General features: G+C 42.7%; 10 protein-coding genes across 14 annotated transcripts; 6 read left to right on the top strand and 4 right to left on the bottom strand.

The window, feature by feature from the left end:
• Positions 1-28203: 28203 nt before the first annotated feature.
• Positions 28204-54370, top strand: LOC138195140 (sprouty-related, EVH1 domain-containing protein 2-like). 2 transcript variants are annotated; one of them, XM_069144246.1, is made up of 6 exons: positions 28204-28818; positions 41105-41297; positions 41412-41580; positions 42185-42249; positions 49884-50042; positions 50185-54370. In XM_069144246.1, the coding sequence occupies exons 1-6, from the start codon at positions 28793-28795 to the stop codon at positions 50968-50970; spliced, it is 1398 nt and encodes a 465-aa protein (XP_069000347.1). In that variant the 5' UTR covers positions 28204-28792; the 3' UTR covers positions 50971-54370. The 2 variants fall into 2 exon arrangements, with proteins under 2 accessions (XP_069000347.1, XP_069000346.1); XM_069144245.1 differs by having other exon boundaries at positions 49884-50087.
• Positions 54371-57037: 2667 nt separating this feature from the next.
• Positions 57038-69103, bottom strand: LOC138195139 (actin-related protein 2-B). Its single transcript, XM_069144244.1, has 9 exons — positions 68974-69103; positions 66902-67012; positions 65041-65256; positions 64660-64732; positions 64059-64195; positions 63499-63648; positions 61581-61726; positions 60885-61017; positions 57038-58794 (listed from the first exon to the last, which is right to left on the bottom strand). Exons 1-9 carry the CDS (start codon positions 69019-69021, stop codon positions 58624-58626), a joined length of 1185 nt encoding a protein of 394 aa, XP_069000345.1. The 5' UTR covers positions 69022-69103; the 3' UTR covers positions 57038-58623.
• Positions 69104-69311: 208 nt separating this feature from the next.
• On the bottom strand, positions 69312-79408 carry LOC138195138 (aftiphilin-like). Of its 2 annotated transcripts, XM_069144242.1 has the most exons (10): positions 79211-79408; positions 76303-77777; positions 75897-76066; positions 75603-75729; positions 75334-75390; positions 74982-75104; positions 74837-74897; positions 70798-70938; positions 70514-70637; positions 69312-70358 (listed from the first exon to the last, which is right to left on the bottom strand). In XM_069144242.1, the coding sequence occupies exons 2-10, from the start codon at positions 77740-77742 to the stop codon at positions 70220-70222; spliced, it is 2382 nt and encodes a 793-aa protein (XP_069000343.1). In that variant the 5' UTR covers positions 77743-77777; positions 79211-79408; the 3' UTR covers positions 69312-70219. The 2 variants fall into 2 exon arrangements, with proteins under 2 accessions (XP_069000343.1, XP_069000344.1); XM_069144243.1 differs by lacking the exons at positions 69312-70358; positions 70514-70637; positions 70798-70938 and having other exon boundaries at positions 72280-74897; positions 74982-75142; positions 79211-79312.
• A 218-nt stretch (positions 79409-79626) lies between these two features.
• Positions 79627-84732, bottom strand: LOC138195136 (uncharacterized). Its single transcript, XM_069144239.1, has 8 exons — positions 84247-84732; positions 83530-83730; positions 83151-83278; positions 82467-82736; positions 81673-82363; positions 81304-81579; positions 81026-81236; positions 79627-80837 (listed from the first exon to the last, which is right to left on the bottom strand). Exons 1-8 carry the CDS (start codon positions 84307-84309, stop codon positions 80434-80436), a joined length of 2244 nt encoding a protein of 747 aa, XP_069000340.1. The 5' UTR covers positions 84310-84732; the 3' UTR covers positions 79627-80433.
• Positions 84733-88251: 3519 nt separating this feature from the next.
• On the top strand, positions 88252-89545 carry LOC138195137 (cold-inducible RNA-binding protein B-like). The gene has a single exon (XM_069144240.1). The coding sequence runs from the start codon at positions 88392-88394 to the stop codon at positions 88944-88946; it is 555 nt and encodes a 184-aa protein (XP_069000341.1). The 5' UTR covers positions 88252-88391; the 3' UTR covers positions 88947-89545.
• Positions 89546-93503: 3958 nt separating this feature from the next.
• LOC138195135 (cold-inducible RNA-binding protein B-like) lies at positions 93504-94868 on the top strand. Its single transcript, XM_069144238.1, has one exon. It carries the CDS (start codon positions 93604-93606, stop codon positions 94159-94161), a length of 558 nt encoding a protein of 185 aa, XP_069000339.1. The 5' UTR covers positions 93504-93603; the 3' UTR covers positions 94162-94868.
• Positions 94869-98796: 3928 nt separating this feature from the next.
• On the top strand, positions 98797-99956 carry LOC138195134 (cold-inducible RNA-binding protein B-like). Its single transcript, XM_069144237.1, has one exon. It carries the CDS (start codon positions 99008-99010, stop codon positions 99593-99595), a length of 588 nt encoding a protein of 195 aa, XP_069000338.1. The 5' UTR covers positions 98797-99007; the 3' UTR covers positions 99596-99956.
• Positions 99957-101000: 1044 nt separating this feature from the next.
• On the top strand, positions 101001-102469 carry LOC138195133 (cold-inducible RNA-binding protein B-like). Its single transcript, XM_069144236.1, has one exon. The coding sequence runs from the start codon at positions 101214-101216 to the stop codon at positions 101748-101750; it is 537 nt and encodes a 178-aa protein (XP_069000337.1). The 5' UTR covers positions 101001-101213; the 3' UTR covers positions 101751-102469.
• A 1024-nt stretch (positions 102470-103493) lies between these two features.
• Positions 103494-112202, bottom strand: LOC138195132 (galectin-related protein-like). The gene is made up of 5 exons (XM_069144235.1): positions 111981-112202; positions 111305-111388; positions 111112-111200; positions 110065-110251; positions 103494-108176 (listed from the first exon to the last, which is right to left on the bottom strand). The coding sequence occupies exons 1-5, from the start codon at positions 112011-112013 to the stop codon at positions 108033-108035; spliced, it is 537 nt and encodes a 178-aa protein (XP_069000336.1). The 5' UTR covers positions 112014-112202; the 3' UTR covers positions 103494-108032.
• Positions 112203-113821: 1619 nt separating this feature from the next.
• abch1 (ATP-binding cassette, sub-family H, member 1) lies at positions 113822-137621 on the top strand. 3 transcript variants are annotated; one of them, XM_069144230.1, is made up of 21 exons: positions 113822-113885; positions 114082-114223; positions 116758-116900; positions 117471-117630; positions 118630-118784; positions 120607-120714; positions 121503-121596; positions 123334-123408; positions 123617-123797; positions 124071-124167; positions 124263-124431; positions 125190-125290; positions 127440-127510; positions 127882-127931; positions 128067-128123; positions 128356-128426; positions 128611-128699; positions 130068-130171; positions 132480-132639; positions 133171-133275; positions 133996-137621. In XM_069144230.1, the coding sequence occupies exons 1-21, from the start codon at positions 113854-113856 to the stop codon at positions 134100-134102; spliced, it is 2271 nt and encodes a 756-aa protein (XP_069000331.1). In that variant the 5' UTR covers positions 113822-113853; the 3' UTR covers positions 134103-137621. The 3 variants fall into 3 exon arrangements, with proteins under 3 accessions (XP_069000331.1, XP_069000332.1, XP_069000333.1); XM_069144231.1 differs by lacking the exons at positions 113822-113885; positions 114082-114223 and adding an exon at positions 114580-114792; XM_069144232.1 differs by lacking the exons at positions 113822-113885; positions 114082-114223 and adding an exon at positions 114580-115034.
• The last annotated feature ends 4122 nt before the right edge of the window (positions 137622-141743 follow it).

Genomic DNA, 141743 nt, shown 5'->3' with positions numbered 1-141743 from the left:
CTGTTTCCTGCCATTTCTGTATTTATTAGATTCCTTTATCGCTGGTTTTAGATATTATTACTGTAATGTTTATTGGATTTCATGCATCTTAATATTGTAAAATAGGCTCACTTGGAAAAAGAGGGCTCCTGTTCCTTAAGTGTCTTTCCAAGTGTAAATAAAAGTTATACGTTAGCCGAAAACTGCCATGTCACACAACCACCGGGCATTGAGCTCTATTAACATGAATTTTAAGTCAGGTTTCTGCTACCTGGTGTCCCCCGACTCCTGAGAAACATATCTGGCCCTTTGGTTTTTAAATGCTCCAGTGCGTTCACCAGATACTCTCTAGCTGTGTCCACAATATCTGAAGTTTGGTGCTGAGCGGAATAGTTCACAAAGAGTTTTTCCTTCATCTAAAAACAATTTTTTTTTTTTGCTTTGGCTTGGCACAATCAGAAAACTGAGATTGAACCAGAAAAGTAAAGCTGAGGGCTGTAAAACCAAAACTATGAACTGAAAGAAACTAAATAGCCATGGGGTACTCTATATTCGGATTATAATTTTCTGTGGGTTTGATTAATACTGCTTTAAGTGAAAACATGTCAGCGTTACTTATATAGCCCACATGTCACAAATCTGGCTCGAGGGGCTTTACTACTGTCTGTAAAGCACACAATACGATCTGTCCTTAGACCCTACTGCTTTAAATAAAGCCGTTAGTAAATTTGTTATTGTTCAATTTTTGTTTATTTGTTTGTATACATGTGTTTACAACGGGGCAGAAGCATAAGGTCTGTATTTAATTTGATTATATGAATGAATCAGTGATTGCTGAATAGTCACTTTTCAGCCATTTTTAAAACAATATTTCACTCAACCTCAGAATAAACTATGTTGTTTTTAACATTTTTCAACATACCTCAGGGTCCATACTTCCAAGACAGGATGTATAACATTTAGAAATCAAGACCTTCACTTCTGTTGCTACATAATGTAACGTATACAACATGCAGCATGTGTGAGTGATGTGTAATTGTAAATATCTTGGCTAAAATGAAAATACTTTGTTTCCTTCAAATGGAAATTCAAGCACGCTTCATATAAACCAGCCGGCTGAACACAATAATATCACTGTTACACCATATGAATGCATAAAACCTACACGCACATTTTATGGTACTCAACAACAGACGGACAGACGTGGGCTAGCTGACCTAGCTTAGGTTACTCATTTGCAAACACAACACTCGTGTATACAATTCATATTTGTATGAACACAAACCCATTCACACACACGCACAACTAACTTCTTGTGCGTGCACTTTGTGAGTAAATTCAAACCCTATAAAGCCGACCCCAGTGCGCCTGAGTCGGGTCACGTACCTCCACGCTGCGCCGGGGCAATCTGCAATGAAAGCTTTCCCATTTGTAATAAACTGCAGCCTCTCAGAAGAGCAATCCTAGGGAGAATCCGGCGTGCTCTCTCCTCACTATAACAACAACGTCTGTAAAACAAATGAGCAGGGAGGTAATTGGAGACAAACAAAAATTACATTTCCAATAAAGGTTCTTGTCTCTTTGGGCTCCCTGAAGCCCCCGGCCCTCCTCAACTGTTTAACAGCCTTAATATACCCTCTCATCAGCCTTCATGTTGAGAAGCCGCCTGAGAGAGGTTATCGGAGCACAAGCAAAGCTCATCTAATGTGAACAGGTTGGAGGGTTTGGTGGTTGAAGTGTTTCAGGCAATTAAAAGGGGGAAAGTGATGTTGTGATAGATGGATGAGGGCATTAAGAGAAAAGAGTAATAGTTCACATGACCCATATTTTAAACTTGGAGACATTCATGGCACCGTCGTAAAAGCTCCAGAATAAAAAGCACCTATGAAAAGACGCAAAATACGTGAAAACACGCACAGTTGATAATAGAAATAGAAAACTTACTAAAAAGGACAATTTTGCGGCCGAAACAGCATTCATATAAATGCGACGTAATTGTCCAATTATCCCAAAGGTCTTCTGAACGAAAAGCTAACATAATCCATAGCAACAATAGAGGTTAATAATCGTGGAAAGAAAGAGTGTAAAGCAGGTATTGAACTTCCAAGCTCTAATTTGCCAGGCTGAATGGGCAAAGTGTTGTGTGTTAACATCTAAGAATAATGACTGCATCAACTTGACAAGTCGGTATAATTATCATAGCTAAATACATTTTGCATCACGGGGTCAGATTTTTACAGCGCTGGCAACAGCAGATGGTGAAAGAAATAAAAGGCGGTCAAGAACCTCGAACGTACATGGCGGAGAACAATATGTAAACACTCCAAAAAAAGGACTTTGAAGAAACTAAACGAGCAGAACGACTGTTAAAGAGTTGGACCGTAAATGTTGTGTGCCGTGTAATGCCAGTCAGCAGAATTTACAAACCCTCACAGTCTGTATATTGTTGTTCATATTCCTGCTGGACAGTTTCAGTATAATGCTCTTTCTCCTTGTTCATTCAGTTTGTTGACATGATTTTTTTTTTCAGACTGCTGCATGTTCACTAATTCTGCTCTTGTTTTAACCAAAAGAAAAAAAAAGAAACTGCACTTTAGACATAGGAATCATGCCCCCGTCCTTCTTATGTTGCTTTGAAATGGACATAAAAGTCCAATTGTGGACCACTTTTGGCAATCAAATTAATTCTGTAAACTTTTGTAGCAGTGTTTGTAACGGTAGTCGTGCTGCTCTGTTGGGATAACTAAAGCCTTGTTCAGACTGCCAGCCCAAGTCAGTTTTTTTTGTCACATCCAGATCGTATCTGGATTGATTGGAGTGGTCCGAAATGCGATTCCAGTCAGATTTCTACAGACGCGTCTCAGTCCGGACGCTCCGCTGGCACAGATCGGATTTCTTGCGTCTCTCTCGAGGCGACACTAAGCGACGACGTCATTTTAAGAGAGACGGAGTGAGCAAAATCTACGCTACCACGAGCGGAGCGCCATCAGAGAGTGGAGATCTCGGGGCTGCGGAGGACAACGACAACGACAGAAGCCGAAAGAAATTGTCTGCTAGCATGGAGCTTCTGGGTCGGAAAGCTGCATAACCAGCGTAGCGGCATGTATATCGTTACCACAGCAACCCAAGCGGATAGGTTGGTGATGTATGGACACACCGAATCCAATCCGCAACTCAAACGTATTTAGTTTACATTGATATAAAAGACTATCTTAACATGTGAGGAGCTGAGACCTGCGTACTGTTGTTCTTGACGTTTGAAAAATTCTATCTATCAAAAGGTCGGAGATTTATGTTTACACAGTCGCTCAACTAATTGTTGCAGCACTACTTTTGAGGAAATGCTGTCTGAAAATAACATGAAACTACTTGCAAACATCTCTTTTGTACTGTCGAGATACCATCTGAGAAATATTACACACATTTTCATACACACAAACTCACACAGACACTTTTGTGCACTCTCACGCACAACCGCAGAGACAAAACTGTTACTACAAGACACACGCACACACACACACACACACACACACACACACACACACACACACACACACACACACACACGTGCACACGCACACACAGTAAGAATTCCACTGAGTGCAGGAGCAGTCATCTCCTCCCTGCAGCACTGAGATCAAATCAGAGTGTTTATCTGATGGTGAACCTGACATTAGGCCAAACTAAAGGTCTCTGCTCAGCTTCCTCTTATCTAACCCTGCGAACAGCCCGGCCCCTCACAAGAGGGGGAAATTGATTACAGCCTCGGGCCAAAGAGGCGGTAAGTCAACAGCTCTGCTCGTTCCATTATGAGTCTCGGAGCCGGGCGGGCCGAGGTGGCTATTAGCTACAGGTTGTGGATCAGATCCTCAGATATTACTTGCTCTTGTGGCAGAGATGGGTGGAAGGAGATGAGGTGTAATGCGAGCCGAGATGTAAAGGGGTCGAGGGTTTCTGCGACCTCAGTGGCGACCAAACAGCTGCGGTCAGAGCTTTTAACGAGAGGTCGCGGGAGTTCATTTTGGCTTGACATATTTTACTTAACGTGGATGCGCTGACTGTGGTGGATGAGGAGCAGCCCGCTACTTACTGTTAACTAACAGGCCGCAGCATGCGCACTGTATGAAGTGTTTACTACAGTACATATATGTGTCCCGCACACATCTGACTTTGTTTACCTCTGTTCTGGTATGCTGTTCAAAATTACGTGCGAGATCGAGATGGAAGAGGGAAAAAAAATCCAAGTGAGAAAGTGTGTGTGAATGTGTGTGTGTGTGTGTGTCTAAGTGTGAGAGAGAAAGCTAATAGTTTTAGGGCATTCCTGTCAGTGTTGCCGTATGATGGCGGGTCCTTCGTGGCTTCCTGCGCACTTTAATGCTTAGCTGGCTTGATGTAAACACTCTGAGGAGACAAAGGAGGGAAAGTCCCTGAGATGTTTAACTGACTAATTCCTCCGCCATTTATTTTTTTTTCTTTCTCTTTGCTCTTCTTCGTTCTTTACTTTGTCTCAGTCATCCCACTGTGGCGGAAGAATCTGGGAATCCGGGATGTGCAAAACAAACGTGCCCTTTTTCCTTCATCATCAAAAAAGAAAAGAAGTCGCGCGTGTGCGTGTGCGCGTGCTGCAGACAAGCCGACACCTGCACACACACAGACACACACATAGACACACACAGACACACGCACCTCCACCTCACAAACAAACGCACCTTTATGTAAAAACTTTGCTCGAGGCGTTTTATTTCTCCAATTAGACTTGTCGAGGGCTTGACAAGTATCAACTTTGTTCGCTGCACCAGGCAGGAAATTAAAAATTGTATCTGAAGCAGTTGTCTTCCAACTCAGCCAAAAAGGGAAAAACATCAGCGCAACTTCTGTTTGGCACAGAAACAGACATTGTTTTTTTTTTTTTATAAAAAGGTGTTGAGAAAAATTCAGACGTGCATTTCAAAGTGCATTTTTTTGCACATGATTAATCAAACCTCATCTTATTCAGATTTACACACCAATTGAACCCATTAAACACCATAAATAATTAGCAAAATACTTTGAATTTCTTTTAAAGAATACATGAAACAATAATGCAGACTGGCTATATTATAAATGTCTATAACTCTTACATTACACTCCCAGTTTTTGAATAAGACTTACAGGTGTAATTACGCAATATATTTTTTCATGTTAAAGTACGACACCTCACTTCAACAGGCTCTAATACCTGGATCTCAGTCTCCACTTCAACACAGAGAGGTGGGAAGAACTGTCTACGCTGTACATGGAGAATAAACCTGACCAGCAGATGCTAATTTTATTCTAATTGTGATTTTTCACCAGATGTGTGATTTACTCTCTGAACTGATCTCACTCCATCTTGAGAACGAACCACCGTGCCTTAAACTCAAAACGGTGACCCACATCATTTATAGATGCGGCGATATCATGCAAGCTAATTGCAAAGTGGGACATATCAGCCACATGTCTGCATTTCCATGCATGTGCACCCCCACAGGCCGCCTGCCCCCTCCCCCCTCCCCCCCCCACACACTCCCCACCACCCCCTTCTCCCTCCTCTCTGATGTGTTTTTCATGTTAACACTTTGCAGTGCCTCAGGTACATTGTGCGGCTTCCCGCCATACACAGCCCTACCAAGCCCATTTAGAATGTTTTTATGCAATAACATCGTTCTTATTTTTCAATTAAATTTTTATACTTTTGTGTTTTTTTTTTCTCCCCATTTCTTCTTTTAAGGGTTGCTATTTTTCCCCTCATACAGTTTTCTTGTGTGTTTTTTTTTTTTTTTCCCTCTCCCTGTCCCCTCTGTCGTGAGGAAATGCTCTGTTTTGGTCTCAAACTAAAACCCTGGTTTATCTGCCAGCAGAAGGCAAGAAGGAAACAATTCATCAACACAACCTATACAGACTATTTATTGTATTGCAGTATTTTATTGTGAAAACTAAAAATGGTTGGATAAACATTGGAAACTATAGGAAAATCCTATTTATGGTGTTAAACATGGTTTGGAAAAAGCAGTTGTCACTAGAACACACTGGAAATTTTGCTCCATGTTAATGGAAAGTTGCTTCACAACACTGACCACATATGTAAAGTAACTACTCTATTTATTAAAGATTAATTTAGCCTAACGTGTTGTTTTCAAGGACTGCTGGATGGACCGTCATAAAATTTAGTACAGATATTCATGTCCCCGTCAGGACGATATATACAGTGACCACACCTCATTTTAAGACCAACACGCCTGTGAGCTCACATATGGTCGCAGGTACATTTGCGATGTAAACTACGTGGGCGCTAGACGGGAAAATGACACCTGCGTCGGTCTGAAACTAGCAAAGACACTTAAGTTGTGCTTTTTGCCGGGTGTAAGATTGGGGCCTTAGTCTGGTTTCATATTTGATCGCTTGGAACATAGTTCTATCATAAATGTGTTGTTGAGTAGAGCAAAATCACAACAACAAAGAGAGAAGCTCACTGACTGATCATTTTTAGAAAATGTAGTTAGAAACAACCGTGATGACAAAAGTGGTGACAAATTAAAAGCACATGAATCACGAACTACATGAGCAGCAATCCAACAGAAGTCAAAGATGAATGTACCAATCAAACAAGCTTCTGAAAACAGAAGCAGGCAGGTGGAGGAACCCCTATCATCTCTTTCCTTCTCAACTCCTCAACCCAATTTGAATCTTGATTTGAAATGTTCGGCTGATGACGAGGACCAGAAGCTTTGAAGCGTCAACAGGGCCGGGCTCCTTCACACTAACCCGGCCAAAGTGATGCCATATCACATTTGACACCCCAAAGCTTGAGCAATTGATCCGTCGGTACAGCCATTGATCGGGTTGGGGTTTGAACACGCGCTCAGGCCGAGCACGGAGGGACGGGTCAGAGACGAGATGTGCGCCTGGCTCAGTTCTTTTGTTACGGGAATCGATGGTCTCCCACCGTGGGGGAGATTAGCCCAGTCAGGTCGTGTGAGGAGCGCAGCGTGAGCTTACATTACGTGTTTGGACACTTCGTCTGTCTCCAATGTTTTATTCTGATCTGTGTTTAAGAGCATCTTTTCCATATTTTTGAATTAGAATCTAATTTATGTGTACTCTTTTTTTTGTTGTTGCTGTCCTTAAAGAGGCCTTTAAAGTAATATATTGGGTTCGGATTGTCCACTTGTCTACTCTGTTGTGGACGAGGGTACAATCTAGACAGAAATAGTGTGCATGCATTTCCTCCATTACATCAATTTGATTGGTTTTGCTGGAAGTCGAAACTATTAGAAGACACACACACGTTTTCCCTGAAGCAAAATAAAAAATGATCTCATTTATCTCAGACTACAAGTTCATACACCGACAGTACAGGCTCTGTTTACTGGGGAGCAACGTTGAGTAAATGAGCGTGATAGAGCATGCTGTCTAATGTGCGTGCATCTCTGCAAAAAAAAAAAAAAAAAAAACAGCCTAGATTGTCCAAAAACAAAGAAGTCTTTGTTGTTCACTGCTTAAAATCATTTTCTAATCTGAGCTGTATTTTCCTTGTTGACATCTCTTTAAAGTTGCATTGCATAAATTACACGTTGACTCCTCCAAATGGAAGCAAGGTTCTAAACACAGAAATCATATTATGTAGCACACTGATGTTTACCGAGATATTTAACTGACGAATTCCTCCAACGTTTTTTTTTTTCTATACCGTACGGACCCGTAGAGAATTAATCACCGGGCAGTGCAGCGTGCAATGAGTACGTACTGGTTGCTCTTTTGAAGGTCATGAAGGGCGATCAAAAGGTCCAGACACTTCCTTGCATGCTAATTGAGCTCAGAATAGTGATGTGCACAGAGCTGGGAGAATCTTTGTGACTAAGTAGTCCAAGTTATGTCACTTGATCAACATCAGCGCCCGACTTAAATGCGTTAAATGCCGCAAGACTTTCTGAAACATTTTAAAGCTCTTCGTTGCCGATTTCCCGAGTTTGACACAAAGCAATGTGCACGAAACGGTGGTCACAAAAACGTGTGTAACTCAGGTGCTGATGATGATCACGAGACATAACTTGGAATACTTACTCACTTACTTGTCTCTAAACTTTTTGATTTCTCCTCATATTTGTATTTCACTCTACTAATAAAAACTATCCCTTTGAGATGATTTTAAACTAGCGCCCAAAACCACCATTCAAATTTCATTAGGCGCAACCAATGATGGGTTACTATCAACGTGACAATCTTAGTGAGAGTTAAAAGGTCGGTATCCCTCTCATGTCTCTTTGTTGAATATTAAGCTATAGCCAGCAGCCAGTTAACCTAACTTAGCATGAAGAGTTCATTAATTAACATGTTGCATCTTTTTAAAACCGCAAAAAAAAAAAAAAAAAAAAAAAAAAAAAAAACACTACATAGAGGTTTTTGTGGGGGCTCTGTGTTACGTGAAAAAGCTTTCCAAGTGCCAGAGAAAGCGAGAAATAAGAGATATAAGCCTAAGGATGCAAAGAAAACAGACGGAATAGAGGTGAGCAGAGGAGGTGAGAGCTGAAGGCTTTGGCAGGGCCAAAGCAGGCCACAAACAGACCAGTGCTAAAGGGCCCTGGACAAGTGTTGCCATGTCCCCCTGAAACCGCCGAGGCCGCTGGGTAATGAATAAATAAACACCCCCTCCAACCATCTAGCCTCTTCCTCTTCCTGCTCTCCTCATTTGGCAGCCAACACGCACACACACACATATGCATACACACACAGACATGGGCACATAAACAATACACACCAATGCATACATGCATGATTGCCATTGGCCTGACAGCCCAAATACATACTCACAAATGTGCAGGTTTTGTGCAGCAGAGACTCGGCGTTTGTGCGAGCGCCTGCAGATGTGTGTGTGCAGGTCGTTCTATACGTCCAACTGTCTGTGTGCCAGAGTACAATCCCTGCTTCGGCTACTTCATACCGTTCATCTGCGTGCGTTTCATTTGCCCACCCATATTTATCCAAGACTGCGAGGAGGCATTTGGCAGGCTGAGCCAAAGCCGGGCAGCCCCAGTACATTCTCACACTGATACCATGTATAACCCATCTGAGAAATCACCCACACGCCAGTGTAGAGGCATGAGGCAACGCCATGTCAGAGCTTAAGAAAACAAGAGACAAGAGGCTGCGAGACTCGCAGAGATGGCGCCTTGGCTCCACGTCTCCTGGCCTGACAGTCAGTGAAAATATTTTCAATTATTCAGCTCGGCGGATTGAGAAGCCAAAGACGGAGCAAAGGCCTCTTAACGTGTAACTTGTTGTGACGGCGCTAAACGACCCCGACCGCCACCCGATAAAAAATAGATATTTTGTTTTGTTTTGAGGAGGATTAATTTGTCATTACCGAGTTGCAGCTTCGGCAAAGGCTGAGATGTGCTCCTGTTAAATGGTTTAGGAGGGCTGCTGAGTGAGGCAGCAAACCTCTAGATATTATCTGGTGAGCATAAAAGGAAGGTGATAAACACACAAAAGTGCATGCAGGGCACTTGGGTTTGATTGAGATAAATTTGTTAGGTCATTATTTCTGCAGAGAAGCTTACATTGACTATATTAGATCTTTTTATTTGACCCTTTTCAAGCTCAAATTTTCACACCATCTAAAACGTAATTACAAGGATAGAGAATTGTGCCACTTATTCCATTATAGGACACTAAAGTTCTCCTGTAAAATTTGACTAATTAAATATTTATAGGTGCGGACCAAAGTTTCATACAGGTTTTACAAAGTATACAGTGAAACTGCAACGACAAATCCCCCCCCCCCCCCCCCCTGACCCTGCAAGACATAGTGGTGTGAATGCAATTTAATGATAAAAATATCAACTAAAGCCTTGGCAAACATAAACATTATTAATGGCATTCGAGTGATTTTTGAGAGATGTTGCATTTATTGTACTAAAGACAATTAAAATGTCCTCCAAAAATGTCAAGTGTCACGTTTTGCCTCGCTTCTGTGTGTAAAGTACACCCACGTATGAACGGGCTCAAAGTAGAGAAGCAGGATGGGGATGGTTGGATGGATTATACCAAACCTTACCCTGGATTTTCCCCCTATGACACCAGGGTTCGAAGAAAGCAATTTGGATTTCTTGACACATATTTTTCAGAACTCTAAGCATGTCGTTTTTCTGCCTTAACCCATAACCATGAGTCTCTGTTCTCCTAAAGAGAATTTTTTTTTTCCTAAATCTAACCATGTGGTTTTTCACACATTCAGATGAGACAAAACATGACACCGCCACAGCGTGCTGTAGTGGACTGACAGGTGTATTACATGCTTTGGTGGGACAACAGGTATAAAACACCCCACCAACATCAAAGACCCACCCTCAATGCTTCACTGCTGGAATGGTATTATTCGATGTAACGGTACTGTCACTCACAGGGTGAGAAATTAAAGGCTTTGGACCAACAATTACCATAAAAAAATTCAGAAATAGACCTTTGATATTACATAATATCGGATCAAATTTGAACTGCACCTGAACTGTTTTTTTTTTGTTGCATTTGTCTGCTCAATTTCCCATGTAAGTAACCACAAGGCTCCATGAATCACACAAAATGATTTATTATAGTCAAAGCCCAGGTACGGTGTTTTGAACAATGCAATGTTTAATCAGAAAGCAGGAGATTACACAGCCCGAAGCGATGGGGATTTTTGTCAGCCAACAGTAAAAGAGACTGCAGGCAAAGACAAACCACTAAAACAACAAAAGTAGCTTTGACTTAATACAACACCCCCGGAAGATAGAAACAAATGCCACATTTAAAAGATATTTAAAAAAAAAAAAAAAAAAAAAAAATCACACCTCTACCCTAAAAGTTAATTTCTTTCTCCAGTTTACTCACACACACACCATCTACTTCCCCTCTCCATCAGACAGAAGATTACATGGCAACCTTGACCTGCCTGCCCATAGTAAATTTCCATGCAGCCTCCGCCGACACCTCATTCTGATGTGTCATCAGCTTGCGCCTACAACCGCCATCACATTACATCAGTGCCTTGGTAAATTACAACAAAATGCAGAATCTGTTGCACGGGAGTTACTCACTGGGAATTCTTTCATGTTAATGACGTGAACACTAAATCAAGTGACGGTGGATTTTGCTGAAAATTTTAATAATGATTTGAACTTTCCTCAAAATAAATTCTGTAATGCGTAGAAATGTTAAAAGTATCCAAGAGAAAAAAAAGATGGAAAGTCTACTTTATCCAGTTTTCTCTTGAGTTTGGATTTGTAACTTTCAATTAATCATAGTCACCATGTTTAAGTTATTGCTAAAGTCATCTTAAAATATCAAAATGTGTATGTGGGAGCATGGCTAGTGAAAATACTGTACCGAGATAGTCAGCAAGATGGAAAACTCCAGCTTCCAGGTCAAAAAGTAAAGGAGGAGATAATGAGAAAAGAAGAGTGAATTGGGAGCCCCACTTCTATAATTTCATCTGATAAGACAGGTGCATCTTAACAACAATAAATCGTAACCCCAAGCAGCTATAATTGATGCTGGCAATTAACGAGACTCAGATGCTGATCATTACACCGGTGTACCAGCTACACTCTCTTGATCGCAGGTATAAAGGGATTGCAAGTACAGTAACAAGTAACTCAGAACTGAAATGCTGAGCTTGATGCAAAACACAAAGCAATTACGGTGAAGAATACACCTGCAGGCTCCACCGATGCTCTTTGATGGGTTTATTCATCAACGTTTTGACCTCCTCTGGCCTTCATTAGGTGTTAGCAGATAATGTTCCACACGCAACGATCAACTCTTTCATCAACTATTGCATAAGTTCAGACGCCATTACGCATGAATTAAACAAAGTGCGGGGTCAAATATCAAAAAAGGAGGGACATGAGAGTTGAATGAAATGTTTGATTCACTTTAACCTTGAGTGTGTGTGTGTGTGTGTGTGTGTGTGTGTGTGTGTGTGTGTGTGTGTGTGTGTGTCTGTATTCAGTTCATGCATATGTGTCTCCCCCACACTTTATATGGATGCAAATGAGTATGTGGCTGTTTATATGGATGCGTACAGACATGGAAAAGTGTGCGTGCGTGCGTGCATGTGTGTGTGTGTGTGTGTGTGTGTGTGTGTGTGTGTCTCTGTGATACCAACGTGTGTTCTCACTGCTCTCCATGCTGCTCTGCTCCCACAGTGCCCCTGGGACCCATCTGCCTCCCTGTTATTAATTCATCAGGCTTAACCATGCAGCGCTTTATGGCTCTGTTTGGACTGACGAACTATCGCACACCCCTATCTCTCTCTCTCTCTCACAAGAACACAGTATTGAAAAACAATATCTGTCACTGGATGCTGAACCTTCACTTGCAGCATGATATGTCTATCGTATTGTCCTGGCCTCTACGTACAGTCCAGAATCATCAATTTGGTATGTATAAGCGTAGTACAGTCTGTGGTCTGCTTCTGCACCGCTGCCACCGAGGAAAATGTCTGCACGATTATTGCTCTTGGTCACTGAATCACTAAGAGATGATTAAGTTGAATGAAACCGAATAAAAAAAAAAAACACCAAAAAAAACCAAACGTTTTATGGCATTTTAAAAGAGCATGAAGGGCCACAAATAAACTATATCCCTTCTTTGGGCAGACTGAACTTCAAAATTTACACCTACACCGACTCCATCTGTGTAGCAAATTCCCAGCACGGAAACTCTTGTGGCTGAAAACACAGCTGATTGAGACCATGTTCAAAACAAACCCCTTTAAAAGGAAATAAATCTCAAGTTTGCATTGAAAGATAATCTTAGAATCAATCAATGCCCTTCACGTAAATACGTCCTGATTGCCATGTCTAAACCTATTCCCATCACAGACACGGAGAGGAGATCTGAGATTGCGGCACATCAAAAGAGTTTATCTAGATAGTATTTTGTGACTGTAAATAGCTGCAGCAAAGATACGAGATGCAGCCAGTGAGAACTGAGAAAGTGGAAGGAGAGGGAGACAATAAAGTAAAGTAGAAGTCTTTAAATGATTTCACCTGGAGACCAAAACCAGACTGATGCATTCCTCAAAAGATACAAAAAACAACTATTATAATAAAAATGCATCAATGACTTTATTTAACTTTGCATCTTTGCAGATTAACAAGTCTGATCTTCTAGTTTCTATAAGTTGCAGCCAACAGAAGTTGTGATAAGTATAACAATACATCTGGCTCTTTCATCTTTCCTCCCTCTCTCTTCTGCAGACACCCAAAATAACTATCTTCTGAAAAACTGCACTTCGGATACAAAGAAAAACACTAAACAGGCCAGATTTTTAAATTCTACCCATTTCATACACTTGTAATAATTTGTTCTATTGTGCAGAATTAATGCAGCTGTGCTTATTAAATGCTTATATGATGCTTATTGAATCGATTTGATTAAGTTACTTCCTTCATAGATGATGAGGAACGTTTATTTCACAAATAACGTGTTTGGATATCAGTGACTTCTCTCTCCACTTCGTCCCTCAGAGGGCAGTATTAAACTGCAGGACATCCAGCGGGAGTTCATGTTGGCTCAACAGTGGCTGACTGCAAGGGTTACACTGCCCCCCAGTGGACAGAAGGAAATTACAATTTTCTTCTGTGGCGAGCAGAAGACAGTTATGGTCTGTGTACATAGGTGCAGAAAATGTTTGGGGTAAAGTTCAGAGCTGGAGGGTGTCATCATCCAAGAACGCAAAGCCAGTCGGGGTGTTAACAGTCAGGAGAAAATGAGTCTATATTTATAGTGTGAATTTCACAAACCCTTTGAGCCCGAATTATTTGATCCAATATGTGCAGGTCACAGAGTTTGTGGGTGATGTGCAGGAATTAACTCGTTTCCCATTGAGTTTTTTTTGCACGTAAACGTAGAAAGCATAAACAGTCAGAACACAAACACACTCTGATGATGTCTGAGGGAACACAAAATAGGCGACACGGGGTATCAAGAAATGAAACCAGCAAAAGAGGACATCACAAAAACAAATATTTAAATGTTTTTATTTTATGTTCCAACAGTCAAATGTTTGAGCTTCAATGTTTTCAAAAGCATCTGCTGAAGGACAGAAGTTTCTCTGTGCTTCTAAAATAATATACTATTTAAAGGGGCAGGCCTACGAGCATGATTTGTGACATCACAAGAAAATTTGAAAGCCAATCTTGGTCCAGCAGTAAACTTATGAAAGGTGTGCTGTGGAAACTTGAAATATCTTTGTGCAAACACACATCGTTGTTCAAAGCAGACTATTTTCATTTCATACATGTCTGTAGGGAACCTTTAAATAAATACTCTATACTCACACACACAAAGACACCTCAGTCAAAAATGCCATACCGTGAGTCATTCTTCTACACGTGTTGACAATGCTCGTTTGATTCCTGGAGCTCCAACATATTTCCCACCTTAGAGCCTCCATGGAGCAAAAGGATTGACAGTGTTTGAAAATGGCGAGACAACATGATTACATATATGACAGCATGCCGGTTGTCACTTCAAAGAAAAAGGAAAAACATGGGAGAAAATGTTGAGACTGACGCTGTCTGTAGAGCGCAGGAGTGGGAATAGTTGACAAGAGATGGAGAATAGTGATGAGGCATGCTTTACATGGAAGTGCAAAGGTTGGAGGGAGAACGGTCTAATTAACAGGCTAAAATACAGTTAAGGTCACAGTTAGACAATTAAATGGAGAGACAGGAAGGAAAAAGAAGAATGAGCGTCCAAATTCAACCTCCTCTGCTTATTTACACTAAAATATGTATTTAGAAATCCCGTATTTTTTGTTCTGTCTGAATCAAAGAAGAAAAGAAATGTTTTGAAGTTGTATGAAGTGTCACTTTTGTTCTACTTCCTTCTGTACTGAGAGTAAAAAAAAAAAAAAAACTAGATGAGAGACCCTGATGAAAAAGCAGATTTTTGGGGCAGGATATGTAACCTGAACAGGCACCTTCCCTCCTGGGGGAGAACAACAGTTCTGGAAACATCAACCTGAGCTGTTACGGCAGAGCAAGTGAATCCGTCTTAAAATGTCTACGAGAGTTTTTCCAATGAACCAATGAGTTACGTCACATCAGTGTATTCTGACAGGTGGAGGTGGTGACGGGCATGGAGGACTAAAATGTCCCACTGTAAACAGGAACCTTTGTCTGGCTCAGATGTACATAAGATTACACTTGTTGACACCTTATCAAGAAAAATGAAAAAAAAAAAAAAAAAAAAAAAAAAAAAAAAGTCATTTCTCTTCATGAGTTTTAAATCACATCTGCTCACTATGAAGATGAACCGAAAAGGTTTCGAAGGGTTTTAAAAATGACGCTGGAGCTTGCCGTGTCACTTCTGAAAAAGTAGGCTGCTCTGTTTGTTGGCAGTTTTCACCCTAGTAGATAAAGTTAGTTTATAATGAGACTTCAGCTCGGTTAACGCAGCTTGTATTGCGCTCAGTTGTTTAATATTAGCCGCCACCGCACGTTCACGTGGTGACGTCAGGGTTGACGTGTGAACTGATAGAACCGACAGAAAGTTAACCAAAATGCTGAAATCGCTTCCTTTAAACGCCCCCAAATTTAATTCAGCACTAATGTCAAGGGGAACATCTTTGTAGCCGTCTCAATGTAAACAATAAATGTAGTAAAACTGAACATATAGTTGCAGCCTGTTTAAAAGTTTTCATTCAAGACTATTTATATTGCTGTTAACATCAAATGCAAAGTATATTTGAAGATACCTCATCATTCCCCTACTTGTAATCCCCGTGATTAAAAGTACACCTTAAAAGTCTTGCGGCAGATTTACATTATTATATAAAGAAACCCGGTGCAGCAAAGATTGAACATGTACTTAGAAATGCTGCTGCCTTGAGGAAGTGTTCGGATATTTTTCTCTTTTTCAAAAGAGACAAATCTCCTTTAGTTGGTTGGGTAAACCGCTGCTATCTCTCCATTTCCTGCCCCAAGCAACCTCACTTAGTGCCTTTCCCTCCAGGGAGCCTTTTCTTGGCAAACAGGGCTGTTTATTTTACTAAAATGGGCCCTCACTTCAGCTGGAACGTCTAATTAAAATGTTGCAAAAGCATCGAGGAGTAGGCATTTTATTTAACAGCTAATTGTGCTGACGCCGGGGACCTGGAGATTTTTATGCATACACTTTCCAGGATCTTGGGGAAATAACGCAATCGTGTATAAACACATATGCGTGCGCACACGCACACGCAGGAGATCAGTCTCTTGTTCATTGGTGGGATGAATTTTAAACAGTCAGGAGTATCAAGTTAATCAGTGAGAATCCTGTGGGGGAATATCGGGTTGCCTTTTAACACGGGAGGATGCATGTATGATTAACGCGCCGCTCCCCATCGGACTGAACAGAATAATTGTCTTGTTTACCAACAGGTGTTTTTAATCTTGACACAGGAATTAACAATCCTTGTTTGCGAGGGCGCCCGGGGGTTGCCATGTTTGAGATGTAATGGCTTGTCGTTCCTCTTATCAGCGGCACACGTCTTCCTAATTGAGTATTTCAAGTCAATGAATTAAGAAGGTAGGAGGGGAAAAGAAAAAGCTTTCCTGGTGTTGTTTCTAGTGGACATCCCAAACTTTAGTGTTAACAGGGAGGTTTGACCTAAAACTTTAAACTCCTTTTCAGAGAAGTACTGAATACTCAAAAACACTCACACAGGATGATCTGATGCGATGGAGCCAATGTGTCTGGGTAATGAGGGAGAAACGCTTCACTTTTCCACACATCCAGTCAGTTTGGGATTTAAAACGGGAGCAGGAGGTCATCGGTGACCTCGGTAGGTTTACCTGAACTTTACGTCACCTGTAATTGCTCAAAATGAATTCAAAGTCAATTTCTACCTCAGTTCAGTCATGCGGATTTTACTGCTTAGATGTTTTTTGAAGTTCACGAAGAGCTGCTAACACGTCCGCCCACCTAAAGCTACCTTACACTGTATACTGTATACAGGGTAATTCCTGCATGAAAACAAATCGCAAATACGTTTTATGATTATCTCATTGTTGATTAGCCGCTGAATATTTGCTTAATTAATCGTTAATGAAGTGACAAAAAAAATAGTGAAAACATCCTTCATAATTTCCGAGTCCAAGGTGACAACTTCAAATTACTTATTGTGCCAGAAGAAGAGTTCCAAAATATACAACTTACAAAAAAAAAAAGCTGAAACAAGAAAAAGTTTCCGTTTGAGTTATTATTCAAACAATTAATCCCTTATCTTTATTTAATAACTTCTCCAACCAACAGCAAATCAATCATCATGTTTTTCAGCTCTAACTTTTTTTGCATTATGAACATTTATTAAAGGGTTATTGGACTGAATAACATGGTAGGATGTGATTTTTTTTTTATTTATTTTTTTTTTTGTCCCTGCAGGTTCCTATCAGCAGACATGATGCAAGTGGGAAATAAATCTGTCACATTGAATATTTTTTTACTCCCTGTTCTGTCATTCAGGTGAGCAGACAAATCAGGCCAGTCACCTGACTTGAGTGTTATCAGTGAAAAACTACTTGCAGCTTTTTTTCTTATCTAATGAGGTGTTAAAACACTTGGGCTGCAGTCTTCTTTGGTTTGAGATGGTTTGGAGACAGACGGTGTGAATTTGGTGCAGTTACTGAAGCACTGAGGAGAAGTGTGTGTGTGTGTGTGTGTGTGTGTGTGTGTGTATGTGTGTGTGTGTGTGTGTGTGTGTGTGTGTGTGTGTGAAAAGCATACCTTGTATTACCTTTTCACACGTCAGGCCGAAGCTGACAGGTTGCTAAAGCAAAGGTATTTTAACATCCAATTTCAACAGTTTTGTGGCACAATTGTGCGAAACCAGGGGTGAAAATGAAAATGGAGAGAGAGACAAAGAAGGACCTTAACTTAAGAATGGATGGAGGTTCCCTTTTTTTTTTTTGTCACTTTAGTTTTTGCTCCAAAAGGAAATAAAAACACACCACTCCCTTTATCCAAGTTTGCCTCTCATTCTGTTATTTCTCACCTACAGTGAAAAGTAAAAGTAACTTTTTGGAGCTGATTTTACAACAGTTACGAGATTTTAAACTCCCAGTGCTAATCACAAAAAAGCCGGTTAAACCATCAAAGGAACAGTTCCACATTTTGGGAAATAACCTTATTTGTTTATATTTCATTGATATATTTATGAGGTAGATGAAAAGATGGCTCTGTCATGTGAGTACAGTGAATGTAGCAAGTTAGCTTATATGAGCATAAAGACTGGAAACGGCAGCAATGAGCCCGCCGGCTTTGTCCGTAGATAACCAAATCTGACCACCAGCACCTCTAAAAGCTCACTGTCCAAGAACTAGTCCACAGTAAATCATCATTAAATATTAAATGACTGTACTGGCCCAAAATACGATGACCTTGATTACAAGACGACTCCCGTTTTTCCCACAACCGTTTTTTGTTTTTTTTTAGGAAAAAATCCTCAGAGGATAGGAACATTTGTGAAGTCGTCCCATCTTCCCAGAGACACCATTAATCCAAGGAGAAGAGAGTCTTTATCATTGAAGCCTTTCTCTTTTATAAGTGAAACGTGAAAAATGGTGATACGTAAAACCCACATTTGTGCATCTTGTCCATCAGTCACACACTCACGCGCTCTCCTGTCAGGCTCCTGAGGCGGTCAAAATCATTTTCCCTGACAGTCAGCATTTTTCACTCCGTCTTTTCAGCTCATCGTCTGCGACAGCCGTCTGTTTGAGAGACTGTCTCCCCGGTTCATTTCTGTATTAAAGATGTTGGGTGACGCATTAACTCAATTTCAGTTGTCATGAATTTATTCCCTGCGTGGCAGCAAAACACATTAGAAGGTCCTCCTGAGCTAACAAAATACTTTTAGGGCCGACAGAACATAAAGGCACGACTTGTCAAAAAAACGCAGTCTGGAAACATGACAGCTGCAAACAACTAGTCTTGAAGATGGCCTGTTTTAGACCTAATTTCCAGAAAAAAAAAAAAAAAAATATTTGCGCCAATAGAGTATTTTTTAATGATGATAATCAATTGAGTCTGTGGAACTTTCTTTCTGATGTACTTTTTTTATTTCTAAAGCTCATTATTACGACTAAAACTGCAGGTTTCTTCCATTCAATTAATTTGCACCTGCATATATTTTTTTCAAACCGTTTTTTTTTTTTCAGTATTTTCACACAGAACGTGAATATTATATGGCGAAAAAAGGACTATACTTTGAAGGGAGGATGATTTTTCTAAGCTTTCGCACCACAGGTTAAGACATTAACCAATCACATCGTGACAGACAACCAGCTCTGTGACATTGTACAGAGTCCCAACATCACCAAACAACTAGGACAACTCTCAGGACATTGACTATTTTAGATTACTTCGATGGTATTGTAGCAGAGTTGGCAGTAAACGGGCAACGATGTCGCAGCAGGTTTGGCTCGTGTACCAAAATCTGCTCTTCTTTTATCAAGTGAAGAGGAGCAGGACAAGATCTTCATCACTGGATGATGCTGAAGTATCCATTCAAACCTTCTTTTTTTTTTTTTTTTTTTTTTAAACAAAAAAATGTGCATCCCTGCCGGTATGAATAGTTTTGATGTGAAATATTTGCAGGTGAGTACTTTACATTTTTGCATCGTTTATTCCATCACTCTGGCGGTCTGTGACGGCCTAAACACTCGAGCGTTAATTTACATTTATTTATCTACCCGGGCTGTTTTCTGCAGCTCAGAATAAATCATAGTATCCACACCAGATTGAAGCAAAACTTTGAGCTGCTCTTCGAACCCCTCCTCCCCTCCAGTGAGCAGGGCAGGACGCTATCCTATTTAGAAAAGGGTTAGCCAGGATTAAAGGGTGTTTCTGACGCTCTTATCTAGTGTTTGAGCACTTGATCACGGAGGCGTGCCCTAATCCGAACATCGATGCAGCTCCATCAACACGCTCTCCTGGAGCAACTCGCCAACAAAGGGGCTGTTGGGGCTTGTTTAGATGGGGCCCCACACACACACACACACACACACACACACACACACACACACACACCCCGACCTTTTAACACACAACACGCACAGTAACACACAGATCCCTTTTAAGGAACACTGTTTCTGCTGCTGCTCGCTTTGATAGTTGATGCCAAATGTCTAATCTCATAAACTTCTGCTTGTTCTCTGGTGACGGACTCAGATTTAAGATCTGTGAAGCGTGCGTGTGCGTGTGCGTGTGTGTGTGTGTGCGTGTGTGTGTGTGTGTGCGTGCGTGCGTATGTCTTTGTCTGAGTGTGCACAAGCAGGCTCGAGTGTCGCGCGAGGGTTGTTTGGAAATCTAAGTGGGAGATTAAATCAGGTTGGTTGATCATCGGTGGATTTGTTTACAGTTGGCTTTAGACGGCGATGATAAGCTGTTCATGTCAGATCTGTCATGAATAATTGCAAATGTTTGGGCCATCGGATGTGTGTAACATGATATCGTACGCGTGATGGGGCTTTCCATCAGCGTAGATAAGCAATCGGCAATTTTGTGTCATATCTGTAAAAAAAAAAATCTTAACACTTCTTAAAATGGACAGTACAATAACCTGCATCATCAAAAACACTTAAAAGATTTTATGTGTTGTGATAAAAAAAAAAACTCAAATTTGAACACAGACAATTTTGATCTTGTGAATGCTTCACTTTCGGTCAATTAAGAAATCCAGAAAAGAAAATGAATCAACTTCCTGATTTCCAAAAGTGCAGATTTAAAGCAGTATATAGTACTGGTGGATGTTTTGTCAGTCTCAGAGCACATGACAGACTGAATGTGGTCAAACAAAAAAGGAAAAAAAAAAATGACCCTCTGCTTCCCCTGTGGGCCTGCTGGTCATTTGACAGGGCTGTATATCATACTGTTGGATGAGTTGTAATTGCAAGTGACTGCTCTGTGTTTCTCAGAAGTGGCTGTGTGTGTGTGTGTGTGTGTGTGTGTGCGTGTGGGGGGGGGGGTCAGTGGTGTCTTTGTAAAAATAAAAAGGAGAGTGTTGCGCTTGCTGTGGATTCTTTAGGAAATTGCTGTCGCGCACACAGAGGCTGGAGCCGGGGCCTGGAGCCGGGGCCTGGCGACGGAGACGGAGTCTGGCTCCCACAACCATTACTACGCCTGCTGGAGCCACGGAGACCAAGCTGGGTGTGAGAGTGAATGTGTGTTTTGATAGTGCTGCAAGCTTTTTGGGGGCCAAGCTTGACATGATTTGTGTATGAGGATTTAGATACCAGACTTATTTTTATTTTTATTTTTCCTGATCCAAGCTGTTGCTTTGTCAAATTTATTGTTGCATCTAAATGTCATTAAAAAGCAGGGACTGGTTTGAATCTACCTAATTAAATTATGTCTTTCACAACCTCTTTTGTATGCTTGTGTTCTTGACTTTTGGGTTTGATATCTTTATCGACACAAGTTTTCTTCCACCATCATCTCAGTTTTTTTACACCAACGTGGCAAAATCAGTCGCACTTGTGTTTACGATTTCAAACATACCATCTTCTATTTTATGGAGTGGTCGTGTCTATATTTTGATTGCACTGGCATTATTAATATTAAACACAAGAGTGTGGGCATGTGTATACAGTACGTGTACTGTAAGTATGTTTTGATGTCACTGCAAAGGTCCGAAGTTGAGAAAGTAAAGCTATAAATCGTCAATGCAAACAGAAAGTAGTCGCTACTCTGGAGGAACCCACAGACTAAACAATGATGGCCCCAAGGATGACCTTCACACACACACACACACACACACACACACACACACACACACACACACACACACACACACAGGAATGGCAACGTGCGGCCCCAATGGTTAGGTTGAAACGACAATTTCATGGTCAATGGTAAAGCAAGACAAAAGCATTTTGGCTGCTACTAACAGTTACTTTGAACAAATCAATAAATCTGCACATTATTTTCTCCATAAATTGATAATCATTTGGCAAAAGAATTATTAGATACCTCTAAAAGACAAACGAAGACGTCAACTCCTTGGAACCCAACATGGCTGTGTTCAAAGTGTTTGTATTTTTCAAGTCCCAAAGACAATGAAAAGCAGCAAGTCTTCCCATCTGAGAAGCCAACAGTTGCTTTCCACTTTTGACCAATTTTGAAATAATTGGTAAAAATATTTTCCCATCAATCGATTAATCAATAATTGACCAAATTGGCTTTTAGAAGCCCGACAAACACAGGGTAGATTAATACTCCGACAGCTTTCACAAAGACAGACAACCTCGCAGTAAAGGCTGCAGAGTAACCGTTCCATCTATGGACACAGAAACAGACCACCCCTCATACATACGGTTAATCCAAAGTCAGCAAGTAACCTTACTTTCACGCCTTTGGACTGTGTGAGGAGAACACCTGGTGAAAGTCACGAGGAGACAGAATGAACTATTTGTGTACATAATTAAGAATTTGAGAACTACAGTAGATTTAAATATTTCCATTTTGCAATTCCTCTACTTTTCTATTCAAGAAAAAGAGCATATATGTGTTATTATAAAATCTTCAGTTTAAAAAAAAATATATAAAAATACAAAGACCTTTATCAAACTATCTTTTCTACAGCTTGCTCTCAGAAGGACTGAGCAGGACCGTGAGCGTCTGTCTCCCTCTGCTGGATTACTGATGTATAGTTATTGTGGTCACGCTGGGAAGCGGGGCAGCAGTTTGACCAGACTGGTAACCCCCAATGACTCCCATTTGCCCCCCAAAAAAATCCAACAAAAAATGTTAGGTCGACCTTTGACCCGATACCACACAGTGGGGCGACCTCATTTATCACCTGGATGTGGAGTGTTGTGATAAGGGGGTGGAGGGAGAAGGAGGAGGGCGATCAGAGGGCTGGATGTGTGTTCGGGGGGTCATTAGTGTGCAGGGCAGTGCCAGGGCTGCTTTTTCAGGGAGGGGGTTGTAAGCACCCCTCGAAGGGAAAGAGGGCTTTTATGTTGGTGTACAAAAGTTACAGACAGAGAGACGCTGTCTGGTTTGATTCTGATTGGCCGGGGAGGGGGGGGGAGGATGCAGAGAGGTCAGGGCTGATTAATGTTTGGTGATACTCTTGAGGGGTCTCTATGAGAGGGGGGGGCGGCAGTGTGGTTTGAATTAGAGACAAATTGACCTCTTTACAAACTTCTATATTGACTGTTGTAACTGAGAGTTGCTCCTGAAATGAGCAGACAAGATGTGAAAGATTATAGATAGAGTCAAGCTAACCAAATGTTTATCATTTGTGTTGAGAGTACCAAGAATCTTTATTTTATTCCTATGTATTTTTACCTTTTTTTTTTTTTTTTATTGTATTCCCCATTTTTTTATGCACTGTATACTTGACACTTCAAACCTGGCACTACCCATGATCTGGGATGTCAGAGAATTTGGCAGAGACCAATATTTATGGAAACTCTCAACACCAAGGAGAGGTAGTTAAAAGTGCAACAGACTTGAACGTTTCAGCCAACAGAGGTCAGTGCAACGATGTCTTTTTTTCCCTCCACTTTAGCTCTAAAATGAATTTTACGTCAAACACTTGAAACATTTTTTTCAATTGTCTTTGTGAAGAGTTTCGAAAATGATTTAAATTATTTCTGAGTACAAAAGAATTTGCTTTTTTACTGAAATGAATGACCTGAATTCACCCTTAAAAACTGTTTCATACACCAGGACATGAATACAACACACAAAGCAGCCACAGCAATTAGACAGGTAAAATAAAACCAAACCTGAAGAGTTAAAACTGCTACATGGAGGGAGGAAGTGAGTACGACGGAGTGACAGAGAGGATCTATAACTTCTAAATCTTAGCACGCCCACTGTCCTACTAAATGTGTCAGACTAAATGTTATGCAATTTTCATTGCTTGCTCAGTGTGGATAAGATAGTATTTAACAATCCTTTCACACACAAAAAAAAACCAACAGGAAGCCAACTTCATGTTTCAAGGCTGCTGCAGCAAATACACAAGTCCTATATTACAGTGCTAAACAGCAAATACTACAGGGGGGAGACTGATGGTGCCCCATCTCCACATTAGGGACCGGTAACACAACTAAAACCAACAAGCACCAAAGCTAAGGGGAAACTATAGTTCATAAACATGACAATACATCTGACACCTTTCACTGTTATAATAATGAGCTATCACAAAGTAAAGCAATCTTGAGAAAAATGTACTCCAACTAGGTGGTGCATTTCTCTCATCAATTCATCTCTTTATTAGTTGTTCCACGAATTTTGCTTTTGTTTCCATGTCAGAAACTAATGAGAAAAAAAACAAAAACTACTCACTAATAATTTACCCAAAAATGTATTCAATTTAGTTGCTCCATATGCAAAATAAACAATATTTTCAGCTTGCAAAAAAAAAAGAAAAACGCAGCAAATGTTTGCATTTGAACGCAGGAAACGGTGAATGTTGGCATTTTTTTCTTGATAAATAACTAAAACAATCAAGCAGTTGTCATTTATGAGTCAAATTGGTGATGATTATCAATTAACTGCTATTTGTTAAGTTGTTTCAGCACCAGGTGAACAATGAAAACAAACCAAGCTTACCTGTCGAAGACTGCAGCACTCAAAATGCAGCAGTAGACGCTTCCTCCATCTCTCCAACTTCAGGTAGTGAACTGGCTCACTAAAAAAAAAAAAAAAAAAAAAACATGAGAAAACACCACATTAAAAGCGCCACAAAACCTCGATGTCTTCCTGCATCAAAGTGGGCCTGCGTACAGAAAAGTCTGGCAATACATTATTTACCTCCTTTTTTTTTTTTTATGGATCACATTCATGCTTTTGGGGCTCACTTTTTGTGAAATGTTTGCATCTGCCATTTTCCCTCTATTTCCGACTGCTGGTAACGAAACCGTGACGCAACACACCTGCCAATACGTGTGTGGGCGCGCGTGCACGTGACCCATTTGGTCAGCTGACCACAGCGTGTGTTTTTTTTTATTTAAAATTAAAGGTGAGCACAGAAGCAGTCTCTCATACATTGTGCACAATGAAGCTCAAACGTATGAATGAAGTAACTACAGTGAATGAAGTTTGTTTGTTTGTTTGTTTGTTTTCATTGCATTTGTCTTTGCAATTGGTTTATCCTGACACAATAAATGTTACTACTTTTAATAGTACGCTCTTGAAGGACAAGTGTCAAGTGATATTTTGGTGAAATTAGAATATTATAAATATGTCTCCCACAGCAGGAACACAGTACACTGGGAGTAAAGTAGTACTATTTACTCCACTAATGATGAATGGTATGCTGTGTGTGTGGGGAGTTGGCGGAGGGGGGGGGGACCCTTTTACTATTTATATACACAGGGGAGCTTTGGATGAATGACCCTTCAATACCCCGAGGGGACATTTTCTGTTGCATGAAGTACAAACAGAATATAAAGCAAATATTAGGACACAAAAATAACACACACTCTGACACAGCCCAGACATAGTTAAAAAAAAAAATACAATTAACTTAGCTGTGCTTTATAGGGTGATAAAGACTGCTCTCAAACACAAAATGCAACCTGGTGTAATTTAGAGAAATGTTCTTTGATCATTTATTAACATTTTCTATGTTGTTAGGTTGAAGCCAAAGTGAAGGAGGAATATAAAGTACCCACTTTGGAAATGTTTATATTGTATTATTACAACAACAGTCAGGGTGATCATCAGTTGATAGTTTTGGGAGGAAGGTCCACATGATGTGGGATATCGTGAAATTGAGCTTTTTCATCGATGGTACACACAGTTACAACTTACATTCATATCAATCGGTTTGTTTCTAAGAATCTCAGTCAATACAGAAGCATTTGTGAGCTGTCTGAATGTTCACGACCAAAACCACATGGTGGCAGTCTTGAGCCCAAATGGTCGTTAGTATTCGGCACATACCACCATTCATGTATTCATTATTTTTGTTGAAATGTCAACATACTTGTTCTTCCTGTCAGAGTTTTTCCTGGTACAGTGTTAATAGAGTAAAGGTCTTACTCCGTGAAAATGTTAAAGGTAACATGAGATTATTACATTTCCAGGTTAATTCCATCACCCTGATCCAAAGCTGCAGCAGTAAGGATGACGTTGTATGAAAGGTTTTACATGTAAAACAAAAGTCTACACATATGTTTCTGGCCCGGCATCAAAGATGTTTCTGAGGACAAAAATTAAAATGGTATCAGCCATCTACATAACATCGGGTAACATACGGTGACTTTCATTTTGAGCACAACTGCACACTGACTCATCCTCTTTTATTCAGCTCCATTTGAGAAATATTTTTTTTAAAAAAAGCTAAATACCCCCAAATTCTCATCAATGTAATTATATTTTATTTTCCATTTTTACTTCTAAGTCTAATCCTTTATGGACACTCTGAGAACTAAACAAATAACAGAATGTCATTGTAATAAATCAAGTGAATCTGCAGGCACTAGTGGATGTTGTGGTTTATGTTGATAAGTAAGTAGATCAACTAGATTTCAGGTACAAATTGCTGCTTTAATGATATTAATATTCAAAGCAACTGCATGGCCTGATATCAGATATTAAGTATTCTCACAGACAGTTACAAAATGTCATTTAAAATCTTATCTGAGAGGAAAGAGTAGGTGTTTGCTTATTGAGCCTATGATCCACTCTGCAGCTCTTTGATTGACAATCACAATATGTTTTGGTTCCACTCTGTATTGTCTCCTAATCAACAGTAAGCTTCAACATGTTAAAATTGTTAATATTATGACCATATTACACTGACAGAGTCAGAGCACAGTCTGGGGTCATCAGGAAGGATTGTGAAAGTCCTGACTCAAAACTAAATATGACTTTTATTTTGGTCAGAGCAGAACTATAAAGTGTATTTTGAGTCTAAAGCTACTTAGCGTAATAGCTGGGCTCTATATAATAATGAGCATGTCACCAAAACCTTTAACGACATATATTTTTGTATGTTATATAAATGACACTATTTAAATAGCGTTATTTGTATTTTTAAAATTAGGAAATAAAAAAAATAAAAAAATGAAGTTGTGTTAGTGGTAAAACTGAAGGAAACACAAATGTATTGCAGTGTAATGATGTTTAAAAAGAAAAAGAAAAAAAAAAGGAGTTCCAGTATTATAGTATTGAAGTACTTTAGTTCAAACTTGGGAGTCCAAACGTGTAGTATGCCGTAAAGACCAGCTGAGGGCGCAACACGATCACAGTTTTAAACGAGGCTCTGTTGATTTTTCGCCTCGGCATGAACCTGAAAACAATGCTGGCAACTGTTTGGGGCCGGAACACAAATCTGGCAGCACTCAGCGCAAACAAAAGTGGCTAATCATCCGACCCCCCTACTACACACACACACGCACGCACACACACACACACACACACACGCACGCACACGCACACACAAACAAATACACACACTTTAACAGATCAATAGGTGTTAAAGAGCTCAATCCGCAGAATAGTTCACTTCACAAAGGGAACACAGAGCTGTGATGGATTACCGGAGAGTCTCTCAGATATGGTGATAAAAAGTTAACAAGATTAGCCGGAAAAACGCTTTAATCTTTTTTTGTTTCTTCAGACATGCTGTTTGCAGTTTATGAAGACTGAACTCTGATGTTATGTCGTCATTCAAACGCAAAATAATCATTCAATCGTTGCTATTTTTGAGCAAATGGGTGAAGTTAATCAAATCCAAGTAACATAGCAGCATGTTAGTGGATGCCCCCTGGTAATTTATGATATATGGCTCTACTTATAGCAACCAGATATAGAAACAGTTCGACAGTGACCTCTGCACATACTACTGTTAATTGCCAATCTTTAATCTGATCTTTAATTTATAGGATTTTCGTGTGAAAACAAAGGTGACATCTCCGGATCTGATTTCAAGGATCCGGTTAAGGGAAAGGTGTGTGTGTGTGTGTGTGTGTGTGTGTGGAGGGGGAGGGTGTAGTGGGGGGCGCGGGGTGGGGGGGGGGGGGGTGGGGGGGGGTTATCAAGGGCCCCCCACGGCTTGCAGCCATCGTGGGCCCTTCACCAAAATGTAGACCGACGTCACCGCTTCCGCCCTGCTCCCCCCTCCTCCTCCTCCTCCTCCTCTTCCCCCCACCCTCTCTCACTTCTCTCTCTCTCTCTCTCTCTCTCGCTCTCTCCCTCCTCCCTCCCCCGGCGTCGTTGGAGCAGCTCGGCCGCCTGCAATCCAACATGGAGTAGAGAGAGATGGGGCTCTAGCGGGGCCACCCCTCGGTAACAACAGCGACGACGCGCTTTTTTACGCACAACTGGAACCGGAGTCGTCGGTGAAAACATGCGCCTTAGGACTTAAAGACGGAGTGTGTGCCTTGTGTGTCCGTGTGTGTGCGTGCGTGTGTGTGTGTGTGTGTGTGTGTTTGGGGAGGGGGGGGGGGGGAGAGAGCGAGAGAGAGACAAGAGCTGGATTCGGCTACTAAATTGTCCGTGTAGGCTATCTACCGAAGGTGATGGGGTATTAAAGTTCTGGTAAAGGGGGGGCATTTGTGATCCACAAGAAACGGGGTGGCTCCGAGGGGTGAAAAAGAGGGAGAAATCAGGAGAAAAAAAAAAAAAAAAAAGAAGACGGAGGCGCAGCCAGTCGAAGGCAAGCCAAAGAGCCGACACTCGCACAAAGGCGCAGGGGGGATTTATGCGGAATTGGAGACAGAATCGGAGGAGCCGCGGCGAAAGAATGACGAGCGAAAAGTATGCAACCGCCTTGGTACATTACCTGAGGTGAAACGAGAAAATGATAGAAGAAACACACCCAAACGAGTGAGTACCCTGGCAAAAAAAAAAAAAAAAAAAAGATTTCTGTCCGTCTGTGTCATTTTTCTTTTTTCCTCGCTTCACCCAGTGCCTACAAGTTGGAGGTGATTTGGGGGCAACTTGGTGGAATGTGCAGTCTCAAAACTCTCCCATGCAAAAAGCTTCTCACCATGTATGTGTTGTGGTTTTTTGTTTTGTTTTGTTTTGTATTTTATTCACTTGACTTGATGCTGCTTGTGAAGCAATGCATTGACAGTGCTGTGGAAGGGAAGAGGTCTTTTTTCTTTTTCTTTTTTTTTTTTAGAGCCCCCACCTTTGGTGTAGACTCGGTCTTGAGAAGGCAAAGAGAGAAAGAGGAGCAGTGGGAGGAGGAGGGGAATAAGCGTGGGTGGATCGGAAACATTTTCTGAAAGGATCTGAAGCGAGAGAGCAGGCCCTGTTGCAGCGTAACTTAGAAACTCAAACACGCCCAGCAGTTGCACCTTTTAAAACACACAAACAGCAGCGAGCTCACGCACCTTTTGTTTGTGTTGCTCGGTTTGAAGGGAGGAAAAAAAAAAAAAAAAAAAAAAAAAAACCGACGGCGTTCACGGAGGCATTTTCGCCTGGTTCTTTGGTCACATTTGTGTTTGCGCTTCCAACCGAAGGGGGAAGTCTCACAGGATATGAGATATCCGATATGCCTCATCCGCCATCTCTTTCTCAATCGCCCTCATTTGCATAGGCTACCGCGCTCCATTCATAAAAAAAAAAAAAAAAAAAAAAAAGACCAATTGTAAAAAGACGACTCGTCCCGAAAATAAATAAATAAATAAATACGCGTGTGTTTCTCTGCGACCTGGAGCCGTGTCGTGTCGTCGTGTGTCCGTTGTCTTGTGTCACACACGGACTCGTGGATCGTGCTTTTTTTTTTTTTCGAGAAACGCTGCTTGCTTATGGAGCCGCTCGGTGTGTGTGTGCGTGCGTGTGCGTGCGGCGTGCGTGCGTGTGTGTAGGCCCACAGACATGTTCATATGGCACCCATGGGCCTGTAAGGAAGCGCTCGGAGCTTTAGATGTCGCTTTTTACCGTGAAAGAAGTGGGAGATTAATCTGCTTTTACTTCCAACACCGGGCAGGTGGCGGACCGCTGACTAACGTGAATATATCCACGTGAGCGCTGCAAAAACCGGGAAGATCGCTGCCTGATAGCCTCCTGGTTTTTTTTGTTGTTTTTTGTTGTTTTTTTAAAGCTAGTATAGCTTTCAGACGAGCCTTTGCAAAAAAAAAAAAAAAAAAAATCACATGTGCATAGAGCAGACATGCCGTTCAATTATTGGCTCCCGGTTTGCGTTCGTATTTTGCGTCTGTCCGACTGCACGGGGCTGTGCTCGGTGTGAGACTGCCTGCCTTGCAGATCTGTCCACCGGGGGGTGGAAGGGCGAAGGGCACCGGTGGTGGTGGGGGGGGGGGGGGGGGGGTGTTTGCGCTGCGGTGGCGTGACGCCGGCTCATTCATAAAAGCCCTCTAACCTTCAGCGCGTCCCCATTCATGCCTGCCGGCCGCACTCAGCGCTGTAAAAAGCCAGCGTCTGCGTGTCTGTCCCCGGTGGGGGAGACAGAGGCAGGACATGGGAGGGGGAGGGGGGGTGGGGGGCACTACCTGCAGCCGTGTAACCAGAAGTCCGTCTCCGCCGCCTTGTACCTTGAGAGACCGTTGGAGAACTTCCTGGAGTCGTTTCTCCTGCCTGCTGCATCTTTACGGCCTTGTTCTGAGTCATATGTTTCTGATAAACACTTTTCTTTTCTCGTGGCTGATGTGCAAATTGAGCCACGCCCACGAAGTGCTCAAGAAGACATGGCCGACTGACATTTAGTTAGAAAAATTCGCCTTGTATGTGCTCTGGTGCTACATTTTACAAGAAATAGCCAAATATAATCATTGTAATTTTCATTTCTCTTGCATTATTGGCTGACAGTTATTTAACCTCATGCTAATAATATATATATATAGTTTAGGACACATGCACATATATATATGTATATATATATGTGCATATATATATACATGTGTATATATATATATATATACATACATATATATGTATGTATATATATATATATATGTATAAACTCTTGGCTGACAGTTTGTGTCAGTTTGTCTGTTGATGTTCGTCGACTGTTAAAAGACCCCCAATAGCTGCAGATGTATAATCACAGCCTGTGTTAATATGTAAATATAAATAATTTTCATGAAATCACCTTTCACCGGCCTGTGGCCGCTTGTCTCATCTGAGTTAGCGTGGCCTGCTAACGGTGAGCAGCCTATTGCCCAGCGGAAGAGTATTTTAAGGCTTATTGAACTGCTTTTAAAACACTGATATGTAAATGCAATTTAGTAACGGCAGAAGAACACTTAATGTTCTTTTAGTTGCAGTGGTATTTTATAGGCATTTGATTTTGCATTGCACAGTGAATCTCAACAATATCTCTTGACAGATGTGAGCATCTGTGGCATTTATTTGTGTTTATTTTTGGGAGTACCATGGTGCCCCATACAAAAGCATTTATTGTTTTATTACTGGAAGGAAATAATCAGCTTGTTTGTGTGTTGTAGTTTTCTTATCAGAAGTAAAGGCTGATTGAGGCAATTAAGGCCGTGCCAGGAAACGGGAGACACACCTTTCTACCTTTTGTGTTAGCTTTAGAGGTGCAGCAGTGAAGTATTTATAATTCCCTCTCTTACTTCTTCTGGGTTAATCATACATCTTTTTAGTCAGTAGTTCTTTCGGGTTGTTGTTTTTTTTTTGTCCATGCATGTTGTGGCGATCGTGTCGCATGCCCACATTTAATGCCTCACCTGGTCAGTGGAACAATCACATTTGATGTGGTCGTTTACTATCAGCAGGCACACACACACACACACATACGTCGTCTTTGCAAGGGCCTTTTTGTTGGCTACGCGTCCTAAACTAAACTACAACCATCATATCCTCAATTTGGAGCACGTGCCTCTTCGCCCCGTCCTTCTGAGGACATTTATTACCTTTTTATAGGAGAACAAGATCTTCCCCGCGCGCACAGAGAGTCACAACACGAGCAGAGGATGCATCGATCCGGTGTGAGCTGCTGCAGGGTCAGCATGTGCCGAGTCAGTATTGGACAGGAGATGCCCGGTGACATTCAGCTAAGGTCAACGTAGCATCGAAACATAATCCATCCCTGAATAAAAAGCACTCATCAATTGGCAAACACAACAGTGGGGAGTTAGCAGGTCTGCCTGTTCCCTCGGCGGGACCGTTCTGTTCCTCACACGCACACATTTTTCAATGTTCACGGCATTTTATATTGAGATTATAGCAAAACCTGACAGATGTGAAATTTCACATTGTGGAAGAAAAAAAAACAACATTGCAGAAGAATTTATAGAATTGTATTCAAGATGTTTCTCTACCAACAATTGTTCGGAGTGTAAACGCAGCCCTACTCATAGAGCTGCTTCCACATTACACCATCGCACACATATGTAACAATTGTACATTTTGCTGAAGGAATATCTCCGACATTAATAAAAGTAGGTGGACGTTAAGAATTGTAAAAGAAATATTATTTTCCTCAGTTGGCTTTCTCTCTCGTTCTATGATTTACTACATTTCCCACAATGCAACAAAACTGCCAGAGGCCCTGGATGTGTTGCACTCATGTGTTGGTTGTACATGTGTGAATGTGGGAAGATTGATCCCAGTAGGGGCAAAACTCAAAAAGTTGAGACTTGGGCCCCCCCGCTGACTTCAAAAAGAAACATGTGTTGGAGGCGCATTGCATTCTGGGTTGTCGACTAGCGGTTATAGATTTGCTGCTTTCTTGTGTGATAAGTTTGAGGATCCGATTCCTGGAACATTTTATGTTTATGTTTCAGTCAAAGTCAGCTGTAGGAAACTAGTTTGTCCTTTTGAGTACATAAATGTAACGACAAAGAGAAACTCTTAAGAGGCCTATTTAAAGAAAAAAAGGCAAGAAAACAGCTGAAATATAACAACAAACAGGAATAAGCAATGCAGTATATTTCAAGAAAGTTACAAAATAGGCACAGTAATTTGTCAGTATTACAGATACATGGATAATTAGCATAACAGGATTTTAGTGCCACATTTATCATGCACTTACACACACAAACCAGAGAATATAAACGTGTACTAAATGTCCACAGATGACCTTCCTTTGCAGACCCTTGGCATTTTTTTCCTCTCTCTCTCTCTGTACTCCCCCTACACACACACACACACACACACACACACACACACACACACACACACACACACACACACACACACACACACACAAGCATCATGTGGAACAGATCCTTTTTCACAGTGTTTCCTGTGTTTTACAGAGCAGCTCATCACTGGTTGCTATCCGGAGCCTTTATATAATGGCCCGAGCTGTTTATATCGGCAGGCCAAACAATGGAGCCGGATTGTTTGCCTGTTTTTTTACTAATCTCTGCTCATCAGCTGACTGGATGACCAAGATTATAATATCTGGAGTTTTCATTCACTTCACTGTGTTGTTGTTTTTTTTTTCCGCTCCCTTGTCACACCATGTATACAACAATCCACCGGGCCGGTTACTGAAAACGCTTCTCAGCTCTTCAGTGAATGAACCCCGTGAACTCACATTTCCTCAGTTCAGGTTCATACCGAGTTTAACATCGTCGTACCGGGGTGATTGACTTAAAATCAACACAGACTACATTTCGCATGCAGCCATTGGATGCGCTTATGTAGACTACTGTACTGTACGTAATGATCTCTGTTGTTCCTGCTGATTATTCTCTGTACTCTGTCCAAAAAGAGAAGAGACAATCAGGCCAGTAGCTTCCGCCAATGACTATTTTTCTCCATATATGACGGTAATCAAGTTCGGTTTCGTTTCCCATGACGTACCTGGCCAATCATGTATGTTAGAGGTCATTCCCGCAACATACAAGTCAACCTCAAGTCACGTCTGTCCCGGTTTAAGCGCTCAGCTACACGAAAAGGTTTAAACCCCACTCTCCTAACATCACTCTGGTATTTTGTTTAAACACAAAGATTCCCAAAAGTTTGACGTAATTTCAGTTGGATGCTTATCGGAAAGTCGATGCGTTTCGTGATAAATTAAAAGTATTCCCGCAAAATGCACAACAAGAAAAAAGACCACGAGCTATTTAAAACTAACCGCAAGTAGCATCTCGAAACATCGCAGCGCGTCATGTCTAACAGTAAATATATCAGCATTTTTTAGACCAGGGAAGCCCTCAGAGAACAGACTTCCTAGTGTTCGTTTTGCAAATAATTTTTTAGCTGGTGTGGTGCCCCGGGCTGCCCGATTACAAGATAAACCATTGACATCTGACGGCTTATGTAAACCAGTTCTACCTGATCAAACACACCACGGTCGACGTTGCGGCGGATGTCGATCGCAGAGAGAGAAAAAAGAAGCCCCTCATCAATTACAGTTGACCCTAAAGCGGTAAGTCTTGACAAATCATAAGCGGATATGAGGCATTACGGAGCGTTTTGGTTGGCTTTTCGGCCGCCTTTAAGAGGTTTAGAACCAATCAGCTTACTTTCAGTCGAGTTCCTATTTAGATAGAGGGGCTGCAGAGTCACCTGAGGGATGTTTACTGCCTCCGTTGACGCTCCTCTGCATATTAGTGACCTCTCTCATGTCAACTGACACACTCGCTCTCATTCACACCCGCAGCCTTTATAGTCTTGTGCTGCCCAAACACGTGAGCGTTCCATATAACTACAGCTGATTGACAGGAAGCCGATTGAACTTCCCCTCGGGGGGCCTCCAGTGTCAATAGTTGTGAATGAACTCTCTTCACCCTCTCTCTCTCTCTCTCTCTTTGCCTCTGTCTCTGTGACTGAAAGCTGGAAGAAAATAAAAGAGCAGACAGAACAGCATTGTTAGTTTATTCCCCATACTGTATAAGCTGTGTGTGTTTATATAGCGTTTTTTTTGTGCCTCTCATTCATTGCACATACTGACCCACCGTCAGGAGGCACCGTCAGGAGTAACCATCAGTAGCATTTTGGAGATTCAGTGTCTCGCCAAACTTTGATACCGTCACACATTTTACGCCTCCTTCAGTTCCTCCTCCTTCACATGCAATTCAAAGCAGAAACATAAAAACTCCATAGAAGCTGTTTTTCCACACGTCCTTGTTAGATTATAATAAATGGGAAAGAATAACTTAAACTGCACACTCTCAAATCCAAAAGATTGTAAGTCTGTTTTTTTCTTTTATTTAATGACCAACAAAAGGTCCAGAGCGAAAGACCGAGCTCAAACTAAGGCCTCACGTATGCTCATTCAATCCCAGAAGTGAATTAGAAATAAATCAGCAAATCTTCACATTTGAGAAGTATTAAATCGACTTGTTTGTTTCTGCACTGTACAGTATGAGGCGTTACTCTCGTCCTTTCACCGGGAGTCTCCGCCTGCGCCGTGAAACGCGGTCAGCATTCAATGCATCAGAAGCACAAACCAGTAATGAAATGATCCTGACTACGAAGCGCCTTTCAGTCACTTCCTGCAGACAGAGCATGAGCTGTGTGTCGGGGTGTACAGAGGGTGTGTGTGTGTGTGTGTGTGTGTGTGTGTGGTTCTGTTGATCAGGCACAGGCGTGGCCAGTTATTCCTTATCAGAGGAAGTATAGCCACCCTTATCACACATGGCTGGGCTGCCCTCACTGGCCCTTTTATCTGTCACACATGAGCTGGATTCCAGACCTGATAACCAACCGGCTTCCCATCCCCCTTTTTACTGTTTTATTGCAATATTGTCACACACTGACCGCATCGATGTAGTTTTTCATGGTCCAGCTAGCTGTGGAGAACCAATAGCACGCGCTAACAATATGTATGGAAGTATTTTGTGGTGGTTTGATGGTAATTGCAGACAAACTGTGGAATAAACAACTAATAAACAATAAAAGACACAAAAAAAAAAAGACAAACAACAGCGACTAATATGAGTTTGCAGTCCACGGCGGTGAACTTCAGCCACGGCTCATTTCCTCATTATGATGACATCATTACAAGGTGTGGACCAGGCGTAGAAAGAAAAAGTATAGATTGGACTATCTACACGCAGAAACCAAGGAGACCTCGGTTACGACCTCGTGTGACAGTTTACAGAGAAAAGGGGGCAGTGTGTTAATTTTAGCGAATACGACAAATGGACATTTACTTGCACTGTACAGTAGCTGTGTTGCTTGTATTGTGTTTAACAGAACGGACGAGAAAAAAAACAACCTCTTTTGTTTGGCCAGTCAGCTTATTTTAAGAGAAGAAGCTCTTAAATCCGCTGTAGATTGACCTGACTGGCTAGCGTAGTAGCAGGACATTTTCCCTCAGAAGCTCGGTGGAGACCAAAAGAGAGCTAAAGTGGGAATGAGTTGCATAACCGTAATATATCAGTGTCAGGTTTATAGATGGTTTTCCCTGTCTTCAAGTGGCCGAAACATGACTTAAAGCAGATTTAACTGGCATAAAATGCACAGATGACAGTGCTGCATTGTACCCATAGTAACAAGCATGATTCTTCCCCCAGAATAAAGTAGACGAGTAACTGTGAACCTGGAAGTAGAGCGCCTATGTTATTTTGTGTTTGTGGGTGAGGACTGAGAAAGTAAATGCTGCAGCGGGCTCAATGAAACTGTGCATGTTTGGATACCAGGCTGTTGGATTTGGTGCTGTGAGTAATTGTCACGATTCCTGCTGCACTGCTAGTCAAACAAAAAACGACCGGCTACCAACTGCAGCGTAATGTCGTTCTGGAGAAGTAAAAGCCAGACACGCCCCGCACCTTTGACCCGGCCACTCCTATAAAATTGGAAAGGGATGTGATACATCAATTTCCCTTTTGCTTATCAGTGACGTGCAACTCCAAACTGAGTCATATCCTGACCTTGGACGCACTATTTTACATCTCCTATCCCCACCTAAAAGACACTTTGTAAACGGGCTCGCAGCCCAAAAAACTGTGACACGGGTTCATTGTAAATCACCCGGAGCACACGTTTTTGGTTTGGTTTTGTTCAAATGTTTGGCAGCCATAATGTTTTGCATCGTGTGCTGCATTTTGAAATCTTCACAAATAGGTGACTACAAACGGCACATCGACCACTTTTTCTCAAAGTGGCCGTCACAGTCCGTTTTCAGCACCAGTTCCTCGTGCAACATTCGTGTGGACCGAATTAGATTCACAGTTCCTAAATGTGTGTGTGTGTGTGTGTGTGTGTGTGTGTGTGCGTGTGTGTATTTCTGTGTGTGTATTTGTGCCAGAATGTGTGGTCACTCCCAAGTGTATTAAAGTAGCGCGTTGCTGCTGGTTGTGGCTGTCTGTGTTCCAACCACAGATTACAGGGCCTGTCGGCAGACGGGGCTCTAAACATGGGTCACAAGACAGCCCAAAATGTGACAAGTTCATCTCAGAGAGCTGATAGCCGGTATCGTGTATCTTAAGGCACATGTGCTTATATAGCGCAGAATTTGCTGTTATTTCTGTATGTGGGTGGCCTGGAAGTGTGGTTCCGTATGTGAACGTGTCATACGTTGTGTTTGAGTCATGTTGGGACCGCTGTGGTGCTTTAATTTTAAAGCAGCAGCGCGGACTTTCAAACTAAAAAAAAAACGTTTTCACTTTAAGAGGCAGAAATAATCTCTTTGGTCGGATGATATCTAAAATTATATGTTTTTGCAAGCTGTGCAATGTTCGAAATACTCAAAATAATACACCGCCTAAATACAAATTATGACTCTTTTTCTGTGTCCAACTACAATATTTGTTGTCAGATAATGCTAAATGGTTAGCATACTTGACAAATTTATAGAGTGTTTAGCCTTAAACACCGAGTTGATTTATAACTGGTTCGAACCAAGTCGTTAAATCCCTTTCGTTTCTTTACCCTCCATCATGCAAAGACTTTCAGCTTTGAACCAATATGAAACTGATGAGAGCATAAATGCGCCGTTAGACCGGAAGCCAGTAATCGTGCATAAACGTTTATTTAGTTCCAGTCTGCAGAACATCTACAGAAGTCCAACATGTAGACATACAATTACATTCATGAATTATTAGAAATATTCATTTATCTGTTGTCTACCCGACCTTTCTAATTAGTTTTAGCTGTTTGAGTGTCTCACCAGCAGCTGTAAGATAGTTTTCTCGTCGGACCTTTTAGGTGTCGGTGTAAATATAAGTAGGTCATTAACATTCATTTCCTGTTGTTTCTTTTTAAGTTTTAAGTTTTTCTGCCTACGGCTGTCGTGGTTTGACAAATGAAATGCTATCTGCCTTCAGACTGCGATGCTAAAGCTCCAGTCTGCCAGTGACAATATTGAATCTCTAATAGCCTTAATTTTGTATAATTCATTTAGCAATACTTGGAAAGTGGATTTTGACGAGTGTGTCTTTAATGTCCTAACAAACCTTTAATGTTTAAATGGGAAGGTCTTGTTTGATAAAGTGTGTGTGTGTGTGTGTGTGTGTGTGTGTGTGTGTGTGTGTGTGTGTGTGTGTGTGTGTGTGAGTGACCGATACATAAGCACATACGTTGTGGGTGAATCTGCGGTTGCTTTTCTGCAGGGACTGTTTGTCTGCTGTCACCCAGTCAGTCTATCATTCAGTAAGTTTTATGAATGTGTGTGGGTGGGAGCCGGTGAACCAGTTTTGCCACCTGCGTGTGTGTGTGTGTGTGTGTGTGTGTGTGCGTGTGTGTGTGTGTGTGTGTGTGTGGGTTGGGACTGTCTGTGAGCTAATTATACAACAACACCTCTCTCATTCACTCCCACTCTGCCTCGCTTTCTCCCTCCCTCCATCTCTCTTTCAATTTTATGTTTCTCTTGCTCTCTTCGTACCTCTCTTCCCCCCCCACCTCCCTCCCCTCCCACACACACACACACACACACACACACACACACACACACACACACACACACAGAGAGAGAGAGAGAGAGCAGCATCGATAGAATATACAGAGGTACATCCTGTTATTGTCAGATCATTCATGCGGATTGCGAGCATGCTCATTGTGTCCCTGTGAGGGTGGTGGCTGTCATGCTAATGCTTGAGAATGTCTCGTATTTTGCCATTCAACCTCCAGCGTATTGTCTCCCGTCTCCGTGTTGTTGTTGTTTTTTTTGTCGTGTATTGTTTTTGCGCCGCTTTATAGACTAAACTGTCGCTGCATTATCTGCGGGCTCGTGTGACGCGTGTCTGATCGAGGCTTTCAATCTACTGTTGTCTCGTCTGAGCGGTGTGTAGTTGGGATAAGATCGCTCTAGGTTTCAGCAAAAAAAAAAAGTGTGTGAATGGTTTCTAACGAGGCTGCAATCCTTCATCTGTTCTTGTTTTCTTGTTTGAGTCATTATTAATTAGTGTAACCTGACTGTAATAGGATTTTTCAGCTAATATCGCGCTTGATAATTGAGAACTTTCCAAGAAATGTACAGATTGTGACCGTTTCCAAACGTATCTTTCTGTTCTGCAGTATTTTTTTTTATTTTTTTTTTGTCACTTATTGGCTGACATATTTGATGCCATCAATATATCTGCTGTGAGCTAACATGGATTTATCACTAAAGCACTAAAAATCAATCTCGAAAATAGTGGAGAAAAAAAATTGAATGAGGGCATCTTCAGCTTGTATATTTTGTTGTATTTATAGTGATGACAAACTCCCTGTCAGGAATCAAACTGGAAAGGGTTCTGATTTATTTTGTTGTAACTTTTAACATATTTGTCTCCTTTTTCTTTTTTTTTTGTTAATCACGTGCACCTCCTCCAAAACTGGGATGAAATCAATTTTTGGTTATATAATGATCTTCTCATGAAGAAATTCTGGTCTTGAGGAAGTTCTGAGAACAAGCAGCAAGAACACAAGACCGAGCTACATTTACATCAAAGTTTGAGGTTGTGTGTGTGTGTGTGTGTGTGTGTGTGTGTGTGTGTGTGTGTGTGTGTGTGTGTGTGTGTGTGTGTGTGTGTGCGTGTGTGTGTGTTTTCAAGCTGACTTGTCCTGGTGCAACACCTCCCACGTCAGCCCTGCGAGGACCAGGCAAAGTCGTGACTTGCGACGCCCTCCAACAGTCTGCCAGCGTGTGAATCCAGCTCTATAACCAAATGCTGTGGCATTAACACAAATTAAGACAAGTTTGAGTTTACAGGATTGTCAATTTTCACGAGCTGAAGTCACGTTGAAATGTTAGTTTGCTGTCTGAAGAGGAATGTTTGAAACACATAGGGGGGGAATAAAAATACTGCTTTTTGATTTTTATTTTTTGATTTATTTTTTTTTTTAAACTTTCCTTCGTTTCCCTGTGGTCGAAAAATTCTTTGTATTCATATGAAAAGTTTGCGTTGAACTTATTGATATGATCTTTTTGTTTTCACGTCTTTTGGTTTCAATTTGGAAGGAAGTGCTTGTTTCTTTGCATTTGACATTTTAACCACATGCAGGATCACTAGGCCGTACTGTAACGAAACAAGAATCTGATAATGACATTGGATAGATTTACTTTTAATATCAGTTTAGCCGTTTGCCTCGTGTTGTCAGAAGGAGTTGGAGTTTTTTTTTTTTTTTTTTTTTTTTGCAACCAGAAAATCTTGCTGAGGTTGTTACGCTCCTAAATATAGATTGAAACCTCCTTTGCTTTTGTGAAGGCATTAAAGATTAGCTGCCGCCTTAATTGGCATAGCATGTAGATAATAGGTAGAAAGCATTTTGAAATTGAGTTCTGAGAAAATTAGATGCAGCAACAACAAATACTGCTGCTGGTATTTCGGCTGCGGTGACAACTCAAACGATCAGAGCATTTGACGACAGAAATAAGAAATGTTTACTGAAAAGTTAGGTTATTAAGGTTAAGATTCCTCTGAAAACTATAGTGACATTTTCACAAATGGTGGTTTTTTTTTTGTTTTTTTTGTTTTTTAACCTAAAGAGTTTAACTGTGCAGCTGCAGAAATACTTTCTTTCTCCGAAAACATGAATTTCTTACACATGCATGTGTAAGAAGTACTAAACCCACATTATTCACTTAATTGGAAGATGTTTTCAATCCCAGTAGCATTCTGTTCTCCATATATTGGACATATAAATGCTTTAAATGAAAATTTACTTTAAGTTTAAGTGTCGTCTCGAACGCCCATCAGTTGAAATTATTCTGACACCTATAAAAAAAAAAAAACTAAAAAAAACTACTGTATACATTTGCTGTAGTCATTCTAATAATTCGTGTATTTTTCTGTCTATCCAGTGACAGCTACATCGTGCGTGTGAAAGCGGTGGTGATGACGCGGGACGACTCGAGCGGCGGCTGGCTGGCTCAGGACGGGGGAGCTCTGAGCAGGGTGGGAGTGTGCCGCTTCCTGCCGACGGAGTTGGCGCCCGTGTCGGGCTCCGGCAGCTCCCAGTTCATCATCCGCGGCGAGCGGCTGCGCGACAAACAGGTAAAACACGCAAACAAAAAAAACAAAAAAAGCACGCCGAACGTCATTCAAAGTTCAGCAATTGGAAAACGTACTACCTTTTTTTTTTTTTTCTGATTGGCTGCCGTGATTCAGGTGATCCTGGACTGTCCGCTGAGGAAGGATCTGGTGTACACCATAGCAACGCCCACGTTTCACCATTGGAAGGTGGAGGACAGGAGGTGTGGCCTGTCCTTCCAGAGTCCAGCTGACGCCCGGGCGTTTGACCGAGGGGTACGGAAAGCCATAGAGGACCTCGCCGAAGGTACGACGAGCCGTAGAGTCGAACAGTTGGTCACTGGGAGAGAAGGTCGTGCAAACACACCAGGTCCCTGTCACGACTAAAACATTTTCAGAGTTCTTGCAAGAGAGATTTTGCGCATTAACGATAGAATTACCCGACTAATTGACGAATAAGATGTTCAGTAATTGGTGCCGAGAAGATTAAAAGCACGACGCAACCCACAGGTAAAACCAGTTAGTCCTGGTGAGGACATGAATGAAAGAGGGGAAACATGAATCTCTTCATTCATTTTGAAGGGTTTTGATGTAGGACAGTACGTGGAAGTCATTAAAAGGGAGACCAGAAAGTTATCAACGCATGTGACCAGTTCACTGTACGTGAATATCAAACGACGGGAGGCGTGTCACGGTGTGTGTGATCACTCTGGTTACAGACTAATTCATGTGACAACTGTAGGAAAAGATTAAAGTGATGAATTCTGCTCCGGCTTCACTGAAAATTACCGGGAGACTTCACAGATGCACGAGGAAATCTTTTTCAGATTCAGACTAAATTGAGGTTTACTCCAGCAGGATGTTGATGACGGATGTTTGTGTAAATGAAGGGTTTCTGTTTCCCTCTGTAGGCTCCACAACCTCCTCTACAGCACTCCAGAACGAGGGCGAGCTGGGTGACGACGACGTCTTTACTGTAAGCACGTTTCTCATGTTCATTAACTATGCAAATCGGACTCATGGGTTATAGAGCGCTGTGTATTTTTTTTCTTTTTACTACAACAATGACTTCCTCATTCGTCGTTGAAGCTGCTAAAAACCTCTCTTTACAAAATAGCGTTTCGGTCTCTTGGATATTTGATGAAGACAGTCTGAAGAGCGTTGCTCTTAAATCATTTCCCAAGCAAAGCTTTCTATTCATGTTTTGTTTTTTTTTCTCAGTGAAATCCTGAGCATTTAAAGGAACAGTGCAAAGTTTAATGGCGTCTAGCGGTGAAGCATCTAAGAGAATTTACAGCGGCCACGAAACACGTGACGGGCCGTCTCTAGAGCCAGTGTGTTTGGTTTGTCCCTTCTGGGTTACCGTAGAAACGGGCTACTTGAACATTGGCATGCTCTGTGGCACCAGCTCCCCGTGTCGATATGGAGGACTCACTCACCCCGTGGTGACGAAAACACAACAATTCTTAGTTTGAGGTGATTACACGCTATTAAAAACACGATTATGAACATTATATTCAATTTCTGCCATAATAATGTGTAATCTAGCACACTGAACCGTTTAGGTTTATCACACAGAAGTAGGCAGCCATTGGTGATGTTGCGTTGAAGACGACTCCACAGGTTGTCCCTCCTCTGCGTCGGGTCGGGTTGACTCTTAACTCCACTTTCCCAGGTCACCGTTTGGTCGACTTGAGTCTCAACTCGCAAAGACATGCTGCAAAAAAAACAAACCGTGCCTTGAAAAACACACACAGCGCTGCATTGGTTAAGTGAGACAATTCAAATACGTGAATGAGTAGTTCGGCTTTTTGGACACCAAAACACTGCAGAATATTTAATACTGTGAGAAATGTATTTCTCTTACGATCATTTTTTTTTCCAGGTTTGCATGCCTGTTAGATGACTTGGTAAAAGTGAACAGTGTATTTCTGCTGTTTAAGTCACGTTTGGTGCAACAAAAAGATAAAATAATTACAGCTGTGATAGCTTCCCAGATAAATAAATTAAAAAAAATCCTTGTCTGCGAGTGATATCAACTTTTGTGCCGTGTTTGGGCATTTGAAAGCCTTTATACACACAATTAAAAAAGTGGACTTCCTGGATCAGATTTCATGTCTTTCCAGTACTTTAAACAACACACCCCGTATAACGCAGCCTCCAGTGTTGTTTTAACGCAGGCCGGCCTGCTTTCGGTCTGAATGGCTGCTGAGGTGTAGACTCAAGTCTCAGCAGTCAAAGTCTGCATCTAAACACCCTCGGGAGTTTGTCACTGAAATGGGATTACTGACAAGTAAAAGGAGTGAAGGACACCCTGATTGACTCTGCTGCCATCAAAACAAAACAAAAAAGAAAATTCTCTCAAGACTTCGTTTCATCCATCAAACAAAAAGTATTTCCGCTCAGGGCTTCACTTAGTGCTCCCAGCCTGTCTCGTATGTATACCTGCCACTGTGTGTGTGTGTGTGTGTGTGTGTGTGTGTGTGTGTGTGTGTGTGTGTGTGTGTCAGTCAGGGCCTCTCTACCTTAAGGTAGCATGGAGACCCCTCCTGCCCCCCCACCCCTTTACCCCGGCGCTGTAACCTGACACCACGACCAGCAGGCAGGGTCACAAGGTCACTTCCTGTATTCCACCGACTCCCTCTCTCCTGATGACCCCCCCCCCTCCCCTCCCAACCCCCTCACCCCACCCCCTCCCTCTCTCCCTCCCTCCCAAGCCTCTCCACCCTCCCTCCTCCCCCCCTGGTTTGAAAAAGAGAGCACAGCCACCAAAACTAGCAGCTGTTTCCCAGCTTAGTGCAGGGCCGGTGATTTACGAGAGGAAGTGCCTCGTGGTTCATCTTTGACTCGAGCTGTCTGTGAGGGCCAAGACTAATAGGTGCTCTGCTGGGAGCGTACAGCCACCACGGAGACGCATACAAACACATGAGGAAGGAGGGGGGGAGGGAGGGAGGGGAGGGGGGGTCAGCGCTGTCAGAGGGTGGAGCAAAATCCCTGAAATGGAACAGCGGGTTTTCAGGAACATTGAGGGCTTTCAGTGCAACAGATCCAAAGCAATTCATTTAAAAAAATTAATTCATTAAAAAAAAATAAAAAAAAATCGACATTATTTTTTTTTTTTTAAATAAAGACTCCAAAATCTCACATCCATTTCAGGTGAAACTCGTTGACTCGCATAATAGTGAGATAGCCTCGATCCATTTCCCTTGCAGCCCAACACACTGATTTAAGCACAAGGCTCACCCTGTTCGGTGTATGAGTCCTATTAGCAAGAACAGAGGCCGACTGAAGAAAAATTCTCCACGGCTTCATTTCTGCTTTTAAAATCTGTATTTCAACGCACCACAAGATTAGAGCTAACGGTCAGGAAATGCCGTCTGCACGAGAACAATCACCAGTTTGTCGTCTGTATTTGTAATACAAAACAGAAAGAAGAGTGGAAAGGCAGAAAACTAGCCAACAGTCCACGTTTAAACGGTCTCCTTTGCACACTGAGACGCCAATTTATTAGGGACATCTAGCTCGTGCAGTCCAGCGATAAATCCCACCTTCACGAAGGTCATATCGTTTTAGATTTTGAGCAGTTTGTGGAGATTTTAATTGTATTGTGTTCCAGTGACAGGGTGTTTCTATTATTTTGTCCTCGGTTCAGTTGCCAGTCAGAGAACTCTCTTCAGATTTGTTCTACTGTTAAAGATGAAACTCGTCTCCAACGAAGCACGCGGGTTTCAGGTCCGGTTAGAGTTGTATATATATTTTTTTTGAAATGTAATTAATTTTAAAACCTATGTCTGTGCCACTTGTCTACATCCAGGCGTGTCAGCTGTTTCAACACATTCACAATGCCCAACGGGAACAAAAATAAGTGTGTCGCTAACAGCCAGTAATGGATTAGATCAGCGGTTACCAAACAATGGCACGTGTGCCTCTGGTGGTACCCACGGCTCCACCTTGTGGTGAACAGGAGCCTTGTTTAAAGGCTGAATAATTGCACTCCAATTGGCCCGAGTCCAGTCAGTTATTACATGGGAAAAAAAATATTTTTTTTAATTTGTAAAAATTTTTTTTTTAGAAATACAATTTGCCTGTGCTTTAGCCACAGGGGGCGACGTCACGTCTGACAACGCTAACTTTAGCTCGATGTGCTCTTGGCTCTGTCGATTTTTAGCAAGCGGGATGAGGGCGCTTTTAGAAACGGCTCCAAGGTCCAAAAAACAGTAAGAGAGGTCAGACAGGAGTCAAAAGTTGTTACCTGCAGTAACAAGTGCTACTTGGGCAAATTAGGGTTAGGTGGTCTGAAAAGTCCCAGAGTCTCTGGATTAGACCAAGAAAATGAGATCGGGTTCATTCTCGTGTTAAAGAAGCAGATACGTGTTGGGTTTTTGGTTTTAGTTTCACACGTGTGCTAAAAACAGGAAAAAAAAAAAAAAAAAAAGTTATGAGCCATAGTCAGCCACAGACAATCACACTACGAGATTTATGACTGAATACGGGCATGAGTAATTGCAGCCTGAATTTGCCTTCCTCCCAATAATGTATTCTAAAGGAGCGACATCTCCTCTGAATGAATAACCAGCAGTGAAATTTAACAGCGCTGACTAATGACTAAAACCGCAGGTTAATCACCATGTGATACAGTGATGGGTTCAGCACTGCTCGTGTTCCCCTCAGCTCTGCGTTAATGACCTTTCCTAAAGTTGGTGGCGGCGGCGGCGGCGGGGTTTGCGGGGCGGGCAGTCGTGGACAGGGGGAAATGCTGCAGCAGATTTACAGCCTTCAGGGGGGGGGGAACGAGGGGAGGGCGGGCGGAGGGCGCTGTGAGAAGGGGGAGGCTGGGGTGGGGAGGGTGGAGGTAGGATGGACATACTTCCCTAAATTATTCCTCGTTCGCCAAACCTAAACTCAACCCAACCCTTCCTCTGTCCCTCCCTTCGGCACGTCTCCTCTCTGTCTCTATTTTGGCTCATTCACAACAGGGGGAGTGAAAGCTATTGAAGCAATTCTGGGCTCATCCCAGGAGAGCGAGACGGGCCTGTTGAAGGATGAATCCTCCCGAGCTTTGAGTCGGGACATGTTTTGTGTCAGAAAATAACTTGAAATGCCCTCTGTCCAGCCTTGGACCAGAATATATAAAGAGAGGATGTCCAGAAATATAGTTCCCCCACCCCTTCACCTCCTCCTCTCCCCCCCCCCCTCCTACCTCCAACTCCTCCTTTGTCTCCCCCGTCCTCTTGTGCCGTTTGGAGCTCGCAGCAGAAAGTCTGGTCTGTGTTTTGAATTAGTTTCAGCCGCGGAGGCCAGAGTCGGACTGGTTCTAAACCTTATCGCCCTCCCCTCCCCACCACCCCCACCACCACCACCACCACCACCACCACCAGTAATGGCTTCTCCAGGGGGGCGGGGCCTGGAGCGGAGGCAGCATGTTATGTTATTTTTGGCCGGCTGCTCTGAGGGCTTTGTAAGAAAGCTGGGGGAAATTCTCAGCATGGCGGTATCCATGTGGGGAGCAGGATATAATAGGGATCGCTTCAGCAGACAGACAGAAACACACACACACACACACACACACACACACACACACACACACACACACACACACACACACACGCACACGCGCACCAGATCCGGGTCATATAACTCAGGCGAATAATTTGTTGTGTTGGTTTTGTGCTTGTTGGGGTGCCAGATTTTGGAGTAAAACTATTGGCAGTTTGATATAAAGTTTGAGAATAAGTTTGTTGGGAATCCCGGAGGTTGATATGTTATCTGCAAATGAGCTTTGTTCGCACAGCAATAAAGTCTCTACAGTTCTGTTTGGACTGATTGAAGTTGGACTCCGTTTAATCAGTGTGAGAAACCCTCTTGCCAGTTTTTGTTTCGACCCTCATAATGTGGCACGGATTTGCGAAAGGCCTGCGAGGGGAAAAAAAAGACGTGGAAGCATTTGAAAGTAATTTAAGATGAATGCACCTTGTTTGATTGAATGACCTTCTTTTGTTTTTTTGCATTTTCATTTTTGGCTCAGCATTTTGAAGGAATGTAATGTTGGTGTTTCTGTCTGTTGATCCACCATTTTGCTCCAGACTGAGTTATCTCGACATCACCCGGATCTGTTCGCATTAAATCAAATATGTAAACATTCATAACGTCTAACGACTTTGGGTGATCCCCTGGATTTTTAGAGACGCCGTGAGGTTAATGTTGGTGGGTTTGCGTGATATTTATCAACAACTGTTGCATGAATTGGCCTAAAAGTTTCAATCAAACTTTTTAGTTTGTGCGACCATCAGGTCAAAATTTAAACTAGTTTACAAAAATAGCAGCAAAACTAACGACATGATTAGACTCGGGTGTATTATGGAGCTATTTGGTGCCATTTAGCAAACATATGCTGCGTTCTGGTTGTCCACGACAACCAAATCCACTCGTGTTGTCCTCTTATTCACTCCAGAGTGGACAAGAGGACAATGCAGCAACAGTTTTACATGCTTGAGCATCATGTTAGCAATGTTATTGTGGGCATGCTGCCATGCTAGCCTTCAGCTCAAAGCCCTTCTGCACAAAACCACCAGCGTGACTCTATAAACCCACACACACACTGTACACAGGAAGCAGTCTGGGCTTCATTGTTTTTGCTCAAGGACGCTACAACATGTGTCCAGGAAGACAGGAGTTCCTACCATTAATCGCTATCCGCCGAGCTGCGGCCGCCCCTCTCTGAGGCACGGGTTTCCTTTTGTCTTTCCAGTAAACGTCCAACAGAACTGGGAACATTTGAATAGCTGGAATCAAACTTATCTCATCTGTTTTGTGCTTGTCAAGTGGATTTTCTTTTTTTTCTTTTTTTCATGATATGAAATCACATCAGCAGGGGGAAAAAAAGGAAGCTCGGAAATCTCCCAGCTGTTGCAGACTGCTAAAACAACATCCATATCCAAACTTTTCTTTGGTGGATAAGCTGTTGACGTCTTGTGACCATGTGGGACGAAAAGCAAGAGAATCATTTCAAGCATAACTCAGTTGTGCAAAAAAAAAAAAAAAAACGGTGCTTTTTTTTTTTTTTCTTCTTTTCCAAACTATCTCCAACTTTTTCTTCTCACACAAAACCACCTGCACACTTTTCAATAAGCCAAACGCATCCACGATATCTCCTCCACATTCGCTCATATTTCCGAGATGACATGATGAGACAGGAGGAGTCCCGACCTGCCAATCAGCTGGTGCCCAAAGAGGCTGACCCCCATCGTGCCTGTCTGAAATCTGTCTTGTCTGAGCTCTACACGGCAGCGGCCTGACCGTCTTTTGTCTGGCCAAGGTTTGAGTTGGAGAGGAGCCCTGACAGCCTTCAGCGGAGTGGAGACAGGATACCGTTCACACACACACACACACACACACACACACACACACACACACACACACACACACACACGGAGTGGTGGAAAACGGAGAAGGAAAGGTGGAATGTGGAGAAAGTGCGATTGAAGGGAGGAGGACAGGTTGTTGGGGGGGTGGGGGGGAGTGAAGAGGAGGAGGAGGAGGAGGGGGGAGAAGACGAAGAGGAGAGGCCAAAAAAGGTGAAACTTGGGATTCTGTGTGTGCAGAATACTGAAAGTCCTTCTATCAGGTTAATACCACCGACTTAAACAAAATCCTGTTCAAGGATGTTTGTGTCTCCCCTTTGCAACCAAAGTGGATTTAGCGGGTGAAGGTGCCAAGAGGTGTTTTGGATTTCAGATTTTCTCACACACACACACACACACACACAAAGATGTATGTCAGTTTGCAGTTATAAAAAGACTTAATGCATCCGTCAATACAAAGCATTAATAAGTCTTTCGTGAAGGTTTTGAAACCATTCAGAGACATCCCAATATTTTGTCCACCCCATTTATGTCAAATGAGGTTAGGAGGAATATTATTGCTCGGTCAGATGGAGTCCTTAATAGTTCTTACTGCATGAGGCAAAGAATAACTGCTTGACTATCCAGATGTCAGATGCAGTGACGTCCCTTGGCGTTTAAGTCACCACGGCAACCCTCTTAACCCTCCTGTCGTCCTCGGGTCAAAATGACCCGCAGCTGTGTTCAACCAAGTTCTATTTCATTTCTATATTTTTTTACATTTTTTTGGCATCATTGGTCATCGTTCTTTAAAGAAACCCTCACAGCCTCCTCGTCACCAATGATCCCCCAAAAAATATGAAAATCAAATAGCATTTGGTTGAACACAGCTGCGGGTCATTTTGACCCGAGGACGACGGGAGGGTTAACTAGAAATGTTAACGGATAACTTATTATCGTACCGATGTATGTGTATAATTGTTATTTTTTTTTAGCTTTGATGAGTACTACAAGGTTTTGTTTCTAACGGATGCTTCGTGGCACATGTTGTTTGTGAAAGTTTACCTCAACACGCAGCGATCCAAACGCGGATCAAGCGGCCCGAACAACAGAGCTCACGCTTCCTGTTTTTCCAATCAGCGCTGCGCCGAGGCTTCCTGTTTTTGTTTGTCCAATCACGGTGTACTCTCTCTCTCTCGAACTGTTTGTTTGGCGTTTGTTTGACAGCAGCGTTTTAAGGCCGCATCCTGTGTTTGTTTGTCCCCTTCAGAACACCACGGACAGCTCATCCAACTCCTCCCAGAAGCTGGAGACCTCTCTGCAGCCGCTCGAGTCCTCGCCCCTTCCGCAGAGGCACAAGTGCATGCTGGGACATCGCCACGACCTCCACGACCCCTACCGGCTCTCAGACCACTACTACTTAGACCCGGTGAGACACAGACAACATTTGGTTGTCACGCAGCAATGCCAAGAGGTGTGGGACAAAGTTTCACATCTTCTGTGTCGATTACATTGAAAGAAAGTTCCGAAACAGATGTCGTGACCGAGTTTCGTCCTGTTTTTCTGTTCAGCCGTTGTCCCGGATACCCCGCCATGTCACCTTCGAGGACGAAGAAATCGTCCGCATCAACCCTCGGGAGCGCAGCTGGGAGCGAACCGCCGATCTTCACCATGGGAGACATTTGGATCGGTCCTGCTTCACCGGCTACGAGGACTACCGGCACGCGACCGTGCGTGACAAATTCATCCAAATGGACGAGAATGAGTCCTACGTTCAGTTCGCCAAGACGGAGGCCCAGAAGCACGACTACACCTACCCGCTGGAACCGTGCCTGTCGCCCTCAGACTCCGACCCCGCCCTCGGACCCTTGACCAGTAAGGGCCACAGCGGCTCGTTTCGCCACGGCTTCTCCTCCGTGGTCTCCACCCAGCCTCGCTCCTTTCTCCCGAGCTCCTCCCCGTCCACCAACGGCGGGAAGGGGCAGAAGGACGACGGGACGGAGCGCGGCCAGTGCGAGCACTGCGGCGAGGCCTTTTACGTCTCCGACAACCGGAGAGGCCGGTGCCAGGATGCCCCGGACCCCGTGCGGGCGTGCATCCGGCGGGTCAGCTGCATGGTGCTGGCGGACACCATGCTCTACCACTGCATGTCCGACCCGGAGGGGGACTACTCGGACCCCTGCTCCTGCGACGGGGGCGAGGGCAGCGGGGGAGGCCGTCTCGGCACGCGCTGGTTAGCTCTGCTGGGCTTGTCGCTGGTGGCGCCCTGCCTCTGCCTCTACCCGCCTCTCCACGCTTGCCACCGGGCGGGGCTGGCGTGCGGCTGCTGCGGGGGCCGACACAAGGCCCTGAGCTGAGCCGCCGGGTTCGGAAAAGAAAACGACCCGACGCAAGCACAGGGAAAGGGAAGGATGGGGAAACACGCAGAAGGGACAAGTGGTCATGGCTGCTCACTCTCTTGCCTTGGTTTTCTCTGGGTTTCTCTACAAATTCCAGACACTGAAATAAGCCAAAAAAACAGTTGGTGCATTTTCTGAACGGCCTGGGAAGATAAGCTCCCCCTTACGGCAGACAGTTCTCGCAGCTCTCCACGTGGCCATTTCATGCTCTGTTTCTACTGAGAGCACTCTTTTTCAGGGGGCCTTTTTTTTTTTTTTTATAGCTGACCTATATGTCATGTATCACATATGCAGGTACTTTATATTGTTATATTTGTACACTGACTCGGCGTCAAAGAACTTGAATTGTTTCTTTGTTGTATTTCTCTCTCTCTCTCTCTCTCTCTCTCCTTTGATGTACGGTGGCCATTTTGTTTATATTCTATTCCAATATCAGGCCCGCTCAGCTCAACTCCAGCTACAAAAGAAATCAGACACTACACCTCTTTGCGCGTGTTTGTGCGGACGGCGTTTGTGCATGCTTACGATGTGCGCCGAGGCCTTTTTGTTTTGCCTGTACTGCAGCTTATAAGTAAAGCTCGTGTATATAGTCCACATAGCTCTCCGCCATCTACATCTTCTTCGCTCACGGAAACAAACATGGTACTCATCTTAATCTTCTTCTAATATCCCAAAGATTCATGTTTTTAAATCCTATTTATATTTTCTCTCTTTAATTGATCTACCAGCAAAAAAAAAAAAAAAAAGCAGGCGCCGGGTTGCGATTCGCTCGCTGGACGAGACGGTGCCTCGAGTCACGCTACGATCCTCGAGCGTCCGTCTCCCTGCTCGCTTCACGTTATTTCAAACAGTGCCTAAAAAAATTTAAAAAAAAAATGAAACAGCGAAACCAGGAACCCATCGAGTCTTATGATTCCAGTCAGATTTTTGTGGCTCGTTTTACTTAACATACACTTGAAGCGTTGTGAGATTTTTAAGGCTCTGATTTCCTCGTTCTTTGCAGAAAAATCAATCAGATACCGTTAAAATTGGTGCCCGTATGCCTTAAAATATGGAGTCGTGCTCCAGACGTGACCCGTCTCTCTCTCTCTCTCTCTCTCTTTCCCTCTCTCTCTCTCTTTCTCTTTGAAGATGTCTGCTATAAATGATAAGCGTGAGCTTGGTTACGGCTCCGAGCAATCAGCCTCACCACGTACTGCTCTTTAAAACTGGGTTTTAACTATTTTTGTAATAAAAAACGAACTCTTAAAAAGCTTCTTAGTAAGTGTGTAAACTTTGGATTCTAGTTTGCCTGCGACGTACAATCACCTCCCCTCTTTTACGCATCGCCCTCCAGTAGAGCCCGACGGTCACGTATGTGGACCAGCAAAGGCCTAAATGATGGTGATCTGAGCGGTTTCAATAATCAGATTTAACAGAAATGCTCCAAAAAAAAAAACACACATTAGTTTAAAAGAAATTGTACCATCTTTCTGGTGAAAATTGGATTTAACTGATTTAAGATCACCACAAACTTTTATTTCATTTCTTTGCCAAAACCTGTGATTTATGAAGGATTTTTTTTTTTATTTTTTTTTTTTACACGTATAATGTCATCACAGCAATGCAATGAGTCTTATTCCACACAAAAGCCTTCAGGTCATCCTCCAGTTTGTTAAAAGAAAAGTTTGACATGTTAAGAAATACACAAAGTCACCTTAGCACGGTAAACGGCAAGCTAACAGATCAACGGTTTGAAAGCTCCAAAACAAACACATTATATATCTTGTTTGTTTAATTTGAAGAAAAAAAAACAAAGTGTAAAATCGACATGTTTTAAAGAAGGTTATTACAAAAAAGATGTCATATATAATTTGTCTTTCTTTTTTTTTTAAGTCTTTGGACAGAGCCAAGCTGCAGCTGCTTTGCTGTTTCCACTCTTAAGAGCACTTTCTAAAATGTCAAACTATTCCTTTAAGGCCAAAATATGTTGAGATTAAACATAAGACACAACTTGCTGAAGCCACACGTGACCAGCGTGTGCTATTCTTTCTCCAGTAACTTTCAGCATTTCTTTTTTTTTCCCTCCATGCCAGATTTGGTACATCATCACAGGAGTAAAGTCAGTTGTCGACAACAGTTCAGCTGAATAAAGAGTGCGTTCGTTCGGGTCCGTGGCGGGCGTGTTGATGTACGAACTCGGGGAAACGGAGGGAAACAAAAATTGCTGTCCTACCTGCCAGTGTCTGCCGTTTTGAGTGACACCGTGGTCGGCCAATCACGCCCTCACGCTTGACAGCGCAACACTGAAACTGACGACCGCACGGGTGCCTCGTGCTGCCTCCAGGCCCGGGCGATGGCGGCGTCGGGGATGTGACCTGGGAACACAATAAGCGTTTTCCAAAAATAAAATCGAAGCAGGACGTCGGTAGGATTCCCATTGGAAAAGATCAGGAGTCCGAAAAACATCTGAAATCCTGGCAGCAAACATCCATCCCTGATTGTTTTGCGAAGGAAATGTCACTTACTGTAGTTGAACTGCAGAAACCCTGAGGATGTCCTTTTTCCTCCCCTGGTTGTATCTGTTTCATACATCCTGCCCTGTTGTACCAGTATGTACATCCTTGTGTTTGTGTGTGTGTGTGTGTGTGTGTGTGTGTGTGTGTGTGTGTGTGTGTGTGTGTGTGTTCATGAGACACCCCCCCCCCCCTCCGTCCTTCCTCCCCTCCTTCCCTCCCCCACTCATCCTGCTCCTTGATCCAAAGCTACTGGGATCAGCTGAATATGCTATCACACACCGACACCTTTCCAGTGGAATCAGATCCTTTGATGATGCGATGAATCGGGGACCGGGCCAATCAGATTGGAAAGAGAGTGTGTGTGTGTGTGTGTGTGTGTGTGTGTGTGTGTGTGTGTGTGTGTGTGTGTGTGTGTTGGTGCGTGGGCGTGTCAGCGTTTAATCTTTTCTCTCCATCTCGTCCGGTGTTCGAGTGTGTTCTCACAAGTCAGAGCCATTTACAAGTGCCTGAACGCATCCTCTTTTATCTCCTCGTGTATTTAAATTGATAAAAAAAATTAAAAGAAACGACTCCCTGTATTGAATTAGACCCATTTTTTTACGCTTAGTATTTTTACCTCTGTACAAAAAAGAGCAAAAATTATATTATATATATCAAGTGTATGTTGTACATTTTTATTTCTATTTTTGTTTTTTAAAATAACTGTTTCTAACATGTACGATGGATGTAGCTCTTGCTTTCGAGAAGGAACAGGAAGTACTTTGTAGATAGCGAAGGGTGGCCAGGTGTGAGAGAACTAAAGTGAAATGTGTGTCTTACCTTCCGCCTCCAATAAAACGAGAGAAAACAGTAAAAAACCACACGTGAGTCCGCTGCTTAATTTTAGTCTCGCCTTGAAGATACTTCCTCATATCTAAAGTTAAAAAACGACCTATGTATTTTATTTTGTGTGGAACGAACCACGACTTTTCCTCCGACACGCATTTATCATTCACTAGTAATGTTTCAGCTTCTTTAGAGGAAGAAAATATATCCGAGGATTACCATAAACACAATTAACATGTTGACGACAACAATACACTCGTGTCGTGCGAGAATTTTCGCCTGAGTTTTCAGAAAGCTCAGCGTTAACAGGTAGCCGATTGTTTACGAGGCCATGAAAGTCCATTTTTTTATGGATTATTCTGAGGAAAACGTTGATGGCGGCCTAATTTTTTTCTTTTGTACATTAATCCTTTGCATTTCCCGCTTTACGTTTGGCGCCGGCTAGTTCGCTAAGTTGTTAGCCTCGGTAGCTTCTAGACGCCCGTCCATGTTGCTGTTAGCCAGCAGCGGCGCTCTCACCTCTACCACAGACCGTACATAACTGTTTATAACTGTTTATAACTGTACATAACTTGTCAGTGTGAAGTTACGCACTCGCACACAAAATAGGAAGTGTAAGTACACAGATTGAGACCCAGGATTTCACCAAGGTCAGAAGGACTCGTCCTCTGAGGAACATGAATGTGACGAATTCATGCGGTGAAGCAAATAGAAAAAGAAAATTCCAAGACTAATGATTTGCATCTTTTGGTTATGACGTCCGATGTCCATTATTCAGTATCTAAACTGATTTTGTTGAAGTTTTAATCGTGGACAGACTGAAACATTCAGCGAATACTTTGACGCCACATATAAAGCGTCCTCAACAGTTGTTTTCAAACAAATAAGCTTCAGAGCTGTGAAATTCAAGGGAGAAAGCTTTGACTTCATGAAGAAACCCGGAGGATTAAATAAAAAAATAAAAAAAATAAAAAAGTTTTTCCGCTGTTTTAAAAACTTGCACAATTTGATGCACAAAACTCTTTAAGCAAAAAGAAGAAAAAGACGAAGCCGAGCACACCCTGCCTTATTCTCTTCAAGATGTCTTTCCCCTCCTCAGCAGGAACATGTGATAGCCATCGAGGACGTCGAGCTGTTTCACTCAGGATGTCTCTGGAAAAGCATGTGGGCGATAATGATGGAGCGCGAGAGAGCGAGTGGGGGGTGGGGGGGAAGAAAGAAGGTCCCGGAGGGCTTTTGGGGGCCTGCTAAGCAGCTCAACGGCTGCAAACAGCATCGTAGTCCACATGTGCAAACATTTAAGATATCTGCTGGTGTAATGGGGTCAGCGTGGCCCCCTCTCTGGGCGCACGGAGCACCGGCGTTCACTTCCCACTGCAGTTTGGAGGAATGGGTGGCCGTGGTCTCATGTCCAAAGATAGGCAAGGACTTTGGCTTTTTCCTCCGAACAATGATTTTTTTTTTGTGTGTGTTCTACGTTGCACCCGAGTTGAGTTTTTACTTTTGCAAACATTTGAGCCAGCCGTGTTCCTCCGTCGGGTCCAAACTGCCCGACTGACTCACGCCGAGCGAAGATATCCAAGAAGTAAACTTTGCACGTAACCAGCTAATTGCTTCAGCATTCTTTCTTTTTTTTTTTTCTTGTCTTAGTTCAAACTCTGCACCCAAGATAAACCCTTCAAGACTGTTGAGGGGGAAACATCTCTCTACTCCCACCTTGTGGAAAAGGTTTTCATCGGTCTTTGCGTTAAAAGATACTCAAGAAACACCCCCCCCCCCCCAAAAAAAAAAAAAAAAAGTACTCAAATACAACTGCGGTAATTTATGCCAGATAAGTCCTTTGAGAATTGACTTGGAAGTAAATGTTTGGCAGTGAAACGGACTGAAGCAAGAACCGATGGTGACAAACGGTTCCTGAAACTGTTAAATGTGAAGCAGTCAATAAAAACGAGCACGATAAAAGAAAAATAAATTGCAGATGGAAAACTTTATTTTACCGTCATAGGGTGAGATTCTACAGAATAAATTCTATACATTTGTATTGTTAAACTTCCCCACAAAGTCTATTTAGTAGCTGTTCTGGAGCTTTTCAATTTTGCCCGTTTGCCGTGAACTTAAAGATGCAAAAATGTTCCTTTTTTTTTTTTCTTCAGAGAAACTCGTCTTAAAATTTGAAAAGTCTTTCAAGCGCTCAAGCAAAAAAATATCTCAAATTCTGGATTCAAGGTAACAGGTCAGGGTTAAGAAGGAAGTGGCAAGAGTCGAGGGATTAAAATGGAACAAGGCCGGAAGAGTCTGGGGTGAGATCTTTATTTCAGGCACGGAAAGAAAGCCTCTTCCTCTGGTGGCGCCAGTTCTCTGCCACTGTTCCACTTCCTCTTCCTCCTTCTGGTCGGTGCTCAGAGACCTCATCCTCCTCTTTGGACGAGCCTCAGTTGCCTTCGTACCTCCATCCTCTCCTCGCTCTGCTCATCTAATCTGACCTCCTGTTGCAACAAATGACAAGGAAATCTGTCTGAAACCATTATCTGATTCCCCCTCCCCCCCCAAGGCATAAACACAGCCAATATTCATTGTCTTGCATAACAGGAAACTGAATATATTTGGGTGCTCTTCACTTCAGTAGCGCTCAAGTCGCAAATTTATCAAAATGGACCCCAGTTGTGGCAAAAAAAAGAAAAAGAAAAACTGCCACACAAACATCCTTATAAATCACTTTTCTTTATTTAAATCAGCGTTAGGCAGTTATGCTATGAACAACACAGGAAAATAAAAACAAAAACTGACAAAAAGAAAGACATTAAAACATGAGAGATCCAGTTAACACTAACTGCACTTGGCACTGGATAGACGATCATGGAAAGAGGAGGGGGGGAAAAAAAAAAAAAAAAAAAAAAATATACACATTTATCATACTCAAAATAGAAGTGCCTCCAGTAATCATTAAGTCGACCGTTGGGAATGAAAGACTGGAGAACTTAAACATGGTCTCAACAGCGTTTCTACTTCGATAAGATACCGTTTTTTTTTTTTAAACTTCACCAGTTTTGCGATGCTCTGCTTTCCAGATTTCGAATCGATCTCCTCCTCGGACCTGCGACCGAAGGAGGCGAGGAGCTGCAGCGTCGCCGCAGCGTGAAACATCGCCGCGACGAGTTCATTCATTCAATTTTTGAGATTTCCATCCGGAGAGGAGGCAGAGACATCCCAAGCACTGTCACACCACCCACAAACCCCCAAAGTACCGTCACGCACCCAATGCCAAGCTCAGGGGCTTTTACTTTGTGTATTTGTCCCTTTTATAAATCAACCATCAATTCTTCATAAAAAACATGGAGGAAACTTCCGTTACCACAATACACCCCATTTACAATGGTAGTAGTGCACAGCAACAAAAGAAAAGTCAATGGAAGAAAAGAAATCAAATTTAAATTGAACTCATACATCCAACAAAAAAAAGAAAAAGCAAAAAAAAAAGAAAAGAAAAAAGGAATCCCTCTCCCAGAAAAGAAAAGTCATGATATCATTTATAAAAACCGACATAAAAATGTGATCATTTCTCGCTCACCTGGAACAGATGCTGAAAGCGGCCCGTGGCTGTTTGTGGTGGACCCTGATTGTGACGTTACAGACGTTTACGAGTTGCTTAGAAACTTTGCATCACTTTTTTTTTTTTTAATCTTTTTTTTTTTTTACTCCTCCCTCTGCAGGTTTAAAACGAGGGAGGAAATCTAAACGTTCTACCGGCTGGTGGGTTTTACCTGCCCAATTTAATTCACAACAAACCTATTTTGCAGGTAAACATCTCCCGCATCGGGTTTTTTTTTTTTTTTTTTTTTTTTAACCTTCGTCACCAGCGCCGCAACATTTACTCGTCAATTTGTGGTTAAAGTCGAAGGAGGAGGGGAGGGGAGGGGAGGGGAGGGGAGGCGCGGTGGAAATCTGAAAGACATGGAATTGGTTCTCGCGAGGAAAAAAAAAAGGGTGAGCCAATCCCAAACCAGGAGAGGAGAGAGGCAGAGAGCAGGAGGAAGAGGAGGAAGTGGAGGAAGAGGAGGAAGTGACGGCTCCTTTCTCTGATGTTAGAGGAGAATCAGGAGCCGAAACAGAGAATGAAGAGGGATAAATAGATATATACTCTGCAATGTGGGCGAGGGGGGGAAATGTGTGTAGCATGTATGTGTTTATTTGTTTGTGTGTGTGTGTGTGTGTGTGTGTGTGTGTGTGTGTTTATGTGGCGCGTGTGTGTGTGTGTGTGTGCGTGTGCGTGTTCTGTCCGTCCAGTGCTTTATCTGACGGTGACTCCGAGTTTTTCCAGCACGCGGACTCCTTTCTCCTGGTACTCCTCGCGGGTCAGCCAGAAGTTGTCCTTGTCCTTCATGATGTCGGCCAGCACGGCTCCGCCCAGGAACACCATGTGCTTTCGCCTGGGAGGATCCTCAATGCGGATCTTAAATTTCTACAAGACAAGAGAGACACGGAGAGGCGTGCGATAAGTTGACGATTAGAGTCCCACAATGAAGTCCTTTATGTTTTTCTGGTCGGTGTGAAGTGAATGCCGTGTGAGGATATAACAGAAAAGCAGCGACACAAACGGCCCAAAGTTTTGTCATTATTAAACAAGCAAACTTGAGAACTGCCAACAAACACGTTACTTTCAAATTACATTTTTAAAAGATTGCATCGTAACTAAAAACATTTAAAAAAAACATAAAAACAATGGAGGGAACAAAATTAGATGTGATATTAAACTTAAATATGAAACATATGCCGTGTAAACATTGCTAACACTTGACTTAATTGTTGTTTTTTTTTACCATAATGAAGCACAACAAGCTCTAAACACGACACTGACATAAACCAAGATTCCCTTATAAAGTATATATAGTGAATATGTTGGCAGTTTTAACATCCATAGATATTTGTAGTAATAACATTTATTTGGAGTGAAGTCTTTGGTGACCAGATAAATTTAAGTCCAATATTCTCTCCGTTTTGGTCTCAGCCAACTTCTGAGGAAAATAAGTGAAGAAAGCTGCCTGCTACATGAGGAGTCGACCAGGACCAAAACAATCAGCTGAAAGACACCAAGATACTCTATAGGAGCTGAGGGAAAGTGCAGAGTCAGGTCTGTGGGTTTCTCACTACAAACGACACATTTCACACGACACGGTCATCCGTTCATGTAAAACCACCGATTAATGCATCTACACACGGAGGCTTCACGATAGCTCTGGTCAGAATCCGTCACATCGGATAAGTACCGAGTCCACTGGAGACCGATCCAGCGTATTTCAAACATCAATACAAGACTTCTCAAACCACTCCTTCAGCATGAACCTCGGCAAGCTCAGTCTGTCCGAACACTAATATTTTCACCAAATAGGGTGAAGGATGCAGCTTCTGTTTGTCGTGACTCGCTGTCTAAACGTAGCAACAAACAAACAGATTAAAAAAGAGGCGCGAGCTATAAATGGAGGCGGTGTATTTAAGCAATATATTGGCAAAGGAAAGTGTGTGTCAGGTCGACAGGCAAGTGAAACATGCGACAAGAATGATTCTTTTTCCGACGGTAAAACGCTGCCAATGTCGCAGTCCGTTGTAACTGACATGAAACGAGACATTTTTCTGTATGAAAGACTAAATTTAAGGACTTTCGTTAAGTATTTGGTATAAAACATATCGTGCGCACATTTCTGTTACTTTAACTCGGCGTATAAAGACTTCCACTGGAAAAGAAGATAAACAATTAGAGAAACGCGAGGCCATCCTGCAGTTGCAGGCAGAAAAATAAACCAGATAATGACTTGCTATTAAACCTGAGTCATCTGCAGAGCTTTGTTTACAAAATAGTTCTGTGTGAAATCTTCTGTCTTTGGGACACTGACATGGAAATGCAACATTGTGCTATTTTTCCAAAACAAATATTTAACCCCACATTCTGTTTGTTCTTATTTAAGTGCTTTTTTTTTTTTTTTTAAATTAAAATGAAGGTCTGTTGGTCTCTGGCACTCCCTGGTGGTGGCTCGTGTACACTGCGCCCCGAGTGAGACGTTACAAAAATCAAAAGATTTTGTTCCCAAACTTGACAGATTTGTTAGAAACGGACGTGGTTTTAAATGCCGGCTGCACACAATTCAAGGCCTTTGATTCATTTTTTTTAACTGTGAAGTCCAAGTGTGCGGCGACACCGTCAGGTAAACCGTCAGTGGTAAGTTGTACCTTTCTGGCACCTCCCTGCTCTCTCACATGTAGGAAACCTCGCCCAGGAAAAACTTAAACAAACCCGGAGAATCAGCTGGAAATATTCACTCGCGCCAACCGAGAGGCCGACTCTGGTTAACCTGAATGTCCCAAGGAGTTCAGTGGCTTCCTGTAACAACAGCACCCGTTTTAGGTCAGAGTGAACGAGCTCCAGTTTGGGCTCAAATTAATGGGTCAGTTTTTCACACCGTAAACCACATCTGAGCGGTTTTAGCCGGGAGTCCGTGATGCTCGTCACGTAGTCGGTCACAGAAGAGGCGTCACAGGAGGGTCGGTTTTTCTCACCGAGAGCTTGTCCACGTCTCCCTTGAGCACGCGCTCCAGGTACAGCTGCTTGAGTTCCCTCTCCAGCCGAGACGGCAGGCCGGGGTACATGGTGGATCCTCCCGACAGCACGATGTGTTTGTAGAACTCGGGCCTGACAGAACCAAGACAGCCGAGAGTGAGAGACGGAAGAGAAAGAGCGACGTGCAAGACGGGAAATGAAGCGTCTTAAAATAACTCGAGTATCATCGCGAGTTTCCATCTTAACGGGCACATTTTTCTCATTTTAAGTCCAAGAAATGTTGAAAATTGACTTTGAAGCCAGACTTAAGTTCCTCTGTGATTTAAAGTAAATACTACAAAATGTATTCCTCAACTGAAACTGCAAGGCATTAGCAGCAACTTGTTGGGTTTCCTTGTTGCTGCTGCTATTTACAATCTTTAAAATACTTGATATACATTTTCAAACTTTCCATTCAGAACTACAGAATGAAAATCAAAATTTAGCTTAATGTCTAAAAGCATCTACAAGCTTTAGTGAGAGCTCTTTTCAGCTGACACCACCATTGTACACCCATCCATCAAATGTCTCCGTTTGTGCCGTAACTTGTTAATGAAGTGTAAAACACCGAGTCACTCTCGGGAAAACTCGTTTTAATGTACGCGTCTTTCTTTAAATGATAGCGCAGCGTATTTGTGTTCTTTTGTCGGCCTCACCTGGTGTCTATGTCAGCTGCTTGGATGGTGTTGAAGAGGAGCTCGGCCACTCCGACACCCTCCACGTTGATGAGGTGGGGCTGGAAAAGAGCCTCGGGGGCCTCAAACCGCTCTCCTCCCACCTTGATCACACGACCATCTGGCAGCTGGAGATGCGTGGGAGGGATGAGATGAAAGGAGAAAGGGGGAGGTGGGGGGTGGGGGGGTGGAGAAGAAAGTATGACACCACTGAATGGGGGTAGGATTTAATGTACGAGAGCGCCCGAGGGCGTGAATCCTGAGAAACTACAGTGATACTCGGGATGTTTCAACTTCACAACACACCTTTTCTTAAAAGAAAAGAAAGTTTACTGCTGTCGGAGGATAAAATCCTCCCAGACTGATGATACTCTACCGAAAGTTAAAGCACAGAGAGTGCAGCTTCCAAACCGAGCGGAGTGAACGTGTGTGTGTGTGTGTGTGTGTGTGTGTGTGTGCGACTATAAAAAGGCTTCATTCAAGGCGAGGGCAGTGGGAGGAAGCGGAGGCCAGCCACCGCCGCAAAGTGGCTGCACAGGAAATGATGTAACGCACAGTTCAGGGCCCTTCGGCCACAGTTACATTGCCCTCCTTGTTTCGGCACACTCTCGCACACAAAACGATACTTACACATACATGTTCGCGCACCTATACACCTACACACACACACACACACTCCTACTCACACACTCACTCGCCTCCGCTAACCCAAACACACACGGTCACAGAGAGCTCAGAGACACAACACGTGCTCGGCAGGGCGTGCAGTAACACAGACTGCGGGACCGACGTTTAGATTCTGCGGTTCCCCTCCGCAGGGGAAAAAAAAAAAAGGACCTCGGAAAGAAAAGCAAGTCTTGACGGAGGAGCGCTGCACCCCCATATGTTTGAGTCCCAGAGAAAACAGTTGGCGAGCAGCACTGGCCCGTCCGAAAGCGAGCCGGAAAGCGAGCCGGCGGCAGGCGTGCGGTAGTCTTACTTAGCGCCGCGCTGGAACGGATTCAGTTACCCCGTTAAGTTTGGATTTCCTCAAAATACTGCCACTTTGTGAAAAACAAAATCCTTTGGGAGGCATTTCTTTTTATAATGATGCTATTTTGAGCAGAAATATGAAACTCGGTGCACATGTGGTGCGCATAAAAAGACAGCAAAAGTAAACAGAAAATAAACATGAATCTCCCGAAGGCTGGAAATATGGAAACTTGTAAAATGTCCAACTTTCGAAAAAAAACCAGAGCTTGATGTTTCTTACAAAATACGGCTGCTCTCATTTACGTCTTTTTTTTTTTTTAGCAGTTATTAGACATTTGTATGCCATAAAACACCGTCTTCATCGTCCTTTTCAGCCTCACTCTGTCCTGAAGGGATTTCTTGAGTTCACGTCTACTTGATTTCCATCTCTTTCATAGGACACACTGTTTGTCATTATGGTTTAATGGAATATTTATTGGATAAGTGACAGGAAGCAGGAAACACAGCAGGCTGGCGTGTGCCTCAGAAAGCTGAGACCCTAAGGGCATCCAAAGAGGTGGAAATACAGGATTAAAACTGCAGAGATAATGTTTAATATCTTCTTTTATTAGTTCTTAATTTAAATGCTCTCGCTGTCCCTTTTAATGTTCTCCGTGTTTTGCTATTTGATGCCAGCTGAGTGAATAATGCGCACGACGTCCATGTGAGGGCAGCAACAAATTTTTAAGGTCGTGTTCCTGCTGGCTGCTGAACACCTGATGAAATGACAAACCGCAGGTTACATAACGAGTTCAGCAGCAGGTGAAGCAGCAACACGCCTTAAACTGCTTTGGAGGCGTTCGCGGTGCGACTTCTTTACTTCTCTCAGTATCTATTAAAAATGATCTTATGCTGATTGTAAGTACATTTCTCAAGTGTTGTATTTTACCGTGTACGATTCCACCAGCACGGTGGTCTCCAGCGCCAGCTTCTGCTCCTGCTCGATGTTGTAGCCCACGTAGCAGAGCTTCTCCTTCATCATGCGCACTGTCTCGAAGTCTGCGGAGTGGTTGAAGGCGTAGCCCCTCAACAACAACAGCTGCACCCAGGGAGTGAGGAAGAAGACGGGGAGACGGGGGAAGAAAGGGCAGGAAGGAGGCGAGTTAAGTCAGACATTATTCTTTCGAGGTATTTATTATAACCTCTTTATATGTTGTTGTTGTTGTGTTTTTTTTAAAGTAGTGGTACTGCTGGGGGTAGACGTTTTTTTTTTTGCGAGATCTTCTCTAAATTAAGACCCTGTTATCTAAAAAGCAGATGATGTCAGCAGTTACCCCGTCCCAAAGAGCAACAAGACTCGACCAAAACTGAACTCCAACATACTCATTACAACCCCAAACCCTTTATTTTGGAAATAGGATAATGGTGTTGTATTACAGCATTAAGGTGGAATGCTAGTAAATATGTGTTATCGCGTGGAATCTATCATTTGAAGGGGAGACCGGATACCTTAATGAGGTAGCGGGTGATGTCCCTGCCTGCGATGTCCAGGCGTCTCGTCAGGTGGGGCAGACTGAAGCCCTCGTACACTGGACAAATGTGTGTGACACCGTCACCCGAGTCCACCACCACGCCGGTGAGAAGGCCTGAAACACACACACACACACACACACACTACGGTAAACAATCAACAGCTCTATAAAAAGGTGGGTGCGTTTGTGGCTGGGTAAACAACACAAGGACATAACACATCTAATGTAACACTGTGTTTTAAACAGAGTAACTGTAGGTATAGCGATGCTTATGTGACTAAGAAGTGGTAGTTTAATATCAAAACACAGGAAAAATACCACAATTAAAATCAATAGCTGTCTAGTTTTTGAGCAACAAACCATGAAGGAAGAGTTGAGAGGCTTCTGAAAACAGTAATAAACTAGAAAACAATTTGTAATAAGGAACTAATTATAACACCTTGCTATCAGGGTAAAACTAAATTGTTTGTGAGGAGGACATCTGTGAAACTTTTGTGATGTGAAAACTGGAGTACAGAGTGGCAAAATATCTCCTTTGAATAAACCTGCGTCCCCAGCAAGCATGCGAGTCTTCTTACCTTGAGCATACAGTGTCAGCACAGCCTGAATAGCAATGTAGACTCCTGCAAACTGGTAGGTCTCAAACATCACCTGTGGCAGAGGCCAGGAAGCACAGTTGTTTGTTTGTTAGGAATGAGAAATAAACACAACACCGCCGGCAACACGTGCACAAATTAATCTCTGACATGATGCAGAAGTAATTAAAGGAGATTAACCAAAGTGGCACTTCTGTTCTGCTTTCAAATTTCCCCAAACGGCCGATACTTACAAAAGAACTCTATAATATCAACACTTTGATGAACTGGATGTAACGTGAACAGTGTAGCGTCCATCAGTGACACCTTTAAAAAAAACTAAAACCCTTTACGATGCACATAAACGGACCACTGTCATTGTACCTCGATGATTTTCTCCCGGTTCTTGGTGGGGTTCATGGGGGGCTCGGTCAGCAGGATCTTGCAGTTGCGGGATTCGATGCTGAGCTTCTCCGGACCGAAGGTGTAGTCCCACAGGTGCTTCATGTCGTCCCAGTTCCTGACGATGCCGTTCTCCATCGGGTAGTTCACCTCCAGCATGGAGCGCAGCTCGCTGGCCTCATCTCCCACCATCAGGTCCTGGAGGAAGGGGTCAAAAGGTCAACACGGGGAACTATTTAGAAGCCGAAGAGCACAGCCCTCCATTTTGTGAAGCCCAGTTTGGACCCTTTAGTGTCACTCGGAGTAAGAATGAGCACCCAGTATCAGTTCGGGCAATAAAATCTGTTTTTCAACTCGCCTCTTTTTCCAACTAAAATTTAAGAAACTCATCGTCCATCTTTCACTTGCCACAAAATGAGCTATCTGTCGGATGACAACAGCTGCATTCATGTAGCTCTTCGGTTTAAAACTCAGTTACCCAGCATGCACAACAAGGCATTATTTTCCATGCATGGACACCTGGAAACACTTCCCTTTAGCTACAGTAAACCACTTGTTTTAGCCCCATTCAGCTATCTGCATGCCAGGCAGCCTGACAATGTAAACAACTGCTGGGTTAGAGCTCGGTGTTAGCCACACAGTCAAGCATCTCACGTTCCACTTGGAGACACCAAAAGCCCACTGAAGGCAGCCATTTTATGGGTTCATCCTGTGGGCTTTGGCATTAACAAAGTACCAGTCACAGGCATCGCCTCCATGTGGTCTCAATAAAAAAAAAAGAAAGAAAAAAAACAGAAAAACAGATGTGCTTCCGTCTCCAAACTGCCAGCTGTCTGCAATGCATCCCCCAGTATGTACACTTCCCCTGCACTTGTAAAAAAAATAAATAAGGTGAAACGCTTACAAATTAGGGAAGAAACTGCCCTTAAGTGGACATTACCTAAATAAAACATGTTCTGCTGACATTTTAAGTTCTTTTCAGCGGAAAACTGCAGCGGGATTGGTGGGCGTGTGGAGCTGTCAGGATGCACCAGTAAATCAGAGACTCTGAAAATGGAACCGGTCCAAAATCTCTTTTAGCACTCCATCGATAACAGCTGGCCTATGATTCATTGCGGCTATTTCTGCAAACACTTTGAGCCCGGAGAGAGGAGTGCATTAACGTGATGTGCTGCACTTCTATCTTACTCCCTTCTGCCACTCATTTGGCTGAAAACACTAAAAAAAAAAACACACAAAAAAAAAAAACGCAACACCGGGAATCAGCGAACTAGTTAGGACGTAGAACAATTGGATCGGAGTGAGTGGAAAAGACGAAGGAACGAAGGAAGAAAAGAAAGAAAACGATCGAAAAACAAAAGAAATAAGAGCTTAATTTTCAGCCGAGATCATAACATGACATCACTCTGTGGAGCAGGCAGGAACAGGAGGCGCACACACCAACCTGAACTTACCATCTTGTGAGCATTCTACTTCACCGTGGTCGAACAAAACATGGAGGAAGAGGAAGGCAAAGATGAATAAACAAAAGAATTGGAAAGGTACAGGACGGTAGAGACAGGTGTGCTAAAATAACGGGAAACTGTCAAGACATTTAAACCTCTGTTGTCTATCAAACAAACATCATTATTGGAGCAAAGTACGGTATTTATTCTACAGTGAATTTAGAGCACATTTTGACATTGTGCTTAAATCAGAAACAAACTCTGTTCTGTTATACGTGATTTAATATCTTGATTTTTTTTTTTTCCTTCACTCCGTGGTATCACAACCGCTGCAACCGACACTTTCTGCTCCGAACAAAAGGATCCAATCAGGAAACATCGGGAGGTGCGGTTCATACCTTGATCTCAATGTTCCCCACTTTGGCTGTTGAGCGAATGATGGGCCTCCCGACAAGTGCAGGGAAGATGTGCTCGGGGAAGTTGGAGCCTGCATAGCCGCACTTGACAAACTACGACAGGGAGACAAGAAAACCACAGTGTAGAGGAAGTGATGAGGAAATACAGTGCAGTACAGAAAAAAAAGAAAACCACACATCACTGTGACCCTGCTGATAACGGTGGACTTAATTATCATTTAGAACAAGATAAAAATAACATGCAAGCTTCATGTATGTCAGCGTGAACTCGCAAGAACATCTGTGATCAGTACCGACGGTGTTCACGGCACCTTAAATGTATATTCATTCAAAACCGAAAAAAGAAAACCTAACTTTAGTCAATTATATTCTGCACTAAAATGAAATTAGCAAAGACATTTGATGTATAACTAATATTGAAAACAACTCCCACTTGCTCTTAATACCCACAATTAAATTGTTAGAGAGTTAGAGAAACATTTTCCATCTAATAGCTAAATGTCATTACATGGTGACATGTTTTGATAGATATTTATCTACAGAGGCAATTACTAATGCCACGTGGAGATATAGGCAGGTGGAGGCGTCGCCATTCACGACGAGCTCAGATAATTGTAATATTGAACTGAACGCCAGGAAATCATTTCATCAAAAGGTGCATCAGTTTATTATTAAAGCTAAAACATCAGATGATTTTAAAAATACCGTTACGTCAACATATTTTCCTTTTTCGTGCCGCTTCGCCAAATTTAAAACCGCAATTTAAATAAGCTGCAAATAAGCCAAAACTATTCAGAGTTTTCTTTCACCTTGTTTTTTTGAAGGTGCATGTGAAGTAAAGATATCTGTGATGTGAACAGTTGGTGTTGGTGACACAGTCACGTCTCACTTCCTCTTGACTTCTCAGTTCAACCTTGACACAGCGAGGGCAGTTTTTTTTTTTGTTTCTGGCTTCGCACAACGCAACTAAAAACCATCTCAAAAAAGCCTTACTGGTGAGAAACACGCTGAGCCAACATCCTCTTACATAAGGAAGTCCGTCACTACACTTCAGAGGAGGCTGTGTTACCTATAGATGTGTATATAATATATATATATATGTGTGTGTGTGTGTGTAATGAGCAATTCATGAGCATAAACAAAGATCAGCAAAGTGTTTATTGTTTTTTTTTCTATCTAAACACCCACAAATTCCTGAAGTGTTTATGAAATCGACAAAAAAGTGCCAGTTTTTTATTTATTTTTTTATCAAATCAATGCAGATTAAAAATAAAGAAATAAAAAATGAACGTATTTATGGAAAATACATTTAATTCCCGAGCATCTTAGAAACTGTTTTTTTTGGAAGACATTTAAATGGATGAAGTTGGTGCTGGAACAATAAAATATATATTAAAGATAATAATAATTTAAAAAAGAAAAGGTGGTTCCTCAATTCACCTGGCACGGCCCAGCTGAAGCTGCACCGAGCCGAGACTCGGCGTTAGCACCACCACCACCACCACCACCACCCTCCTCCTCGGAAAAAACACTAACACAAAAAAAATCTAGCTGCTGTCCTTAATACGCAAAAACCACAGCAGAAATAAACGAATCTGCAAATTCCGCGTGGTTTGCTGAACAAATATCCGAAATGTCTGACGCAGGAGGAACCAGACAGCCCAGCTGTTGAAGGCTAACTGTAGCCTAGCAGGCTAGTTAGCATCTTTAGCTCAGCCACCGTCGGTTCATTTGAGGTTCGGCTCATCCGCCTTAATTTAACATGGAGGTGGGGTGGAGGCGAGTTTATGCAACTGCAGTCGCCAATTGGGGGGGGGGGGGGGGGTTTCACGCCGACTTGCGCGTCCGCTCTACGGCGGGGGGTTTAGTTTCCGTGTCGGGGTCCGGATGAATGAAAAGTAGCCACATGCTAACTAGCTGACAGCTCCACTTCCTGTTTCAGAGAATCGTTCGACATAACGGGGCGCTGTTTTAAAAAGCCCCTTTAAAAACAAAACAAAACAAAACAAACAAAACAAACAAACAACACGGGAGGCGAGGCGGCCCGAACTTACCCCGGTCCCGTTGTCGCAGACCACCACTTTCCTTCCCTGGCTGTCCATTGTGTGTGTTTTGTGTTTTAAAAAAAAAAAGCCCAGTCGCCGCTGAACCTCCCTGAACTTTCTTCGGCGAGCCGGAAGGAAGACGACAGCAGCCCGGAAGGGAAGGGTGCACATCCGGTGAGCACGAGCGCCGCTCAAATGATAACCCCACCCACCTCCTCCTCCTCCTCCTCCTCCTCCTCACCCCGCCCTCCGAGATTTTAAATTTCTGGTAATTTATCTCAATTAATTTAACAAAAAAAAACAAAAACGAGCAGCCTGATATTTTAATTTCGATGTTTTTACTTGATTGGATGGAGCCCAGTCCTAATAATAACTTCATGGACAAATCTCAAAGCAAATCCTCATTAAAGATGGATGGGAAGCTTAATGATGCCTAATATAGGCAAGACAGTAGGCAGGAAACTGGAAAGCAAAACCTGATTATCTCAGAAATACTCCACATCATTATTATAATATTAAAATAGGCCATAATGGAAAGTTTTTATCCTCCATATGCATATTTAAAACAGAAGCCTGAAAGAATATAAAAAAGAAAAATGGTTAAAAACTGGAATTAAAAACCAAATAAATGCTTCACTTTGTCACACATCCTCATTAAAGGGCACTCTGTGTATACAGGCCTTATCGAACCACTCATATCATTTGTCTTTAATAAAAAAAAAAAAAATATGACGTGTTTTATAGTAAAAATAAATACATACATTCACGAGCAAATGTAATTTAAGTTGGTGAGCTTGTTGTAACAGTCACAGAGTGAATAAACGTGAGAGGGAGGCGGTTTAAAACAAACTAAAGCACAACACTCCACTTTAAAAGGTGAGTAATACGTCAACAGACACTGTAGCTGCACACCTGCTCTTCTACGTGTTTGCAAATTGCTTTAACTTGAAATTGATGTGCGATTTCATACATTCTTGCTCCTTCACTGTCAGTTTTCAAGCTAAAAGGCAGAAGATCGCCAGCAGGTGGAGTATTTTGACCGAAACAGGAAGATAAACCTCGTTTAAAATCCTACCGGGGCCTTTTCAGTCAGTCTGAAATGTCATATGACATCATTGCAGGTGGCATACAAATTAAAATAGCCCATTGTGCTGGGGGGGGGGGGGGGGGGGAACAAATATATTTATATATATTTTCTACATGTATAAGGAAAAATGTCTGTAGGAGTAGTGCGTATGGGGATCACACATCGTTGTCATTTTGGAGGAAAGCATGCTTTGGGTACGAGGATGCTGGGGAACATGAGGACCTTTGCCAGCATGAAGGACAGGTTGGGAAGTCCATCCATCACCCTGCCAGCCTCTGCACTCAGCTCCTCCTCCTGCAGAGGCCTCCTGATGGAGAACGCACACAAAACAAGCTTTTTTTTTTTTTTTTTAAAGTAAGACACAAGCAGATGTTTCATTATTAATACAGCAGAAGAAGCAGAGAATTTGTTGCTTCGTGTATTACTGCAAAATTGTCATATAAACATGCAGTGGCAGCTGACCTGACTGTGACGCTGGTCTTCTCTGCAGCGGACATCAGGCGATTCAAAGTGTCCTCCAGCTGGCTGCTGTCAGCGCTGCTTTCCAGTTTGCTGATGGTCAACTCATACAGCTCACGGTCAACTCCTTTACACAATGAGCGTGTGTTAACACATAAAAATAAAAAAAATAAAAAAGGGAACAAGCTTTAAAGAGGACTTACACACAGCATGAATCTCAATACTGATTTTAATAGTATCATCATGGTGTTGAACGGTGCACTAACAGTGTAGTTTCCCATGCTGACCTGGAGGAGGACTGTTGCTTCTGCTGCTGGACCTGCTCTCCTCCTCAGGACCAAAATAATCCAGGTTGAGATCAGAGCAGCCCGTGCTGGCAGGCGGAGGCAGCGGATGGCGGTGAGACGGGATGACGGGGAGCTCCATTTCTTATTCATCAAAGGAAGAAACATGCATCTACTTAGAAACTGATATTTCCTCCTTTCACTGAGACGGCGTATAATGGACGTATACAAGGTGTACTGCACCTAAATATGTTACGGCACCGTAATAGGCCCCCTTTCTTTTTTTTCCCCCACAGCAGACGTTTGGGTTTGTCAGCACAGGTGTACTTGATAAGCTTAACGATGGCCGAGCTCCTTTAAGCGACCCATTTAAAGCACGTCAGTCACAAAGCATGCACAACACCGGGAGCCTGAAGGGCTCACCTCAATGGAATGCAGCCGTCGTTAACGGGATCAGTTGCAGCTGCGCTGTTCTGGCTCTGACCTGGTAAAAATGACTGCTGTGGAAAACCATGTCAGAGCTTGGAGACATTTACTCGAGATGGCCACCTGAAAGTGAGAGACCTCTGGCAACGATGACCTTTGTCGTTTCTGATTGACGTTGATGGACTCGATTCTTCTGCGCACTAATCGTCTGCTACACGTGTTAATGGGAGGTGGAGGGGTGTTGCAACCGTAGCCTCGTAGTGACTACGGCCAACAGTGTATTGACACGACCTGGTAGCGTGAATGCTCAGCTGCGACTTGCTGTAACTGAGGGAAACATAACTTTTACTCTCTTGACAGAAAATCCTGAAGGAGAACGTGAAGTTATGCAGCAAGACACTCGAACCGAAGAGTATGTCACCTCCTGAAGGACTCAAAAAGCAAGAGAAGTAAAAATTTTGCAGTGGCCAAGTCAAAGTCCGGACTCTAAACCCCGATGGAGATGCTTGTTAGCGACCTGAAAAGTACAATTTCATGCTCGCAAACCTTCTGATGCTGCTGCTTTAAAGCAGTTCTGCAAGGGAAAAGTGGGCACAAATTTAATAACGGCAATGTCACAGACTGATCTCGAGTTATTGGAGGCGTTCGGGTGCAGTTGTTGCTGCTAAAAGTGGCACAACTGGGTTAAGTTTGTGGAGTAGAAATCTCTTTTTCACACTGGTGATTTAGGTGTGATGCTTTGTTTCATTACATTTTAAAAACTTGCCTTCAATCAATTTGCCTCGGTTTTATGTTAAGTTTGTTTGAAAGTCTGACACAGTTTAGTGCAAGAGACACAAAAATAGAAGAACTCAGGAGGGAGAAGAACCTTTTCTGGCACCGCTGAAAATGAGATCACAGCAGTTTTATATCCTTTGTCTTGTTAAAAAAAACAAAAACAACAACAAAGGGACAGAAAATCCAAGCAAGCTGTTTGAATATTCTATCGTTTCAAAGTAAAGTGAAGCAGCTTTCAGCAGGAGCGGAAATCTGAAGGGAAGAGAGGCCAAACCAAGCACCGAGGATCAATTGATTTATTTCAGTATTTACAAGGAGTTCCCACCAGTTCTTATTGCAGTGTTTTGATTCTCAATTTGAGCAGTAAATAAATAAACAAAGGATTTCTGTCAACAAACTATAGGTCCAGAGATTATTTCACCATTTGAACAAAAAGTTAAGCACTTTTTTTTTTTTTTTTTTTTTTTTTTTTAAACTGATTTGTTAGCAAAAAGGCACAACTCATTATGAAAGACTGTATCTGCATTTACAGAAATGTTGTAGAAATACCTTTGATTGGTAATGAAAGGCTGAAGAAGTGGATTTCAGGTATCAATTGTTTTCTCAAAATAATAATAATAATAATAATAATAATAAGCATTGGAATTAAAACACTTTGTCCTATTAAGCATGCGCATATAAGATAGGACAAGTGCATTGGAAGTAAACACAAAAACAAACAAATAAAAGCAGAATTAAGTGACAGAAGAAATCCTGTGTCACATTTATTTTCTCCAGTTTTAATGACGTCTTATCACGGCAATGATGCCCCCTAACAGATTCAATCAAAGCCCAAAAATAGATATCTTAGCTACTGAAATAAAAAAAACAATGAAATAAACAATCCTACAAACATATCCTTTTTGATCTTTTTTTTTTCTGCACTCAGCACCACCTACAGATAATACACTGCCCTCTGCTGTGTATACGCTGTCACTACAACACTGCTTTGTTGTCAGTATAAAGTATTTGTATCATTTCATCTCTGAACATTTCTCTTGAAGGTGTGAATGCATCAAGAGCAAAATATAAAACTGATCATAAACGATCGGAACGGGCAGAAAGATTTTCTTAACGTTGAAGAGTTAAGTTCAATATTAGTGTCTGCGACTGAAGTCCTCCTGGTTTCATCAAGGAAATTAATGCCAGACTTCATTGAATAGTGTTGTCAGCTGTTGAGCTCCTTCCTTAGATATTTATGTGTATGTATCTATTAGCTCCATCACAACCGTGTGTTTACCTTTCATGCTACCAACCAAAAAGTTATTTAAAAAAAAAAAAAAAAAAATATTCTGATAATTCTGTTTATCTTCACGCTGGTTTCGTTTGTGAAAAATACACAAGTTTTAGATTAGATATAATATTTTAGAGTACTTCAGTGGATTTAGCATACTTTAGTGTGACCCTCTTCGAAGACATGCAGCAGCAAAATGACTCGTGTCTCGGTCACTGTCCTGAAAAGAAAAACTGACTCGGACTACTTCTGGTTTTGCGGAGCAGTAAACCAGCTAATAATGAGAGAAAGTCTCTTCCACTTTACCTGCTACAAGAAAACACTTTAAAACAAAAGACGACACTTGACAACATGCTAATTTGTGTCCAATGAATTTTCTTTTCTGGTATTTCTTTTTGTTTTGTGATTCGGTTTGAATCCTGGTCCGCATCCTGTCTCATTAACTTAGAGAAATAAATACATCAGCCAGTGGTTAAATGTATATCTAACCTTTGTGAATTATATGTAAATAAACAAAAGATCATACTCGATGATTTCATAATATATAATAACACTTATTTTGTGGATTTCAACGGTAAACACGACTGTACTACCTCTGGTTCTAATTGAATTAAACTTTCCTGAGCAAAAAATAACACTTACTGTATTACCTGTGTTGCTTACTTATTAAAGTATCTTTTGTTTTGTCTTCACCAAAGATGTCCAACATAAAACCTTTCACACGCAAATCTGAGCACATAAATGCTTTCTGTTAAAAACACTTGAGCGCCAAATTATGTCAAAACCTGGATGATACGATCATTTATAGTGTAAATTTAAGTGTGTAATACAATCATGCTCTGGGCAAATGGTAGACACTGAAAAATTTCAACCAATAAACAATATGAAAATTGTTTTTGGATAAATCAACATGGGACATTTAGGGCCATGTTCAATGAGTTAATTAATAAATATTCTGTGGGATAAACAGAGTCAGTGTTTCGTGTTTTGCAAGTGTGACATTAATTTAGCAAAAAAAAAAAAAGTACCTAAAGACCATCAAAGCAGCACAACAATGTGCACATGTTGTTCCAGTCACCTTCATCCACATCCGGTGTAACCACTTAAAGATGGACAGGACAAATGTTTCCCATCACTAACAGGGAACTGATAAATACTGAGATAAATTCTTTCAAAAAAGGTGACAGCAGGTAAAGATGAGACACGAGAAGAGATGAAGGAGAGCGAAAAGGGAGGCCGGCACGGTGTTTCCCCCTGTGATGGTTTCATGGCTGATCGGTCATTTTTCCTGTTTGGTTGCACATCTGTTGTACTTTAAAGTCTGTTGACAGCAACATGATCTATTTTTTTCCACAAAATGTTGTGGTCAGCCACCACTGCTGAGTGAGAGGAGGGGAAACACGGCGGGAATACAAAGAAGCAGCACAAGCCCTGAAGGAGGAGGAAGAGGAGGAGGAGGAGAAGTAAACTCTCAACAGTTTTAGCTCGTTTAATCGAAGCCGTGTCGAGGATGGCTGGTAGTCTACTTCCGACCCCAGAAGTGAGGGGCTCGGCGAGGGGACGTACCGTCCTGAGAGCTGCTAAGGCCACGGCTGCTCCAGTCCAGCTGGCTGGAAGGAAGCTCCTCCTACAAAGAAGAGAAATTAACAACATTTAAAAATCTGCATTTCGGCTTAATGGCTTCGTGCGCAAATCAAACAGAGCGGTTCACCTGCGCTGAATGTGTGGAAGGGTCCGGTACGTCGAGGGGCCCCGGAGGTGCTTGCGCTGCGACCGCTGCGTGTCCTGGAGAACAGACAGCTGACACAGCGTCTTTGGTGGGCTCGAGCATTCCCTGATGAACGAGAAACACGGCACGGAAAACTCTAACACCTGGAAAATATGAGTTGTTTTTGTAGGGGCGGAAGACGTCATCATTCGAGCTGCATTCAGACAGAAGAGGCGGTTTGTCTGGTCTCCGATCACATGTGAAGTTGGTCATTTTAAAACAGCACAAGGCTTCTTTCTAATACAAAAACAAGTTGATTAGTTGATTTGAGTTACATCTCCCGCGGTTGACTCACCAAGCCGGATGCGAAAGCGGGCACAGTCATAGGCTGCTTCTTCGTCCCCATAAACACCTTTCAGAAGGCAAAGACACACAAAACAGGTTATTTGTCGTTTGTTTTTTTTACCGAGAGCGACTTGCAGCGAGTGCAACAACATATCATAGCAACCGACAGTGTCACATCTTGTAAATATTCCAGGATTTGTCACTAAAGTCACCACAGAAGCAGTTTCAGCTCGTCAACCCAGATATTCCTGGTAGAGACGCTGCCGATGACACACTCACAATGTTCCTCGTTTCCACACCGAGGCACCTGAGCAGAATCCTGTTGGTGTGGGAGCCGCCCCACTGAAACTGGAGGCCCACCGCACTGTGGACGTCCTGGTGTGGCCACAGCATCTCCCGCTGCACCCTGGGAGACGGCGGGAGAATTAATAAAGCAGCGTCGTGGTATATTTAGAGACGTTAAAATGATATCAATCATCTAAAATAAAAATAAAATCGCTTTTATTGTAGTGAAACTAAATGAAATTGTAAAACTAGTTAAAAGGAGAATGTGATGTTAGTAGGTTTCCTCACCACTGAGCACCGCTGAGCTTTGGTATCGTCTTCTCACTCTCCACGAGGTGTCGGGTTTGAAGTAAAGCACCGAGGCCGAGCAGCAGCTCCGCCTCACCTTCCACAGCTTGAACCTCTAGCTCCGGGAAAGTGGCCTGCATGACCTGCTGGACACGACAGGACAGTGAAGCCTGGGCGGAAAACAGAGAAAGACGGTTCCTTTTGTTAGACAGAATTTCAAAAATACGTCATCATGTTTCCAATAACTTCAAGCTTTTCCTGTTGTTTAATTTCCCATGAAAAAGTTTTTGGGAACAAATATAAAGCATAACAATAAAAGAGGGATATAAAGGAAGATTAGAAACACGGTGGGGCTGATAAGAATTTTGTCTTTCTCAGTATTAGTTTTCAGTGAACTGTCTCCTACCTGACAGCTGTCCCTCCTGGGACCTCCACACTGTCCCGCCCTGTCCTGCTCCTCCTCAGTGTCCCCATCAGTCTGCAGGCTGCTGACCGGCTCCCTGAACTGCGTCCAGGTTTTTCCTTCCACCGGTGCGCTCTGGTCCTTGAACTCCGCCCACGACCCCGCTCCATCCTCCTGCGTGGGCGCCGAGCAGAAGTCTGCGAAGCTGTCGCTGGGCGGGAGGTTTCCCAGACTCTGCACCGCAGCATCAGCTCTTTGGGCGTGTTCTTCATCTCTGTGATGCTCCGAGCTGCTGCCAGTGAAATCAGCAAATTTGTCTCCCGTATTTGTTCCAGACTGTGACTGGTCGGAGGTAGCAGAAGTTTCCTGAGTCGCGTATCGGTTGCAGAGATGAAAACACTTCTCTGACTCAGACTGGTTGAGGTTTGCTGCACCGCTGTTGAGAAAAGAGTCCGAATGCGTGTAGTTTCCCAGCTCTTCGTCCTCGTCATCAGTCGGGTCCCAATCAGTTTGACCGTCGTGAGAAACGAGGGATGAAACGTTTGGTTCCAAGTCGGCAGAAGCACCCTCAAATGAAAAATCGTCACCGAAGGACCCCGGGTCCTCTGACGAAGCCTCATACGTACCGAATGTTTGGGGGAGAGAAAAAACCGCCGCCACGCCTTCCTCCTGCTCCTCTGAGATTTGAAGAGAACCGCGCCTCCTTTCCCTCGGAGCGTCCCCGGGCGGGCTTCGCTCTGCCGCACCGCGTGGAAAATCCAAAGCTGCTGCGGCATCCTGAGACTGACGGTGGTCCTGAGACGGTCGCACGAGTGCTGCGTCTCTCTTCTCACAGTGCTTGACCACAGTGCAGACGTTTCCTCTCACCTTAGATCGGGGTTCAGACTCCATAATGACCTCCTGTCCTGAAGCTGAAGCACAGATTCGTTCACCCACGTTGTTGTTTGTTCCTCCCACTCTGCCGTCCCATCCCTCTGTGTTGTCCAAGGGAGAGAGGCCACAGCACCAGGGGTGAGCTGCCTGCTCTGTGAACACAGTGAAATCAGCAAACCCCGTTTCCTCCTCTGGAGAGCAAGCACCCGCAACAGAAGCACCGTGTCTTTCAGCGTATCCGTTCGTGAGGTGCCAAGAAGAGTCAGTCTTACAATCCTGCGCTTCCATCGGACTCCTGTCGGACTCCGAGTTCACAGTGGATGTAGGTTGGGATTGTTCGACGGGGGGGTTAAAGCTGCAGCCAGGTCGATGGGTGGCTGGTTTTAAGGTGGGAGACGGCTGTCTGAAACCGGAAGGTGGCTCGGTGGCATCGGCAAAGCCGAGAGGCGAGAAGGACACCCCGACGGAGAAGTCCCCGAACTCGTCCTCCTCTGATACCACCTCCCCATCGCCACCGTCGTCCAGCGGAGGGGGGGAGGTGGAGTGCAAGGGCACGATGACCGGCTCCATGGTTTCTCCTAGCAGGATCCGAAGGCCTCGTGCACCTTTTGGAGAGGAAAGTGGAAAGAAAAACGTGAATAAAAGTGTCATAAACGACAGCCTTCTGGGTATCGGAATTTTGTTTTCAATGTGTTCGTGATAGTAATTTCTCAGCACCAGAATTGACTGAATATACTGGTACTATCTGGGTTTTCCTATAACCAGAGCAAAGGCAAATATGTATTTATTTTATTATTTTTTATTTAGTTTAGACTTCCTGCAAACTGTTTTATAAATGAAGGAACTTGCACACAAAAATGATTTAAAAAAAACAAAACAGAACTTGATGAATCTATTGCACAATCTCATCATAAAAAAAATAATAATTTAACAGGTGTTTACATCTGAAGAGTGGTGGAAGGAGCATTCAGACGCTTTACTTATACAGGCACCAAGCCAACAAAGTCAATACTCCATAACCATTATGCATGAAAAATATTTCTTCACTAAGAAACTTGTAAAAAAAAAACTATAATAGCTGCTGGAGGTAGAAGTACTTTGAGTTGTATTTTAAAGGCTTGTTATATTATCCACCGGGTCAAACCGTCATCTTAAAAGTAACCGAAGCTGTCAAATAAACGCAGAGGAGTAGAAAGTACAACGAAGGCGGAAACAGAAAGTGGGATTAAATGGAAATACTCAAGTAAAGTACAAGAAGGACATCAGAATTGTGCAGCGCTCGAGTAAATACACTTCATTACTTACGAGATGTGAGATATTAGCAGCTCTGTGTCACTCCTTCTGACCCTGAAGTGGAAAAAAAAAAAAAAAAAAAGGAAACCGATACAGGAAACGTGATCCCTGCTTTGTGCTGCTCAGGTGAACAATTTAAAACCCAAGTCCACTTCAGGATCAGAGATGGATTAACGCCAGCATTAAAAACACAAACACACATTAACTAACCTTCCTGTCTGATTGATATATATATATATATTATTTATACAAAATAAATAAAATAAAACAAAAATCATGCTAAGGTTTTATATATATATTAAAAAAAAAACCTTAGCATGATTTTTGTTTTATTTTATTTTGGCTACTGACGTCATGCCATCTTCTCCCTCCTTGACGGACAGGTGTCACGCCGTCCGTCACGTGACACGAACGGCTCAGCGTGAAGTCACGTATGCCGCTAATGGACCCGCTGAGGGAGGCGATAATTAATGCCGTTGCTTGCTATTTATCGGACAACTAATTAGGTTGAAATAAAGGTCCAAACGGGACAAAAAAAAAAAATAAGTAAATAAATAAATAATAAATAAAAAGCTTCATCCCAAATTACATTCCGCTTTCTTGTAACTGATTAGCTAAACGTTACCGACGGCTAGCTCGTGTAGCCGCCGCTAACGGAAAAGCTATTCTTCAAAAGCATCTAAACAAAGATTTATATTTATATGTTTGCTGAATAATAAGCCGGCAACAGCAGCTTTGTATTTACCAACACTCCTTCACTTCGCTCGTGTGTCGGTGCTGCAGCCTCGTTCTCCATCACGTCTCTTTCTCCGTCGGCATTTAATTGAGATGGTTTGGAAGTGAAGAGGTCTCACTGCGCCACGTTTCCACCCGCCGCTTAATCTGAGCGCAGAGAATTTTGAGTTGCAGACCGGGGAGTGACTCCTCCTCACTATAGACGATCTTGGTTGATGGCCGAGGTGTCTCGGAACAATGTCGCCCCCTGCTGGGGGGGATTTGACCCTACACCGCCCTTTATTGGCCTCTTTCAATTTATTCTGCTTCTTTACTGCTGTGGTTGTGTTTATAGTCATAGTAAAAAGTAGAGGCAATAGCAATACAGTTTATTTAGTCAAATAAGGGCGTGTGATGCACACCTCCATGGCTCATTTTAAAGTGAAGAAGAGTGGATGAGTGATCATATTACATGAGTGCTGACCTATAATAAGGGCACACAGGGAGATATAAACTTCATGTTTGTGTTTAATGGAGCATATCAGTAAATATAAGGGCTGAGGGCACAAATGTACCCTGTACAGGTGGGATTTTAGGGAGTTTAAACGACAGTCGTATCCAAGTATGCAAGGATGAACATGGACCCAAAATTAAAGGTACTGTGCTTTATTTAAAAAAAAATGTTTCTATAGTGGTTGTGACCATTTATATTGCCACATTAATTTCATATGTGGCATAATAATATAATAGCAGCAGAACACAATGTTTAACGTCAAATTAAGCCTTTTGACTCAAAATAATTTTAGTTTTTTAATGTAATTAGAACAAAATTACAAGAAGAGAAATTGTTTCTGAGTCAATTACAAACCCTTTAAATTAAATATCTATATATTTACATATTTACAGAACAATAGTATGCACCACCTCAGGGTGGGAGGTCCACATGATACAACATCATGTACCCAAATTTAACTAGTTCACATTTACAGATTGAGAAAAGATAGTATTTTATTTATCCAAATGGAAATTATTGCGCAGCAGCCACAGTACAAGAGGGAAAGAATGAAATATTTAAATGTTGAGTGCAATATCAACATAATATAACAATAAATCAGTAACAGGTTTGTAAAAATAACTATAGACATAAAGCTATAGGCATTTCAGAGTGGAGTGTGGCGGTGCATTTGAGTGTCTGACCTCTGCAAAGGAGGGGAAGGGTGAGGATGAGGAGGGTTGAGGTGCACTGCAGTTGCACTACTGATCACCACCGAGAGACGTGTTCTCTACACATGTTGATGTGGAATGAGGTTCACTTTTCCTGCTCTGCTGTTTCTTTGAGTACGGGTGCTCCCTCGGCGAACACTTCGCAGGTCGACCGAGTATCACCGCTCTTCTTCCTCTTACCGCAGCTTTCCTGCTCGCGATAGCTGTCGGCTGTACGCCCATCAGTTTTAAAGGCTGCAGATTTATGGGGGTCACCTGCGGTACCTTACCGAAACGAAACAGAGCTGACCTGAGCGAGCTGTCGTTCAGTCTGCCGTAGGTTCCCAGAAAGGAGCGAATGGGTGCCGAGAAGGTTTGGGGGTCATTTTTTAGTTTATCTGTGAGACTCCTGCAGAACTTCTGGATCATCTCCTCGAGGTGTTCTCCAGATGACCCTGTAGGTAAAACACAAAACACCAATAAAACTAAATTAAACAGTTTGGGAAATTATTAGAAAAGAAATGCAATACAGTCAATAGAATATACTTTTGTTTTAATTAGATTTTGTACTTTTCAAAGCAACAAACTGCATCCAATCCGTGGCTAAGCATTTCAAACTCCATGAAAAGGCCGGACGACTCACCGGCTGCGATCTCCTGGTAGATCTTTCTCATCTCAGGTGTGGTGACGTGTGGGAAGCTCTCAGGATGACTAAACGTATTCATTACTGCACTTTGATGTTTGCACAGTGCACCAGTGACTCCGGCTGCGCATGTGCAGCATCCAATCGCCGTGTTGACGTCGTACTCCATCTCAGTCTTTGCACTTTGAACCACGTAGTGGTCCTGGTCTACCTGTGAAAATGACACAAAAGATGGAGTTGCCATTTTAAAATACACAAATTTAAAATGCGGCCTGTACCTGTGCAATCTTTTCAGGATCCACATCATTTCCGTGAAGGAACGGCTTCGCTCTGGAAAACTCAGACATCCCCTGATCTGCGAGGTCGGTGAGACGACGAACGTAGTGGCCCTCCAACCTGGTTGTAACAAAATCTACCAACTGAGTCGTGTTGTATGACCTCAGTCTGTGAAGGGCTTCCTCCTTCACCACTTTCACAGGACTATCCACAAGACGGTTGGTGCTATGGCCTCCTGTCGGAAGACAGACGGCCCAATCTTCGTGCCTCCCGTATACCTGGAAGTCATTTAAAAACAGAGCATTAGTCCAGAAGGTTCAGTAATGTTATAGCATGTAAAAAGTATGTTGCATATATTGTGACGAACACACCTCGGCCAGGTGGTGGAGGAATCTCGGATATTTCACGGTAACAGGGTCAGCGAGACATCTTTTGTACTGCAGTGTCCGAGATGGGGCTGAGTCAGCATACACAAGGCTCTTGAATGAATTCAGGAGCGGCGGCCGGTCTTGCTTAGCCACGCCGTTGTGTGCGCTCCACAGCCATTTCCACATGACTTTCAGCAGGTGGGACTGGCTCAGGAGCAGCCGGGCTTCAGGGAAAACCGCCTGCAGGGAGTGCCGCAGAGCCCCGCAGTCATCCGTCACGACGACGTCAGGCCGTTCCCGTCCGAAGAAGCTCCCGCCGGGCAGAAGGGTTTGCAGGAGCTGGAGCCCGGATGTCACAGTGGACTGGTTCGATGACGTCGTCATGAGCACCCCTAAAGGCAATTCTCCAGCAGCGGAGTGGGTAAGGAGGAGGAATATCCGGTGGTCCTGGCGGTCGCAGTTTCCCGATGAATCCACAGACATGATTTCTCCACTTTCTCTCAGCTTGGTGTGGACTCTTTTCATGAGTGGGGAACATACGGCAATCACCAGCTGACCGTCTGGAGTTTTTTCAATTTTTGCATTAGTGTCCCCTTGCACCATGTTGTACTGGTGAAGTCTGTCCTTGAGATCTACCAGCATCTCCTCCTCTGATGGTGAACTTGACGTCGCTGGGAAAAGCTTGTAGTAAAGCCTGCAAAAAATTAAATTAAGCGAGCAAGAGAAAGCCCCCCAAAAAAATCAGAGATAGTTAAGATGCGGCACTTTTCCATCATTAAAAGTACTGTATTTCTAACCTGTAACAAAACTGGATGTCAGGACAGATGGAGCGGTCTGCAGCGGCGTAGGCGTAGTTTTCTCCCTCCTGCTCCTGCAGATCATACATGATCATGTCCAGCGCAGACGAGGGGGAGTGGCCTCTCTCGAAGAGCGCCTTCAGTTTGGCTACGGTCTCCGCCGAGACGTCTCGCTTCTGCATAACGTCCGCACACGACAGCTGGTGGTTATGCTCGTGTCTGAGGTTGACGTTCAACAGGTAGCCGTCCTTAATGTGAGGATCCGCTGACCTGAATGACAATAAATCATTAGTAGTCGCAACAAACTTTTGGAACTAACAGTCAGTTGTGGCAACTGTCATATTTTATGCTGCGGTGCGTAAAAGCAGCCGATGTCAGCTGGATGGAGAAACTGGTGCGGAAGGCAGAGTCGTAGAGGTCAGTCGGGATTCTGTCAGCGTGTAACATGCTGTTACAGAAAATACATTTCACACTGTGTACAATACACTTATGAAGAAGAGCATCTTTGATGAACCAATGTGTTTTTCACAAGTGTCAATTAGACAGTAATGTATTTGTAGATAATATCCTGTGAAAAGACACTTGTCTACAGCATATGTAAACATATACTGTTTTTTGTACGTACAGTATATAGCCACTGTGATAAGTAATCTACCCCACAGGATGAATAAAATATGACCTTACCTGGACTTCCTGTCCTGGCTGTGTGTGTGCCTTTTCAGGACCAAGTACATGGTGGCGCTGCATGATGTGTTTTTGGTCTTTTTTCCTTCCGTTTTGGGAAATGTGTTGTACTGACACCTCAAGTCCACCTAAGACACAAAAATACACAATGAACGGCATATTGGACACAGCGGATCTCTATTATCAAGCACCCTACTATATGCACTTATTGGGCGTTATTGATGCCAACTTAAAACAATACGAGACCATTTTTAGACAATAGGCATTTTGTGACCGGATTCATAAATTAAAATGTGAATTAAAAGTGATTATACTTGAAGCTATATCAACTTGCAACGAATTTAATCCAATGGTTGTGTTTCTTCTTTGTGAATCGTACCCTGTAGGCGTTGTAACGTCCGGTGTTTGGATATGTTTTCGACTTCCTCCAAGTGTGCCCAGAGGAGATTTGGAAATCTTCAAGCCAACTGCGAACCTCGTCTTCTGACGTAATTCTCAGTTTAATAAGCGCCCTAAACTGAGCCTGAGCCGTCTCCTCGTAGGAACACACCAGATGGACGTATCCCTCAGGTAGGATTTTCTAAAAGAAAAAAGAAAAAATTATGTATATAAATTATATAGTTATATAGGTTAAGACCTTTAAAAGTGTGGATTCAGCTGTTATATTCATACGTTTTCCCTTCATTCAATAATGGCTATTTTAACATATGTAAAAACAGTATAATTCACTAAACACTAATTGTATTATTTATATTTGACACAGTTTTAAACCCAAAATAAAAATAAAACCTAAAACCTCCATTTAGTTGATGTCCAGTGCTGCATGAAAGATGTAGATACTGTTGTAACCATCCATCCTACAAATAACATTCAATCTTGAATTTATTTGGGCTATAAATATCATATTTTGACCAATAACTGGTCATTTCTTACATCTTTAAATACTACTTTCTTTAAATCCCTTTATGCATAATAACATATATTTACAAAGTGGGCTGTCTGGTAGCAGGCAGTTCCAAACTTTTGAATACAGATACAGCAAGTTATCAACATTTCATGTAATTTAACATCTGCCAGACAAACTTAAGATCCTGACCTCCAACAGCGGGTGCTCTGCCTTTCCTGCCTGCTGGCAGTGTGGGCACGAAGTCATGTTCATTCAAAATGTAAAAGTCAACACGAGGCCTACTGGTAAAAGCGGATCGAGTTATCTTCACGTGATAAGGAGAAAAGGAGGGAGAAGCAGGAGCAGCTGCAGATTTGGTGATTTATGAAATCAGCTGGTCGGGCCAAAACACACCGTCGCCATCCTAGGGAAAAAAATGACGACGTCCCCGGCATGTACGGTCTATGGGCATAACGGAACACCAGTTAACAGCACCAGCAGCGAACGTGAAGGTTGGTAACACCGATATAATGTTGAAGTGAAGGAATAAACTCCCCCGAAACGATCCGATATATAGTTTAACAATGTTTAATAAAAATAAAATAAAAAAATAAAAAATAAAACACAACGACGACAACAACCCAACATGTGACAACAGGGTGTGTTAATACTTCCGGCTCAAGGACTCATCGCTCTCTAGCGCCCCCTGCTGCTGCGGGTGACTGAGTGTGGACAATAGAAACAGCGGGAAATGGCTGGTGAATGGCTCGGTCGTCGCAGACCGTTTGTAAATCTGAGCAGTTCTGGACTGTGTCGGTGAATTTTACGAGTCGGATGGTGAAAACAACAACACGACAAACAACGTCAGGGGGAACCCGACGGATGAACCGTCCTACCACGCTATTTATTGTGCCAAAAGTACCGGGATGTCCGACTACATCCGGTCGTAGTTTGCAGTATGGCCCCCCCCCCCCAAAAAAAAAAAAAAAAACCCAATCCCGCGGATTTTTACCGGGCACGCGCCTCAAAAATCGATTAGACACACCCGCAGACTTTGAGGCGCGTCCCCGCGAGAAGTCCCACGAGGGCTCTCTGGCGGACATTTTGAGTCATTTAAACACGCTTTCCGTAAATCTGCCTTTCTGCTGGTTTTGCCTGAGGGAATTACCCACAGTTCGCATTAAACCTGGTCGTCTTCTCTCCAATCAGGTCCGGATACTTCTGGACCTTTCCCGTTGTCCTGCCCAGAGGATGTAAACAAACTAAGCATAGAGAGTGTTATAAGTTATTTATTGCACGTTTGTAAAGTTTTTTTTTTTTTTTTTTTAAAGTTTAATCTTTGCATTTGATTTACTAACACTAATGCCTTTTCTGATAATTATCTAAAATGAATAAACATTATATAGACCAAAATACTCTGCTTTCTGAAAGATATGGTCTCTGATACTAGTAGACAGACGAGAAAGCTGGGTGGGACTTTCTGGCACAGCACTAAACTGGTTTAAATCCAACTTGAAATACAGAGAATGCTTTGTGTCTATGGCTAATTAAACATCAGAGTCGACTAAAATGACATGTGGTGTTCCCCAAGGTTCAATTCTGGGGCCTCTTCTGTTCAACATCTATATGCTTCCACTGGCTCAGATTATGGAAAACAACAAAATGTGTTATCATAATTGTGCAGATGTTACAAATTTACCTAACTATATCGCCAGGGGACTATAATCCCATACAAGGACTGGATGTGCCAGAATTTTCTTCAATTAAACAAAGATAAAACAGAAGTAATTGGTTTTTTTTTGGTGCCAAGGAAGAACAATTGAAAGTCAGTGCTTAGCTTCAATCACTGAATGACATTAAAAACTGCAAACCAAGGCAGAAATCTAGGTGTAGTCATGGACTCAGACCTCAATCTGGACAGCCATATTAAGACAATTGCAAAATCAGCCTACTATCACCTGAAAAATATATTGAGAATTAGAGGATTTTTGTCTCAATAGAATTTGGAAAAAGTTGTCCATGCATTTATCTTCAGGAGACTCGACTATTGTAACGTTGCGTTTACAGGTCTCTGTAACACTGCTGCTCGAGTCTTCACTAAGACCAAGAAAGTCGATCACATCCCTCCAGTTCTGATGTCTTTACACTGACTTGCTGTCGAACAAAGAATCGACTTTAAAATCCTGCTGTTGGTCAATAAAGCACTGAAAGGTCAAAAGGGCCCAAATGCATTTCTGATCTGCTGCTACCTTTATGAACCATCTGGACCCCCTCAGGTCGTCTGGGACTGGTCTCCTTTCTGTTCCCGGAGTCAGAACTAAACATGGAGAAAGCAGCGTTCAGTTTTTATGCTCCATATATGTGGAACAAAGTCCCAGAAAGCTGCAGGTCTGCTGCAACTCTCAGCTCCTTTAAATCAAGACTGAATAATTTTCTGTTTGCTGCCTTTCACTGAACCAGATTTGAGGATGTCTTAAACTGCACTGTAACTTTTCTCCTATTTTTTTTTTTTTTTTTAGCTTGCTTAAGGTTTTAATCACTATTTTTAATGTTTTAATAACTTGTTCTTAATTGGTTTTAAATGTCCTTTTCTTTTGCCTTATGTTTTGATGCTTTTAATGGTTTTATGTGAAGCACTTTGAATTGCCTTGTTGTTGAAATGTGCTCTACACATATTCTTGCCTTGCCTTAAATCAGATATAACATTCACCCCTACAGTACCGTGATCAGCAACACCACCTTGGCTATTTCCCTCAGTGCCATTTAATAATTATTTTTTGGAGGAAAAAAAACAAGATTTTAGTCATTTTGCAGGAGTGGTGGAGGCTAGACTACAGGCGACATATCAATCATTTACCCCAGTATACACGGATAGATCTAAAGATCCTGATGCAGGTGGAGCTGGTTCTGCGGTCACCATAGCAACTTTGCAATATGCAGTCAAAAGCAGAACATCAGACAATCTGTCTGTTTATACAGTTGAGACGTTGGCCATTTTAACAGCACTGCAGCGGGTGGAGGAGGTTCAGATCAGGAAGGTAATGAGCTTTGAGAGAAAACATCATTTATCAGGATGGAGAACAGTATCGGACTGATGGCGCTGCCCTGAGGTGTACCGTTCTCTACCGGGTATCTTCTAGATAGTGCTGTCCTAATTCTGACTTGAATAAATCTCTTAAATAAAAAGTCTTTAATCCAATTATATGCTCTGCCACCTATTCCTATCATATTTAATTTAATCAACAATCCCTCCTTCCAAACCACATTATATGCCTTTTCCACATCAAAAAAACACAGCCATTACTCACTCCTTATCCCCTTAAGCTTTTTTAATTTCTGTTTCTAAACAAATAATTGGGTCCATAGTTCCTCCGCCTTTCCGAAATCCACTTTAATGAGGTGCTATCTGTTCAGATTCCAGTTCAGCATTGTTGTCATTACAATCACGCTCATCTCATAGCAGGCAGGATTTAATCAATGAAATATATGAAATACTGTTCCGACTTTAAAATATGGGTATTTTTCTTTTAATCATTTGTGTGGGTGCCGGCACACAGAGGGATAAAGAGAAACAAAAGAGCAGATACAAGCTTTGTAGCACAGTGCAGCCATTTTATTCAGCGAAGCAGAAGCTGAATTAATAATCACAGGAAACATTGTTAAGGAATGGCATCACAGTTGGCATAGTGAGGACATCCAAAAGAAGCACCATGGAAGAAAACACATTAACCAGACTTAGGGTTGGACACACAAGGCTGAACAAAAACAATGCAATTAATAAATAAACACCCAACAGGACTGTGTGAGTGCTGAAAAATACCAGAATCTGTAGATCATATCATCTGTCAATGGCAGCAAGACAGGCTAGATTTAGACTTTATTAGTCCCACAGTGGGGAAATGTTGTCGTCACAGCAGCATAGAAACACAAAAAAGGTGTACACAATAATAACAAAAAAAAAATTACAAATACGTATACAAAAAATAAGGTAGATAAAAATAATTATTTTAGAAAAAAAAATAAGAGCAGTGATTAAATAAATAGGTTAAAGAGGAAGCTGGGAGTTGAGGAACTTAATCTAAAAGATGCGTTTTTTGTTGTTGTTTTTTTGTAAGGGGATAGGTAACGCTGCTCCACGCTCCGATCCGGTAGGTGGCGGTAATGCACCGTTCACCGGATGCCACCCGCCATAAAAGGCAAACGAAGAACGAACGCTGGTTAATGCTTCACTTCCGATTCGACCAGCAGCTCCTCGCCAGTCTCCACCCGCCATTAAGCGCTAAAGAACAAGAAGACCTGCAGCTCCGCGCAACAGCCATCTGATCTTATCAGCCCAGAAAGAGCTACCGCTAAAGATGTCGGACGAGGGGAAACTGTTCGTCGGAGGACTGAGCTTCGACACCAACGAGGAGTCCCTGGCTGCGGCCTTCAGCAAGTACGGAACCATCGAGAAAGTGGACGTGATCAGAGACAAAGAGACGGAGAGGTCTCGCGGTTTCGGCTTCGTGAAATACGAGAACGCCGAAGACGCGAAGGACGCGAAGGACGCCATGGACGGGAAGACCCTCGACGGCCGACCCATCCGAGTGGACGAGGCGGGGAAAAGCGGACGCCCGAGAGGAGGGTTCGGCTCCGGACCACGTGGCGGCAGATTCAGCGGAGGCCGCGGACGAGGAGGAGGAGGCGGCGGCTACAACAACGACCGGAGCTACGGCGAGCGGAGCTACGGCGACCGGAGCTACGGCGACCGGAGCTTCGGGAGCGGGGAAAGGAGCTACGGAGGCGGCGGCGGCGGCGGCGGAGGCTACAGGAGCGGCGGAGGCTACAGAGATAACCGGAGCCAGGGTGGATACGGTGACCGCTCCGCATCCTACCGCGATAACTATGACGACTACGCTTCAAACGAGTAAACATCTCCCTGATTTCGAGATCATCACTTGGCTGGCTGTGTTTCAAAGATGCGCTCCTCGAGAGAGAGAAAAAAAAAAAAATGTCCACGTGTTATTGCTGACCTTTAGTTTTGTAGTTCTGTTGTAGTAGCTCAGCATCTTTAAAGAAAACAAAAAACAAAAAAAAGAAAAGACGAAAATAAAAAATATTAGCCATGAGTTTTGGTCATTCCTTAACAAACCATGTTGCAAATTTACAGTTCAGGAATTTTTTTTTTTTTTTTTTTTTTTTTTTTTTTTTTTTGCCTTGCTTCATTATTCCTCAAAGATCTTTTTTTTTAAACTAAAAAAAAATAAAAATAAAAAAAAAAAAAAAGCATCTGTAACCTGATTTCGGACTGAAGTCCCCCAATCAGACAATGGATCTCCACATGGCTTTTCACCGAACAGCCGCGACCATCGCTGCAGACTCTGTCCAGATTTTGATTCCTTGTTTAGTTTTTTATTATTATTATTATTTTATTATAGAAGTATCTGATGGAGTTTCTTTTTTTTTTATTATTATTATTATTTTTTTGTTTCCGGATATATGATTTACTACTATTAAAAGTATTGGTTTAGCCGAGGCTCCCGTGTGTTCACTTTTCCTTTCAGACTGAATGAACTACACACCAAGAAGTGGCCGGATGTTCGTGAAGTTGCAAATTGCAGCATGCTCCCCAGTCTGTCCCAAGTTATCTTCTGTCCTCTGCTCAACATCTGCATTTGAAACGTGTTTAATGGACTAATCTTGTTTAAAGTGATTTAAAAAAAAGAAAATTAAAAAAAAAAAAAAATGTAACTTCCTTTCCCCCCCCCCCCCCCCCCCCCCCCTTTTTTCCCTCTAAAAGTAATATCTCGACCAGGAACAGTTTTGTACTTTGTTCTTTGTATGATCAACATTTTTTTTTTTTTTTTGTCAGTTTGGCTTCATGGAGCCTATTTAACAGACTGTGGAAAATAAAAAATAATTTAAAAAAGATTCTACACTTCCTGTTGTATCATCCCATCTGCACGCTAGAATAAGTAGGCCCGAGAGGCCAGGAGCATCTGGGAATAAAATTAAATTAAAAAAGGATAATTTCTTATTTCGTGCTACTTTTACATTATACTACATTTTCAGAGATAATTACTTTGCAAGATTAAGCTTTTACAGACAAAACACACTACAGAGAAACGTGTTTTTACAAAAGCATGAGGGGGAACTTTTTTTTTTTTTTTTTTTTTTTTTTGGCGCGAAAACCACGGTGCCATGTTCCTCATGCGGGAAAGAAAAAAACGGAACACGCACAAAGAAAACAGCATCCAACAACAAACTTCTGCTCATTCAGCGTTGTTATTGTGTGAAAAATGAACTGCTGCACACACGCGAGATGTTAAACGAATTGGTTTTCCCTCCAGAGTTTGCTCGGAAAAAAAAAAAGGAAGCGTCGTTAAAGTTGATGGTACGCGTTAAAAAAAAGAAAGAAAGAAAGTCCAGGCTCACTTGGACTATTCCGCCACACCCCTACGAAGTGGTACGTTCCGTCACTCAGGTGCGAGGATAGATAGAAAATACAAAAATAGAGGTAGTAAAACATTAAATATAAATTATTTTTTTAAAGGCACATTATATATAAATAATAATATTAAATTAAACTAAACTTAACAGCAGTGCAATGAATTAAACAAACAGACATTGTGTTATTGTTGTGTGATGGATTTGGCCACAGGTGAGTTATTGTAAAGTCTTACAACGAACTATAAACTTTATCAAAAATAAAAAGTTTTGAGTCTAACCTTAAAGCGAAAGAGGGTTTCTGCCCCTCGAACACAAACTGGGAGCTGGTTCCACAGGAGAGGAGCCTGGAAACTGAAGGCCCTGCAGGGTTTTTAATGAGTAATTTGGACATCCTAACAACAAGGAATTACAATAATCTGAACACTGAGCCTTGTGGAACTCCACAGCTAACTCTTGTTTTGTCTGGAAGACTCATTGTTGACATGAACAAACTGAAATCTATCTGATAAGTAGGATTTGAACCAGTCTAATGCAGTTCCTTTGATCCTCGTAACGTCTTCTGTAATAAAATCGTGTGATCAATCGTATCAAAAGCGAGTCCAGTGTCTGAGGCTATTAGAAGATCATTTGTAACTTTCACCAGAGCTGTTTCTGTGCTATGATGAACTCTGAAGCCTGACTAAAAATCTTCAAACAGACCATTCCTCTGTAAATGATCACAAAGTTGATTTGCAATTTTAGAAATAAATGGCAGGTTGGAAAACAGCTGGATGCAGAGTCGGCTTTTTAAGTAAAGGTTTAATTACAGCCACTTTAAAAACCTGCGGTACATAGCCGGTTACAATAGATAGGTTGATCTGATCTAATATGGAAGTACTAGTTAAAGGGAAATACTTCCTTGAGGAGTTTAGTTGGGATGGGATCCAGGACACAGGTAGAGGATCCAGATGAGGAAATGATTGCAGTTAGCTCGGAGAGCTCAACAGGAGAGAAATGTTCAAGGTACAAATCTGGTCCTACAGTTGTGCTTAACATCACATCAGTGACGGTGGCAGGAAGGGTCGGCCCGATTCTCTCCCTAATAGTGAGTAGTTTTACTGGTGAAGAAGTTGATGAAGTCGTTACTGCTGAGAGCTGAAGGAATAGAGGGCTGAACAGAGCTGTGACTCTTTGTCAGCCTGCTACAGTGATGAAAAGAAACCTGGGGTTGTTCTTGTTGCCCTCTATTGATGATGAATAATATGCAGTTCTGGCCTCACAAAGAGCTTTCTTATATATTAGACGATCCTTCCAGGCCGGGTGAAATCCTTCTAAATTAGAGGAACGCCACTTCCTTTCCAGCTTTCTAGTCGCCTCCCTATCAGAGCATAATTGTGAGTTGTACCAAGGAGACAACTTCCTCTGGTTCATGACTCTCTTCTTCAGAGGGGCGACATCATCTGGAGTTGGAGCAGAGAGGCTGCAGTGTTTTCTACCAGATGATCCACTCGTGTGGGACTAAAGTCGACGTAGACGCTTTAACACACGGCATCGAAGAGGATAAGCGTGTAACCGCTTCCTTAAACTTGGCCACGGCATCATCTGACAAGACATCTACCGTCGTGGGATTTAATCCCACATTGCTGTGTTATTGTAACTTCAAATGTTCATAAGAAGCGGTCCGGCAAAACAGGTTTTTGAGGAAATACAATTTTTACAATTTTCAGTTTCCATACCACAGAACCAGATGGAGGGTGTGGTTACCACGGTGACGGGGTTTATTTACATGCTTGAGAAAAGACAATATTGTCTAATAATGAGCTGAAAGTAGAACTGAGGCCGTCGCTGTCCGCGTCAACGTGGACGTTGAAGTCTCCCGCTGTCATCGCTTCATCGTGAACTCGGCACTAAATCGGATGAAAAGCCAGAGACACTCTGAATAAGGACCAGGTGGGAGATAAACAACAACAAACACAGTCAGTCTCTGTGTTTTCCATTTTTGGGTGCGAGAGACTACGAGTCTTGACTTTTAAATGAATTAAGAATAAATTTGAGGTGATAAACTTATCAAACCAGTTGAGATTCAGACGAGAGAGAGATCTGATATTTAATTGTTTTATTTTATTTTTATTTTATTTTTTTAAGTAAACACAACGTCTATGGGATGTTGAAGGTTTTGGGTGAGTGACAGCTCTGAAGAAGCTGCAGAGGAGCGTGTAAGGCTGCAGCTCTGCGTGCCGGCCTCCACCCTGGGATGGTGTTTTTTTTTGTTTTGTTTTACAAACATGTCGCACAAACGAGAAGGAGGAGGAAAAAGAAAAAAAGGAGGAGGAGGGGGGGGAAAGAAGATGGAAGCCATTGCTAACTTGCTAAGCTAACGGCACCGAAAACGGTAAAACTGCTCTCAAAGCGGAGCGAGCACGAGTTTTTAAACTCGAAACTAAATAAAAGCGCGGAGAGATATTAAAGGAGGTTTAATTCAGCGGTGGGGGTGGTGGGGGTGGAGGGAAAGAAGCCGAAATAGCGTAGAAGTAAACGCTAGTAAATTATAAACAGGAAGTGACGTCATCGACAGTTACGTCACACGTCAGCAGGAGGGGTGGGGGAGGCGAAAGTGTTTTTCAAAGTGACTGATGTCGGCTCTCAACCGGTCTGGACTCGTTTTCGTTGCTCATCCAAATTATCTGGAGAGATTATTCCTCCTGTTTCTGTGAGGATAATAAAGCTCCCGTTGCTCAAAGCCATCTGCTTTGTGTTTTGCATGTGGTTCCGTCCCAAACAACACATCATAACATCACTACGTCTTTCCGACGCTGCTGTAAATCTCGGTAATTTTCGCAGCAGCGGTAGGAAGGACAGACTACAGACGACATATTAAATAATCTACCTCCATAAATATTTTTTTGTGTGTGTGTGTGTGTTAAAATAATTCAGTTCACTGAATTTGGTATCGTCTTTGTTTTTATGTAAGAGGGCTTTGGTAAAACTCTGGTTTCCACACTCCTCCTGTACGGTAGGTGGCGGTAATGCAACTTTCACCGGAAACCGCCGCGAAACGCAAAAGAAGAATGAACGGTTAATGCTTCACTTCCGATTGGAACTGCAGCTCCGCGCACCAGCCATTTGATCGTATCAGCGAGGAAAGAGCTGCCGCTAAAGATGTCGGACGAGGGGAAACTGTTCGTCGGAGGACTGAGCTTCGAAACCAACGAGGAGTCCCTGGCTGCGGCCTTCAGCAAGTACGGAACCATCGAGAAAGTGGACGTGATCAGAGACAAAGAGACGGAGAGGTCTCGCGGTTTCGGCTTCGTGAAATACGAGAACGCCGAAGATGCGAAAGACGCGAAGGACGCCATGGACGGGAAGACCCTCGACGGCCGGGCCATCCGAGTGGACGAGGCGGGGAAAGGCGGACGCCCCAGAGGAGGAGGGTTCGGCTCCGGAGCACGTGGCGGCAGATTTCGCGGGAGCCGCGGACGAGGAGGAGGAGGCGGCGGCTACAACAACGACCGGAGCTACGGTGACCGGAGCTACGGCGAGCGGAGCTACGGCGACCGGAGCTTCGGGGGCGGAGAAAGGAGCTACGGAGGCGGCGGCGGCGGCGGCGGAGGCTACAGGAGCGGCGGAGGCTACAGAGATAACCGCAGCCAGGGTGGATACGGTGACCGCTCCGCATCCTACCGCGATAGCTATGACAGCTACGCTTCAAACGAGTAAACATCTCCCTGATTCAAGACCATCACCCTGGCTGGCTGTGTTTCAAAGATGTGATCCTCCAGAAAAAAATGTCCACGTGTTATTGCTGACCTTTAGTTTTGTAGTTCTGTTGTAGTAGCTCAGCATCTTTAAAGAAAACAAAAAAGAAAAGAAACCAATCAGACAATGGCTCTCCACATGGCTTTTCATTGAGCAGCCACCACCATCGCTGCAGACTCTGTCCAGCTCGTTAAACTGTTTCCTGATTTGACTCCTTGTTTAGGTTTTTGTTTTATATTGAAATATCCGATGGGGCTTGTTTTTGTTTCCTGATTTTATGCTAAATTCCTTTTACTAATATTACAAAAAAAAAAAAGAAAAAAAAAGTTGTTTAATTTCCCAAAAGAGTGAATTCCTTTCAGACTGAATGAACTAAACATCAGAAGTGGCCGGCTGTTCGTGAAGTTGCAAATTGCAGCATATATATATACAGTCTGTCCAAATTATCTTCTGTGCTCTGCTCAACCTCTGCATTTGAAATGTGTTAAATGGACTAATCTTGTTTAAAATGATAGAAAAATTTATTCTTAGCTCCAAAGTAATATCTCAACCAGGAACAGTTTTGTACTTTGTTCTTTGTATGATCAAATTTTTTTTTTTTTCTTTGTCAGTTTGGCTTCATGGAGCCTATTTAACAGACTGTGGAAAATAAAAAGAATTTAAAAAGATTCTACACTTCCTGTTATACCTCATCGTCTACATGCTCCCACAGAATAAGTAGACCCGGCCCAGAAACTTCAAAATAGGTTTGTTAAAACTGTTTTAAAAACTGTACAATGTTGAATGAAGGTGGATTTCCCTACTTGAGATAACATTTGGGTGGATCTGATACCAATAGGGCCAGAATCATACATTTTTAGGCTACTTCAAAACATAATAAGATGAAAAGTTATAAAGGTATTTCAATTTTATGCTATTTTACATAATACTCCACTACATTTCAGGGAATTACTGTATTTTGTACTCCCTGAAAGCTGTACTTTGCAGATTAAGATTTTACTGACAAAACACAATCAATAAAGACAGTGTGCACAATATAGATCCAAAATTAGAAGTTTATTGGTTTGCAAAGGAACTTTTTACTAAAGCATAAGGACAAAAAAACATTTGGAGCGAACACCACGGTGCCATGCATTTCCTCGTACGGGAAAAAAATGTATACATATATATTTGAAGAAAACACTTTCATCATTATAAAAGACTCCACTTTTCAATATGCCTTCATATTAACAGCAACAGTGAGCATGTTAGTAATGATAGTAGGTGTGTTCTTACCACGCACAACACTGCTGATTACGCTGTAATAAACAGAAATGATAACATGATTGTACAAGCACACAACAAAACACCACAAACCTGCATCCCACCTTAACACACATCTTGTTTCTACGTCACTGGAACACACTGCTGAGTCACTCAGCCACGTGGATTATATTGAAATGTTATTGCAGGAAAATGTAGAGTTACAAATGGTCACCAGTTAATAGAAAGAACACTCAAGATAATGTCGCCCCTCTAAAGAAGAGAGTCATGAATCACAGGAAGTTGTCTCCTTGGTACAACTCACAATTATGCTCTGATAGGGAGGCGACTAGAAAGCTGGAAAGGAAGTGGCGTTCCTCTAATTTAGAAGAATTTCACCCGGCCTGGAAGGATCATCTAATATATAAGAAAGCTCTTTGTGAGGCCAGAACTTTATATTATTCATCATTAATAGAGGACAACAAGAACAACCCCAGGTTTCTTTTCATCACTGTAGCAGGCTGACAAAGAGTCACAGCTCTGTTCTCTGCTCTATTCCTTCAGCTCTCAGCAGTAACGACTTCATCAACTTCTTCACCAGTAAAACTACTCACTATTAGGGAGAGAATCGGGCCGACTCTTCCTGCCACTCTCACTGATGTGATGTTAAGCACAACAGCCCTGGAAGCAACTGTAGGACCAGATTTGTACCTTGAACATTTCTCTCCTGTTGAGCTCTCCGAGCTAACTGCAGTTATTTCTTCATCTGGATCCTCTACCTGTGTCCTGGATCCCATCCCAACTAAACTCCTCAAGGAAGTATTTCCCTTTAACTAGTACTTCCATATTAGATCAGATCAACCTATCTATTGTAACCGGCTATGTACCGCAGGTTTTTAAAGTGGCTGTAATTAAACCTTTACTTAAAAAGCCGACTCTGCATCCAGCTGTTTTCCAACCTGCCATTTATTTCTAAAATTGCAAATCAACTTTGTGATCATTTACAGAGGAATGGTCTGTTTGAAGATTTTTAGTCAGGCTTCAGAGTTCATCATAGCACAGAAACAGCTCTGGTGAAAGTTACAAATGATCTTCTAATAGCCTCAGACACTGGACTCGTCTCTGTACTTGTTCTTCTGGACCTCAGTGCTGCTTTTGATACGATTGATCATATGATCTTATTACAGAGATTAGAAGATGTTACGAGGATCAAAGGAACTGCATTAGACTGGTTCAAATCCTACTTATCAGATAGATTTCAGTTTGTTCATGTCAACGATGAGTCTTCCAGACAAAACAAGAGTTAGTTATGGAGTTCCACAAGGCTCAATGTTAGGCCCAATACTTTTTACTTTGTACATGCTTCCATTAGGAGATATCATCAAGAAGCACTGCGTCAACTTCCATTGTTATGCAGATGACACTCAGCTATATCTTTCTATAAAACCAGATGAAACTAATCAGTTAGTAAAACTTGAAGATTGTCTAAAAGACATAAAGGCCTGGATGAACAAAAACTTAAACTGAGGAACCTTGGAGTCATATTTGATGAGGACTTGTCCTTTAGCCACCATATAAAGCAAATCTCCAGAACTGCCTTCTTTCATCTACGTAATATTAATAAAATCAGGAAAATCCTTCCTCAGCGTGATGCAGAAAATATAATTCATGCATTTGTTACTTCCAGGCTGGATTACTATAATTCCTTGTTGTTAGGATGTCCAAATTACTCATTAAAAACCCTGCAGTTGATTCAAAATGCTGCAGCAAGAGTACTGACGGGATTTAGAAAGACAGATCATATTTCTCCTGTTTTAGCTTCTCTTCATCGGCTTTCTGTTAAATCAAGAATAGAATTTAAAATTATCTTGATGACCTATAAAGCTCTACATGACCAGGCTTTATAGTATCTCAGAGATCTAATAGAACCACATCATCCTGACAGATCTTATAGAACCACATTATCCTGACAAGATCTTATAGAACCACATCATCCTGACAGATCTTATAGAACCACATTATCCTGACATCTTATAGAACCACATCATCCTGACAGATCTTATAGAACCACATCATCCTGACAGATCTTATAGAACCACATCATCCTGACAGATCTTATAGAACCACATCATCCTGACAGATCTTATAGAACCACATCATCCTGACAGATCTTATAGAACCACATCATCCTGACAGATATTTTAGAACCACATCATCCTGACAGATCTTATAGAACCACATCATCCTGACAGATCTTATAGAACCACATCATCCTGACAGATCTTATAGAACCACATCATCCTGACAGATATTTTAGAACCACATCATCCTGACAGATCTTATAGAACCACATCATCCTGACAGATCTTATAGAACCACATCATCCTGACAGATCTTATAGAACCACATCATCCTGACAGATCTTATAGAACCACATCATCCTGACAGATCTTATAGAACCACATCATCCTGACAGATCTTATAGAACCACATCATCCTGACAGAGCACTTCGCTCTCAGAACGCTGGCCTGCTTGTGTTTCCCAGAGTTTCCAAACGTAGAATAGGAGGCAGAGCCTTCAGTTTCCAGGCTCCTCTCCTGTGGAACCACCTCCCAGTTTGTGTTCGAGGGGCAGAAACCCTCTCTAGCTTTAAGGTTTGACTCTAAACTTTCCTTTTTGATAAAACTTATAGTTAGGGCTCGCTCAGGTGGCCCTGAACCACCCTGCTGTTATGCTGTTATAGGCTGCTGGGGGACCTCGTTAGGCGCTGAGCTTCTTTCCTCTCACTCTTTAACTCTCTATAACTCATATCTCACCATCACATCTCAGTAACTTCATGCTTTTTCTCTCACATAGTTTTTGCATATTGTCCGTTGCCTCACCATTCAGTTCCCTCGATCGCATAGCTTCTGTTATTTCTCTATACGCCCCGGCCGTGGAGCTGCACGTCTCTGCTCCGTGATTGTCGGCCCCACCAACACTTCATGTTTCGGATCTCCATGCTGTCCTTTTCTCTCTCTGCTCTCCCCTCAACCCCCAACCGGTGGAGGCAGATGGCCGCCCACCTCTGAGCCTGGTTTCCTTCCCCCTGTTAAGTTTTTTTTCCCCCCCCCTCCTAGCTTATGTGGGAATTGTTGAATTTCTCTGTATCATATTGCAAAGTTCTGCTGTCAGGACTTTAACGGTTAAGTGCCATGAAATAACCTGTGTTATACAAATAAAATTGACTTGGGGGAGGGAGGAGAGGGGGGGCTTTGGTTGTGGAAAAAAGTCCAGGCTCACTTAGACTATTCCACCACACCCCCTCACAGTGGTACGTTCCAGTCCTCAGGTGTGAGCCTGCATACCTGTGCAGGGCAGCTCTCCTCTGCTACGTCAAGTTCCTGTCATTAATGTGTTACAGCGTTTGACAGGTTCATATGTGTGTGGTGTCCATTTACACACACACACACACACACACTCACAACGCATACACCTCAGTTCTGTTCATGAAAACTTAAGTTGGAATAAAAGTTATTTCAACAGCCATTTGATCTCATCAATCAGGAAAGAGCTGCACTGAAGATGTCGGACGAGGGGAAACTGTTCGTCGGAGGGCTGAGCTACGATACCAACGAGGAGTCCCTGGCTGCGGCCTTCAGCAAGTACGGAACCATCGAGAAAGTGGACGTGATCAGAGACAAAGAGACGGACCGGTCTCGCGGTTTCGGTTTTGTGAAATTCGAGAACGCCGAAGACGCGAAGGACGCGAAGGACGCGATGGACGGCAGGAACATCGACGGCCGGGCCATCCGAGTGGACGAGGCGGGGAAAGGCGGACGCGGCGGCAGAGGAGGGTTCGGCTCCGGGCCACGTGGCGGCAGATTCAGCGGGAGCCGCGGCGGATACAATAACGACCGGAGCTACGGCGAGCGGAGCTACGGTGACCGGAGCTACGGCGAGCGGAGCTACGGCGACCGGAGCTACGGCGACCGGAGCTTCGGAGGTGGAGAAAGGAGCTACGGAGGCGGACGCGGCGGCGGCGGAGGCGGCGGCGGCGGCGGCGGGTACCGGAGCGGCGGAGGCTACAGAGATAACCGGAGCCAGGGTGGATACGGTGACCGCTCCGCATCCTACCGCGATAACTATGACAGCTACGATTCACACGAGTAAACATCTCCCTGATTCAAGACCATCACCCTGGCTTGGCTGTGTTTCAAAGATGTGATCCTCCAGAAAAAAAAAAAAAAAAATGTCCACGTGTTATTGCTGACCTTTAGTTTTGTAGTTCTGTTGTAGTAGCTCAGCATCTTTAAAGAAAAACAACAATCAGACAATCTCTCCACGTGGCTTTTCATTGAACAGCCACCACCATCGCTGCAGACTCTGTCCAGCAGCTGTTTCCTGATTTGATTCATTGTTTAGTTGTTTTTTTTTTATATTGAAATATCCGATGGGGCTTGTTTTTGCTTCCTGGTTTCATGCTAAATTCCTTTAACTACTAATAATAAAAGTTGTGTCTAATTTCCCAAAAGAGTGAATTCCTTTCAAACTGGTGAACTAAACAGCCGATTGCAGCATATATACATACAGTCTGTCCTCTGTTCAACATCTGCATTTTAAATGTGTTTAATGGACTAATCTGGTTTAAAGCGAAGTAAACTTCTTTTTCTCCAAAGTAATATCTCAACCAAGAACAGTTTTGTACTTTGTATTATCAAAAAAAAGAAAAAAAAAAGTCTTTGTCAGTTTGGCTTCATGGAGCCTATTTAACAGACTGAGGAAAGTATAAAGAATTAAAAAAAAAAGATTATACACTTCCTGTTACACGTGTCTACATGCTCCCACAGAAAAAGTAGGCCCAGCCCAGAAAACTTCTTTTAGGTTTGTTAAAACTGTAAAATGTTGAGTAAATGTGGATTTCCCTACTTTGAGATTGAGATAACATTTGGGGTCATCTGATACCAACAGGGCCAGAATCATCCATTTAAATACTGATATTAATACTTTTTATTTTCAATAGTACAAAATGTATGCTACTGTTATGCAAGATGTGACTTTACTTATGTTTAGGCTACTTCAAAAATATAATAAAATGAAAAGTTATTAAGGTATTTCATTTTCAATGCTACTCTACGTTATACTATATTTCAGAGAAAATTACTTTTTTTTTTTTTTTTTACTTCCTGAAATCTGAAAGTGCAGATTAAGATTTCACAGACAAAAAAAACAACAGCAACATAATAAATAAAGACAGTGTGCTCGATAAAGCTCCAAAAATGAGAAATTTATTGGGTTTTGCAAAGGAACTTTTTTTTTTTTTTTTTTTTACAAACGCATAAGGCGCTAAAAAAAAAACAAAAAAAACATCCCACCTACCGGGAGAGGAAAGCAGGAAGAACCTGTTCTGACCAAGTCGGCAAAAACAAAAGAAATTCTGCTCTATAGCGCTCATTCTTAAAGCGGCGTCGGTTGTTTAAAACAAAACAAACAAAAAAAACACCCCTCTCACTTAGACTATTCCGGAACACCCCCACGCGGTGGTACGTCCCATCAGGTGTGAGGCGGAATACCTGTAAAGGGCAGCCCTTTCCTGCTACGACGAGTTAGAAGTAGCAGCTCGCGTGTCGCTGCGTCGGACCGGTTCATGTGCGCGTCGATTTGTTCAAACCTCCACACACACGAAGCGCGAACACGTCTCGGTTCCGTCCGTAAGAACTGAAGTCGGAACAGAAAGTTCTTTTCACCAGCCGTTTGATTTCAACAGCCGAGGAAGAACCCGCAGTAAAAGATGTCGGACGAGGGGAAGCTGTTCGTCGGAGGGCTGAGCTACGATACCAACGAGGATACTCTGGCTGAGGCCTTCAGCAAATACGGAACCATCGAGAAAGTGGACGTGATCAGAGACAAAGAGACGGATCGGTCTCGCGGTTTCGGCTTCGTGAAATTCGAGAACGCCGAAGACGCGAAGGACGCCATGGACGCCATGGACGGGAAGGACATCGACGGCCGGGCCATCCGCGTGGACGAGGCAGGAAAAGGCGGACGCGGCGGCAGAGGAGGGTTCGGCTCCGGACCACGTGGCGGCAGATTCAGCGGAGGCCGCGGACGAGGCGGCGGCGGCGGCTACAACAGCGACCGGAGCTACGGCGACCGGAGCTACGGGAGCGGAGACAGGAGCTACGGAGGCGGCGGCGGCGGCGGCGGGTACCGGAGCGGCGGCGGCGGAGGCGGCGGCGGCGGGTACCGGAGCGGCGGCGGCTACGGCGACCGCTCTTCCTCTTCGAGCTACCGCGAAGGCTACGACAGCTACGCTTCGCACGAGTAAACGTCTCCCCGACTCCGAGATCATCAACCCTGGCTGGCTGTATTTCAAAAAGATGTGATCCTCCCAAGGAAGAAAAATTACAAAAAAAAAAAAAAAATGTCCACGTGTTATTGCTGACCTTTAGTTTTGTAGTTCTGTTGCAGTTGCTCAGCATCTTTAAAGAAAAGAAACCAATCAGACAATGGATCTCCACATGGCCTTTCATCGAACAGCCATCGCCATCGCTGCAGACTCTGTCCAGCACGTTAAAGTGTTTCCTGATTTGATTCCTTGTTTATTTTTTTGTTTTGTTTTATATTGAAATATCCGATGGGGCTTGTTTTTTTTTTTTTTGTTTTGTTTACTGATTTTATGCTTAATTCCTTTTTACTACTATTAAATAAGTTTGTGTTTAATTTCGCATAAAGAGTGAATTCCTTTCAGACTGGTGAACTAAAAACAGCCGATTGCAGCATACATATATATAGTCTGTCCAAATTATCTGTGCTCTGCTCAACATCTGCATTTGAAATGTTTAATGGACTAATCTTGTTTAAAGTAATCGAAACGTGTAACTTCTTTTCTCCAAAGTAATATCTCGACCAGGAACAGTTTTGTACTTTGTTCTTTGTATGATCAACATATTATTTTTCTTTTTTTTTTTTTTTTGTGTCTTTGTCAGTTTGGCTTCATGGAGCCTATTTAACAGACTGTGGAAAATAAAAAGAATTTAAAAAATATTCTACACTTCCTGTTCTACGTCATCGCCCACATGCTCCCACAGAAAAAGTAGGCCCGGCCCAGAAAACTTCTAGTAGGTTTGTTATAACTGTTTTAAAAACTAAAACGTTGAATGAAGGTGGATTTCCCTACTTTGAGATCGAGATAACATTTGTGTGGATCTGATACCAATAGGGCCAGAATCATAAATTTAAATACTTATATCAATACCAAATTTACTTACAAATACTTATTTTTAGGCTACTTCAAAATAAAATGAGAAGTTAAGGTATTTCAATTTTATACTACTTTACATTATACTCTACATTTCAGAGAATTACTGTATTTTTTCTTTTTTTTTTACTCCCTACTTTTGAGATTGAGATAACATTAGTGTGGATCTGACACCAATAGGGCCTGAATCATCAATTTACTGATATCAATACTTTTTTTTTTATTTTCAACAGTACCAAATGTATACTACTGTTATACAGGATGTGACTTTCCTTATTTTTAGGTTTAAAATATAATAAAATAATGTTATGCTCTACTACATTTCAGAAAGAATTACTGTATTTTTTTTTTTTTTTTACTCCCTGAAAGCTGAAAGTACAGATTTAAGATTTTACAGACAAAACAAATCATCAATAAAGAAGGTGTTCTCGATAAAGTTCCAAAATGAGAAATTTATTGGTTTTTGCAAAGGAACTGTTTTTACAAAAGCCACGAGGACATCGCCGTCGTTAATGTGCGTCGCTGCATTCGGACCGGTTCGCGTGTGCGTCCGTTTATCCAAACCGCACGACACCTCAGTTCTGTATAAGAAAACTTAAAAAGTCGGAATAAAAGTTCTTGTCGCAGGAACCGCTGGACTCGAGAGGGATTCGGGCTGTGATCTCTTCCGGGACCCCTTCGAGCCGGATCCCCCCCCCCGTCCCGTCCCGTCCCGTCTCAACCACTCGATACGTCAGCATCTACAACGCAGAAAAAGTAGGCCCGGGCGAGAAACGCGTAATCAATAAAAGACAAGTGTGCACGATAAAGTTCCAAGATAAGAAGTTTATTGGTTTGCAAAGGAACTGTTTTTACAAAAGCATAAGGAGAAGAAAAAAAACCATTTGGAGAGAACACCACGGTGGCGTGTACACCGCCTTCATCTTAACGCAGGTCCTGTGCACATTCTCACTAAGACACTAAATTTGGGGGTTTTCATATCTGAATAATTTGGGAACGTGACATCGGGATCTTCAGAACATCCCCGAAAACACACGAGTGAAAAGGATGGTTAACCTCGTTTCGCAGGTAAAAGAAGAAGCACTTACGGCGGGCGGTTCAGGGGCGAAAATACTCCTCTCAAAACATTTCCTCACGCGGGAAAGAAAAACGTGTAATATTTTAAGGAAACACTTTCATCATGATGAAAGACTCCACTTTCCAATATGCCTTCATATTAACGGCGAGCATGTTTGTAATGATGGCAGGTGTGTTCTTACCGCGCACAACCCTGCAGTAAACAGAAATGATAACATGCTTGTACAAGCACACAACACGTCAGCCTACTTCTACTCAGAGGACACTTTATTTACTGGCACGATGAAGCCGCTCTCGCAGCAGCCGTTTAGCACTTTTCTTTTTTTTTTTTTTTAGAAAGTCGCCTTTCGTCGTGCTTGTCGAAGGTCATGGGAAAACAGCTTTCGAGTTAAATACTTTAGTCCGTATGTTTGCTTTGTGCGTCTCGGATGTGTTCAAATCCAGTAATTTATAATGAAGGTCAGCACTAAACCTGGATTTTCATACACGCCAGGCTAATAAAAGCAAACGGGCCAAAAGAAAAAGATGTCGGATAGACGGTGAAGAAGATAATAAAACGGCATGCTCGACTGAAACGGAAACTGGCAAAAAAATACCGGTCTGTCCTGTTTCTAAAATCGGCAGGTAGATACAAACTTTCATGCACAACTTAAATGCTTTCGGCTTGTTACTCTTCATATAAAATTTTTTTGAAGCCCCGTGACCACGTTCATAAATATGTACATCCAAAGTCCAACTAGAAGCAGGTGGACCTGGGTCAAATAAACGGATTCTTACATCAGACGCCCTCGATTTATTTTTTTAACCGAGCGTACGAAGGGTGCACAGCTGAACAGGTATGAAAGAGTAAAGAGTAAAGGGGGGGGGGAAATAATGAACGGTATTTCCACCTGGGTATTTATCATCCGATTACAATCAAAGAGGCGAATATGACATTCAGTTTTTTTCAGTTATATATTTTTTTTAAAAGGGCTGTACAAGAATTCAAATAATAGTAATAAGGGCGAGACGATCGTTCCTCAAAAGACCATGGGATCATAAGGAGATCAGGAGCTGGGGGCCTGCTGGATTTTAAGGGTTAAGGGTTACAATATCAATATCAGGAAAGAAACACAACAGAAGTTGAGGTTTTCCAAGCACGTGTAACAAAAAAAAACAACAAACTGTAATACAAATTAGTATTGAGTTTCGTACGTTGTTAAAGTGCAACAGTACCAAAAACAGCTCAAGTGCCCCGTCAGCTTGTCGTGTACCTGCAAGAGATCCGACTGCGGAGGTAAACACACGCTGCTCACACAAGGCTGGAAAACCCACAACAGTCCTAGAAAACGATTTGCTGCAGTAAACGCGGCTCAGAAAGCCGCACGCACACAAACACACCCGCGGAGCGGCCCCTGGTCTGAGCCCTTTAATTCAGGAAGTCTTGAATTGTTCATCTCCCTCCTCCATAATTCCTGCTGCTGTCAACGCTGTCAACTTGGGTGACAGCTGAGGAGCCCCAAAAAAACAAAAACAACCACAAACCCGCATCCCACTTTAACACACATCTTGTTTCTACATCACTGGAACACACTGCCGAGTTACTCGTCACGTGGATTATATTAAAATGTTATTATAGGAAACTGTAGAGTTACAAATGGTCACCAGTTAATAGAAAGAACACAAAAACAGTATCCAACAACACAATTACACGTTATTTGTACACATTTGTTCTGTTGTAATACTGGAGTTATGACGCGTCACCGGCTCGCATCCTTTCGAAAAAATTTTTGGGGGAATTATCAGTACCCTCGCGTACCCCCCCCCAAAAAAATGTCCTCCTTTTCCTGTTTGTGTCTGAAATAAACCTCCGTCTGCCGGGAGAGGAACTCGGGAAGAACCTGTCTGACCAAGCGGGCAAAATAAAAATAAAGAAGTTCAGCTCCAGAGCGCTCGTTCTTGGAGCAGCGGTGTTATTGCTACGTGAAAAGGAAGTGCTGCGCACCGGTTAACGAGATGTTGATCGAAGAGGTTTCCCCCCCCCCCCCCCCCCTCGAAGTTTGCTCGAAAAAGACGGGAAGCGTCGTTAACGCGAGTGGACGGTACGCGTCGGTCGCCGAGGCAGCCCCGCGGGGAAGTCGGTGCAACCGTCCTGCGCGGACGTCATGGCTTACTTCCAAATTCACAGCAGCAAAAGTAGAAGAGAACAAAAACCTTCCTTAGCTTGTTGTAATCAAAGTGGAACGCTTGAGTGTACGAATGTCAAACATGTCCACGGTACTCCCGCGACCGTCTGCTAACTACCGCGACGGCTGCTCGAGATGAAGACGATCAAAGAAAAGTCGTCAAATCTACTTCAAGTTTGAACCTTTCATCTAAATAGCAGCAGCAGATATCAGTGACAAAGAGTTTATAAGTTGTGAATATTTCATTTGTGGTTAATAAATAATTTACTAATGTCATAAGGAATTCATAGAAACTACTTTGGAGTTACCAGGTTGTGAAAAAAAAAAAAAAAAATCTCTTCGGATGCTCCGGCTGGAAAATGACACTTTGGTCCAGATGCTCTGGAGCCGTTTTGTAGACTCTCAGGAGACGGGAGTCCGTTTATGAGCAGCTTATAAACCTTCATAATTTCAGCTTTAATGCGTTATTATAAAGTGAGACATACAAGAACCTTTATCAATGATTTGTCAACCCCAGAATTGAGAGTTTATTCGATGTTTATAACTAAAGAACTGCAATATTACGCAACGAAAACAAAAGAGGAGATTTTTCACAATCTGGCAACCGTTGGTCTTTTTAATGTCTTATAATTGCTCTATAAAGCACCAGCAAATCATTTATTTGTCTAATAAACAGTACCCTGAAATCTACGCGGTGACTTTGATGTACTTCTACTGAGCACCTTGAGACGTGATACTTGTGACTTTTTACTTTGAAGAGAACTTCGACTGTTAGTGTGCATTTACTGCAAACCGAGCGATGCACAGCCGACTTAACGACGGCTGCGGTGAAGAAGGGTGCGACTGCTTCACAATGAACTGTGACACGAGGAAATGGTTTTGTGCTTCACTATGTCATCTACGCTACTATGGAAACAGGAAGGCTATACATTTAAAAAAAAAAAAAAAAAAAAAAAAAAAGGGGGGAACTGCAGTGATCCCTAAAACGAGTGCAAACTACCAACCCACGCAACGCACAATGTGGGACGCTACATCTTGTCATGATATAATCCTCGTTCTGGAGTATTTAGGTCGGCGAGGCTGCAGCGCGTTACCATGACAACTGGAATAATACCAAGGGATGGCGAGGGGAGCGCCAAAGGAGTTGGGAGATACACGAGCACAGAGGAAACGGGGCGCGGCGCTGCACTCTGCTCTGATCAGGAGACTTTTAGAAGTATAAATGCGACAATAATTAGACATTCAGCTGCGAGTTGAGAGGAATCAAATCTGAACACGTCGACAAACCCGAACTAGTTTTGCTTTAAGCCACTTTTATCGGATATAAAATCGTGTATCTGCCCACGTGGGAATTAGTAAAGGTTCAGATTGAATATTCAAACGGTGCTCAGTGGGTGGGGTGGGGTGGGGTGGAGGGTGGTCGGCTGCAGAATTGACTGCATAGTTGTGTTTGAGTGAAAATCAACATGCATTTTCCAGCTTATCCACAAGATTTGAGCTTTTTATATAGTAAAGCAGCATTCAGTTTAAGTGAAAGAATTGATTCAAAAATCACCAAATTTAAAATTTAAATTTAAAATGCTTCCACCAATAAAAACAGCCGTTTACTTTCTTATTAGCTGCTGAGCTGCTCAACATTTTTCCTGAGTAACTGGTTTCTAGAACATCGGAGTTATTTTTCCTGCACCGGCTAAATTACTCCGCACCTGCCTCCATCTCAGCTCCCCTCAAGGATTCAACATAAAAAAGAAAAAATGAACGTGCTATAAATAAGCCGTGAGATCCCTGATCTGGTAAAACTGGGGCTACAAGGACAAAAAAAATAAAAATAAATAATAATACCTGAAAATGGAGCAAACACATTCACCCACAACTCATCATCATCATCATCATCATCATCGCATTAGATCCTGGTTAAACAGAAAGAAGAGAAAGAAACGAAGCAGAAAAAGGTCTAACTTGTCACTGCCGACACCTTTTTCCAGTTGCTATGCTGCTGCAGTGTTGCATGATGGGTTATGGATGATGACGCAACAGGCGCACGTGTGCCGCGTGGTCATCTGCGATCAAGTCCTTGCTTCACACACGACTTGCGGAGCGAAGGAGGTTAGCCGAGCTTGGTGATCTGTAGGTCGCCGTGTATCCGCACGCTGTCGATGGACGGCAACGATTTTACTTTGTGATAAAAGTCAAAGAGCTGGTGTCTGTCCACGAATATCCGGAACCGCTGGTGCTCGCAGTGGATCTCAATCTGTCAGGGAGGGAAGGAGAAAGAGAACAGAAAGGGGAAAGAAAAGGAGAAGAGAAAATAGCCCGAATGATCAATAATGCAGGTTGTGAAGGAGAAAAACACATTTGCGCCTTAAGATCAGTCCATAAAAAAAAAATTAAAAAAAAGTATCCAGACCTTATGTCAAGCAAAGCTAACCGGCTTCATTTTAAAACAGAAAAATGTCAAACTATTCCTTGAATATTTTTGGCACACTTTGCATCTTTCTCCTTTTTTTTTAAAAACAAATCCAGAAATTGACAGACGATAACCGATTCTGCTGAAACCAAGTTCACAGTGAACACTTTTTTTTTTTGTTTAAACTCTGCAGAAGTTACACAACAGAAAAGGAAAAAAAACAAAAAACTAATCTATTTGTTCATTCGAGTTATTAAACAAAGGCAAACACATGAAAAAGCTTCAAATGGGGTAATTAAAACATTTCTAATTAGTTCCTTCCTGTATCCTGTGATGACAAAAAACATTAAAAAAAAAAAAATGTAATTTCAGCCACAGCTGTTTCCCATAATACGGTCTGATAAATAACCTAAAGGTTTGTTTGTGTAACTTTTTCTTGGCTTGTTTATATCTGCACACTGTGAACCTCAACAAATCAGATTAAAAAAAAAAAAAAAAAAAAGAAAACGCAGCAGCGTGAGCATCTTTCTGCCTGAAGCCGACCGGCGAGCATCAGACACGAGCCAATCTTGCTCTGAAGCAAACGATAACGTTTTATCAAAGTGCTGACACGGGAGGGGGGGGGGGGGGGGAAGTTATTAGTCTGCAGTCGATTCGGTATGAAATGCGAGATGGTTCAGTTTGAATTGGAGCGTGTCATCGTGTATTTTTAGCCGAACGCCGTACGTGTTAGTCATGTCAACATTCAAACTTATCAGAGCGTAATAGCACATTAAAAAGAGCCATCAACCTCAGGTCTTATGACGATTACTCATCGGGCATATGTCCACCCTCCCTAGCCCCCCGCCTCCCCTTCTTATCCAGCGCATAAACAGCTGATGCTGCATGGATATGATGCAGCGCGGAAAAGCATTTCCTGTTTGTCTTTTGAATGAAAGGACATTCGCAGCGTTTCTTGGGAATAATCTTTCACAGAGCCGATAAAGAAATTTGAAAAACAGGAAAAGTCCGCCCCAAAAAGCGAGAGGGCAACTTGTGAGGCAGAAATATGACAACAGTTTGCATGTTTTAGCCCGTTTGCTGGTAATCACACAGATTTCTGTTGTTGTTGATTCATTACATGTGTAAGCCTCTCAATAAACAAAATAACACTGACGCTTGTGTTCGCCGTGTTTTAACATCTTGTTATGTACCTGCAGCACCACATGTGAAAAACAGTCTTGCGTCACACCCCCACCCCCTCCTCTCCTCCTCCTCATCATTTCTGACAGAACTTGGCTTCATCACCATCCCTTAATGGTTGCACAAGGTCAGCTGCAAAGGCTTTGGAGAGTTGGAACAAACATCTCTTGACAATCTCTGCAGCCCAAAAATGTTTCCAAAAAAAAAAATGCAGCGTTCAAAAAGGAGCCTGTAATATTAACGTTGCCGTTAACAGAGCGGCAGGCGGGCGAGCTGATCTACAACAGGGACAAACGTTGTAAAGGTATTTCTCTGTGGAGCCAAATCGTGGCAATGAACTTGGTGAATAAAATATTATCACAATTGAGAGCCAAAGGAAACAAAAGTCAAGTCGGTAAAAAGAATCGAGTTTCCACACACGAAGGGTCTCGAGCAAGTCGAAGGAGCGGGAAGCCTAAAGAAAAAGGGGAGCATCCGGCGACCTCGTGGTCGGGGTACCCTCGATCACTACGAGTGAAAAGATGAGGAAGGTAAAAAAAGGCGTCTTTACCCTAAAAGGCTGATCGGGAATGAAGGGGAAGTAGGCGGTGGACGCCTCCTCCTCTGTCCATTTCCCGGAGACGCGGGCGCAGCGCAGAAACTGGCGGTCGGCGAAGCGAGCGGTGAGTTTCAGGGCCACGTCGAGCGGGGGCTCCTCCTTCTCCGAATCGCGGCCGCAGGTCAGGCTGACGTCAAAGCTGAGGGAAGAAGGACGAACGGGGGGACGGACGAGGAGTCAGGCGGGCGGGCGGGCAGCACGGGCTGGTAAAAGTGGACGTCAGATGTCCAATAGCTAATCTGGGATGAGTCGAATGCATAATTCTGCTGCTGCTGCTGCTGCGTAAGAGCTAACCAAATGAGTGTTAATTATGTATAATCCCTGCTGCTTGGTTTGGTTTGTTCTTTCCATCCGGCAGCTGTGCAGGTCACACACACACACACACACACACACACACACACACACACACACACACACACACACACACACACACACACACACACACACCTTTATGTGAAAGATGTGCGGCCTTGTCTAAAGCAAATTTCGAGCAGTGAGATGGAACAAAGTGTGTATTTTTCTTTCTGCCTTGCAGCAGCGTCACCCGGGACATTTGCGTGAACTTTGGCGTGAATACTCCGCTGCTGGGAGCATCCGCCGAGACAGATGAAGTCATGGTGGAAGGTTTCTTCCAAGTTTTGTCACAAGTTTCCATGTAGGGCGAGGACACACCCAAACACGTCTGCTTCACTGGCTTTTTAAAAAAAAATATTATACATATATATTGTGTGGCCCCCCCTTTTTTTTGTTGCTCCCTGCTGGAGAGGGAACGCCCGGTCTCTGCACAGTTAAAAGGAGCCACCGTTCCCTCTGGCTGCCCAGGCATTACTCAGTGTGTCCCTAGAGAGGGTGAGCAAGTCTGACTGGCCCAAGAACAAAAAACCCCCATCTTAAAAAAGAAAAAAAAACAACAACCACATAACATGCATATGGATGGACTTAAGTGATAAGCTCCAGATAAGGAGTGCGTGTGAATGCGTTGTGGAGGTGATGTCCTACCCGTCTGGCACCAGGTCAATAATGCCCATCACTATTATCTTCTTCCCTGGCCGCATGCCGCCCCGGATGCGCCCGCTGAACGGCACCGTCTACCCAGAGCACAGTGAGTGTATTAGGGAGCGAGCATCAAACACTCATGACTTGAAGGGGTGGGGGGTGGGGGGGGGGTGTGATCGTTGAGATGGTTTCCTACCAGGAGACGTGATGCATCCTCCTTGTCAGGTGAGATGAGGCCGGGGTCTCCCGGCGAGTCATTCAGATGGTCATCTTCCACATTCTTCAGCACCAGTGACAAAAGACACAGGAAGCAAACTGTAATTGTTATGGCTCTGTCAGGTGGGATAAAAAAAACAAAACAAAAAAAAACAACAACAACCTGAGGCTGAGGGTTAAACAACACAGCATGAGGCTGCCGGCCTACTGCACAATAAGCACACACACACAAAGTGTGGCCTCGTATGAGGTGGGAGCAGACCTGTCATGTTGTTGATCCGGGATCCTGCCGTGAGCCGCGTGATATTGTAAATTAAGCCTCATAAAAGCGTCCGAACCGTCCGGATCTCGCACCGCGTCGTGAACGGACTCGTTCGGAGCACCTGGCTGAGCGGCCGAAGGTGAGCGCACACCGCCGACCACGTTTCAGCACCACAGGTATTGGACCCCCCCCCCCACACACACACACACACACCCCATTTCCCCTCTCCGAGCCACAGATGAAAGAAGGAGTCCGCCCCGCGCGGGCGCAAACCCCGCATCCACCGGATAATCCGCATCACAAAAACCCACAAGTCCGCCACGCGCAGAAAATAAACACCGGCGCGTAAAACCCCCCCGCCGCCCCGGCTCCCAGCGGGGCTCCAAATACTCACTAGTCCGTCCTTTTCCGCTGCCTGCACCGCCATCTTGAGCAGAAGAGCATAGGATGCTTTGCTGTCGGGAGCAGAGGCAGCCCTGTCGGGGGAGTGAGTGTGTGTGTGGTGTGTGTGGTGTGAGTGTGTGTGTGTGTGTGCGCCAAGCGTCGTGGCACTGACTCAGGGAAGGATATTCCTGTTCCTGCTCCAGCCCTGCTGCTGCTGTCCCCCCCCACCACCACCACCTCCCCTGGCCTGGCGCAGAGTCACTCAGCAGGACATCCCTCTGCTCCACTGGCTCTCTGAAATGGGTGGATATCTGCTGACGTATGCTTTATAATAATTACAGTCTGGAAGCTTAATCTCCGTCTGTTGGAGAAGGCTAATCAGAAAGATTTTCCACAACCCTTCACCCAATTAGGCGACACACGCCCTGTGAACCGTTTTCTTTCTTTCTTTATTTTTTAAATTATTTTTCTAAGATTTGGAGTCAACAATACAGGAAACGACTTTTGATTGAGTAACTGGTTAATTTTGTTGGGGGGGGGGGGGGGGGGGTGTTGACGCAGCCTTTTTTTTTGGGGGGGGGGGGGGGGGTTGATCAGCTTGAATGTGACGCAGGAGTGGCACTGGCCTAATTGGCCGAAGTGTGCAAATTCAATACTTTTGAACGATTAAATCACACTGCAGGCGACAGTGGGCTAAAAATAGCAACACGTAGACCAGTTTTCTGCTCACTTGTGAGCCTGGAACAATGATTGCTTTTCACTGAATGAAGTGGATGATCACTCTGGCTCTCTTTCATTGATTTTTACACCCCCTCCCCCCCCCGTCCTGGCTCTTTATTGCAGTGCACGCATTGCATGCATGCATCCCCCCCCCTCTCTGATTGTCTCTTTCAGGCTGGCTCTTGTGTAGTTTAATCGGTCTACTCTGCCCCTTTGTGGATATTTAGAGTCATTACAAGCTCCCAAGTCCCATTAGCAATGTATATATATATATATTTTTTTTCTTCCTTTATTCCTATAGACTTAATTAATGTTTGACACAAACTCAAACAAAGAAGCACAGGAAAATACATATATTTTTTGACAGATGTGCCATCACAGCAATATAATGAACTTTTTGAAAATATACACAATTTGTTCTAATTTAATTTAATGCCTATAATATTAATTTTATTATATTCTGAATGTCTAGTGAATAAAAGATACTAGCAAATATTGCTGATTTACATTTAACATATTCATGTATTTATTAAGGCGGCATACATTTTAATTGTTTGAGTAAAAAGATGGGGGTCAAACCCTAGTTTATGGCTGGACTGTGTATAAAACGCTACAGGGCTTTTAATTTGAAATGTGTACCGGAAGTTGTCATTCAGCCGGACTCTTAAATAGGAGACAGCTCGCTTCTCTTATCTGACTGAATATGTAATGGGTAGCACGACTTCAGCCAGCACATAGATATGTTTAGGAGGATAAACAACACTGTTATTCATTTGAAGACAGATAACATGCGTACAGTTTGTACAGGTGTTGTTTTTTTTTAGGGCCGCCATGAATCGCCGCTTGGACCTAATGTGGAGCAGAGTACCTGCAGTTTGTGAGGAGTGCTGCTGCACAAGAAAAAGGCCTGAGTGTAAACTGTTGAAGTGCAGGTAGGTGAGTACCGACTGACCCACTTTAACCAATGCACCCGAGTCTATTTGTTTTTTGTGCTGCCACCTTGTGGTTTCTCTGGGAACTACACCACATAACGTTAAAAAAAAATTGATTGACGTTGACAAAATATTTTCTTTAATTAGGAAGAAAAAAAAAAATCGTCGCTGCATCAAATTACATGACGAAATGGACATTTATGGATCATCAAGCCCCTACATGTCAGATCCATGTGGTCTGCTTCCCTTGGTTATAATTTAAGGTGAATCGATGATAAAATATACCAAAAATTCTGTGATTTATAAACCAGGCTTTGCTCTGGACAGTCACTATTAAACACAGAGCAAACAGATTGTTCAATAGATGAGTTCAATATATAAAATAAATACCAAAAAAATAAAAAAGTCGCATCTCTGCCTCTCCCTCTCTCCCCTCCTCTCTCGCTCTCTCTCCTGCAGAGACCCAGCCGGCTGCGCGGTCCGCTCTCCGCCCTCCTCCTCCTCCTCCTCCTCCTCCTCCTCTGCTGCCATGGCCGCGGAGGCTGCCGTCCGGAACGATGGGACGCCCGGACCTGCAGACTGCACCGAGATGGAGGAGCGGGTAAGAGGCTCGTGGGGGGTAGTTTGGGATCTTGCGGCAGGAGAAACGGTCCCCGTTGACAGCAGGCCTTGACACGCTGCTGCAGAGAGACAGAGAGACAGAGAGACAGAGAGACTCTGCAGGATGCACGCCGTCGCTAAAAAAAAAAAAAAAAAAAAAAGCCGCAACGCGTTTTGATTGTTGCGTTTTCAGGGCAAATTGGAGGCTAGAGTTGGATTTGTATGCGTAGAGGGCGAGAGAGGATGAGCGTTATCGGTTTGAAGGGGGGAGGGAGGGAGGGAGGGAGGAGGAGAGAGGGGGGAGCCCCGTGCATCGCTGCTGCTGCTGCTGCTGCTCACATCCTGATGTGAAAGGCAGAAGTGAAAGTGCAGCAGCTGGTCGGCCGGTGAACAGAGGCTCAGCTTATAAATAGCCCGACATCGAACCCCGGTCTAACAGTTTGTGCTCGGGCAAGTTGTGTCTCACTCGCCTCGCTTGCTGCTGAATCCGGAGAGATTTGAGCCCGCCTGTCAAGCCCGCTTTTCTTTCACTTGGCGACGACGCAAGTTGGCAACAACTTGGCAGGCAAGGTAGGATTTCTTCCTGATCAACAGCAGAGCAGAGCAGAGAGAGGGTGTGAGTGAAAAAGAGAGGCTTTGTTGGGGTTGATTGAGGTCAGAAAAGTGTGCATCCGGTAGAGCCTGCAAGAATCTCTCTCGACTTATAGGCCCGTCCATCCAGTCAAAAATCATTTCTGTATTTTGGATGAAATCATCAGCCAGTCAAAATCAGGAGTTGCCAGAGCGACTGTGTGAGTCATCGTTTGGGTTAGGTAATCACAAATCATTATCTAGTGACATGAAACAAGGGAAAGTCAAGTGTTTTTGTGCAAAATGGCCCAAAAAAGAAAACTTGACAGATGTTGAAGGAGTTGCAGAGTGTGGCACCTGTTCCAGGCTGTGAAGAAGTGTGTGTGTGTGTGTGTGTGTGTGTGTGTGTGTGTGTGTGTGTGTGTGTGAGCGATGGATGTTTTTTGTTTTTTTTTGCCACCCGGTCCACCGAACCTGTTCCTCTGCTTTGCATTGAGAGACTGAGATGCCTGTGTCAGATGATGTCCACACTTAGTTGTTTCCTTCAGTGTGTGGAGTGTGCTCCTCAGCCTCTCCACTTCTTCTCCATTTTGTTCTCCATCATGCTTCTTTATCCTCCATCAGCGTGATTCATGTCGGCTCCTCCGGATAAGGCAGCTTTATCTCTTGTTCGTCATCTGAAATGGTCACGACCTCCTGTAAGCGCAGTTCATGCGGAACGAGGGCGAGGTGAGGGTCCGCAATGCCGAAGGTGAGGTCCAACAAACGCTGCAGATTACGCAACGCAATCTCCCTAATCTCCTCGCTGGGAAAAATGAGACATTCGGGGACTAGAGGAGAGAGTTAGTCGGAAACCCGTGAAAGACGGCTGTTATTAGAGATTACGGGTCGCTGGACTGATTTACGGCCCGCATACTTTGTCAGCTGAAGCTCGGCAGCGATGCAAAGAAACCGCCGGGAAGATCGGAGTGTGTGAGAGAGCTGTTTTTCTGTGTGGTTTTGTCAGGAGTGAGATTCTTCTCAAGACTTTTGGGTCAAAGTTTTTATCTTCCCGCTCACTTTCTTGGGAAAAAAACAAAACAAAAAAAACGACAGACTGAGTCGCCTCCTTCAGGGGTTTGATGAAAGGCTTATACCGAGATGATGGTAAGATGTTTTCTTCACCATAAATACATCTCCGGTGCCTGAAGTTTCCGTTTAAAACAAATGAGAACAGCTCACTATAGTACAGAACAATCAGTTGTGATGACAGTAGGAGGAAAACTGTACTTAAACTCAACAACCACAGCTGTTATTGTTGAGCTAAATGAATCTGAAACCAAATAGGGAAGGAATGGAAGTTTGCTCCTCCCAAATTCCTTGTAAACTGGCCAACAAAATGGATTATGATTCAAAAGGTTTGTAACTATAAATGGTCGCTGAAGCTGATTTAGTTAGCATGGGCTGTTGAGTACTGTGGCTAAGGCAAATATGTTGTTAAAAAAAAAAAAAGGAGATGTGAAAGTTTTCATGAAAAACCGAGAGGGGAGAGTAGACAACGCTCCTTATCACAAATGTTTCAGTGACGGATGTTTTAAAAAGGAAACCACTTCAGAAACAAAAACAAACGTGTCGTAAATTAAAAGATGCCAGCGAGGTGCATTTTAGGAAAGCCTGTTGTTTTTTTTGTTTTTTTAACGAATGACTAAACTGCAAAAGATGCGTCACAAACTTCAGGTCTTAAAAGCATTGCTTACGAGCAGCACCTGCTGAAGTGGAGCTCGTCCCACAGCGAAGAGCAATAAAAGTGAAAACATACAGAGATCGATAAGCCTTCATAAAGCTTGTGTTGACATAGAGGCTGCAGTAACTGCTGGAGTGCATTACCTCATCGCGTATTGCTGTTCTGTGAAATCTGAAAATGATCAGCTTCTTAATGCAGACAAGCGGCCATTAAGACTGTCGTCTTCTCTCTTGCGGATGAAGGAGGGGAACATGAAGGCTGATCTGGAGGCGTCTCTGCCTGCTGGACAGGAGGATTTGGCGATCCGGTGCCGAGACGTGTGCCGGTCGTACGGCAAGCTGAAGGTCCTCAGCAACCTGAACTTGGCTGTACCGCAAGGACACATGTGAGTGGAGCGATCTCTGGCTGCAGGCATCACGGACTTGAACAGTGTTTTGTTTTTTTGTTTTTTTAATTGCCAAAATTTTGATTTGGGGTTGGAAAAAGCAAAATGCCACATAGAGAATCAAGGGAAAAGCCGATTATACCGTAAAACAACAGAAGCTGAAGGCAGTTTTTAAATGCTGACACAAAAACAAAAAGCAGGAAATCCTTCCAGACAGATTTTCTTGCACATAATCACACCAAGGTAGCTTTACTGTTGGTTTGTTTTGCTTTACACACTCAGCATAAGAGGAATGTACTCGAACTGTGTCACACTGCCTGCAGCCATCTGATTGTCTTAAATACAGAAGCAGCACTTTTTCTGACATGTTCAACTTCCTTCCTTTCAGTTAACCTTGTTAATAACTGATAAGGCTCCTTTAGAGAAACTACAACCCACTGCATTTCCATGAAAATGAAACCAGAAAACCTGGTGACAAATGAGTAAACCAAAAATAAACCGCTGTAACTGTGCTGTATGTACAGTTGAACCGCGATCTCGCCTGAAACGCTCTTCTGGATTGTGTCTCAGTTACGGCCTTCTGGGTCCCAGCGGATGCGGGAAGACAACGCTGCTGAAATGCATCGTGGGAACCTTGAAAATCTCGCGCGGGCAAATCACGGTGTTGGGAAAGCCGCCTGCATTTCCCGGTCACGAAGTCCCGGGGAAGATGGTCGGATACATGCCTCAGGTAAAAACAAAGCAAAGTTAAATTCTACCTTTACAGCTCTGTGCTGATTAATGAACACTTCCCAATATACTTCAAATCCTTTAAAATATGTGGGAAAAAGCCAGAAAATGTATTTAATGTACGGCTTTTAATGTGACAAAGTCAATTTATTTTTCTAAAAATAATACTTCCTGCTGTCCTCGTGCTTCCCCTATTTCGATGATGATCTTAAATCCCTTCTGGGTTTAAGTAGAGGTCTTAAATTGATCTTTTAAGTAAACCTTCAGATTGTGTGTGTGTGTTTTCTGCAGAAAATTCTCAGCCCGACGTATCCATCAGGGAGCCGCTCTCTAAAACCGCAGATTAAGGCACTTGATCTGGGGGGGGGGGGGGCCCTCTGTAATTTAACCTTTGTTTCAGTGAGAGAACTGTACCCGAGTGAGCCTCGTCGCCGTCACACCGGATATCTGATCGGCCAGATAACGCGCATGGAGCGTGTCCTCCCGTGTGTAACCCTTTGTAACCCCGAGCGTCGCGTTCGTCCCTGCAGGAAGTCGTGCGTGACCCAGAGAGAAAGGAATGCGACACCTAAAATGTCAGATGCCCGCAGAGCAGAGAAATTCAATATCTCAGAGCTCAAAGAAAGCAGCCACCAATATGTAACGTATGTAGTATTAAGTTGCCGTAAAGAAAACTGTGTGTGGGCCATTATTTAAACCGTTAATCCTTCAAGATGAAACTAATTATTCAAGAAATCCAGACTTTAAACCCTCCAGTGATGGAATTATTTGTTGTTGTTGTTGTTTTTTACCAATTTTAGGATTCATTTTTATTCAGTAAAGTTCTTGTGCCGCTGCTTTTTTTTTTTTTTTTTTTTTTTTTTTTTTTTTAACATGCAAGTTTGTTAAGTTGCAGTGAATGAGAGCATCAGATATGACTTTTCTATTTTCTTCACCGTAACATCTCGTAAGACTCAAACATCCACACATACAAAACTTTTGAAGCCTTTGTGTCGCTCAGGACTTGGCGTTGTACAACGAGTTCACCATCAGTGACACCCTGACGTTCTTCGGCCGAATCCACGGCCTGACATCGAAGGAAACCCGGGTGCGCATGGACTTCCTCATCGACTTCCTGGATCTGCCTCAGAAACACAACCTGGTCCGAAATCTCAGGTAAAACCACTTGTACTGTTACAAGTTGACCTTCCAGACAGAGTGATTTTTTTTTTTTTTTTAAATATTATGATTGAGAAATTCTCTTTTAACCATAAAGGTTAGTTTGGTGAGAACTTAGTACTTTACTGTACTCCCACTATTACACAGCAAGCTGTTTATACTTTTTCATTTCTATCATTTGAATCTTTTGAATGCAGTTTTCTGCAGTGTTTTCTGTGCTTGGTGAAACACAGGCAGTGACATGACTCATAGATGTCTGTTTCAGGTGTGATGAGCCGAGTCTGAATGCATTATATTCTTGGATACAGACAGATTATAAAGTGAGTTTAATCTGGTTTTACTGTCTGCAGATGAACGTGGACTTTGACCCCTCACTTATCTGAATATTTGTGCTCGCCCAGACAGGTTGTAAACATAGTGGCCATAAAACAGTAAGAATGTCTGATAAGGAAAAAGGCAGATAAAGATAGGCAGATAATCTCTGCTGATTATAACAAAGCAGTGTTGTCAATTTTAGCTGACGCCTAGACCAACAAGAATTTCAAACCTGCCAAATTGGCAAACTAGTTGCACTGGTTTTTAAAAGTGTTTTGGATTGATACGTCAACGTGCTATTGAAGTTTTACTGCTTACTTTCCATCTGGGGAAATAAGGAAATAACAGCCAAATGGCACGAAAAGTAGCCCAAATCTTCTCCAGCCGGCCAAAACTAATTTTACCTTCAAAAATAATTAAAGTGGCCGATCTGTCAATGAAAATGTCCACAGAGTCATTATAAAGAAGTGTCCCTTTGCTCTTTTATCGTACGCAAACAAGACATCAGCAAAGTAAAGCCCTTTATTAAAGCAAGAGTTTCTGTTTCGCCAGAGGCTGTCGCTCTACATTCAGCCTCACCTTTGCTCACATAATCAATAATGACAGCTTTAAAACTAGTTGCAACGCAAGTTCATCTTCATATTCACTGTGAGAGATGTTGTCACCTCCCAGGCACCGGCAGTTCTAAAGAATTCGTTTGTGACCTTTTTGTAAACGTCGTCGTTGTCTCTCGTTGCCGCTCTGGATTCACGTCCCAAATTCATTACAAAGACCCTTGTGTTCTTCGAGAGGCCCCTCACACCAGCTGCCATTAGCCCTTCATGTAATATTTATGTAATTTGTGGTGTAACGGCCTGTCATGTTACGATGCTGCAACTCCCGCTTCAATCTCTCCCTGGCTTTTTTTTTTTAGTTTTTTTTTTTAAAAGAGAATACACTGTAAAGATGAGTCCCTTTTGTTTTGGACCTCGTATGCTGGTCGTCATATTTAACAGTCTGCTGTGTTAATGATGTTGCGAGAGTCTTTTTAGGTTCTTCTTTCTGCTGAAACGGCCCAATACACATGATATGAAAAGATATTTCTGGTCTGGATAAACACACCATGTTCTTCCTCCGCCTTCGTATGATTTATTTAGTTTTCTTGGAATACAATCTAAATATTTGTAATGCGTCAAAAATGAATTTATTATTATTTTTTTAAGATGTTATTAAGATTGAGTCAATCTGTCAGAATATCCCTTTGTGCCAGCGTCCCGACCTCAGGTGTTGTTGCCAGGCAGGTTTGTCCTGCCGGGTTTCTTTTAGCTGCTTTCAGCTCCCATTACCTCCGTCTGGGACGCGATGCATGTGAGGTGGATCGCCGGTTACGAAGCAGTTAGGAGCGTGGGAGAAGATTCACCCTGTCGCTCTTTGACTTTAGTTGTGTCCTCTGTGTGTGTGTGTGTGTGTGTGTGTGTGTGTGTGTGTGTGTGTGTGTGTGTGTGTGTGTGTGTGTTGCATATAGTGGGGGTCAGCGGAGAAGGGTGTCTCTCGGAGCGGCTCTGCTGCAGAATCCAGAGCTGCTCATCCTGGATGAACCAACAGTCGGAGTGGACCCTGTGCTCAGGGCGAAGTATGTCACACACACACACACACACACACACACACACACACACACACACTGATTTAAAATCTTTCCAAATCAATATCTCCATAAAGTAATGTCAGTCTGGCCACATCCAGCCTTCCAACAAAAATAAATTTCTCCCCTTCGTGCTTTACATAATTTTTTTTATTTTTCAATAAATATGCAGTAAATAGAAATATAATTACAACGCTCATCATCAACCTCAATAAACACGACCTCCTGTGAGCAACAGGAGGTGAAAGAAATCTGTATTTTAATAAATTATTATTCATTATCTGTTTATGTAGTGGCCTGTACTTATAATATATATGCGACTGCAGGAATATGTCAATCATATACTTTAATAAACACGCATATCTGCCTGATTTTTTTGTGGGGGGTTTGGAGTTATTACGTTACCATTAATTGCAAAAGATTAACGGCGCTGTCAAATTGCATTTCCACAACAGCTACTAACCTTATTAATCTGCCATTTCTGATCTTATTAACACGGAGACACGCTCGGTTCAGTTTTATACCCCGTGAAAAGTTTTTGCGGGTGAATTAGTCTCGTCTAGAAAAACAAACATTTCTGAAAGCATACTGCGACCCCCTCATTGCGTTGCTCCGGTGTCCTTGCGTAATCACAAAGCCTCATTAGATCAGACGGTTGGCAGCGAAAACTGTTGTTGGCCAAGCTGCGAGTTTTAGAAAAACTCCATCAGTGAGGAGGTCAAGTTTTACATAATGTGTTTGGTTTCTTTCCGGTCTTTTTTTTTTTTTTCCCCCCCTAGGATCTGGCAGCATCTGGTGGAGATTGTGAAGACGGGAAAAGTCTCTGTCATCATCACCACACACTATATAGAGGAGGCCAGGCAAGCCAATGTGGTGAGATAACTCATACATGCATGAACACACAGAACCCACATGCATGTGTGTATGTTTTTTAGATTATAAAATATTTTTAGTGGTAAATCTTCCACTGTTGTTACACTAAACCACATTTGTGCTGTAATAAAACAGAAAGCTTAAAACAGACACGGTGCCAGGTATCAGCAAACATCTAACTAAGAAATCTATCAAGTGTGTTTCCCAAAAATGTTGAGCTATTCCTTTTGATAGGAATGTCATGAATTTAAAGCAACATGCAGAAGTGGAACAAATAACATGATCTGACCGTTTTAGAGGATATAAAAACACGTTCGTTTTGATGTACAAAAATCAGTTGCTTCCATCAAAAGAGGTGCAATTTTGGCATTTATTGTGTGTCTGAACATACAACTCCCTCTAAGCTTCCTCACCACCAACTGTGTGTGCATGTGTAGTTGTCTGTGCATATCAGGAAACACTGAAATTGGTGCATAGCAAGTATGGAAACCTTGCAGACGCTCTTTCTGGATTGATAACAAAGATTTCAAACGAGTTTTTGTAAATATGCATTTTAAGACTTCATACACTATTCCCCATTTAAAAGCTGCAATTTGTCACTCTGCTTCAGAGCGCCGCTAACTGGAAGAATTTCTAGGTCTAGGTTTTAGTCACAAGATGGTTTAAATGCTAAGTAAGAAGCTTTTCCAGCCTGCCAAGAGTCCAGAAAATACTAAACATTAGTATCTGTATCGGTCTTTTATTGTCCTGCACTGCTTGAACCCGAGAGTGAACCTGTTGCCTCGTATCAACAAGTCACATTTTCAGCCCTCAGTTTGAGTATTTATATATATGTGTGTGTGTGTGTGTGTGTGTGCTGTCATACTGAAATTCTAGTCCGTGAAACGGCATAATTTAAGCTTTATCTCGAGCCGCACAAAACAAGACCCGGGGTCATTTTGGCCGCTGACTAAAGCAGCCATGTTCAACTCTCGAGCCAGAAAGTCTCCGCTAAAACCGGTCTGACCTCTCGGCCGGTTCAGAGCCGTCTGTGCTCTTGTTTGTGCCGTGGTTGACCCATTGAGGAGACGGGCGGGATAAGTCTGCAATCCTTCTGGTTTGGTTCACACAAACGGGGAGGAACATTTACAGTTGATAATAAATCCAATGGAGCCGTTTCCTGATGTAATACAAAAGAAGTAAATAAATAAATAAATAAATAAATAAAAAAAAGAAACCACTTGTTATAATTGCAATCAGTAACAGTAATTCATTGACGACGAATAAAGTAAAGACTGAAAACAGAACGACGGCAACAGAAAATACAAAACGTCATTGTTCTTTATCTTCAATGGAAAACTCTCATTCTTGTTCCTCGATTAATTATCACCATTTTGGAAATTAACTGTATCACTGCAGTGGTATCGGCATATAAAAGGGTATATATAAAAATATATTTTGACCCCTTTTCTTTCCATATTTGGAACATTTTTAGCTGAGGCGACATATTTAGATCAAAAGATGCTAGATTTTGAAGATTTTGTTCAATGGTATAAAATATGTTGGTAGTTAAATGCAATTTATTTTTCCTGTTTTGGGAAAGTGTGTGTAGGTTTGTTTAAGATATCAACTTGTGCGCAGTTAACATAGAGAAGATGATCTTTAAATAAACGAGTTGCATAATAAAGAGTTTTTTCTTCCGTCTTGTTGCTGTAAAAATACGCCGTCTCTTATGAATACAAGTTCTCTTTTCTGCAGGTCGGTCTCATGCGAAACGGTCGTTTGCTGGCTGAAGGTCCTCCAGAGGCCGTCATGAAGCACCACAGTGCAACAGTGAGTACTGCTCCAGCCCCCCGGGGGGGTGCCTGGTAATCAGGGCAGGGACTCTACCCGAGAGCTGCTCGTGTTGTAGTCAGTAATGACAGTTATTCATACTATAACTTTGGACACCGCTGTTGAAATTTTGTCGGAGATAATGTGCAAATGGACCAAAAAAAAAACCACATAAACACGTCTGAGCTACATCATCTTCCTCCTGCAGACCCTGGAGCACGCCTTCCTGCAGCTGTGCGAGACGTCGGACCAGGTCGTCTCTAAACGGGGCTCCAGCCCGCCGGGTGGACCGTTACAGAACAGCCAATCATTCGAGAGCGGACGGGACGAGAGTCAGCCGATCCTTGGAGTTGGAGGAGCAGCTGGAGAAGAGCTTCTCAAATGTTCAGGTAGTGACATGTATTGTGGTTACAAATAGCAGATAAAAATGATGCTGTGAGAGTGGAGTAGTACAGTAGTGGACCGCAAAGATGGGAAAAAAAACAACAACCCAGAGCTAAAACTCACTGTGAAGCTCCTTAAAGCCGAAGGGAGAAGCAATTGATACATTATTGTTATAAAGATATCAATTATAGCCACTTTAACGTGCTGTTTTACAATCTAATCAATACATTGGTGACGTTGGAAATGTGTTTTCGACCGAGGTTTTATTGTGTTTTCAGCGGACTGGAAGGTGCGAGCCAGACACGTGCTGCCCAAGTGGAGAAACATCGCTGCCCTGATGATCAAAACGATGGTGCGGATGAAGAGAATGCCGGGGTGAGTTACACGGTAGTTAACGCTTTAAGTCGGGATTTGCCAAACGTGCGCATCCGCCGCGTTCGTGACCGTCACCGTCTCCTCTGTGTTCACAGCTCGTTGTGTTTCCAGTTCTTGCTGCCCGTCATCCAGATCTCTCTGATCTGCTTGTGTGTCGGAGGCGACCCGAAGGGGATCCAGGTGGCCGTGGTGAACAACGAGACCTCCCCCGCCTCTTTCAGCCAATCACTGCTCTCCTTCCTGGACAACTCCAGTGTGCACCAGGTATGTATTAAGGCCCCGAGAGACGCCGAGACACATCGGGTGTGATCACGCTCTGTTCTCATATCCGTGTGTCACGGTTGAAGAGGAACTGGATAGTTTCTGAACTTGCTGACTGTCTTTTGCTCTGCTGCGCGTGCTGTAACTCTGTTGGTGGATTCAGATTTACGCAGCAGTTACTTTATTGTTGAATTTGATTGTGTAGGAGCGTGTTTTGTGTTTCACCGACGAGAACATTTTTCATTTCTTTGAGTGATTATTAGTGTGAAACGCTTCAGTCTAGAAAGGAAATAACAGGCTTCTGCCTCAGTGGTTCAATTTGACCCCGAAGCATGCGAGTTTCACTTCTGTTCACAGCAGAGCAAACACACAAGGCCTTCCTCTTTCCAGGAAATCAGTGAAAGGTTGCTTCTCTGTATGTCAATGAACTGTAGCCTTTCAATATAATGCAGCGCACGTATGCAGTTCTGGGTAATAAGTTTAGGCACTAAAAGTCAAGAGAAAGACGTCGGTTAACGTCACACAAAGGGCACTTCGTGATGTTGAGATCGAATGGTTTGTTATCATGTTGGCAGTGTGTTTGGGCTCGATGTCATGCTGTCAAATTCATTTGGGACTGATCGGTTGCTCCCTGATGATATTGCGTGATGGGTAAGAAGCTGACCTACTTTAATGCTTGAGGAAAGCCTCCAACAGCTGTGGTGTTGTTTCCAAAAAAAAAAAAAAACACATAAATTGCATCTGTTGTTTTTCATCCGTAGGTTCCCTCGTCCCACGCGGACGCCTTCGATGGGATCTATAACGGAGAGTACTGGGGTGTCATCGGCTTTGGCAAGAACTTCACCAGCTACCTGACTAAACGGTGAGAGAAACGGCGTCATGAACAGGGATGATACGCTGGATGGTTATCGGCGCCGATGACGTGACATTTCTGTGTCTTGATATGGAGAAAAGAGGATCAGAGCTAGCTCTCCCATAAATGACAAAATATTGGACATTCATTGAGCAGCAATAGTTGTAAAATTAACCTTTTTTTTTTTCCTCGGTAGTAGTGGATCAAATCTGGCAAAGAAAATAACGTCAGTGTCTGGTTTCCATTGAAAGAAATGATTTCACAGTTGCTGCTTCTTCAGCCAATACAGCGTCATTTTGTTGATGCTGATGAAAGCAGGTAGTATGATTGGCACTCTCAGATATCAGCAGAGGTATTTTTGAAAGGTATCCTGTTCAGGATTTGTGTAACAGGCGCGAATTCCTCCATCATGTGGAGGAAAGTACCGAGGGCCTTTTTAAAAGGATGCAAGTCCATGACCTCGCATATAAATTGCATCTTACGTGATGTCAGATAATAGGTTTTCTATGCAGAGAGATTAAATTGACTTGCTGGGGATTAGATTTGGGAGAAGAGTCTTTACAGTACTGGACTAAAGTATCCTTTCAATTAAATACAGCAGTAAAATGAGGCGAATAATCCTCTAAATTCTGTCCCAGCAACATTACAGTGAATTATATCCCATATATTAAGTGTTTTAATTCTCAGAAATCCCTCACCACGCGAAGCATTATTGTTATTTTTCCTACCAGCATTGACCAAATTTGAAAATTATGCAAACACCAGCCAAAAAAATGTCGTCATCTTCTGAGGCTGAATGAAGCAGAAAAGAATATTTCATGTTAAACTTATCTTTCTCCATCTTTTTTGGGAGCGTGCGGCCTCTATTGTTCGTTCTCTCTCTCCTCCTCTGTCTTTGACACATTAAAAAAAAAAACACGCTCAGAAAACACACCGTCCCAAACCTGCCATCATGTGAGGCCTGCGGGGTAGAGGGCACGAGTTGTTGTTTTAAGCGTGAATCACAGACTGCGGGGTAGACAGTCAGGTCCTTCCTGTCTGTATAACACACCTGAGATGGGTCGTAACTCGCCGCCGACCAATCAAACGCAGTGTTGTTTTTTTACATTGTTTATAAGGAATCTTGTGCCGCTCATGTGACAGACCTGCCTGAGGGAAAAACAAAAGTCCTCTGGCCATATGAAAATAATCTCAGCTGTTTAGGCGGTTAAATTCAGTCTTTTTGTCTTATTTGTATTTATTTTTTGCTTTGTCGTGGTTAGGCAGTTAATGCGTACAGCAAGGAACATGCGACTTGATAACGTGCTCCATAATAATGTAATGAAAATAAAGGTAACATGTTGGAAAATATTTGAAGAAAACTACGTGCAAAGTGATAAAGATCAGTCCATTATGATTGGACAGATCAGTGTAGTACAAAGTGCTTCACTGAAAACAGACGAGCTGATAAGAAGTGCTCGAACAGATACGGAAAAAGAAATAATAGAAGTTAGATAATGATAACCAGTAAAACTGATTAAAGGCTAAACTGATAACCTCTGAAGACTTCATCTGATGGTAATTCTTTTTTTTACTGATGTTCTTCAGAGGCGGAGCTGCATGTGAAAATATTCTTGCATGAGACGAGGGACCGGAGTTTTTTTTGGCTGCTTGTAGACTTCTTACAAACGCAGGAACAGGAACATACTAATTTTAGAAGGAAGGAGGAAGTTTAGAAAAGATTAAAACCCCAATCAATCATTTATAACAGATTGGCATTAAAAAAAAAAAAAAAAAAAAAGATTTAATAAACGTCTTGCATTATACTGTAATACCCTCAGTGGTTCATTAAGTGGGTATTGCTTTACTTGTGTCAGAGGAATAATTGGCTCAGCCGACTTTTAATTAGTGATAAGAGCCTGCAGTAACACATATCACTGTGTGTATCGATTTGCTCGGCTGCTGAGTTTTCAAGGTCGCACGCTCATGAAATAATTCATATATAAACATAGAGGCTTTTTTTTTTTTTTTTTTAATGATGTTTGGACTTCAGTGCCTGTAAATCATTTTTAGACTTTAGATTTAGCTCAAAACATACGAATATTTGTCGTCGAGACTATTATATAACGTTAAATAGATTAACATTTTTCAGATCATGACTCTGTCCCTGATTTTACAGGATGATCCAGCGGCAGGTTCCTAGAGACGTGGTCGATGGCGGATCCGTGCACGTTTGGCTGGACCTAACAAGTGAGATCCAAAACCCTCCTCTTTTGTTTGTGCTTTTTTTTTTAGCCAATTATTGTCGAGTGAATTTCATTACTATGCAGGATAAACTCCAGTTATATCTAAAGTCTTTATCTCGTGTGAGTTTTGTGCGATTTCTTGCAAGAAAACAAATTGTATCACACTGTATGTTGTACATATGTTTCATGAGTCCCTAATATTGAACAAAACTGATATAATTAACATGGATGGACGGTGAATGAGCGAAAATACAAAAAAGTGACAGAAAAATGGTCACGAGCACAATATACCACACACGTGTATCTTTTTGGGTAACTTTAAGAAGCTGAAGTTGTTCATTTTTCCTGTTTTCGTTTATTATTTTTGTTGTCCAGATCGACAAATTGCCTTTATGCTGCAGAAGAAACTACACGAGGCCTTTCAGGTAGAAATGTGATTTAAAATATCAGTGATTACATCACATCACTGTCCTGATGATCTTTATTTATTCCAGTAAAGTTACAATATGCCATGTAACATAAATACATTAAATAGACATTGTTTGTTTTTTTGTCTGCAGGCTTTTGTGGACAATAGGTTGAGTAGTATGTCGTACCTGGTCGCCCTGCCAATAAAGGTAAGAAAGCTTATGGAAAAACAACAAGCATAGAAATGAGTCTAATAACAATATAGAGAATCATAAATTTGTTTACAATTTTAAAGAAGTTACTACTTCATAAATAATCTGGCAACAAAACACACTGCAGGAGCTGAACGGCATGAATACTGTGCGTGCAGCTGTTTTTCTGCTGATGCGGCAGGCTGTATAGCAACGTAAAAATAAATCTTTTCTCGCCGCCATCTTCCAGTTTGAGGAACCGATCTATGGCAGCCAAAACACAGACTTCACTACGTTTGTGACACCCGGAGCTGTGCTCAGGTCAGTACAGTGTGGGCCGGTTAAGCAGCGAAACATGAAATGATCAGTTGTCTTCACTCATAGATTTAGATTTTTTTTTTTTTTTTTGTATTATTGATTTTTGTATTTTGTTTGTATTTTTTTTACCAGCCTGACATTTAGTTTTATATGTTTTCTCTTCCCCCCCTCCCCTCTGTCGCTGCAGTATCACTTTTTACCTGGCCGTGGGACTGACGGCGCTCTCCTTCGTCCTGGAGAGGAAGGAGGGACTTTTGGACAGGTGCTGGGTCGCAGGTGAGAGGTCAAAGTTCACATAGCTCACCGCAAGTGCTGCACGGACACAAAATGCTGTTACCCCCAATTTCATTACCACAAGTGAACATACTGAAGAGTGAGAAAACGGAATATACTCAGGACATCCAGTATTAAATAGCCCGAATGGACACTTTTCACCCACACGCCGAATTAAAAAGGAAATTAGGAAGCTGTTCACAGCTGCTAAGAACCAGTAATTATGGATATTGATGATTCAGCTCAAGGAAAACAGAAGCAGCAGCAACAGAAACATTTAGCCGTCTCCGCGACTTATTTGTCCTCAAATTTCCCCCAAATCAGATGGTGCTAGTTATCGTTGTTGCTGTTTGTCTTCACAAACCAGAAAAAAAAATGAATTCAACAGAATTTTATATCCAAATCAACACTTTTGGGAAATAAAATGTACATTTTGTGAATTTCGGCGGCTTTTCTGAATGACTGGCACTCGTCCTCTAAAAGTGCTTCCTTTGATTGTTTTGTGAAATTTGTCTGGATCTATAAAATCTATAAGATATACGTGGATGCAATCTGTAGGTTCATTTATATCTTTTGACTGTAGGCGGTGAAGAGTTGGTGAAAGACATTCAATATGAACCAGAATGTAAATCGGTGCGTCGTTTAAGTGTAATCTGAGAAACGACCAGTAGGGGGAGGAACGTGATCACGTAGAAATGATGTTTACCAACCAGCTGACACACAGAGGAGCAGTTTTATTTGGACTCTTTAGGCATTATTATTTTTCCAGCTTCAAGATAAACAATGACTTCATAGGAATCTGTAAATTTAATTTTGATTATTAATAATGCAGTTAGATTAGCTACAGGTTCAGATGAGACTGAACGCGTGAGATCAGTCGATTTTTGACAGCATGTAGCTGAGGAATAAAAAAACAATCATATATTTAAGTCCTGTGTTGCGTTGTTAGTGATAAATAGTGTAAAATGATAAATTAAAAAATGATATATATGTATATTTTTTGGGTATTAGCAGCTCATACTTGTTGAACGAGGATCCAACAAACAAAATTATCTTTTTTTTTGTTTGTTTCTTTGCTTATTTTAATATGGCAGCAAATAATAATTGATTTATTATTTATTCGGTCTAAAATACAAACCACTAGTTTACTGCAGCCGAATCTGATATCTATATTTAGTTTTTGTCCAAAACTAAAAGATCCTCAAACTGGTGAGCAAATTCTCAAAGACGAGAACCTCAAAATATATAAAATATTGAGCATCTCATGTAGTAAATGACCGAAACGATACTCCATCACTAGAACTGACGGATTAGTTTTCTATCAATCGAGTAAATGAAAGAATCTAAATGGATTCTGCGTCTCTCCTCCAGGTGTGAGCTCGCTGGAGACGATGCTGGCTCACCTCTTCTCTCAGCTGTTTGTCATCAGCGTCCAGATCCTCCTGCTGCTGCTCTTCATCCTGCTCGTCTTCAAGGTTGAAGCCATGAAACACGGCAGCGACACACACACACACATTATCGAGACGACAACACTGGGACTTCACGTCGCTTCCTTATATTCGCGTTGTATTTCCTGTTTTAATTGGTGCATCTTCATCTTCATCTTCATCTTGTTGCGTTGGGACGGGGTCACCTAAAGTGCCTCTGACACGGGGCTGCGTTCCTTCGTGGTTTCGGTGTGCGTGTGTGGAGAGTTTGACGTGCAGCTCCGACACGGTGAAGGTTAATGCTTCACCGACCCAGCCGGGCTTTTACCCGCTTCATTTGCATTTTAACTACTTCTTTAAAAAAGAATATTTAAATATCTGACGTCACCTGCGGTGCATTAGAGCCGTAATTATGTAAACGACGCTCCACCGAGCAGCTTTTATTGATCTTTCAGGTGTTGTTGTTGTTGTCGTTGTTCTTTTAGGATCAGGACGCGTTTTCTTGATATAAATAACGTGCAGCGTGCCGGAGGGGAAATGTGGTGGAAATCTTCAGAAGGTCAGCGTGGGGGGAGGAGAGGGGAGGACAGGGGTGGGGGTGGTGGTGGTGGTGGAGGAGGTGGTGGTGGTGGTGATGGAGGTTTCCTGAGAGAACAACACACCATTGGCCACATGACGATTGTATTCACTATTGATAATCAATAGATATGTGTATGGAAGCAGTACAGGGAGAAGGCCCTCAGACATGGTGTGTGTGTGTGTGTGTGTGTGTGTGCGCGTGTGTGTGCGTGTGTGTGTGTGTGTGTGTGTGTGTGTTAATTAAGGTGCTGAAGTCCAAAGAGACCACCACCTCCATAAATCACTTCCCGCGTTGGCCGTTTCCAGGGATCACTCTGGGATCGCCACGACAACAGCCCTTGATTGCTGTGGCAACCGAGCAGTCATGTGGCCTCTCTGTGCAGGTCTATTTTTGCACGTTGTCAGGGGAGACGGATAGTGTCTGAACACACGCACGCGCACACACACGCACACACACACACACACACACACACACACACACACACACATGTTCCAGTGAAGTTAAGACAGCGATCACCTTGACTCCTCTGAGACTCGCAGACCTTTCTTTCTTTTTATTTTTTTTTATTGTTTTATTTTTATAACAGGGTTTTGAACAGTTTCTCGTCTCTCGTGAATCCTCCTCTCCGTCTCTCTGCGTTAGTTACGACCAAACTTAATCATCAGTGACATCTCTTTCCACTTCTTGTGGTATTTTTGGCCGGAGATCAGTGCGCAGCACCGCGGACGGTTTTGCCGCCGCGGATCTTTTCCTCTTTACGTCTTCCTCCCCCCCTTTTTTTTTTTTTTTCTTGAACTCATCATCTCTTGTTCTTTTAACAACCAGTTCTCTGCAAAAAAAAAATTCACCTTTTAATGGTGCATGTGGTGTTAATAAACAGTAAAACGGGGATTGGGAAGGAAGAGGTGACACTTAAAAACTTCCAGTTTCAAAAATGTTTTTAATCATCCATAAATGGATCAAGATGAAGTATTTCATCATTTAATAATATGTTCTAAAAATGGTGCGTATGACGTCATATTTTGTAGTTGTGGTCGTTTCATATTTTGTGCATGTAAAAAAATAATGCGTTGTATGACTTCCAAGTATTCTGGCATTAATTTCCCCTCATCTCAGGCCGGCAGGAAGTTATGAGCTTGTTTTTCAAGGAATTATTCTTTCTTGTTGTTGTTGTTGTTGTTGTTAATAATAATAATAATATTATTATAATAGTTCCTTAAGATTAATCGCCTTTTTGGAGGCTTCAACATACTCAGAAACTCATAAAACTTGGAACACGTGTCGGTCGTGGCAGAAATTGAAGTATCGTAGTGGAGTCGCAAGTGGGCGTGGCCTAATGGCTCGGTGGCGCCCCCTAGACAGATGCCCCGGCAGCTACATTTACCTACATGCACGAAATTCGGTGGACATGAGTATCACACCGAGACGTACAAAAAAGTTCCAACGCACCATTACGTCAACTCAACAGGAAGTCCGCCATTTTGAATTTTTGTCGCCATTTTCGACGATTCGCACACGTTGTACTTTAACAAACTCCTCCTCCAGATTTTGTCAGACCGACTTGAAATTGAGTCTGTGCGCTCTCAACATGTTTGGGATTAAAAGTTTTTAAAATAATTATTTTTTGTAGATCGGTGTGCCCGTGGCGTGGCGCGGGCCTGCATATCACTGCTTGCAGTTTTAATTATTCTTTTCTCAATCCGGCAGTTTTCATCTCTCTCCTCTCTTTCTCCCCCCCCTCTCTCTCCCTCTCTCCCCCTTTCCCTCTCTCTCCAGATGCCCATCGAAGGCTCCCTGCTGCTGGTCATAATTCTGATCGTGCTGCAGGGCGTCACCGGCATCTCGTTCGGCCTCGTCATCTCGGCCGCAATCGACGACGAGCAAAACGCCAACCAGGCTGCTCTGGGCATCTTCTACCCGAACCTCATTCTTAGCGGTGAGCAAGCGAGGCTGATTATCATACAAGAACTTTAGAAAGAAAAAAGCAACAGTAGGTGTCTGAATACCGGAGCGTTATGTGGACCATTAACGGTTTTGTTTGTGCACACAACCAGATGACATCACCGAAGAAAACTGACACTTCTGAATAGTTTAGTCTGATCGTATAACGCTTTAAGATGGAACAGAATTCATTCCAATGAAATCAAACTCACATTTATCATATATAAATAAGGACGTTGAAAAAATTGGGGGAGGTGAGGGGGGGTAATTTTCTGGACATTTTCCTGGAAGGCTGTAAATTGTAATCTGGTGCTAATTATAGGAACTATAGTGACAATGTTCTTAAACACAATAAGACCGTACAGCCGATCAGTTATTTGAAGTAAGATACAAAAATTTAAAAAAAAACTCTGAACACAAACCAGCCGTGAAGGAAGATCTCGCTCCACGGCCCGTCCAGTCGGCGTCCTGTTCTGGAGCTTGAAGCCGCCTCTCACGCCGCCCTCCTCTCCGTCCCGTGACGCAGGTATCATCTGGCCCGTGGAGTGCATCCCGTTTCCTCTCCGCTACGTCAGCCTGGCGCTGCCTCAGACCTACGCCTCCGAAGCCCTCCGCTGCATCATGTACAGAGGTAAACGTCGCACGACACTCCGTCACGCCGCGGCGCTGTCCGGCGTGTCGGTAGCGTGTGCGAGAGTCGGTCACGTTACGCGCTCGTCTAAATCACTGATCGGCTCCGGCTGCCGTGTAACTCGTCTTCCCGGGACGTGAGGTTGTTCTGGTTTCGCTCTTTTCTCCTTCCTCCTGACCTCGCCGCCTCCGAACAATAAGACACCTCCCTCCTCCGCCTCCCCCATCCACCCTTCCCCGTGTCACACGATACACAGGAAGTCAAACCAGCCATTTCCTGTTTGAAAACCTCATCGGGGGGGAAGGTGCAGTGGAAGACGAGAGGCAGGCGGGAGTTGATGGTGCCAGAATGCAATTTGGAGAATGAACTGAAACTTTTTTTTTTTTTTTAATGTATATATATGTGTATATATTATTTTTTTTACTTTGCGATGGAGCTCCATCCTGCCGCATTCACTGATCGGTTTCACTGGCAAACGTTCCGTTGAAGTTCTCCTACATGCTCGAATTCACAAAAAGCTCGTCCACAGATGACGACCAACCCGGGTTCTTGTGTTGTCTGGTCTGACGCGGGTTAGTCAGGTTAGCTGCGCATTTAAAAAAAAAAAAAGAAGCTACTTTCTAAATATAAATGTCGACTATGCAAGTTTGATGCTGCAGAGGGAAACCTTCGTCCCACTGTTTCCTTCATAGTAAATGTAAACCTGAATGTTCCCACCAGGCTGGGGTCTCTCTCGGATGATGGTGTGGCGAGGCTTCGCCGTCACTCTGGGCTGGAACACCTTCTTCCTCGTCCTGGCGACGGTCATCTTGAAGCTGAGGACGTGACGGGCCGCCGCCGCCGGAGAACGTCCTCCCAAGCCGGCGACGCCGAGGAGCCGAACGCTCAATCACTCCCTCGCTCCACCCGGGCCTCCTGTCCGGACCGGTGCCCAATGAGCGGGGAGGGGGGGGGGGTTAATGGACTGATGGGTTGATGCATCAGTCTTCCTCCTCCCAATTATCCGTCTCACACACACACACACACACACGCACACGCACACACACACACACCGTCCTGTTGCTTTGGCCTGTTGGAACCAGTGTAAATTCAAGATGCCGCACACGGACGTGCACAAGACTCTGAAACGCACATGCACAATATGAGGATATTAGTCAAGTAGTCTTTTAGTTCGTTTCACGTCTATCTGCAGCTTCTTGAAGCATTTTCTGTCCGTGCACAAACTCAGGGTCACTTTTTAAAACTTTTTTTTTTTTTTTTTTTTTTTTGCCTTCAGTCTTAATTGAGATTTTTTTTTTTTTTTTTTTTTTTTTTTTTTTTAAGCACTATTTGAGGATAAGTAGAGCGTAAGCAGTCCATTGTGGGAAAAAAAAAAAAAAAAAAGAGGAAAAAATGGCGGCGAATACTCCGGCTGCACCTGTAGGACATTTGGTTTTGTCTTATAACCGAACATTTGCATAATTGTGAGAAAACGTATGTATAAAGAGTCGTAGCACAAACGTCGTTTGTCCACCAGAAAATGTGAAAACTTTTTTTTTTTTTTTTTTTTTTTTTTTTAGCAGGAACATTTTAGGAGAGGGTTTGTCGTCGTCGTCGTGGGAACGCAGATGAGGTTTTTCTTTTTGTTTTGTTTTTTTTAAGTGCTGATTGCTTCATATTGTCCAGGAACATATTGTCCCGCTTCCCACAGCAGCACCGTCTTCTCTAGTCGTGATTTTTGTCTTGTTCAGTCGTACTTCCTGTCGGGTTGCGACAGGAAGCGCGAGCTGCGTTTCCAGGTGCTCGAATCGTCACGTAGAGGCGCGTCGTTTTCCGCTCTCTATAACTTGTGTTTTGTGCCTGAAGGTCGGTGACGGGGAACGTAATGGTACTGTATCGTTTTATTTAATTTTTTTGAATTACTCTCTACTTTGCTGGCCAGAGTGGAGGCTGTTGGACAGATGTCTCCTCACAGGTCAGGTGTCGTCGTGCTCTTCAAGCCGTCTGCATCCACGCCGTTATATTTTTACACAACTGCTTCAAGTTTTATACGTTCTTTATGAAACTTTCCTCTCACAGACGTAGAGAATTTAAAAAAAGCACACAGGAGTTAAACTCTGAACTTTTCCATTAACAAACAAAAAAAACCAACTGAAAAATAAAGGACAATACGATTGGAAATGCTAAAAGTAACCAAGTTTTTAGAAAAAAAGATAACTAGTCTGTTCATAATCAATAATATCAGCTTCATTTCCTTTGCATTTTCACAAACATCCTTCCTTTTTAAAGGAATAGTTTGACATTTTGGGAGAACGGCGGTACCAACTGAAGCTGAATACACTATATTCACTGTTCCCCATATTGTGGTTTTAATTAGGGGGTTATGTGCCGAGCAGAGACTCCACCCGTAAAACCACATCTTAATCATTTTTACTTTTCAAAAACCAATTTAGAAGATTGACACGTACACATTTGTGCACATATAACCTTCCCCAAAATATCAAACTGTCTCCTAAACGTGAAAACCTTTTGTCTGACCAACAACCAGAAACATCTTGTGCCAATCTGAGATTCAGAAATGTTTACATCATCAATACTTACTAATACGTTATTGTTTTTTTATTTTGCTTTTATCACCAGATGTTGAACTGTGTTCCCTCTCTAGTATCCATGATGCCACATGTGGCAGTGCTGCTAATGGCCGTTTATATTATTAATGTGTCCGTTAACGGGATGAATAATGAATCTAAATGCCTCTCGACTGCTTCTCTGGAAATCTGCCGTCGTCAGTGTTCCTGTCGCACATTTTTTTTAAATTTTATTTTTATTATAAAGGGACATTGTGTTTTTCTTTTCTGTCATGTGACACCAACATGCTCCTGAACTGTGCTCCGCTGTGTTTTTGGTTTTTTTGCCAAATTGCGAGAATTTACACTGTAGCTCTGCTCATATTCGTACCTTGACAGAAAGTTAAAGATGAATCCCACATCTGGTGCCTCACTTCACTCCCATCTTATTATAACGTGTCTTCATAAACTTACTGTGGACTTTCTCTGTTTAAAAAAAAAAAAAAAATGCTTCTGCTTTATGAAAGTTTGGATATTATTTGCGGATTTTTGTGAGGATGCTTTTTTTTTTTTTTTTTTGGACAGTTGGGATATTATTGCCAAAAAAAAACCCTGTAAAAATGGTGATTTATGTTTTGAAGTGCTCTGTATCTATTTCTGAGGACTCGGCTTATATTCGTTATTGACAGCCACATGCTTCAGTTGGAAAAATGTGTACAAGCAAAATATCTTTTGCATGTGATTTACATGAACTGCAATTATCCAAATGAAGAAGCTATTTCGAGCTGTTCGATTCCTGTTTTGCTCACACGAAGCAACGAGATCTCCTGAATGCATCGCAACATGTAGTCTTCGGTTCCTTTTCGTGGTTTCCTAGGTGATGACCGATTCGCTGACGTTTTCCTCTTCCACCACCGTGAGATTTGAAATTTTTCTGGTTTTGAAAGCTTTTTTTTTTTCTTCTCGGACGCCTCGCTTATTTTTTTTTTTTTTTTTTTTATGGTAGGACAGAAAAAATGCACAAAAAAAAAAAATCATTTCACATATTGAAATCAAAAGTATGACAGTTTTATTTGTCGAGACACGATCAGACAAATCTGAACAAACGACGCCCACGGATCTTCAACTGATTAGAAGAAAGCATTTCTTCTTATTCAAAGTTTTGTCCTGTTTATTCCGTTTGGCGTGTTGCAGCTCATGTAAACGGTGTAATGAAGGTTTGGTGTTTCCAGGAATCGGGTCCAAACGGTCGACTGCCTCCGCCGTCTCTCCCCGAAGGCCACGTGAAGCTCTCTCTCCTGTGTGTGTGTGATAGCAGACGTGCTTCGGTGACGTTTTTGTTCGTTTATTCTCAAAACAATAAACTTTGTTGAGAAAAATAAATATAAAAAATCCCCTCCCTTCTGTTCTGAATGTCGGAGCCGTGCCAGATTTTACTCCGTAGGACACCGAAGTACAAAAAAAAAAAAAAAAACCATAATTCCTGTGGTTACAAAATCACCCGAAGGCCATGGACAACAGATTCATTCAATGACATCATGCCTGCTTGCTCTGTGTTGCTTGTTACCACGGTGATGAGGATGACCCCGCTGCCTTCTGCAGAGTCGAGGTCCTCACCTGACTGGTTGGCTGTTTGAACAGCGTGTGTGTTTGTGGGCTTGTTTTTGTATCCACGTGGGGACTTGTGGCCTAAAGTCCCCCCACAAGGTCGAGTCTAAATTTTTAAGGGTAAAATGAAATATTAGATTGTGTACATACTCTATATGCAGAAGTGTTATTCTCTATTAAAGACGTTGTGTACAAAATATGATCGATCTATTTGTTGTTTAAGGTATTTGTTTACTTTCTTTTGTTGGTCTGAGGTTGGTTATCGTTTCCAAAATTGAACTTTTCCCTCAATTCGTTAAGAGTCACGTCATCGTGAAACAAAAACAAAAAAAAAAACCGGTGAGAGTTTCCCCTCCGTGCGAACGCGTTTCTGTGGAGTCACCTGACCGAGGACCGTCACGTGACCTCGCAGTCGGAAACATCTCGACGAGGCCGTGCGGGCGAACAGATAACAGCCCGACTTAGCAGGCTGCTATTAAAATGGCTCCCTCAGTCTGTCCGCAGCCGATTACAGTGGTCGGTGACAAACACCACGCCTAATTACAGTCAGCCACTCTCTAATTACGCGCAGTGACACCCGACGTCTCGCAGGACAAATGGCCGACTGCGCGATCTGAAAATACGATGCATTATCGACAAAATGTGGAAATTAAACTGTAATAATGGGAGTCAAAAAAAAATCTCCCGTAGGTAATTGATGAAGCTGATCCAGATGCTGTAATGTTTGTCGAACTTAAATTAAAGGACAATTCTGGATTTTTTTTTTTCTTAAACCCCAATTCGAGGCAGCGCCACATCTGGTTCCCATCATCTCCAATCATTTTTGAAACCACGTCATTTTCTGCTTGAAAATGTTATGATTTTGAAATGAAACCTCGCTTTAAGTCGACTGCTGACAAAAGGAGCACCGACAAGAAGAAGAAAACACAGCGAATCACACAGCGGCGCGTGCGGTATTAAAAATTATGATGTACAGTATTCGGTGGGGGATGATTTCATCTCTGTAACTGGGACACGACCAGCAGACCTTGACCAGATGGAACCAAATGAAATCTTCACATTGACTTCCAGGGATTACATCAAACTTTAGAGGTGGTTTTTGTGGAGGAAATGTCTCCAGTACTTTCAGATGCCGAGTGGATATGTGCATTATTAGTGCATTTTTTATTGTGTTTTGGCTGTACAACGCAGGGTTAAAGGCACAACGTGGGGGAACTACACACTCACCGGTTCCCCCGTTTGGTTTTTGAGAGAAAACAACAAATGATCGGCAATACGACGGTTTAAATTTACTTTTTATTTACTCAGATTGAAGAGTAGTGTTTTGAATATTCACTTTTTTTTTTAATCATTATTATTTTGAATGTGAATTTTCTTTAAAACAAAACACATTTCAACGAAATGTAATTTCACTTAATATAAACATTTATTTATTTATAGCTTTTTTTTTTTTTTGCGGCCTTTATGAGGTCAGACTGAAGTTGGCCTTTGACCTTTCGGGTCTATAAAACATCTACACTTCCTCATGTTGTCCCATCGGACTTTCGTTTGAAACTTATGTCATAATTAGTTCATCCTCTAGTCAAAAGTGAACATTCGGGTCCAAATTTGAGTAAATTCCCGTAAGTACCTGAGATATTACTAGAAAGGGACGAAGGAAGAACGCCAAAAAGAAAATAATAATTCCCTTATGCAGTCATAAAAATAAAAAAATAAAAAAAAGCAAAATTACCACTTTATTTTCAGTTAAAATCTGCTATGATGGAATCCACATGCTCCACCATTGTTTACACAGGGACTCGGGTTTTTGTATATAGAGTCAAACTTATTGTCTAAAAAAAGCACAGTGTAAATGATCAACTCTTCTTGGCAACAGCCGACAACAACCTTCCTTCAGTTTATCTTCTCGGGCTGCTCATAACCAGATCGCAATCTACATCCTCCAGATATCATGTGTTTGCGTGGTGTTGTGCTGCGGGTGCTGGTGTTTAAAAAAAAAAAAAAAAAATTATAAAAAAACCTCATCAGGAAAGAGTCAACTCTGTTTCTGTGTGCGATGAAGCAAAAACGCTGTTACCGAGCCAGCAGTTTTCTTCCTGACTTGGTTTACTGCAAAACAAAAAAAAAACACAACAACATCTGGAGTAAATTACGGTACATACTGCAACACATGTACAGAACGCGTCATGCGGGGGCATTTAAAAATAAAAATAAATAAATAAATAAATAAAAAACCTCTCAATCACATGCAGACATGTTCCTGTGAGGTCGTAGTATTTGGTTTCTTCGGTGTTGTCAGGCAGCTCCACGGTTCCCAATGTGAGCAAACTGGCTTCAGTTTCTTAATCAAATATACAATATGACACACACACACACACACACACACACACACACACACACACACACACACACTAATACTGAATTCTGCCATGTGCACACGCACGCACGTTTGATTCATTTGGTCCAGTCACTCTATGTGCTCGCTTTGTGATATGCTAAACATTCTGTAAACACTATCCAGCGCATGGTTACCGTCGCCATGGCAGCGCGACAACAGCACGCAGCTCGGCCCCTTAAACTCGGGACAGTGGTGTTATTTAATATTTGGCGACGCGCGAGCACAGCATGTTTCTATCACATAATCCTGTCTGTCACGCCGGCGAAGACTTCTCCTGCGCGCCACCAGCAGCAGCAGCAGCAGCAGCAGCAGCAGCTTGAACGCAGCCCAGCTGTTGCTATGTTTTGGTCTTATCGCACAACAACAACAACAACAACAAAGGGTAAAATGCTCTGCCGTGAGAACAGTCTACCCCTCTATTCCCCCCACCCCCCACTGCAATCCCACACACTTTTGTCCACCGTCAGCATCTCATGGGACGAGGCAGCAGATGCTTTTGCAGAGATTTGGGGGCCACTTACATCATATTAGAGGAAATGGATCAAGTTAAGTAAGTCAGGACAAAAAAAAAAGAAAAAATAATAAGATCCTGTTTATGTGGTTGTAACTGAGGAGATTGATGCCAAAAGGAGACTTTATTGGGTTGGAAGCTCGTTTTTTTTTTTTTTTTTTTTAAATCAGCCGGGGGTTGAGAGGGAGGGAGTTGTAGTTACGAAACAAATCACCTCGAGGTCAGAGTTCAATCTCTGTCCAAACATTCAGTAGCAGAACAGGGAAAAGTGCTTTAACCTGCTGCTCGGCTGCTGAAAACTCACCAGACCGGCTGCAAAAACAAAAAAAAAGAAGCTTGAAGTATACATCTTAATACCGACAATGCAAATGTATTACTTTATGAAACAATAATAATTTCACTCTCTAAAGCAGCACTTTTTATCCTCATCCAGAATGCAGCAGCAGACATCAGGACTCTGATTATTTACAAATAAAGACTTTGTTTTTTTCATTGTATAATTGTAATGATTTTTTTTTTTTTTGTCATCTCTAAACTTTCCATTTAGCTCCTCGCAAAACTGTTTCATAATATGTCCAAATAAATATGAGATACTCATACTTTGACCTTTGATATAAGAAAAATGCATTAAAACTGTAAAGAAGAGCATCCAAAAATGATTTGAACTCTTACATTCAAGGCTCTGATTCATTCCTTGAATCTTTTTTCTTCCAACCTGAAGCTCTCTTGCGCCTTTATTCTATATTTTTAACTGTTCTCATGCATAATGTTTATTTTTTTTTACCATGTTCTTTATGTGAAGCACCTCGTTTTCTTGCTGTAACGCACTTTGAGCTGCATTTCTCGTATGAAAGGTGCCACACAAATAAATCCCCGAGTCATTTACATTTCTTTGTGCATATTCCACACTTTTGGGTCCATTTTTTTTTAACGGCGGGAGCTTCAGGTGAACGTTTACATAAAGAACAACGATTGTTGAAAAACATTTTCCAAATTGAAATAAATCACCCCGCAGATAAATTTGTTCTTGTCTTCCCAGAATAACAGGGCTGGCACTCCGGTGAGGATTTGTAGTGTGAAAACACAAGTGTTGGCAGGATCCACCGTGTACCTGTGGGTTGTAATCAGACCACACTCATCACTTGTGTGTGTGTGTGTGTGTGTGTGTGTGTGTGTGTGTGTGTGTGTGTGTGCGTCTCTCTGAATCTTTCATAATTTCCCGATGCTTCACGCAGACGTTGCAGCTCCTTTGGCTCTTGGAACAGAGAAGCTCTGGTCCAAACATCCATCGGGGAGTGAAGTGAACCGGCTGCAGGCGGCTCCAGGAATCAAAGGAAGGTGTGTCTGCTGCTTCCAGGCCCTGGAAACGTCCAGGAGAGGTGTTGGGTGCCGTAACCGTAGCAAC

Source organism: Embiotoca jacksoni, unplaced genomic scaffold (genome assembly GCF_022577435.1).
Source record: "Embiotoca jacksoni isolate LCO1_2020_lvr unplaced genomic scaffold, fEmbJac1.0.p SCAF_12, whole genome shotgun sequence".
Lineage (NCBI taxonomy): Eukaryota > Metazoa > Chordata > Actinopteri > Embiotocidae > Embiotoca > Embiotoca jacksoni.
Note: the sequence above shows the minus strand (reverse complement) of the source record. Positions and strands in the feature narration are given on the sequence as shown.

Coding starts and splice junctions, on each gene's coding strand:
- LOC138195135 (XM_069144238.1), top strand. CDS start 93,604: ATGTCGGACGAGGGGAAACTGTTCGTCGGAGGACTGAGCTTCGAAACC.
- LOC138195139 (XM_069144244.1), bottom strand. CDS start 69,021: ATGGACAGCCAGGGAAGGAAAGTGGTGGTCTGCGACAACGGGACCGGG. Junction 64,196..64,659: donor GCTGACACTGTATGCTCAAG/GTAAGAAGACTC, acceptor TGTGTGTTTCAG/GCCTTCTCACCGGCGTGGTG. Junction 61,018..61,580: donor GCAGCTGACATAGACACCAG/GTGAGGCCGACA, acceptor TGGTTCTGTCAG/GCCCGAGTTCTACAAACACA.
- LOC138195136 (XM_069144239.1), bottom strand. CDS start 84,309: ATGAACATGACTTCGTGCCCACACTGCCAGCAGGCAGGAAAGGCAGAG. Junction 83,279..83,529: donor GACGTTACAACGCCTACAGG/GTACGATTCACA, acceptor TTTGTGTCTTAG/GTGGACTTGAGGTGTCAGTA. Junction 81,237..81,303: donor ATCCTGAAAAGATTGCACAG/GTACAGGCCGCA, acceptor TCATTTTCACAG/GTAGACCAGGACCACTACGT.
- LOC138195133 (XM_069144236.1), top strand. CDS start 101,214: ATGTCGGACGAGGGGAAGCTGTTCGTCGGAGGGCTGAGCTACGATACC.
- LOC138195134 (XM_069144237.1), top strand. CDS start 99,008: ATGTCGGACGAGGGGAAACTGTTCGTCGGAGGGCTGAGCTACGATACC.
- LOC138195137 (XM_069144240.1), top strand. CDS start 88,392: ATGTCGGACGAGGGGAAACTGTTCGTCGGAGGACTGAGCTTCGACACC.
- LOC138195140 (XM_069144245.1), top strand. CDS start 28,793: ATGATAGAAGAAACACACCCAAACGA. Junction 28,819..41,104: donor GAAGAAACACACCCAAACGA/GTGAGTACCCTG, acceptor CTGTCTATCCAG/TGACAGCTACATCGTGCGTG. Junction 50,088..50,184: donor TCACGCAGCAATGCCAAGAG/GTGTGGGACAAA, acceptor TTTTCTGTTCAG/CCGTTGTCCCGGATACCCCG.
- LOC138195132 (XM_069144235.1), bottom strand. CDS start 112,013: ATGGCGGTGCAGGCAGCGGAAAAGGACGGACTA. Junction 111,201..111,304: donor AGGATGCATCACGTCTCCTG/GTAGGAAACCAT, acceptor TGCTCTGGGTAG/ACGGTGCCGTTCAGCGGGCG. Junction 110,252..111,111: donor ATTGACCTGGTGCCAGACGG/GTAGGACATCAC, acceptor TTCTTCCCTCAG/CTTTGACGTCAGCCTGACCT.
- LOC138195138 (XM_069144242.1), bottom strand. CDS start 77,742: ATGGAGCCGGTCATCGTGCCCTTGCACTCCACCTCCCCCCCTCCGCTG. Junction 70,638..70,797: donor AAGCAACAGTCCTCCTCCAG/GTCAGCATGGGA, acceptor CATTGTGTAAAG/GAGTTGACCGTGAGCTGTAT. Junction 70,359..70,513: donor AAGACCAGCGTCACAGTCAG/GTCAGCTGCCAC, acceptor GTTCTCCATCAG/GAGGCCTCTGCAGGAGGAGG.
- abch1 (XM_069144230.1), top strand. CDS start 113,854: ATGTGGTCTGCTTCCCTTGGTTATAATTTAAG. Junction 114,224..116,757: donor GCACCGAGATGGAGGAGCGG/GTAAGAGGCTCG, acceptor TTGCGGATGAAG/GAGGGGAACATGAAGGCTGA. Junction 128,124..128,355: donor TGGTCGCCCTGCCAATAAAG/GTAAGAAAGCTT, acceptor GCCATCTTCCAG/TTTGAGGAACCGATCTATGG.